The 144,179-nt window shown below is 41.5% G+C and overlaps 1 protein-coding gene, 3 long non-coding RNA genes, 1 other non-coding gene and 1 pseudogene across 6 annotated transcripts; 4 read left to right on the top strand and 2 right to left on the bottom strand.

Moving 5' to 3' along the window:
• Positions 1 to 28,393: 28,393 nt before the first annotated feature.
• LOC111562005 lies at positions 28,394 to 28,539 on the bottom strand. Its single transcript, XR_002745070.1, has one exon. It is a non-coding gene; the product is annotated as a U4 spliceosomal RNA (small nuclear RNA).
• A 1,221-nt stretch (positions 28,540 to 29,760) lies between these two features.
• On the top strand, positions 29,761 to 31,905 carry LOC123379403. Its single transcript, XR_006583785.1, has 2 exons — positions 29,761 to 30,236; positions 31,712 to 31,905. It is a non-coding gene; the product is annotated as an uncharacterized LOC123379403 (long non-coding RNA).
• A 2,502-nt stretch (positions 31,906 to 34,407) lies between these two features.
• LOC123379220 lies at positions 34,408 to 55,963 on the top strand. Of its 2 annotated transcripts, XR_006583445.1 has the most exons (4): positions 34,408 to 34,575; positions 36,038 to 36,217; positions 50,815 to 51,260; positions 55,675 to 55,963. It is a non-coding gene; the product is annotated as an uncharacterized LOC123379220 (long non-coding RNA). The 2 variants fall into 2 exon arrangements; XR_006583444.1 differs by lacking the exon at positions 55,675 to 55,963 and having other exon boundaries at positions 50,815 to 52,067.
• A 1,940-nt stretch (positions 55,964 to 57,903) lies between these two features.
• On the top strand, positions 57,904 to 60,816 carry LOC109503050 (annotated as a pseudogene).
• Positions 60,817 to 88,387: 27,571 nt separating this feature from the next.
• CAVIN2 (caveolae associated protein 2) lies at positions 88,388 to 102,120 on the bottom strand. The gene is made up of 2 exons (XM_003990983.6): positions 101,323 to 102,120; positions 88,388 to 90,811 (listed from the first exon to the last, which is right to left on the bottom strand). Exons 1-2 carry the CDS (start codon positions 101,803 to 101,805, stop codon positions 90,017 to 90,019), a joined length of 1,278 nt encoding a protein of 425 aa, XP_003991032.1. The 5' UTR covers positions 101,806 to 102,120; the 3' UTR covers positions 88,388 to 90,016.
• Positions 102,121 to 105,664: 3,544 nt separating this feature from the next.
• LOC123379221 lies at positions 105,665 to 109,642 on the top strand. Its single transcript, XR_006583446.1, has 3 exons — positions 105,665 to 106,567; positions 108,724 to 108,785; positions 108,995 to 109,642. It is a non-coding gene; the product is annotated as an uncharacterized LOC123379221 (long non-coding RNA).
• Positions 109,643 to 144,179: the final 34,537 nt, after the last annotated feature.

Genomic DNA, 144,179 nt, shown 5'->3' on the forward strand with positions numbered 1-144,179 from the left:
AGACAGTAATGTAAGCTGAGTCGCTCACAACTCCTACTATCATGCTTATTTTTGGTGTACGTGTGATTATCCTTAGTTATTTGGTAATGTACTGTATTGTATGCCCTTATTAAAAAAATGATAATGGATTTCATATAAGGTTGAATCAATTCACCAAGATTTCTTGAGTTGATTTGAGTATGCCATGGAATCTGAAACAGTTGGTATTCTCTCCATTGTCAAAAGCAAAGGAAATCAAGCCATTTGAAATGAATTTCTTATAATGGATGGAATTGGAATAATTCTGTCCTTGTTTTACAAAATGCAAGGTATGGGAGAAAGAGAAGAAATCTCCCATGTTAGTGATTATGTATAGAGCCGGGTGCCCCAAGAGCACTATTTCTCCGAAGGGTTGCCTGCTAATCACCAATAGCAGAATTATCTGAAGAACTTGTTAAAAATGCAACCCCCAAGTCCCCTTGCAGACTTACTGATTGGGAAGCTTCTGGGTGGAGCTCAGAATGTGGTTTTAGCAAACACCCTAGAGATTCCTATGCTTACTGAAGTTTGAGATCTGCAGAGAAGAGTGATATTATTCAATACCTAATAAACTTTCTTACTGTGAATATGGCTCAAAGAATTGGAAATGCCATTAAATACCCAGATGAGTCTAAATATGAAGGGATGGTTATTATTCTGGAAAATTAAAATACGAATTAATAATTTTGAAAAATTTGGAAGTGAGTCATTCAAACACAGAATAAATTTCAATGATGTAAGTAAGGAGATGTATTTGGAAACCAAACAATGGTGTAATAATAGCCATCTCCTTACATTGGGACTTTCCACATCGCCTCCTCAGAGGATCTTCAGTCCTTCCTAGATTTTCCTTTTCCTCCAGGAAAAGAGTACTGTTATCAGGTTAATGAACCAAATAGCTATACTCCCTAGGGCTCAGTCATTCCCATCCTAGGTCACACGTTAGATAACCGTGGAACAATTCTCAAAAATACCAATGCCCAGACCCCATTTCCAGTTAAATAAGAAGTTTTACATGTGGGGCCCAGGCACTGATATTTTGAAAATACCTCCACGTCATTCTAGGTTTGTGAACGAGGATTGAGAACCACTGTGTAGGTAAATGCAGGTGGGTACAGAAGATGGGAGGAGAGAAACATTAACACGCTTTCTTACTCAGTTACACTTGTGTACAAAAATAGAAATTTTAAATGTCTAAGCAAGTACATCTGAATGAATAATGTTACTAATCACATTCAGTGTCCAAACTGATTTTCCTTTGAAATATTCTTACATCCGAACCCTTCTTCTTCAGCTTCATTATCCTTGCCGTATTTCAGGTTTTCATCTTGCACGGGTACAATTTCAGAAGTCCTGAAACTGACCTTTCTGCTTGTTTTGATTATTTGGTTTGTCTGAAGCCTAGGATGGGAGGATGCTTCCCTGGGGGTCAATTCATCCTCCGGAGAGAGGTTTTGTAGATCTGTCAGGAGAGTTCCATAGGCACAACAGATCAGTTACTAATTTTGTCTTCTTTATGTTTGAGGGTGGAAACAGGTGCCTGAATAAAGAGTGGGCAGGTCATATTGGAAAGGTTTGTGACGCCTGGTTTTGTCCTAACCATGTCTGCAGCAACGTTAGCCTGGTTTCTTCATTATCGAATGGTTGACTGATTGATTATTTGCTCACTCAGCAAATTTATATGAAACACCTGAGAAGTTTCTGGCATTTTACTGGGCGCTGAGTAGAACGCATCATGATAAAACACCTAATCCTCGTTTCGTGAGCAGTTCATTGTTACTTTTTTCTCTCCTTTTGTTGCCCCATTGTTCTTCCTGCCTTTCTTTCCATCTCCCATGTAAACCTGCCTCCAACATTTGTTGAGCCTTTGGTAAGAGTGCAAATGGGGTGTCTGTCTACTATGTGTCTATGTGTATTTAAAAACCATAAAACAAAGCCTACAAACTGTTAAAGCAGTTTTTGTCCTCAGACAAATGTACTCTACACTGGTAAAGAAGTACTCCACTTTAGAATTCCAAGGAATTTTTCTGAGGAGTTTTTTGGGCTAACATATGGTGTTCTGGGAGGGTCTACTCCTGGTACCCTGCACCTGGTTCCCTCCTTTTCTTTCCCCACCTCTGGCTCCTCTGGCTCTTGGAGGGGCCTCACATACCTGCAGGTTACGGAATTTGCCCAAACTCTGCCCAAGTCCATCCCCTTACTCCTGCCAGTCAGCTGCTTCTTGGCCACCCCGGAAGTGTGTATACCATTTTGGTTAGCCCCGGGGATGGGGGGCCCTGGGGGGGGGAGGTATAGGTAGGCACAGGAAGTGGCTTAGGGCAATTTGGACAGGGAATTTTAAGGCGTTCCACTCCCAAAGCATGGCCAGGGTAGAGGATGGGTACAGATTTCTGTGGGGCACATCCCCTCTGTCCCCAAGAGAAGGGATACGGCTAGAGTACTGCCAGAGTGAGGACCCCTCTGAACTGTGTATCCTCTAAAGTTGGGGCCCCTCTTACCTGAGTCTGAGGGTCATTCCACTTTTACTTTGCTGCTTATTTTGCTAAGTTGACATTTATTGTTCACCCCATTAAGTAAAGGCATACTGTGTAGATACGTGTGTTATACAGGAAAGGGGAAATGGGGAGAAATAAAGAAAGCTTGTTCTTTTTCCTCTTCTGTCCCACGTAGTGTCTCCATTAGACACTCTGCACATCTCTTGGGCCCCCTTGAAGGTGTCCATATCCAATCTTTGCCAGGCAGAGGGAAGGAGGGACAACGAATTTCCTGTCTGTCCTGGTGCTTTAGGACCACCACTGACCAGGACCTGCTAGTGTAGGCTGGGACAGAACAGGCTGAGTGGATTGAAATTACAGCACATTGCACATATTACATGTAAATAGGCTTTATGTTTGACATATAAATCCTAATTGGCGGAATCTTTTGCATCCATTTCAGATTATGCCTTAATAAACGCAAATAAATTCATCTGTGTCAAAATCTAATTTTATTTTACTCTTGCCTTTATGATGAGTAAAGGGAGTTCAGAGACAGCTTCAATACTTGACTTCTGGGCCCAATAATAAATATGCAAATGCATGCTAAAATAGAAATCCAATTTGAAATAATTCAAGTGAAATTACATAGAAAAGGTTAGCTTAAATGGGTGCTTTCTACCTGTCTCTTTTTATTTGGTGCTGTGTAGAGAGTAGAGAATCAAAGCCAAAGACTGTAAATCAAAACACTCTGAACACGCACTTTCGGAACACCTTGGGCTTTCACTGGACTCTTGGGACAGCTGTTAGGGTTATGTTGTGTTTGTCTAGGAAGAAGGATATCTGGTAGTAAACCCCTCTAGGTACACCTGAAATAGGGAGAGATAATGGAGGGAAATACTAGTAAGTGCTCCATATAGACAGGTACTTTAAGGAAAGGCAGTTGGCAGTGAAAATCTTTGAAAAATACGCTGTGGGCTTTTGAGGGAGAAAGAGCATGAAAGGAAGTGGCCTTTCAGAAACCATATCTTAGGCTAAATTGGAGAGGAGATCCCTCCCTGGGACTGTGTGCCTTGATGGCTTAACGTGTATAATTGTACAGGGAAAAAACTTTCTGGGTATTTGTTGCTGAATAATTTAGCTTAATCCTGCTGATTGAATAGTATCTAAACCAACACCAAATTGGCTTTAAATTGTTTCCATATTAAGACCAATGAGAATAATTTTTAAGTTTATTGTGGTTTCCTTTAAGTACATTTCAGCTCTTTCCATAAAAATGGCTCATTTGGCAATTGAATAAGGTAATTTGATTAAAATGACTAACATTCAAATAGTCAAGATGGTAAGAAAAAAATTATGAGATTTATAAAAAGCCTACTTGTGCAGTCCAATTTTTAGAAATCATTAGCTAATGTTCTGATGATCAAACAATAAATACGTAAGTGGATTAATGAAACATAAATGCAAACTCATCTAAATTTAATTTACTTTAAATAAAATCCACGTATATGTTTGAATATTGAATTTTAATGATGTATATATTTTAGGGAGAAGGCAGGAGTTTGAGAGTAAACACGGTAAATTAATTATAAGTTTCTAAGAAGTTAGCCCCAGGTATCCCTTATTCTTTACTTCTGGCTTTTGAGCATTGCATAAAAATAGTACTCTAAATCTCTCTCATTCTTCTTTGTTTTCTTTATATGTTTTCTTACTCTGAATGGGCAAAACCACTTGAGAACGTGTGCTTCTCCTGGAGACTATGGATGGGAGAGTCTTGAAGGTAGCCATGGATAATTTGGGTAGCACGAATTTGTGAAGAAGGAAGAGGGGCGCCTGAGTGGCTCAGTGGCTTGAGGGCCTACCTTGGGCTCAGGTCATGATCTCACGGTTCATGGGTTCGAGCCCTGCATCGGGCTCTGTGCTGACAGCTCAGAGCCTGGAGCCTGCTTCGGCATTCTGTGCCTCCCTCTCTCTGCCCCTCTCTCACTCACGCTTTGTCTCTGTCTCTCAAAAATGAATAAATGTTAAAAAGAGAGAGAGAGAGAGAGAAGGAAGAGAACTGTCCGTGTCCCCTTTTATTCACCACCTCAAAGATCCAACTTTTCAATTTCTATTTTAATTCATAATTTATAAATACCTGCTGCTGAGTGCGATTTAAGACTACAACAGAGGGCACATTTACCATAAGACTGTAAACACAGAAGTGGAAAATCAATGAGTGAAGGAGAGAAGAAGGCTACGGAAAACTTGGGTTAATACCCTGGCAATATTCATGCTAGAGCATGAAATCTAGCCATTCTTTTTCAGTTGGGTGAATTTGTGGTTGGAGGGATAGATCTACACTGTGTCAAAAAAATGAACATTTTGGGGCGCCTGGGTGGCGCAGTCGGTTAAGCGTCCGACTTCAGCCAGGTCACGATCTCACGGTCCGTGAGTTCGAGCCCCGCGTCAGGCTCTGGGCTGATGGCTCAGAGCCTGGAGCCTGTTTCCGATTCTGTGTCTCCCTCTCTCTCTGCCCCTCCCCCGTTCATGTTCTGTCTCTCTCTGTCCCAAAAATAAATAAAAACGTTGAAAAAAAAATTAAAAAAAAAATGAACATTTTACTTAAAGCTCTTGGGGGGGGGGGGAATCCAACTGAATGGAAATAACTTTTTTTTTAAGGCAAATGAATGTTTTTGTGTATTTATTTGATTAGCGCTGCTTGTACCCGCCTAAGATTGTATTGTACCTGGGGGGACAATTCGTGAATTTCTCAAAAGGGATATGGTTGGCCTGGGAATGAGAAAGTTTTCTTCACAGGCACTTTCTCTCTGGTTAGAAGACCCACTAAAAATTCAAGCGATTAAGAAGTTCCTTGATGTTTCATGAGATCAGCAAGGAGCTGGTAACAACAGTGCTGCACTTCCTAAATTCACCCGAATGTTGGAATAGCCAAGGAACGTATATATCATCTCCTACCCCTCCAATTCTGATCTGACTGTCGTGTACTGGGTCTAGGAGGAGAATGCAAATTACGTTCATATTTATTAAAATTCCCTCAAAATTTACATTTTATCTCATGACATACCTGCGATTCTCTTGATTTTAATAGGATGTTTTCATTTGACATTTAGTCCTATTTCGTCCTATTTAGAGGCACCATGCCTACCTCGGGCTCCTCATATCTACAGTATCATCTTCAGTTCTCCTGAGGGTATTCATACCATGACTGGAGAATCATTGTTGTGAAGGGTAGCTCCATCAAACTGTGATAATTTTGTAAAATACCATTCTTAACCCTGGGGATGATTTTATCCCAGAAAATAAGTTTGTAGAAGTACTTGGTGGCGTTGGAGACGCAAGGAGTCATCTTCTTCAACACTTGTCACCACAGCTCTCCTGATCACGTCATTTTTTCTGCTCTAGTCTCAAAATTTTACAATTACTCAACTACAGCTTTATGACTGCTTCAGGGAGAGAGAGATCCAGAAATTGACCTTGTTTTACCATCTTTTTCATTTTTTCCCTTCAACAGCAATAACAAAAAAAAATTATTGACTTACTTCTATTTCTAGGGCACACTCCTAGGTAAACAAAAAGTACAGGCATAACTCCTGCTCTTAACCCACATAATAAAGGAAAGAAAATCGATCCTATACGTGGGGAGATAATTAATTATAAAAGGTAACAAAACATGGATATATATTATGTAATTAATTATTGAAGTCAATGAATGCATACTAGGCTCCTATTTTTGGTCAGGCATCGGGCAAAGCCGTGGGGCAGGTACAAAGCAAAGACGTTCTTACACATATACTCTCTCTATATATATATACTCTCTATATACTCTGTATACTCTAGTGCAAAGTAATTAACATTGCAGTTGAAGGTACGTGGACCTTGCCATGGAAGCAGAAGGGGGAGTGACTAGCTCTTCGGGAGATTTTGCGGAAGCAAGAAGATTTTCCCCGTTTTACTAAGTTCATCTGTTCTATTTTTGGCATCACTCACAGGAATCATCCTTTCACCAATTTCTTGGGATTTTTGTCGTCTCTTTGGATCACTTTTACCTTTTTGCCTTATTAGCTCTTAGGACTGGACCACGGGACAGGAGTGGTGCCAGGGCAAATGCATGGACTTCCAACTCTGTTCTCCGATCTCCAGTGCTGCCAGATCCCACATAAGCGACCTCTTCTATCCTCAGTAGCAGCTGATACCAACTTTTACTACTCTTCTCAACCCAGCCTCAGCTCCTCTGCCAGCAGATAACTTTCTTTGCCTCCAAAGAAAATTTAGAAACCATTCGTATGCAAGACCATCAATTTCTGGTTGTTTTAATGTCTTTGTTTATTTGTCACCTCTATAAGGGTTGCCCTATGTAGAATCCCTTTCCACTCCCTCCGCAGAAATACTTTATTCCCCTTACCTGTGCATGCTCGATAAATACTTGTGGAATGAATGCTACGTTCCTACACCTTTTTAACATCCTTCTCTCCTATCTGATAAAAAAGAGGTCCTTGTTCCTGCTAAGGATGTTCCTCTTACCTCCATTCCAATTCCTCTCCTCTCCACTTCTTCAGGAACCTAGATTTCCCATTTTCCAGTCTTTACATCTAACTCTTTTCTATCAGCACATACATATTTTTTAGTCTCTCATTAAAAAACTATCATCCTCTTTATCCAAGATCTTGGATAGCCAGCCTACAACTAAACTTCTTGAAAAAGAGATCCTGCACTTACTGTGTGGACTGCTTCACTGGACATTCACCCCCTGATTTCAATCTTCACTGTCTTATGGTCAGAAGAAATCATTTTCAGGGGCACCTTGGTGGCTCAGTCGGTTGGGCGTCTGACTTCGGCTAGGGTCATGATCTCATAGTTCACAAGTTGGAGCCTCACGTCGGGCTTTTTGCTAACAGCTCAGAGCCCGGAGCCAGCTTTGGATTCTGTCTCTGTCTCTGTCTCTCTCTCTCTCTCTCGCCCTCTCCCCCTCCCCTACTCATGCTCTGTCTCTCACTCTCTCTCTCTCTCTCAGAAATAAATAAACATTAAAAAAAATTAAAAAAAAGAAGAAATAGTTTTCATGAGAATGATCAACGGCCTCCTCCTATTTCTGACCCTCTTTGGGGTCCTGTATCATGGGCACTCCCTCCATCATGCATTCTATTGCATGAGCAAGGACTTTGTTGTTCACTTACCAACTGGATTTTTTATTTCACACATCCATTTTTTTGTCATTTATTCCAGAAACACCTATTGAATATTAACATGTACAGAAACTGTTATAACTCCTGAGAATTTACTGGTAAAATGACACAATGTTTGTACCAAATGGGGCTTATAGCCTTGTGGAAGAAGCAAGCATTAAACAAAGAAGAAAAACATCAATTGTAAAACTCGGACTGCTATCATGGTTTTGCAGAAGACATACAGTGCTCTAAGAGCATTTTATAGGAGAATCAGGCCTTTCAACAGACTTGAAGAAGATGTCCCTGAGAAAGGGACGTGGGGGCTGAGACATAAAACAGAGCAGGGCTTAGCTGGTCAAAGATAAGTGCATGACAGGAGGAAATGAGACGTGTAAAGTCCTGAGTTTGGAAAGAGCATGGGAAGTTTGAGCAACTGAGAGAAAGCTGATGTGGCTGGAGCCCAAGGACATAAGGGATGAGTGACAGATCAGGGGTCACATTACATGGTGACTTTTAGAAGAGGTTAGGGACGTGGGTTTCTAATTCCAAGAATTTGTGTCTTTAGGATGGAGGTGGTTGTTGTTGTTTTTCATGGCTTTACCCTTAGCCATTAGTTTAGAGCAAGAATCATCATAGGCGCTTATTTAATGTTTGTTTAAAAAATTTTTTTTAAATCTTTTATTTATTTTTGAGAGACAGAATACAAGTGGGGGAGAGGCAGAGAAAGAGGGAGACACAGAATCGAAAGCTTGCTCTAGGCTCTGAGCTTAGGGAAACACGGAGGTATGAAATGAACATATTTTGCTTTAGATAGGGCAAGGGGTTCAGAGCAATTGAGTGGGGGGTGCGACAGGGCAAGAAAGAAGTTAGAGGGGATGAGGGGACACGACACGGGAAGGAGAGAAGAAAGGGTGGAAGGTGACACCACTGAGGATCAGAACAGTGAGGAAAATCATGTAAGAATTGTAGCAGTTTGCAGGTTTGATGAGGATTTTGTTTGAAAGGACAGTTAGATCTTAGACAAGCAGAGGGATATGGGAAAGCATTCTCGACATGGGAAATGAAATGAGTTATGGCTCAGAGGCCAGAATGTACTGGAATTCTTCCTTTTCTAGTAAAAGCTGTGTCCCTCTTTAACCTCTGTACATGTTTCAGCATTTTTTTCTGGTTCATTTCCCATAATGAACTGTGCGAAAAAAAATAGTCTTTACCAAAAATGTGTCTAAATCCTAAAAAAAAAATTCTAAAGAGAATATTTTACTTTTATTAGGTGTTTTGTGTGATTGAAAGGGACTTAGGAAAAATGGGGAAAATGACCATTTTTGTCCATAAATGTAGACTAGCTAATACATTTTAGGCTGCATGGTATTTTGTTTATTAAGCTCACTATCAGCCTCTTTGTTGCCAGCTGAAGTACAGTAATATGGTTTTGCTCCAAATTTTACACTTTGCCAAAGGTCTGTTTCTCAGCTGCATTTTGGGAACAGCTGTCAGCCCCAAGCAATCTGATTGCTTTTCATGAATGATAAATCACTTCCCTGTACACTGATTTGTTTAGGTACAATAGGAAGAGACATCTTTCCACCTAGTATGTTAGCAGAAGAATTGTTAGAGTGAGGATGGTGGGGGAGAAGCCTGGAAGTTCTAGTGGGCGTTTCCTTAGTACTCAATGTTCAATTAATGTTAATTTCACTTGGGATGAATACTGGAAAGAAATTCTCTTCATTAGCGGTTCTGAAGGCAGCAGGAAAAAAAAAAAACAGTGGTCCTTCCTCTATTAGAAGCCATTATCAATTACCACTGGGTCATCTGCTTGAAAAGAAAAAGAAAGGATTCTCCAGGGTCATACTTCCTTTTGTTTAAAAAATTGCCCATACCAGTTGTTAAGGGTTAAAGGGGTGTTAGAAGTTCTGAAGAGAAAGCTCAAGTTTCATTAAAGTATCCAATTAGTGGGGCTCAACCGTCCATGAAAATATTTATCATCTTCCCAGCTCAGCTAAGACCTTATCTGCTCCAATTTTCCTCGCGCAGAATCACAGAAATCTACATTTGCTGCTTCACTTTCCAGGGCAACAGGCGAAAGTCTGAAGGGAGGCTAACTGGGAGGGATCTCATTTTTCATGTATTATGTTTACTGCTTGAATTTTAGTTTCGGAAAAAAGTTTTGAGGTGGGAGAATCCAGGGCTGTCTTTTGCCTTGAGGTTTGTTCACAATGGCGTTGTCCCTGTGTCCGCCTCTGGGGGTCTACTGTCAACATCCTTCTGTGAGCGACCTGAGCAATCTTCCTGCCTCACTCTTCTTATTAAATATAAAAAAAGTAATCCGTAAATCACAGAGGTTCACTGAGAAGAGTAAGTGGCCTGCAACGCCATCACGGTAAGATTTTGGCCCCCCGTGTGTAAAAGTACCTCCCTTCGCTGTAAACACAGATGGCCTTGCCATGCACCCCGGGCCTTGGTTCTGTGTGTCCCTCTTCTGGGTGCCCCCAACCTCTTTGCTCAGGGGATGGCGACTTCAGTCTAGCTGACCTGCTACAATCAGACAAAGCTGAAAACCTATGGGCATCGTTCTTCAGCTGGATGTCAGCAGGCCAGGCACTTACTGCAGGGATGCTCTTTTATTTTAATAAGTAATTTATTTAATGAGCCGACAATGGCAAAATGTCAAATACGGAAACTTCAAGGATGAACAGCACAATTACAAGGAGCAGGAAGTCTATTGGGCTTGCAGTGTTTGGCGTCCTCAGACGTGACGTTCCTCGAGCCGATTTCAAAATCACTTGGCAACTGATTTGAAAAAGGATCTCTGCCATTAGTTGAGAGAAGTAATGTCACCCCACAGTGAGTTTTAGAGTTAGTAATATAAAAATGGCGGGTTCTGGGTGTAGACAGCGTGGGGTAATATGGCAGGTGGTCGTATTTTGTGGGAAGAGAAGTAGAAGCCATAGAGCTGGCCCAATGGAACATGCCTCCACTTGCCAAATCACTCATGTGGCAGCATCTGAAGCTTGCGTTGAGGGTGGACAAGGGAGAAGAATGACCCTTCCACTTGTGTTCTGCTGTCAGAAGTGTGTCCTTCCAATAGAGAGCTGTTTATTCTCTCGTGGTAAGTGGAAGGGCCTGAATTTGAAGAGGTTTCCGTTCCGTTCCGTTCCAGATGCTGAATAGGATTTCCCATAAAATTATAAATACCCCTGTCTAAGGTGTGTATAGGGTGTATTTATTAATTCCCCAATACTGGCGCTGGTCAGGGAGTTCAAGTCCTGTAAAAGGGATAAGCCATTTAACCTAAAGGTAGCATATAAAGGTTTATAGTAATTCTACCGCTCCAAATGTAATCTAACAATGATCTATTGAGTACCTACTGGGTACCAGGTGCCGTTTTAGGCACCAGACACATAGCAATGAACAAAACATCTTTGCTGTCGTAAAGCTAACTTTCCATGAGCTGCTTGACAAGTTAGCATCAGGTAGCCCTAACTCATCCTTTGAAATGAATATTCCTTCTAAGAGCCTATCACAAAATTTTCTATTTTTTTGCCAAGTGAAAAAAAGGGATATTGTGAACTGTGCTCTGTCTAATGTGTCTGTCTGATGCAATCTTCAGCAATTCCAATTAGTTTCTTCTTCCTATGTTAGAATAGAATTACAACTCATATTGCTTAATTCTTCCCTCTGACTCTGGTGGATTCTGCAATATGCCCGTAATCCTTTATAGGCCCAACTGCAGGGGCGAAGACCCGTTTCTACTCGGAATCTGGGGTCTGTGCTTGAACTTGTTCTGTATCGCTCCTCTACTGGCAACCGTGCCTATCTGTGAGGTGCTGATTTGCACATGGTGCTGGCTGGCTTTGTTTCTGAAAGGAATAATGTGCATGGCTGGTCTCCAGTGATGTGTGGGGACTGCCATTTGGGGGCGTATAACACTCTATTTTCCATCCTGCTTAGAATTCTGAGGCTCAATGTCCAACATCTGTCATCGTTCACTTTGGAATTTTAAATTGTCTTTTTTTATGATTATAACAGTAATAATATTTATTATTAAAATAAAGTATAATGAAGAAAATAAAAATATCCTATAATCCTATGACTCTGAGTTAACCATTATCAACCTCCTCTTTTGCATATATTTTGTAACATACGCAGTTCTGTATTCTGTTTTTGTTCTCAGCAGTATATTGTGGGAATATCCAGGATGTTATTGAAAATCCCTTAAGATATCATTTAATGGCTGCATAATCTTTAATTGTGTAGCTTTACCATAATTTATTTAGCCATGCCTTATTGTTGGACACAGTTTCTAATTTATTACTCTTTTACAATATTGTGAGTAACAGACTCATTGTACATTTCAAATACCTACCTGAAGTAAGTTCATAAGAAAAATTTCGAGAAGTTACTGGATTAAATGACATGAACATTTTAAGGCTCCTCATACATATCACCTGATTATTGTCTAGAATGACTCAGAAACTGTACTTGCACTAGAATCATGTACCCATGATTTAGAAAAATCTGTCACTGTGTTAGGCAAAAGAAGTATCTCATTATTGTCTTATTTTCCAGTTGTTAGAATTCTAGTGAGATTGAATATGTGTTTCACATGCTTTGTCGCCATTTGTTTTTTTATTCTGTATATTGTCTCTGCTTCTTTATCTGTTTTTCTCTTGACGTGTAATACACTGATAATGGCCTTCCAAGGATGCCCATAATCTAATTTACAAAACGTATGGGTATGTTATCTTACATGGCAAAAGGAATGTTGGATGATATGATTAAATTAATGGCCCTGAGCTGGGCAGATTATTTTGGATTATCCAGGTAGGAGACAAAGGATTGGAGTCAAAGTAGGCATGATCATGGAAGAAGAGGTCAGCAAAAAAGAGAAACTTGAAGATATCACATTGCAGGCTTTGAAAGTGGAGGTAGGGGTCATGAGACAAGGAATGCAGGTGGCCTCCAGAAGCTGGAAAAGGCAGAGAAGGGGTTCTCTTCTAGAGCGTCTAGAAAGAATGAGCTCTTAGGACATCTTGACTTCAGCCCAGTGAAACTGACTTTGGACGTCTGGCCTCCAGAAACGTAAGAAAATAAATTTGGGTTATTTCCAGCTACTAAGTTTGCAGTAGTCTGTTGGAGCAGCAGGGAAGGAATACACAGTGTGTTCTCATTTTTCTTATTGATATGTAAATTCTCTTTTATACAATAAAGTTCTTAACTTGTCATATATGTTACAAATATTTTTCCCAGGGTGCAGTTTGCTTGTAAATATTTTTATAGTATTTTCTGATAGAGTTTTGTTCTTAACTTTTAAAATATTATTGATGTTACATAGGATAAGCTTTATTTCAGTGGTATACAAATTTTAAAAATTATGCAGTCAAATCTATGTGTCTTTTCCTGGGTGATATATTCTATTGCTTTTAAATCAGTTTTATATTCACCAATGTTACCTCCAGCATTTTTATGGTATGTGATTTTTCATTTATCATTCTTCATTAAGTTTTTATATATTTTTCATCCTATTTCAGGGCTATCTTGACTGTTTCATTAATCTGTCAAGTTCTGTGCTATTACCACACCATCTAAATTATTGTAGTTTCATAAAAGTTTTTATATCTAGTAAGCCAAGTACTCATTCATTACTCTTTTTCTTAACATTTTTTTAAAGCTGGTCTCAACATGTCACTTTTCAAGATGACTCTTAGAATCGTTTAGACAAGTTAAAAAATTTCATGGGTGTTTGGATTCGAAGTTTGCAATAAATCTGTAAATTAATTTGGAAAGAACAGCATGCTGCTAATGCCTCTGTAAGCTCTTTTCAGGGAAGAACATGCTATTTTTTTAATCTATAAAAATAAATATATATATATATGAATATTAATGTTTATTTATATTTGAGAGAGAGAGACAGAGAAAGAGAGTGTGAGCACTGCAGTGGCAGAGAGAGAGGGAGACACAGAATCGGAAGCAGGCTCCAGGCTCTGAGCTGTCAGCTCAGAGCCCTACGTGGGACTTGAATTCACAAACCTGGAGATCATGACCTGAGCTGAAGTTGGAAGCTGAACCGACTGAGCCACCCAGACGCCCTAAAAATATATATTGGTATACAGTATTATAGATTTATTGATGTAATCTTAGATGTTATTCAATAAGATTAGTTTTAGGCATGTTGTATGTTTTGTTACTATGGGAATTGGAATGTTTTCCCACAGTATTTACTAACTAATTTTAGCTGATGTCTTGGAAAGCTCTCTATTTTTGTATACATATCTTCAGCTTTGCTGAACTTTACTAATTATGACTCTTTCAGTTGATTCTCTTTGGGTTTTTATGTATATAATTGTATCACGGGAGAATGCTGCTGATTTTATCTCCTACATCCTAAAAGTTTACCTTTTTTTTTATTTCAAATTTTTAAAGTATTAACTAGAACTTCCAGATCTGTGTCAACTGTTCACAGTAACGTGATGTGTCTTCATTTTATTCATCTTTTAAACCTTAATGTCTCAAGTAGTTCAAATTTAGTATGGCTCTGGCTCTTAGCTTAAGAATGGCCTTCTTTTTCCCTTTCGTGGTTAAAACATGGATTTACATTTCTGAGTGTTCATTTTTCTAACTGGATCTGTTGAACTAATATATTAGATGAGTTGTTTACTGCATAATAAACTCGATTTGTGTTTCTAGGATATGCTATTTTGCTTAGTGGACATTCTTTGTATTATACGATAGACTTTAGTTGACTAGATGGTTTGTTGGTTAGGATTATTGGAATCTAAAGTTACAAACGAGGGGCGCCTGGGTGGCGCAGTCGGTTAAGCGTCCGACTTCAGCCAGGTCACGATCTCGCGGTCCGTGAGTTCGAGCCCCATGTCAGGCTCTGGGCTGATGGCTCAGAGCCTGGAGCCTGTTTCCGATTCTGTGTCTCCCTCTCTCTCTGCCCATCCCCCGTTCATGCTCTGTCTCTCTCTGTCCCAAAAATAAATAAACATTGAAAAAAAAAATTTAAAAAAATAAATAAATAAATAAATAAAGTTACAAACGAGACAAGGCTACGGTTTTAATATGTTCCTCGATCAGATTTTGGCACTGGGGCAGCAGATAGCTTTCCAAAAGTATTGTTGGTGTATTACAGTTTTTTTTCCCTATTTCCTGAAGCATATATTGCATAAGGATTTGAAAGACGTCACCCATAAAACTAACTGCTCTGGATCACTTTGGAGGTAAATTTTTTAAAGTTGTTCCATAATCTTTTATGATTTCCTCTAACTGAGTTTCTTCTACATTAGTCATTTTCAGTAACTTATACTGCTTTTCACAGAATTGTCCTTTCATGGAGATCTCAATGAATTGGGCTTCCAAAGAATGATTTGGATGACCGTGTTCAGTTCTCCCAAGGTGGCGCATAATGTCTACCATTCCAGATGCCAAGGAGAGAAGTGAATTTATTATCGGCATTGGATGCCTTACAGCTTAATTCTTTCCTGGAAACTGGTTGCAAAGGGCTGGAATAGAGTTAACATAACACATTAAAATAACTGTAAGAACCTCCTCATCTGCTTTTACAGTCTATCTCTCCTTCTTATATTTACTTACATGTGGATTAAAGCTTTTTAGATTTGTTTTAATTTTTTCCCCCAAAGAGCCAGCTCTTGGATTTTATTTATGATTTTAATATGATTCTGTTTATTAATTTGGTCATATGTGCTTTCAGCTTTACTGTTTCCTTTCATCAGATTTTATTAGGTTTCTTTTGTTGGACTCTTCTTAATGATTTGATTTGAGTAGCTAACTCATTTCAAAGGGGAGAATAAGAACACTGGAGCTGAATGGCTAAGGTGAAGGATGGGGCAGGGATAGGTAGAGATCTCAGCTCCAAAGGCTGTTATAGTTAGGATAAGGGTGGGCCGCCAATGCAAAAACAGAGACTTTATTTTGAATAGCTATCACTGGGTGTTAGTGGCTTGTAGAGCTAGGAAAATGTTATATGCTCTGTGGACAGTTTTACTCTACAGTCTGCCCGGAATGTACTGTCTTGTAAAGACAATCTGTGCTGATTAACTCATTCCTTGGTTATAAGATCTTTGTGGAGGGTCCGCCATGAGCGCTACATGTGGAGCGCTGTCCAAGGGGCAACGCGAAACACACAACAGGAGCTGTGCCACTTTTGAGCGTGTCGTTGCAAAAGCAAACTAAGTTTGTAGTAGCCATTCAAAGGAGAAAGATCATAGTCAGGGTCTGGAATACACAGAGAAGACTTTCTGAAATGGCAGAAGGTAAGCTGGGTCTGAAAGGAGGAAAAGGTGAAGGGGTCAGCAATAAACTTCACTGATTTGGAGTGCAGTGTGGAGAGAGCCTAACGGCGATGAGAGTGTAGATTGTGGATAAGTAGAGAATGTGTTGATCATCTCCCCCAGCACGTCAGGCTTATGGAGAATCTTCATAAGGCAGCACAGTTGGTTCCTCAGTGCAGTAAATGATGGGGGAGCCATTGAAGCTTCTTGAAGAAGGAGTGCCTGGTGAAAGCATCCTTTTCACGCGGTCAGGTTGGCAGTAGTATTCAGGCGGGGTTGAATCTGAAAATCAGGGAAGAAGTCATAGGTGTTTAGGTATGTGAATTTAGTGACTAATAGAATACCAAATGAAAGGGTGGTCCTGAGAGGTGGCAGATGGAAAATCAGAGAAAGACAGGGAAAGACTAACGACGTCTCTCAGTATTGGTTCTCCAATATTTGAGACAGGGTGGTCACACAGGGACCCTATTTGAGAAGTAATGTGATGTATACTGGAATTCTTGAGTTTGTATTCTTGAGTTTGAAGGTGTGGCTGGACATCCACTCAGAGAGTGGCTGTGGTTGGCTGAGGTGCAGAGCAGTAGGGGATATAGAGGTTTGGGACCAGAGCAATGGGCTTGGATGAATCTATGAGGAAGTTAACTGCAGATATTCTTGAGTTTGAGGGTGTGGCTGGACATCCACTCAGAGAGTGGCTGTGGTTGGCTGAGGTGCAGAGCAGTAGGGGATATAGAGGTTTGGGACCAGAGCAATGGGCTTGGATGAATCTATGAGGAAGTGAACTGCAGATAGAGAAGAGCAGGGGACAGGGGCCTGTGGAGCTCCAGCAGAGTTTTTTTTTTTTTTTTTTTTTTTTTTTTTTTTTTAATATGAAATTTATTGACAAATTGGTTTCCATACAACACCCAGTGCTCATCCCAAAAGGTGCCCTCCTCAATACCCATCACCCACCCTCTCCTCCCTCCCACCCCCCATCAACCCTCAGTTTGTTCTCAGTTTTTAAGAGTCTCTTATGCTTTGGCTCTCTCCCACTCTAACCTGTTTTTTTTTTTTCCTTCCCCTACCCCATGGGTTCCTGTTAATTTCTCAGGGTCCACATAAGAGTGAAACCATATGGTATCTGTCTTTCTCTGTATGGCTTATTTCACTTAGCATCACACTCTCCAGTTCCATCCACGTTGCTACAAAAGGCCATATTTCATTTTTTCTCATTGCCACGTAGTACTCCATTGTGTATATAAACCACAATTTCTTTATCCATTCATCAGTTGATGGACATTTAGGCTCTTTCCATAATTTGGCTATTGTTGAGAGTGCTGCTATAAACATTGGGGTACAAGTGGCCCTATGCATCAGTACTCCTGTATCCCTTGGATAAATTCCTAGCAGTGCTATTGCTGGGTCATAGGGTAGGTCTATTTTTAATTTTCTGAGGAACCTCCACACTGCTTTCCAGAGCGGCTGCACCAATTTGCATTCCCACCAACAGTGCAAGAGGGTTCCCGTTTCTCCACATCCTCGCCAGCATCTATAGTCTCCTGATTTGTTCATTTTGGCCACTCTGACTGGCGTGAGGTGATACCTGAGTGTGGTTTTGATTTGTATTTCCCTGATAAGGAGCGACGCTGAACATCTCTTCATGTGCCTGTTGGCCATCCGGATGTCTTCTTTAGAGAAGTGTCTATTCATGTTTTCTGCCCATTTCTTCACTGGGTTATTTGTTTTTCGGGTGTGGAGTTTGGTGAGCTCTTTATAGATTTTGGATACTAGCCCTTTGTCCGATATGTCATTTGCGAATATCTTTTCCCATTCCGTTGGTTGCCTTTTAGTTTTGTTGGTTGTTTCCTTTGCTGTGCAGAAGCTTTTTATCTTCATAAGGTCCCAGTAATTCACTTTTGCTTTTAATTCCCTTGCCTTTGGGGATGTGTCGAGTAAGAGATTGCTACGGCTGAGGTCAGAGAGGTCTTTTCCTGCTTTCTCCTCTAAGGTTTTGATGGTTTCCTGTCTCACATTTAGGTCCTTTATCCATTTTGAGTTTATTTTTGTGAATGGTGTGAGAAAGTGGTCTAGTTTCAACCTTCTGCATGTTGCTGTCCAGTTCTCCCAGCACCATTTGTTAAAGAGGCTGTCTTTTTTCCATTGGATGTTCTTTCCTGCTTTGTCAAAGATGAGTTGGCCATACGTTTGTGGGTCTAGTTCTGGGGTTTCTATTCTATTCCATTGGTCTATGTGTCTGTTTTTGTGCCAATACCACACTGTCTTGATGATGACAGCTTTGTAGTAGAGGTTAAAGTCTGGGATTGTGATGCCTCCTGCTTTGGTCTTCTTCTTCAAAATTCCTTTGGCTATTCGGGGCCTTTTGTGGTTCCATATGAATTTTAGGATTGCTTGTTCTAGTTTCGAGAAGAATGCTGGTGCAATTTTGATTGGGATTGCATTGAATGTGTAGATAGCTTTGGGTAGTATTGACATTTTGACAATATTTATTTTTCCAATCCATGAGCAGGGAATGTCTTTCCATTTCTTTAAATCTTCTTCAATTTCCTTCATAAGCTTTCTATAGTTTTCAGCATACAGATCCTTTACATCTTTGGTTAGATTTATTCCTAGGTATTTTATGCTTCTTGGTGCAATTGTGAATGGGATCAGTTTCTTTATTTGTCTTTCTGTTGCTTCGTTGTTAGTGTATAAGAATGCAACTGATTTCTGTACATTGATCTTGTATCCTGCAACTTTGCTGAATTCATGTATCAGTTCTAGTAGACTTTTGGTGGAGTCTATCGGATTTTCCATGTATAATATCATGTCATCTGCAAAAAGCGAAAGCTTGACTTCATCTTTGCCAATTTTAATGCCTTTGATTTCCTTTTGTTGTCTGATTGCTGATGCTAGAACTTCCAGCACTATGTTAAACAGCAGCGGTGAGAGTGGGCATCCTTGTCGTGTTCCTGATCTCAGGGAAAAAGCTCTCAGTTTTTCCCCGTTGAGGATGATGTTAGCTGTGGGCTTTTCATAAATGGCTTTTATGATCTTTAAGTATGTTCCTTCTATCCCGACTTTTTCAAGGGTTTTTATTAAGAAAGGGTGCTGGATTTTGTCAAAGGCCTTTTCTGCATCGATTGACAGGATCATATGGTTCTTCTCTTTTTTTTTGTTAATGTGATGTATCACGTTGATTGATTTGCGAATGTTGAACCAGCCCTGCATCCCAGGAATGAATCCCACTTGATCATGGTGAATAATTCTTTTTATATGCCATTGAATTCGATTTGCTAGTATCTTATTGAGAATTTTTGCATCCATATTCATCAGGGATATTGGCCTGTAGTTCTCTTTTTTTACTGGGTCTCTGTCTGGTTTAGGAATCAAAGTAATACTGGCTTCATAGAATGAGTCTGGAAGTTTTCCTTCCCTTTCTATTTCTTGGAATAGCTTGAGAAGGATAGGTATTATCTCTGCTTTAAACGTCTGGTAGAACTCCCCTGGGAAGCCATCTGGTCCTGGACTCTTATTTGTTGGGAGATTTTTGATAACCGATTCAATTTCTTCGCTGGTTATGGGTCTGTTCAAGCTTTCTATTTCCTCCTGGTTGAGTTTTGGAAGAGTGTGGGTGTTCAGGAATTTGTCCATTTCTTCCAGGTTGTCCAATTTGTTGGCATATAATTTTTCATAGTATTCCCTGATAATTGTTTGTATCTCTGAAGGATTGGTTGTAATAATTCCATTTTCATTCATGATTTTATCTACTTGGGTCATCTCCCTTTTCTTTTTGAGAAGCCTGGCTAGAGGTTTGTCAATTTTGTTTATTTTTTCAAAAAACCAACTCTTGGTTTCGTTGATCTGCTCTACAGATTTTTTAGATTCTATATTGTTTATTTCTGCTCTGATCTTTATTATTTCTCTTCTTCTGCTGGGTTTAGGCTGCCTTTGCTGTTCTGCTTCTAGTTCCTTTAGGTGTGCTGTTAGATTTTGTATTTGGGATTTTTCTTGTTTCTTGAGATAGGCCTGGATTGCAATGTATTTTCCTCTCAGGACTGCCTTCGCTGCGTCCCAAAGCGTTTGGATGGTTGTATTTTCATTTTCGTTTGTTTCCATATATTTTTTAATTTCTTCCCTAATTGCCTGGTTGACCCACTCATTCGTTAGTAGGGTGTTCTTTAACCTCCATGCCTTTGGAGGTTTTCCAGACTTTTTCCTGTGGTTGATTTCAAGCTTCATAGCATTGTGGTCTGAAAGTATGCATGGTATAATTTCAATTCTTGTGAACTTATGAAGGGCTGTTTTGTGACCCAGTATATGATCTATCTTGGAGAATGTTCCATGTGCACTCGAGAAGAAAGTATATTCTGTTGCTTTGGGATGCAGAGTTCTAAATATATCTGTCAAGTCCATCTGGTCCAATGTCTCATTCAGAGCCCTTGTTTCTTTATTGACCGTGTGTCTAGATGATCTGTCCATTTCTGTAAGTGGGGTGTTAAAGTCCCCTGCAATTACCACATTCTTATCAATAAGGTTGCTTATGTTTATGAGTAATTGTTTTATATATTTGGGGGCTCCGGTGTTCGGTGCATAGACATTTATAATTGTTAGCTCTTCCTGATGGATAGACCCTGTAACTATTATATAATGTCCTTCTTCATCTCTTGTTACAGCCTTTAATTTAAAGTCTAGTTTGTCTGATATAAGTATGGCTACTCCAGCTTTCTTTTGGCTTCCAGTTGCATGATAAATAGTTCTCCATCCCCTCACTCTCAATCTAAAGGTGTCCTCAGGTCTAAAATGAGTCTCTTGTAGACAGCAAATAGATGGGTCTTGTTTTTTTATCCATTCTGATACCCTATGTCTTTTGGTTGGCGCATTTAATCCATTTACATTCAGTGTTATTATAGAAAGATACGGGTTTAGAGTCATTGTGATGTCTGTATGTTTTATGCTTGTAGTGATGTCTCTGGGACTTTGTCTCACAGGGTCCCCCTTAGGATCTCTTGTAGGGCTGGTTTAGTGGTGACAAATTCCTTCAGTTTTTGTTTGTTTGGGAAGACCTTTATCTCTCCTTCTATTCTAAATGACAGACTTGCTGGATAAAGGATTCTCGGCTGCATATTTTTTCTGTCTAGCACCCTGAAAATCTCGTGCCAATTCTTCCTGGCCTGCCAAGTTTCAAAAGAGAGATCAGTCACGAGTCTTATAGGTCTCCCTTTATATGTGAGGGCACGTTTACCCCTTGCTGCTTTCAGAATTTTCTCTTTATCCTTGTATTTTGCCAGTTTCACTATGATATGTCGTGCAGAAGATCGATTCAAGTTACGTCTGAAGGGAGTTCTCTGTGCCTCTTGGATTTCAATGCCTTTTTCCTTCCCCAGTTCAGGGAAGTTCTCAGCTATTATTTCTTCAAGTACCCCTTCAGCACCTTTCCCTCTCTCTTCCTCCTCTGGGATACCAATTATGCGTATATTATTTCTTTTTAGTGTATCACTTAGTTCTCTAATTTTCCCCTCATACTCCTGGATTTTTTTATCTCTCTTTTTCTCAGCTTCCTCTTTTTCCATAACTTTATCTTCTAGTTCACCTATTCTCTCCTCTGCCTCTTCAAGCCGAGCTGTGGTGGTTTCCATTTTGTTATGCATTTCGTTCAAAGCGTTTTTCAGCTCCTCATGACTGTTCCTTAGTCCCTTGATCTCTGTAGCAAGAGATTCTCTGCTGTCCTGTATACTGTTTTCAAGCCCAGCGATTAATTTTATGACTATTATTCTAAATTCACTTTCTGTTATATCATTAAATCCTTTTTGATCAGCTCATTAGCTGTTGTTATTTCCTGGAGATTCTTCTGAGGGGAATTCTTCCGCTTGGTCATTTTGGATAGTCCCTGGCGTGGTGAGGACCTGCAGGGCGCTTCCCCTGTGCTGTGGTGTATAACTGGAGTTGGTGGGCGGGGCCGCAGTCAGACCTGATGTCTGCCCCCAGCCCACCGCTGGGGCCACAGTCAGACTGGTGTGTGCCTTCTCTTCCCCTCTCCTAGGGGCGGGATTCACTGTGGGGTGGTGTGGCCCGTCTGGGCTACTTGCACACTGCCAGGCTTGTGATGCTGGGGATCTGGCGTATTAGCTGGGGTGGGTAGGCAAGGTGCACGGGGGCAGGAGGGGCAGGGTTAGATCGCTTCTCCTTAGGTGATCCTCTTCAGGAGGGGCCCTGTGGCAGCGGGAGGGAATCAGATCCGCTGCCGGAGCTTTGGCTCCGCAGAAGCACAGAGTTGGGTGTTTGCGCAGAGCGAGCAAGTTCCCTGGCAGGAACCGGTTCTCTTTGGGATTTTGGCTGGGGGATGGGCGGGGGAGATGGCGCTGGCGAGCGCCTTTGTTCCCCACCAAACTGAGCTGTGTTGTCAGGGGGCTCAGCAGCTCTCCCTCCCTTTGTCCTCCAGCCTTCCCGCTTTCCGAGCAGAGCTGTTAACTTATGACCTCCCAGACGCTAAGTCGCGCTTGCTGTCGGAACACAGTCCGTCAGGCCCCTCCGCTTTTGCCAGCCAGACTCGGGGGCTCTGCTTGGCCGGCGAGCCGCCCCTCCGCCCCGGCTCCCTCCCGCCAGTCCGTGGAGCGTGCACCGCCCCGCCGCCCTTCCTACCCTCTTCCGTGGGCCTCTCGTCTGCGTTTGGCTCTGGCGACTCCGTTCTGCTAATCCTCTGGCGGTTTTCTGGGTTATTTAGGCAGGTGTAGGTGGAATCTAAGTGATCAGCAGGACGCGCGGTGAGCCCAGCGTCCTCCTATGCCGCCATCTTGCCGCTTCCCTCCAGCAGAGTTTTAGAGATGATTGGAGAATAAATTCAAAGCGTGTGAGCGACAACGGAGATGGGAAGTGGTATCTGGGAATCGAAGCCAGTAGGTATAAAACGGCATGTTGGATTAGTTGGGCAGCAAAAAGAGAAACATGTGCTGCTTGAAAGAAGGAAAACAGGGTTAATGAACAATAACACGAATGCCGGTAAAGATAATGACAGTAATGCTAGGAAAGTTTTTGTTTAGTATAAACATTGGATTATGCTTGAAGGTGTGTAGGGAAAGGCAAAAAGAAGTTATACAGGGAAAGAGGTTTAAGTAGAGGGGCAGATTTTAGACTTTCTCTGAAAAATATTAACTATACTGACCTATGTACATTCATCAAATTGAACAGAATATGGTTATGTTAGAAGTTCAGATCAATTAAACTAGATGGAACCTACTCTCAGAATGATATGTTCAAGTCAGAATAAAGCGCTATTCATATTAGTTAGCATATAATATCCAAGAGCAAAGGAATTGCCAATTGATGACAAATATGAACCAAGTTCATGCTAAGAAATTGTAGGGTAGTTAAAATCCAGGGTTAATCTGTTCTCAAGAATAAGTGGATGGTTTTATCAATGTTGCTGTTTGGCCCTTCAATAAATGGAATCTACGTGTCTTTGAAGTTTATAAATCAAAGTGACTTTGATATGAGCTGCTTTGGAATAATTGAAAAAATACTGGCTTTTTTTCATTTTTCTTTTCTCTTGAGTTGTTACTGAAATTTGCATACTTCTCTCAGAGTAATAAAATTTCATCTAAAGTTCAAGGCAGCCACTTACACTTTGTTAAACTCTTAAGTTTAAGAAAATATTTCTCAGAGTGGTGATATACTTGTGGCTGAAAACTACAAGAAAATAACCGGGTACATAGTGTTTTCTTTCCTTTCCTTCTTTCCCTTTTCTTGTTTTCTTTCTCTCTTTTTTTAAGAGAGAAGGAGTAGAAAACCCTGGAGAAACAAAGTAGAAAACCATTTTTGTTTCTGATCAAAGAGAAGAAGATAAAGATGTACATGTCAAGTGTGATTTAAAAGACCTTGCCCTTGCTTATGCTGAAGAGGAGGGAAGCAAGCGAGGAGCTGGGGGATTGAAGTTAGAAGCAAGGCCAGGGCGCTTGGAAATGGGGTCATCCCGCGGGAGGCCAGCGCAAAGATCAGAGTGTGTGGGGGTGTCCAGATGAAAATGGAGAAGGGCTGGCGAGGAAGAAAGAGATGGGGCCTAGAAAAAGTCCGCAGGAGCCCCCTAAACTAGTTTGACTGTGTTCTTTTGTACGAAACCCCCGCCTCTGAAGCCCGAGGCCTCACCTTTAGGGCTGCTAGTCCTATGTTAAACTCTAAAGGGCTAAAGACCCACCAGGCCGAAGTCAGCATCTCTCTGCAGTTGCCAAAGAAACATTCTTTCTTCAGGTCGAAATGTAGTTTCTCTAAGACACAGTATTATATTTTTTCTCCAAAAACCTTTCTTATTAGGCTTAAGTTTGCTCTCCCTTCTGGAAAAAGGCCCTACAGAAGAGAATGATATCACTGGGCTCTGTGCATATTCACAGACTCTTCCTATGCTGCTGGAAAGTTGGTCAGAGTAAAACTGGAGACGGGGGGAGGGAACCTGAGGTATATGTGCTGCTCCCCTGCTTCTGGGATGTTCTCAAGCGAATCGTGGTGCTGAGATTTGCTGCCCAGGGTGGTTCCGATGGTGTCTTGAGTCGGAAGGGAAAGACGTTTTCTATAGAGAACTTTCTTCGGTGGATTTAGCAAATCCATTATCCTATCAAAAGAGTTTGGTTTGCTTCACATGAACGGGATATTTTGGGAAAAAAAGAACAACCTGGAGAGGAAGGACAGTGAACTTGTTAGGGGTATGGACTCTGGAGCCAGGTTGACTAGATTCACATCCTAGAGCCACTGGTGGCCAGCTAGGTGATCTTGGGCAGGGGCTGAACCTTTCGGTGCCTCATTTCTTCATCCACTAAATGGAGATGATGGTAATGTGACAATATCTATCTAGTGATGTAGCATACGATGATAATACTAAAACAATAATGACAGTAATAATACAAGGTTGTACTGATAAAATTAGTTGGTATATGTAAAGGGCTTAGAACTCCCCTTGGCACATATGAAGTACTTTGTAATTTATCTTTAAAATTTTTCATGCTTTTAAAGATTCTGTTTTTTTATTTTATTAAAAAAATTTTTTTTAACATTTATCTATTATCGAGAGAAATAGAGAGACAGAGCATGAGCAGGGGAGGGGCCGAGAGACGGGGAGACACAGAATCCGAAGCAGGCTTCAGGCTCTGAGCTGTCAGCACAGAGCCCGATGCCAGGCTCGAACTCACGGACCGCGAGATCATGACCTGAGCCGAAGTCGGACGTCCAACCGACGGAGCCACCCAGGCGCCCCTAAAGATTTTATTTTTAAGTAATGTCTACACCCGATGTGGGGCTCAAACTCACAACCCCAAGATCAAGAGTCACAAGCTCTACCCACTGAGCCAGCCAGGTGCCCCACTTTGTAATTTAGTTGTTGTTATTAGTAAATGATGAATTCAGTGTTAGAGACTGATCCAATATCTTATGTTTTCTGTAACATGTGGGTTATGGTTTGAGGTCAAAATTATCTATAAAGTTTCCTTCCTCCCCGATATTTCCCTTGTTTTATAGAAACCAAATCATACTTCTCCTGCTTGAAAATGGCAATAATGTTGTTTACTTACCATCTGGATATTGCGTTCCATATTTTTGTTCTCGTGCCAAGATAAAATGCAGATCTTTGACTGACTACTTCAATATAGCTCAGTTGATTTAGTTCAGTGAATTGCTATTGGCTCCATCCACTGAGACAGCTCTGTGAGTTTTTTCTTTTTTATTTTTTTAAATGACACTTGAATGAGTCATTTGCTAATTTTTTTTAAAAAGGAATTTCTTTTTTGGAACTAGAACACAAAAGCTTCCTAGCTTCTAAGCACTCAAAATTACAAATAAGGTGACTAAAGTCAGTGATAGAAAAATCTGGAGGGAATTATTTATACTCTCAATCTTCCAAGAAAATGCTGAGGAGGGCCCATTTGCTTGAAAAGGAACTTGGTGCTTGGGTTTCTTTTCCATTTCTCATAGTATGTTTCTAGTGGTAGGAATTCACGGATACGTTATCAATTCATTCAATTTATTTTTTCTAAAACCTGTATTGGGTGTCTACTTCATGGAAGGCAAAACACTGTCCTAGGTGCCAGAGGTGCAAAGATAGATTAAACAGGATTCTGGGCGTTTGGGAGCTCGCCATTTTGTGGAAGGGATAAGACGACATAAGGATAATTCGAATATATGACAATTTCCTAAATGGCATATCGGAATGAGTCCCACAAGGATTTGGAGGAGAGAAGCAGCAAAGTTAGCACCATTTTCATGAATTAAATAATATTTGAGTTGGATATTGAAGGACAGGTAGAATTTAGACAATAAGAGAAATTGGCAAAGGTAAAATGGAGAGATGGGAGACATTTTTAGGGAGAAAACATATTATCCAGCACCCCAGGGCTGCCCTAGACCCTGAAGATAAAAGCTGAATGAGCTGATGGGGTGGCCAAGCTCAATGGAACATGCGCACTAGTGGGTCGAAACAGAATGTATCTAAGTAAACGAATGAGGTAATCTAACGGGAGAGATTCTATACAATCAAAATAAAATAATAAAATGACAAGTGACAGTGTTGGGAGGAGAAGTTACTTTCGAGGGGGTCGGGCAGGAAGGCGTCTCTGAAGAGGGGAAATTTGATGTGAGACCAGAATAATGAAAAGCCTTTTGAAGGCCTAGGGAGGCTTGTTTGATGAACACAAAGGCCAGGGTGGCTAAAGAGTCATGGCCAGTGGTGAAGAACACTAAGGCTGCTGTGTGGAGAAGGACTGTGGAGTATGGGGGGGTCAGGACGGAAAGGAGAGAAATCTCTGGGAGTTCATTGCAGCAAACAGGCAGCAGGTGATGCGGCCTCAGACTGGGGAGGCAGTGGGGAGATGCGAGCTAATTCTGGAAAGACAGGGAGTCACAGAGTGCAGGGCTTCACATTCTCTCAGTCTGAGAATTTGAAATTTATTCTGGAGGTAACAGAAGAGTAAAATTATTTATGGATTTAGAATTTTCCAGTGTCTATGCTTTGATCTGTTTTTTTCCTGTGGAAGATACTTTTTTTTTTTTTAACACACCTTTGGTAATTGATTAGTACCTTACATAATGAGCACTCTGTGGCACCCTAGTGATTTGACGGATAAGTGCCTCTTAGAAAGTTGTCCACGTTATAACTGCTGTGGAATCAGATCTTGGGAACATCTTCAGATACACAGAATAGACACAGATTTTTTTTTTTTTTTAGCATAATGAGTCTACATTATAATATTAAAAGTGGTTGATAATAACAAAAGAAAGTTTTGTTGTTCACATAGCTGTTCTCGTCTGAGAAGCAGGGATGCCCGAGAAAAAGGTTTATAAGACCACAGGAAATGTAAATAGTGGGGAGCTTTGAGGAACAGGGAAAACTAAACAGCTTATCTCCACCTAAAAGCTAGCAGTCATTCCTCAACTGCGGCATTGTGGATATTCTGGGTTTTTTTAAGGGAAGAATCTGAAAATTTCCTAATTTTAAAAAGATAGAAATTGGGTCTCCTGGGTGGCTCAGTCGGTTAAGCGTCCGACTTCGGTTCAGGTCACGATCTCGTGGTCCGTGAGTTCCAGCCCCGCGTCGGGCTCTGTGCTGACTGCTCAGAGCCTGGAGCCTGTTTCAGATTCTGTCTCCCTCTCTCTCTGACCCTCCCCCGTTCATGCTCTGTCTCTCTCTGTCTCAAAAATAAACATTAAATTTTTTTTTAAAAAAAGATAGAAATTAATTAAAAGAAATTACTACACTGCGCAGTCCAAAGTGAAATGTATTTGTAGGTTTGTTTCAGGCAGGGGGTGGGCATACTTTGTAACTTCCTAAGTGAAGTCTCCTCCAAGGCCCATTAAACAGCTCTGCTCTGGCTCATCCACGGTGCAGCTAGAAACAAAACTCAGTACTTTGAACACTGACACCTGATGGGGAGGAAATAGAGGAAGAAAAGCCTGTGTGTGTGGTGGGAGAGGCTGAACGGGAAGAGGAAGCGGAAGAGTAAAGGGATGCTCAGTGAGGCTGCCGGTGTGGTCTGATGGCAACAGCTGGGAAAAACAAAGAAACATCCTTCATGCCATCATCGGTACCCCATGAGTGTTTGTGATCATAGGACAGTTAAGACTATTCCCTTTGTAGCTACAGACTGTACCTGCATGTCTTTCCAGACTCTATGGGGCTTACGGAATCTTGAAGTAACCTAGACCCTTAGCATCTGTGACTTCATTTTCAATAATTGTAGATATAAGCTTATTTTCATTCTTAAAATTAGTATCCCATTTAAAGTTTCTTGTTCAGTTAAACTAGCCTTCCCATTAGCCCTCTGGGCCACCCCAATTCTTAGTGACCTTCCCATTAGCTGAGTATACAGTCCTAATTATGGAGCATACCTAGAAATCAATCAGTCTGATGCTCTTTTGTGACCTCTTTGCTTTGTTGTAATATTTGACAACAATGAATTCACTTTTTTTGCATATATTTATCTTGTCTTCCCAAATACTGAGTAATTTTGAAGGCTGAAGATCTCAGCTTATCTTTCTTATACCCACCAGAGAGTTTAATATGGTACTTTTTTCAATTAGCAATAATCGCGCCTCGGATAAACCTCATTGGCTACGATACTGCCACTGAGCAAAGCTTAATATGGTACTTTTTTATCCAAAAATGTTTCTTATGTACAAGGTAACAAAATAGTGAGGTGAAGAGCAGAAAATCACACTTTAGCCAACCATACTGTCTATATGAGATAAGAAAAACTCCTTTGGTTATTTCATCACCACCCCACCCCCCACCCCCTCCAGGTTTGAGAATTGATTTTTTAAAAACGTCACTGATGACTATTTTGTCATTGCACAGGCATGGCTTTTGCGTTATGGAGCCCCAGAGTAACTCTATCCAAAGCAGAAGATGGTAACAGTTCATAAACCTGGAATTTACCCATGCCATTTATTATTATTTAAAAAAAATTTTTTTTTCAACGTTTATTTATTTTTTTTGGGACAGAGAGAGACAGAGCATGAACGGGGGAGGGGCAGAGAGAGAGAGAGACACAGAATCGGAAACAGGCTCCAGGCTCCGAGCCATCAGCCCAGAGCCTGACACAGGGCTCGAACTCGGGGACCGCGAGATCGTGACCTGGCTGAAGTCGGACGCTTAACCGACTGCGCCACCCAGGCGCCCCTACCCACGCCATTTAATTAGAACTTTTAATTTGATGAGAACTTTTGTTTTGTTTTGTTTTGGCCAACCAATGTTTAGAATTGGGACCGTTTTGTGGCTCAGTGTCTACCATGGTTACAGCATCACCATGTGGATCAAGGATCACGAAAGAAAGGCATAGCCAAGGAAATCTGTGATTGCAGAACTCATTAAAGAAAAGGAACATTGTCTTTCCCCACATTATGTTGCTGGCTAAAAAAGAATTGCCTCGCAATCTGGTTAAAGAAGCTATAAAAAACTTTAGTGGGTATTTGCAGCTAAATCTTAATACGACGTGGAAAACAATGGCGTCGAATTTCAACAAAAGGAAGCAATATATCAAGTACAACCTTGTCAAGGACCGTTGCTAAAGAATTTACTGCCGATTATCAACTATTTGTTGGGGATTATCTATATGTAAGGCTCTGGGTACCTTGGGAGACATAGTGGGAAAAAAAAAAAAGATAAAATCCATGCTTTTAAGGTCTTTCAAATTTAGTGGACAAGAAGTAGTAATATAACACTTTATTTATTTATGTGTTTGTTTGTTTGTTTATTTGTTTATTTAAAAGAGAGAGCAGCTGCACGTGAGGGCTGAACAGGGGCAGAGGGAGAGGGAAAGAATCGTGAGCAGGCTCCCTGCCCAGGCGGGGACCCAACTCAGGGCTCCATCCCACAGTTGTGACATCAGGACGTGAGCCAAAATCAAGAGTTGGACGCTTAACTGACTGAGCCACCCAGGTGCCCTATAATACAACCTATTACGATAGGTGTTTAATGTCACCAGACACACCGTGGGGAAAGGCGAGGGGGTATCAATCTGGCTGAGGGGCTCTGAGAGAGCCTTAAGGAATCCTTTGAATTGGAGGAGAGCTGGCACGACGGATGCCCCCCGGGAAGGACGTGGAGGCAGAAGGCTTCCAGATGGAGAGGACCAAATGAGCGAACGTGCAGAGGTAGTGGAGTGTTGTGTGTCTTTAAGGATTAGGCGTTTTCCTGAATGGCTGGAGGAGAGGATTCCTGCCAACGGTGTGTGGGGGACAAACGGGTGGAACTGTGTGTGGGAATCAGCAGTGGAATACAATAAGCCTCTCTCTTAGGATTTGCTTGTGTCCCAGGTAGAAGAGAACTTCTGCTGGTAAGAACCGTGTTTGATTCTTTTTTATCTCTTACTACCAACAAATGCTTAATATTCTTGTTGCTTTTTATAACCTTTGGTATTTGCATGAGTGCCTGGAAAACGAGGCCCTTTAGAAATGGTGGATCTGGTGAGCGTGCACGGTTTTAAAAGCCAAGTGAGAAAGTTTTGGGTTTGGTTCTGTGTGCAGCGAGGAGCCTTCAAAACGTTGTGAAAGGGGCGCCTGGGTGGCGCAGTCGGTTAAGCGTCCGACTTCAGCCAGGTCACGATCTCGCGGTCCGTGAGTTCGAGCCCCGCGTCGGGCTCTGGGCTGATGGCTCAGAGCCTGGAGCCTGTTTCCGATTCTGTGTCTCCCTCTCTCTCTGCCCCTCCCCCGTTCATGCTCTGTCTCTCTCTGTCCCAAAAATAAATAAAAAACGTTGAAAAAAAAAATTAAAAAAAAAAAAACAAACGTTGTGAAAAAGGAAATTTGTGATCAGAGCTGTGCTTTCTGAAGATAACATAAGCAACCATATGGAGATCAAATCAAAGAGAGAGGAAAAGCCCAGGGCAAAGAGATCTGTTAGCAGTTGTCACAAAAACCTAGGTGAGGGAGGCAGAGCCTGGGCTGAGGGGGCAGTGGTCATGGGAGTAGAAGGAGACAAATAAACTCGATTAGATTTGGCCACAGTTTGACGTAGAGAATGCAGAAGATGGACGTGAGGGGCCTGGGGTCACAGTTACCTATCAAACTCAGGGTCCTTAAAAAGCTTTCAACAATTTGCTACTTCTGTTTAATTTATCCCTCACTGGTGAAGTCCAGCATAAAATGTTAGCCTTTACAAGCAAAAGCCGGACAAAGCCAACAGCTTGAGCTTATCCCCAGATTATCGTGGTTGAAGAAAACTTCCCAGGAGCCTTGAATGCAGGAGCCATTCATAGAGAAGAGGAAGGGCTCCAGAGGATGAGTTAGGGGTTAGTTAACACAGTGACTCCTGTCAGATTTGTCAGGTAAGGGCTAAAAGTGTCAGCTATGCCTCAGACAGTTTGCTTAATGATTTGGAGGGGCCTTCCATGTGACAAGTTCACACAGCTGGATTTAAAACATTTAAGGCATTTCTTTCAAGCATTTGCCTAGCTGGGGGTTGTGATGAGGAGGAGGACTATGGTGTCCGCTTTTCGGGAATCCTACGTCTTTCTTGACTTGAAAAATGTTGTATGAAATCAATAAAATGTGCGTAACAATACATTGTTTTCCCCGAGTGAGGAAATAATTTGGCTGCTGTCCAGCATTGTGCTTATATGAACTGAAAGAAAACATTCACAGCAAATATGTACTGTAGGTAGTCAGGTTGAGAAGGGCTTCCAACATCATAAATATAAAGAAACCCATGGCTTTACCAAGGATTTCACATTTGTTCACGAAGTGATACAATTTCAAGAAAGCATCTTCTGACAGCCTTTGAAGATCATGTAGAATAATTTGGTTCCCACAGGTGACTACTGTTTAAAGAAATCGCCACGAGTGTCAACAGCAGAGGCATCAAAACAGTACCGATTACCTATGGACAGTCAGAATCCAGTGATGTCAGAACAGAGGAGGTATGGAATTTATCGCTTACAAGATGGTTAAAAAAAAAAAAAAAGGAAAATGGATGAAACCATATGTACGAGAAGCATCATGGAGGACTTATCAAATGAAATAGCCCATAGCAAAGTAGTAGGCATTTTCTAACAGCTGGAGAACAGTGTTTATTCCCAAGTCCTTGGTGTTTGCAACATTAAACCCCAAACAAGGATGAGGCCATTCTTTTTGGACTGAATATTGAGAAGACGATGGAGAAGGAACTGGCATAAGATGGGTGAGAATCAATATTCATTAGATAAAAGAGGTTTCATTATCAGATAAACAACAAGAATTCATCTAAATGACTTTTACTGAACATTTATTTTGTAAAATATTACAATGATACAAAAAAATAAAAAAGGACGAATGTACTTCCCAAGAGTCACTGCTACTGACTCAATCATTATTGATTAGAGGCGGGGTTATTCTTTGGCAAAGTTAGATGGAGCGGGATGGGATGACTTTCAATGCTTTCTGTTTCCTGCTTTTTTCCCCCCCTACTTCTTTCCCCTCTTTTTTTTTAAGTTTATTTATTTATTTTGAGAGAGGGAAAGAGAGAGAGAGAGGGAGAGAATGAGTGGAGGAGGGGCAGGGAAAGAGAGAGAGAGAGAGAGAGAGAGAGAGAGAGAGAGAGAGAGAGAATCCCAAGCAGGCCCCAATGCAGGGCTTGGACTCATGAGCTGTGAGATCATGACCTGAGCTGAAATCAAGAGTTGGACACCCAACCAACTGAGCCACCTAGGTGTCCCTTTCTCCTCTTTTGATTTTCTCCTTTCCTTGTTCTGTACCCATTCCATGTGCTTTTCCAGACCCTTTCTGTCCCAGAGGAAGGTGAGAGGAAAAGCTAATTCACTCCATGACAGTGGTTTTCAACTCTGGCTCAAGTGACTATAATGAGTTTAGGCAGGGTAGGGAGGATGCTCCCAGAGAGTCTGACTTCATTTTTCCTGGGTGGAGTCTGGCCATTTATGGCTTTGATGCAGGCAGGGTTGAGAGCTGAGTGGTCTTCAAACTTTCTCCCTTATACCCTTGAACATAATTTTGAAAAATTCTGTTTCACTTTGCACATTTTAAAGTTGATATCTAAACTATTTTGGCATAAGTTTAAACAGCTTCAAATAACGTACTTTTGTATATATTACAAACATTGATTATTTTAAAATAAAGAGAAGAAATTATTCCATGAGTCCAATGAAACCAAAGACTATGGGCTTTGATTCCTATCTACCATTATCCATTTAAGAAACAGATGAACAAGCCCTCTTTTAAAAGTTGGAAATTCTAATTATTTCCTTTGCTTCCTTGAACTCTGACTTCCATTCTATTTCTGTCACAAAAATTTAGGCTTATTGATTATTTCATCATAATTCTCTGCAACAAGAAAATAGTTGTCAACTGAAATTTAACATTTAAAAAATTTCAAAAGGCTTCCAGTTGAAATTATCCTTCCCCACTGCTCAATTATCTTTAAAAGTACTATTAGCATGGAGTTGACATAAATATATTATAAATTTTGATAATTATTAAACTTCAAAGTATGATTTTATCGGAAATGAATTTTTAAATGCAATGTATGGAACTTTAAAGAAGTCAGTTACCTTAGTAACCTTTTTTTTTAATGTTTATTTATTTTTGAGAGATCGAACACGAGCAGGGGAGGGGTAGAAAGAGAGGGAGACACAGAATCTGAAGCATGCCCCAGGCTCCGAGCTGTCGGCACAGAACCTGACACAGGGCTCGAACCCACAGACCGTGCGATCATGACCTGAGCCGAAGTCGGACGCTCAACTGACTGAGCCACCAAGGGACACTTTAGCATCCTTTAATGTATAATGTTTAGTGATAAAAATGAAACAGGGTTCAGCACCAGTAACACCCCATTTGTTAGTTTTATAGATGCAAATGCTGACAAACCTTGTTCACGTGAATAAAGAGATTGCTATTAGAAAGATATTGTTGGGCACCTGGGTGGCTCAGTTGGTTAAGCATCAGACTTTTGATTTCAGCTCAGGTCATGATCTCAATGTTCATGGGTTCAAGCTCTGCATCGGGCTCTGTGCTGATAGCTTGGAGTCTGCCTGCGATTCTGTCTCTCCCTCTCTCTCTCTCTCTGTCAATATAAATAAATAAACTTAAAAAAAAAGAAAGAATGTGTTATCACAATGTCAATCACTTTTTTTTAACTGCTTCTGAATTGTATGCAAAAAGTAAAGTACTCAGCAATTTCTTCTTAGAAACATTAATAAATATCAGTGGGAAACTGGATTCAATTCTTCCTTCAATATTGTTGGAAACAAAAAAACTACCTGAGTAACTTGGAAAAGAATTTCTTATTCATTCACTGAATCATTCACTTTCTCAAAACTAACACCAAATAGATCCACTGTTAGATACCCCCTGAATGCCACCCCAGGAAATGCACCATTGGAATATTTGTGGTGGGTGAGAAGTACATTTTTATTTATTTATTTACTTTAAAGTGAAAAGAAGTAAGAGAAGTGAGAACCCAGAACTGGGTCAACATCTTGACTGCACTTGATCTTGAGCAGATGATTTTTTTTTTTTTTTAGGAAAGGGAAGAAATGGAAATTGAAGATCTCCGAAAGTCTTTTCTCATTCCCAGTTTATGTATATTTAATATATTAGTCCTCTCATAAGTATATTTATGTAGTAAGTGAAGACAGTTAAGGAAAAAGGAAAACGTGGTTAATTGGAAGACATGAACTCTTGGAGGTAATAAAGGACTTGTGGATGGGAATGTTTCTCAGATCCTATGTCGTGGGCAACTACAAATTCCCCCTATTTCCTTTTGACTTGCTTGGGTGATATTTGAAAAAAAAGTTTCCATGAGTTTGACTGAAGTAGATTTACTACATCAAATATGTAAACTCTCAGTGCTACTACTTAATCCAAATGTAAGGCAGACAACATATTTAATTCTCAGTGTTATAGCAGTTGCACAAAAAAAAGGGAAAAGAAACAATGGTAAAGTTAATTTTAATGTATTTTATTAAACCCAATATATCATAATATTATCATTTCAACATGCTATCGATATAAAAACTGTTAATGAGATTTTTTTTTTGCATTCTTATTTTTGTTTTAAGTGTTTGAAATCCGGGGTGCCTTTCATACTTACAGAACATCTCAGCACTAGTCACATTTCATGTACTCAACAGCCACATGTTCCTAGTGGCTACCATACGGGCAGTGTGGCCACAGATGATTGGAAAGTAAACTTTGCACATTTTCTTCTTTATTAAAAATTGTTAAAATGTTTATTTAATTTTGAGAGGGAGACAGCGTGTGAATGGGGGAGGGGCAGAGAGAGAGGGAGACACAGAATGCAAAGCAGGCTCCAAGCCATCAGCACAGAGCCCGACGCGGGGCTCGTACTCATGGACTGTGAGATCATGACCTGAGCCGGTCAGACATTTAACCGATTGAGCCACCCAGGCGCCCCTACTTTGCACATTTTCTAATACCGTTTGGTAGATGTAAAGCCAGTTCTTCAAAAGTAGGAAGAGGCACAAAGCCATTAATTTTCATTTTGCTAAATGGCATCCCTTCCCCTATCTCGTACTCCCTATGAAAACTGGCACTTCACTGAAGTTCTAATTAACTACTGATTTTTGCAGCGTGTATCACTTCTTGGCAAATGCACATGGTATAGTACTTATCACTCTCCCAAATTACATTTGAAGTAGAGTAATCAAGTCTATTTTTCATTAGAAAACTGATTTCCTCCAGCTTTGTATTAGTTGCACTGGCTCCCTGTAAACTGCAAAAATCAATGATTTTACACGCTTTTCCAGCAACAGGCTCAGTTTGAGTTGAGAGCTACCTCTAGTCCCCATTTCCTCGAGGACTGGGGCTCTCTTGCTCCTCTTCCTCCTCCTCCCATTTTCTTTCCACTTTCACTCCTCACCTCTGCCCTCCTCTCCTCCCTTTCGGCCACCACAAGCCCAGTTTTAATTCAGGCCCCAATGTGCCCAGTTTTAATGGATGAAAAGTGGTTGGTGAAGCATCTGGTTTTCCTTTGCCAGTGACTGGGGCCGTGGCTGTCAAACTCTAGCATGAATCAAAATCACCCGGAGAGCTTGTTCTAACCCAGAATCTCAGGCCCTGACTCTGGAATTTCTGATTTAGCAGGCGTGGCATGGGGCCTGAGAGTTCGTATTTTTTACGTGTCCAGGTGATGCCAATGCTGCTGGTCTGAAGACCACACTTGGAGAAGCAGTTTCCACCACTTGGAGAAGCAGTTTCCACTACTTTGAGAAGCAGTGGCATAGCGTGATAGGCGTGTGACCCGTTTTGATCAGTAAGCTATAAGGACACCTGGGAAAGCTGGTCCTTCCCGATAAGCAGCCATCAGGTAAAAAAGCATTATTTGTTTCTCTCCCTCCTCCATCTCCTTGCTTTCTCCTTTGGATGCTGTCACGTAAGGTCAAGGCTGTCGGAGCTTGCCATCTGGTGACAAAGGAAAACAGGAAAATTTCAGAGATGCCTTTCCACATTCTGAATTACAAAGCCCCCGAAACACCTACCTCCGTGGTCTTGTGTAAAATAATTTTTAAAGTCTTTATTGCCAAGCTGAGCTTGGGTGGCTCAGCTAGTTAGGCATCTGACTTTTTTTTTTTTTCTGTGTTGACTCTATTTTTTATTTATTTTTATTTTTTAATTTTTTTTAATATATGAAATTTATTGTCAAATTGGTTTCCATACAACTCCCAGTGCTCATCCCAAAAGATGCCCTCCTCAATGCCCATCACCCACCCTCCCCTCCCTCCCACCCCCCATCAGCCCTCAGTTTGTTCTCAGTTTTTAAGAGTCTCTTATGCTTTGGCTCTCTCCCATGCTAACCTCTTTTTTTTTTTTTTCCTTCCCCTCCCCCATGGGTTTCTGTTAAGTTTCTCAGGATCCACATAAGAGTGAGCACATATGGTATCTGTCTTTCTCTGTCTTTCACTTAGCATCACACTCTCCAGTTCCATCCACGTTGCTACAAAGGGCCATATTTCATTCTTTCTCATTGCCACATAGTACTCTATTGTGTATATAAACCACAATTTTTTATCCATTATCAGTTCATGGACATTTAGGCTCTTTCCACAATTTGGCTATTGTTGAGAGTGCTGCTATAAACATTGGGGTACAAGTGCCCCTATGCATCAGCACTCCTGTATCCCTTGGGTAAATTCCTAGCAGTGCTACTGCTGGGCCATAGGGTAGGTCTATTTTTAATTTTTTGAGGAACCTCCACACTGTTTTCCAGAGTGGCTGCACCAGTTTGCATTCCCACCAACAGTGCAAGAGGGTTCCCATTTCTCCACATCCTCGCCAGCATCTATAGTCTCCTGATTTGTTCATTTTGGCCACGCTGACTGGCGTGAGGTGATATCTGAGTGTGGTTTTGATTTGTATTTCCCTGATGAGGAGCGACGTTGAGCATCTTTTCATGAGGCATCTGACTCTTGATCTTGGCTCAGGTCAGGATCCCGGGGGTCGGGGTCTTGGGATTAAGCCCTGTGTGGGACTCCACGCTGAGCATGGAGCCTGCTGAAGATTCTCTCTCTCTCCCTCTGCCCCTCTCCCCTGCTCTCTCTCTCTCAAATAAAAAAAATAAAAAAAAAAACCTTTATTGTCCAGCCACCCTCTGTCTTGTTTTCTGTTGTTCGCAGTCACAGACACAGTGACTACTCCTCCCAAATCACTATGCCATCAACCGCTTGATTCAACGGTGACAGGGACTTACAACAATGTCATCACAGAATCATGGCACTAAAACCATAATGCCTTTCTTGAAACCAGAAGACTCTTTTTGGTAAACCCTCCACCTCTGGGTATGGTATCTCAGGGCTAAGGAGTTAGAAGAAGCTATGTAGACTGTCTCAGGGCATAGCTGGGGGGTGGGGGGGGGGTGGGGGGAGGAGCTCTCAACAAGCTGAAACACGGTATCCAGAGTGCCGTTTCGTGGATTAAAGTTAAAGTAGGGGAGACATCCTAGGCAAACCCGCTGATGATATGCAGCTAGGAAGACTGGAGAATGCGTGGGATGTCCAGGACTTTCTGGTGGGAGGCGAAGATGATTTGTTCCAGGTAGCTTCAGAGGAAAAGAACCGGTACCGATGCGTGGAATTTATAAAAAGGTACATTTGGCTCTCTAAAAGAAGACAAATTTTCCCAACACCTGGAGTATGTGTATAAAGAGACTTTCACTATGCAGGGAAGGCTCTGCACTTCTTCACTGTTCACCGAGAGCCCAAAAAGCCACTTGCGGTCCTGGTGGCTTAGCCTTCAGCGAAACGCTGAAACGAACTAAAAATTCCCCGTAACATATATTGGGTTTAACCATATGAAACAGCAGGTACTCCATCATTTTGGACTTACATAAATGGTTACTTCATATGATTCTGCGTGGTCGAAGTAGAGTAATGCGCTGGGGTGGAACCTGAAGTCTATTTCGGGTCACGGGAAGGGCAGCGTTTAAGCCATCGACATCCATCTCCCTGCAGGGAGCGTGGCTTGCGTGAACCGCAAAGTCGTGGTCAGTTCCCGGAACCTGCAAAAGAGGGCTTGATGGAAAGGGTTTCTGACCCAAGAATGAGCCCTTGCTCCAGCTAGCCCCGACGCTGTGTTTGTTTTGTGTTTGTGTTTGTGGGGCTGGGGGAGGTGGCCCCAGCGTTGGAAGTAGGGATGTCGCTCCAGAATGTGCCAGCTTTTCCCCAAGAAGCCGCTGTTCCTTTTGAATCTGTGTCACTTCGTGGGGAAATTAGCCCCCGAGGTTCACAATCAGGGAAGCAGCGGCGCTACCTTTGATTGGCTCTAGGTTTACTCTTTCAAGTATGTAAAGGGCCTTCCGAATTTTAGCATTTGGGGCTCTTGTCCTGTTTTACCCACAATGCTTATACTTTTCTCCATTATAATTATTATACACCGTCTTGACCTCTGGCTTTCTGGAACTTTAAGTCCGAAGTTTTTCAAGTTGGCCCCTAAACTGTCACCTTGCTGTTTTTAGCTGTCCTTAATGGACACACAGGTTCTCGCTGTATAGATACCGCTCTGTTCCCTTTTCTTCCACCCTTGTGGTGCTACTTCTGTCCGGCTTCAGATCTCAACTTGCTCTAAGAAACCTTCCATGACTTTTCCCAGACTAACTTAGGCAGCCCCTGGCTCTCAGAGCAATATACACTCCCCAGATCATAGTGTTTTCCTACGATCTGTTATTTAATTTTAATTTGACAAGTAAGCCGGTGGCAATTTCGTATGTGCTGGACACTGTTTTAAACGCCTTACAGTAGCAACTTATTTGATTTTCACAACAAACCTTTGAGGCAGAACTATGACTGCCCCAGTGCACCGATGAGACAAACGAGGTACAATGAGTTAAATCGCTTGCTCAGGGTCACAGCTCTTCATTGGGATGGCAGGATTTGAACCCCATGTTCTGGCTCTTGTGTCTATCCTCTTTACCATGGTGATATGCTGCCTCTCTCTTTATTGTCATTCTTTGTTCGATGGTAATATCACAGCCCCCTCCTCTCTCTCTCTCTTTCTCTCTAGCAATCATGTCTCTCTCACTAACCATTGTAGGCCCCCACTAGAGTGTAAGCTCCTTGGGAAGGACAGGGACAATGTCTTCTTTGTTTCCTGTTGAATTCTAGTAACTTCCAAGACAGTGCTTAACACTCGATTGGTATCCGGTCCGTGTTTGTCTAATAAATGGACGCATGGATGTTCATTGCAAACATTTAATGAAGGTAACATTTCTAGGAGGAATGAAATAACAACATCTCTTAAGTACAATCAAAAGGTGATTCAGTTATGCTAGAGGAAACTAGAACTTATCCTGACAAGTGGTATTTTGAAAATTTCAAATGTCTAAAAAAGATTAAAGCTAAAGGGGATTTCAAGGCCGGTATCGGGCAGTTCAATTTGAAGCAAAGCTTCTGCTATTCAAGCCTTCACCACTCCAGCCACAGGAAAAGGCAGACAGTTATGAAAGCTTGCAGGCTGGAAGGAAATTCTAATTCCTTGGAATGCCCTGAAGAAGAAGGGTGAGCTGTAGACTCTTGACTACTTTCCTGTAAGCCCCGATAACCCTGAAAAAATATAAAAAAAAAACACATAAAAGAGGGCACAAGCCAGATTAGAGGGCCAAGTTGGAGCTGTGTTATCACAGGTCCTCAAGAAATCAGCAGGGCCAGAAATAAGGCAGGCTGCAGGCAATTACAGATTGTCATTAAAGTTAAAAATATGACCCACAGCGCTGTTGCTGTATAGCTTTAGGCTACTAAATCTCCATGCTGTTAGTTGTGACATGAGGCATGGGGAAGGACAGTCAAAATTCTGTGCTATTTCTGCATTTGGTTACAAAAATAAAAGTCTGTACGTTTCTATACAATTAAAATAAGTCAGCGCAGAAGGATTTTCACGACGTTAAGAAAGAGGAGAAAGGCAGGGAAGATAAGTTAGATCTACTTGAAGAAACGCATTCAAATGACTACTTCATCATTGCTTGGGTTTATGTGGTAGTGGAATCAGTAACAAGGATGAATCTGTCCAACTGGTCCTCTTCAATGGTTTTCAAAGTCAAGAATTGCAGACAGCAGACAATACAGGTATTGTGTCTGATGAATTAAAAAAACGCATGAGGGTTTTGGCCAAGTAAATAACATTTCAAGTAGGTGTTTAATGGGCTGGAAAAATTCACAACAATGAAAAGCCTTAGATGAAAGAAGATTGAATTCTGAATGAGGGCATAAGGATTAAGTGAATGTCAAGATGAACATCCCAGTATGGATCCATTCCTTGTATAACAATTGAACTCCTTACTTCACAGCATGGTAGAGTGTAATTTAACTTAAGAGGGGTAAATGTGCCAAAGAGAAATGATTCAGGAAAGAAGGAAGGATTTTTCATGTCAAGGACAAAGCAATTTGTAATTTGATTTTTAATCTGCAGACAGTAGGTAATATCAAGTCATCAAACAGTCCAAAGAATAGGCTGCTAATTGAAATAGAACGTGGAAACATTAATGAAATTGATTAGAAGTGACAAAGCAGCTGGATTTGTCAGCATTTCAGCAGATGGAATGGCTCTGATTGATGAAATGACAAGGCTCTGAAACAAAACCGAAAATTAAATGTACAGCCAGAGAGTCCTGGCACCAAGAATGTACAATTGCATAAAATTTGAGGAACAGGACGTGAAGGGATCTTGAGAAATACTCCCGAATGGTGTTACAGAATACAATTGTTTGTCACTTGGCTCGAACCTGCCACTTCTGATGACTGCTAGAAGTCTGAGAGTTGCTGTAATAAAATACCTAATGTCGTTGTGTGGCATATATTACCTGTGGCGATATCACCGGGACTGGGACTGCTTTAGAATGACCATCTCTCCACTCTTAATTTATAGCTATAGCTCCAAGGGCTTTGTCACATTATACAAATGCAACAGTTTCCAAACCATGTTCGTCGAAGCACTAGGGACCCCGTGAGATGCTAATAGATATTCTGTGAAAAGCTTCCTTGGGGTCGAATAAGTCTGGAGAGGGCTGTATATAATATGATTCACTCTTTGCCCCAGCACACATCAGCATAGCCAAGGCAAAGTCCTTTAGTCAAGAAGAATTTCCTGAGGTTCTATTCTATGACTACTGAGATGAATTTTTAAGAAACACCTGTAATATCTTAGAGGGACTATCGCTCTTTGGTGCAAAGTTTGGAAAATGTACCCTGGTCTTCTGATAGCATTCATATACCTGGGGTCTTCTCAGTGTCTACCCATTACATTCTGTGAGAGTGACTTAATGCCTGCAAAGAATCTGGCTCACCATGAAGTATTTTCTCAACCCTTGACATTTCAAGTGTATTTGCTTGTATTTAGAAAGATGTTATCTTATTTTTCCCGCTTCTGTTGGTGTGGGTTATAGACTCGGTTCCTATAGGTGCCCATAGACTGGCTGCAATTATATTATGCTGAGACTATTTGTCTAGTGGATAGTCTCAATAAGGTCTCAATTTCAGGTCAGGAAAGCAACTGTAGCACCCAGTGATGTCAAGTTCTGTGACACACAGGAGCATCTCTTTAAGTTGTACTTAAAACCAAAACCCAAACCCAAAACAAAACAGAAAACCCCCAAACGTTGGCTAGATCAAACATTTCTTCTTTAATCGCCTTACTGTTTTTGTTTGTTTTAATTAAGGCAGCTATCTAAAGGATGCTGTGAATATTTCCCTACGTTCATAGACTAGACCCAATTTCAAATTACCTTCGTTTGAAAAGTAACAACGCATGCGTCCATGACATTGTTTTAACACGAGACAATGAATTAATGTGAACTGCTATATTAATAGCCCGCAAGATAAAAAGCACATGGAGAGAAGAATGGTCAGGAATTAAGGAAGAAGAAGACCACTTTTTCTCACCAGGGAAAAACTGCCTCAAAGGGGGAAAAAGCCCATAAAAGGGAGTATAACATTTTTCAGCAAAACGAAACAAAATGAATCAGCCACACATAGTATAACTGGAAGTTATTTATATCTCTTTAAATGTCTATGATCCATGTACACAGGCCAACCCCGAGAGTCATGTTTTTACAGAATATGTAGCTGAGGGTATGTCTTTGACAACTCTTTATTTGGTCATTTTAATGGCTGTTTACAAACCAAGATGGCACCGGGTGAGTCCCTGAGGATTTCTGTATTCTGTCTGCTTCAGCCTGATGGTAGCCTATCTTCTCTTATGTCTTAGCAAACTCGCTCACTGCCCTAGTTTCAGACATTTCATCTACAAGCGAACATTATGTTTTTGAAATGATAATTTCTGCTGTCCTGATTTTCCAAAGACTTTAATCTCAACAATTAAAATTAAGATTGGGATAGAAGCAATCAGAAGTATACTCTCAAGAAAGAAAATCTCCTGAATGGGGTTTAGTTAATGAAACATTTTCTTGGGTTTTGATTTTCTTACAAGAAGGGAAGAGTTCTTCCCATAATTCCTATAATCAGCGTGGGTCCTGTTTTTCAAATGTTACTGGGTATAATATATAGACTGTCAGCGGTATTCTTCATTAGTGTTTTTTATTTATTGAAGTAGTTTTAGTTGCAGAACCAGAAAGAACACCCCATCTTGGGCTGAGATGGGACCACTTTCTGGATAGCCATTTAGAGGGGATAAGAGCACTGAAATTTTGGATAACAATCCTGCTGAGTTGCTTAAATTTGTGTTCACCTAATGTTTGCCTGGGCAGGACAGTAACAAGCATGGTTAGATCCATTTCTTAGTCTGTTTCCTATTCTTTCTTGCAAAGAACAAGAAGGAAAGGGCAAGGAAGGTGGAGAAAGGCAGATATTTTACTACTAGAACGTTAATTTGCACGCTTTTCCAACAGTTACATTTATAAGGCTGAACTATGATTTACACGATCAAATTCCAAATATTACTTGGCTTCAGAAAGTGTTGTACATTGCCGTTGCTAAAATGGCAAGAGAAGTGGGCTCAAGTTAGAATCTAATCTAGGATGAGTGATGTTCCGGTGGGCAGGTCTTCACCAGGTTTTCCCATAAGGCTTGGGGCCCAGAACTGTAGCACAGCATTGGTTACTGCCTTCTGGGTCTGTGGATGTTCATCAGGATCCAGTGACTACAGTGTAAATTTGGGTAGTGCTTCCAAGGTTTGGGGAATGCCCACTGCAGTGGTCTTCTATTGGAGATCGACTCTTGTGAGATGGTTCGTTGTTTTCATCTGTCTTGGGAAATCACATATCCAGGCGGCTTTCTTAAATAACAAAATATTTACAAAGATCACAAGAGAATATATGTCTCTACATATACAGTTTTCTAAAACCCCGAATTGAGTAACTTAGAGGACATGTCAGGACAGAGTCAGTATGTAGTGTCCTCTCATTTCTCTTGGAAAGTGACAAGCTGTCATTAGAAAGTGAACTGTTCTCTTTTATTGGTTTCTAAGAGTTTGGCTTTTTAGAGAGTTTCTGTATCTAACTAAACTTTTGGTGACATATTCTGTTCTCCCTCCCACTTTCACAAGGTAAAATATTACCTTAACTAGGTCAGCTGGTCTGTCCAAGAACTGACTCGTACATGCTGAATCCTTTTATCTTAGGGGTTGATGGGATCCAGAAACCTGTTTCTGAATGCTATGGAATGATAGAGAATCCTCAGGTATGGCACGCTCACATCCTGGATAGGGGCCTTGTGAAAATCATGGTTGTGTCTCAAGTAAAAGCTTGAGGCGAGATGAAGGAAAACTGCATTTAGGGAATAGTTTTGGAAAGACTTTGTTTCACTCCCTTGTCTCTACAAGTCCTCCTCACTTTCTTTAACCATAAGAACTATGTATTTTCAGATTTGGAAGATTCTTAGAGTAGCTTATCTGATGAACACTCACTGCTTGTGGGAAAATCCCTTCTTTCTGCCTGATGATTGAGTCAGGGACTGTTAATGAGGGAGACATCAAGGGTCCTCCCCCCATTCTTTTCTCTCTTACCGTTTCTTCTTTCGTTATTCCCATCGTGAATAGATATGATGATATATAAGTATAGATGATATATAAATTCCTACGTCTTCCTATACAATTCACATGAAATTCTTTTGAGAATATAATTGTTTAAGGAATTAGAATCCTCTTTAGAATTATGACAATGGGGATAGAAAACGTTGTTATTTGGTAGACTTTTATCAAGAGGAATTGACGAGAGCGGAGACAGATTAGAAACAGGGGAGAAGGAAATAAAAGCATCAGAGGCATCTAGCCCCACCCTGGAAGAAAGGCAGGGTACCAGACCGTGCAGGATAGTTTGGGAGATGCAGGATAGTTGGGGAGAAGATGCTAAATTTAGTTTTGGACACGTTGAATTAGGATTGTCAGGGGCAAACAATCCCAGATGTCAGAGGCTCAGGTTCATGAAGCAAATTTGGGAGATGTATTCGTCTCCTCTAGCTGCTGTAAAAAATTACTCCAAACTCAGTGGCATCAAGCAACACAAACTTATTCTCTTACAGCTCAGTCAGAAGTCTGAAATGGGTCTCACTAGGCCAAAATCAAGTGCTGGCAGACCTGTGGAGGAATAATCTGTTTGCTTGCTTTTTCGAGTTGCTAGATGCTATCTGCATCCTTTGTGGACCCTTCTACCGTGTTCAAAGCAGGAAGCGTAGCGTCTTTAAATAGTTCTGTTACTCTCCTGTCACCCTCTTTTACTTACAAGGATCCTTGCAAATACATTGCATCCACCCAGAAGATCCACATGCTGGAAAATCCCTTTAGCCATGTAAGTGATCTATTCTTGGTTCTGGTGATTAAGACATAGGCATCTTTTTTGGGGGGGGTGCATTATTCTGCCTACCACCTGTGTGTTCACCTAGAGGTAGTAATTCTATTTCTTCTTTTATATTCCCAAGGGAATGTGGGGGGGGGGGAAGAGAGAATGAGACACACCCACACACACCCACACAGAAGGACAGAGAGAGAGAGACAGAGAGAGAGAGAGAAAGCCCAGAGGACTGAAAAGTAAGATTTTCTTAGTTTCTATCATCTTGTTTTCCTCTCCCACGTTCCCCTTTCTGTTCATTCTCTTCTCAGTATCAGGGCTAATTCCCTTGGAATACCATGCTTTCCTCCCCCTTTTAACCACTCTTGCGTGTCTTCTCAAACAAGACTTGAACTCTGGTGGCATTGCTCACAGAAAACAAGGTGATTTTATTTCTTTGTTTGTTCTCACCTGTGGCCTTGCAAAGCACTGGGATTTAAAAAAAAAGCCAAAGGAGAGCTTATTTTCATTTGTTTAGTCTTTGCGGTCTTTAGTCCTGTCTACTCAGCCTGAATTTTACAAAATAGCATCGTAGTTGTACTTCTGCTAAGTGAGCCACATGCAGTTCATCCTTTGCCACCACTTAAATAATGAGGAAATAATTGTGTTTTCAATACCAGGACGAAACTGCTGTGCTATTGACAAAGTCTTAATTGATTTGAAATATGAGAAAGCTCATGCCCTTCTCTGATATAATTGGCTTAGGCCCTTGGGTGCTCTACCTGGATTTAACTATTGAGAATGCTTACTGAGTGCCGATTTCCCCTCGGGCCCTGTGCTCAGTGCTGCCACACGCTTGATCTGCGAGGCAGCGCGTTGCTGGCTGAGAAGCCACTTAACCCGTGGCAGCAAGGTATGTGGCTTGGGAGTCTACATCCATTCATTTAACTATTGATTTTTTTTAATTTTATATATTTATTTAGGGAGAGCAAATGGGGGAAGGGCAGAAACAGAGAAGAGAGAGAGAGTTCTAAGCAGGCTCCGAGATGTCAGTGCAGAGCCTGATGGGGGGCTGGAACTCACAAACTGCAAGATAATGACCTCAGCAGAAGCTGCACGCTTAACTGACTCAGCCAACCAAGGTGCCCCTGACCACGGATGTTTTTATTCTGAAGTAAACACTGGGGTGCCTGTGGTGTGCTAGACATTATGCTAAACCCAGAGGATGGAACACTGAACAAACCATAGTCCGTAGTAATTAAGGTACCTTTATTCAGTGGTTGGGGACGGAAGAGGAAAGTCCCGTAAGAAAATAGGCAGCTACATTATACCATGCAGATGAGGTGATGGGGATGGTGTGCCTAGAGTATTATGGGAACACACACAAGAAGTGCTCAATCCAGACACGGGTTCCAGGGAAGGCTTTCTATAGAAAGTAACATCTAAGATGAGTCCTGAAGGACCAGTAAGAATGAATCAGGCAAAGGGAGAGATGGGGAGAAGGCATCATGATCTTTCTGGGGAGAAGTGCTAGCAGGTACAGAAGAGGAAGCAAGAACAGTGTGGTTGAAATCCTTACTCATTTCCTTCTGTCTGAGTATCCTTGGGAAATTGCTTAACCTGTCCAAGTCTGAATCCCTTCGTCTGTGAAACGAGGCTAATCACGTCTCAGGGAATTGTCAAGGAAATGGTGGAGTTGGGATGTAACATATTGTCTAGGGATAATCTATTTCTTGGTTTTCACTTTGTCTTTTGTTTTTCGCTAGTGACATTCGTGGAGAGTGATCCTCTCCACTCTACAAAAGAACTCAAAACCCAAATAACAAAATAAAATCCCAATTTAACCATGCTCTAGATTTCTTAGCCTCAATCCAGGGTATTTATTCTGACAGCTCCAATGCAATTTAGATTTAAGTGATTAACAATGATTTTAATTTATCAATCACAGTTGAAGTAGTACTCTTACCCGTATGTGTGTGCATATCACACACACACACACACACACACACACACACACATTTTTTTTTTACTAATACCTTACCATCTATTTTTCAGGACACTTGATAGAACAGATGAACACATGCCCCCGTGATTTGAAAAAGACCAATCATGGTCCTAAAAAATAGCGTGTGTTTTCTTTGACTTCCTGTAATGTATTTTCATGGGAAGTTTTCTTCCAGGGAAACCCTGAGTTTGTTAAACTGGAGGTGCTCTTTCAGATGTTGGTTACAGTTGGGGACAGTGGGCATGAGTATGAAGGAACGAAAACTTGAATTATTTTAAGTGGGGACAGTTTAATCATGCTGGTTGATGAACGCATCCTGCAACTTAGAACAATTTGTCCTTTCTATGCAAGTCTGCATTATCATCATTTGTCATTGTTCTTGTTATAAATACATTAAGCACTTGGGGATCCTGGGCGATAGTAATATTTCCAGGGCAGGGTGTGTAAAAATTATTTATTGTTTAACAGTTAAATGAGCATCTCAAATTCATAGAAAATGGAGAGGCAGACATAGCATAGTGAGTTATGGGGCGTCAGTGAAGACGTTAAAAACAAAATACCTTTGTTTAAATGTTGGTCCCACTACATAGCCCTGAAAAATTATTAGTCTCTATGCTTCAGTGTTCCCGTCTGGAAAATGGAGATACAAACGATACTTTCCTCAAAGGATACCTAAAAGAATTAAATGAAACAATGTATTAGAAGTAATTATGTTTTATGTAGTGCTGCATGAAAGATAAATATTATTAGGTATCATTATGAAAGTTTTTTTTTCAAGTTTAATTTCTGGGGGCCAAGGGCAGACCACCCCAACATGCACGGTCTCAAAGGCATGTAGATTATTTTGAGCTGAAACCAATCAAGGACCAAAAGACTCAGGAAGAAATTTGACCTTCCCTTCCTAACTGCCTAAAAAGATTAGAAGAAGTGTACCAGGAAGACAGCTATTCAGAGATTACCTTTTACCTAAGAAACTGATCTGCACAGCAGGGCACCTTGGTTTTCCAAACATCTCTCCTCACCTGCTTGCTAATGACCTTCTTCCCTTTTGTATCCCGGACTCCTACCCTGCTCCTTAGCTCTGGATGACATATATACACCTCATTTTGCCTGTCTTTGGAATTTCATGTTCGTGTGGATTCCCTGTACATATAAAACTAAGTCTGATGTTCTCTGGTTAATCTGTCTCATGTAAATTTAATTCTTAGTCCATCTAGAAGAAACTTGGACAGAGGAAATTGTTTTTCTCTGCAACAAACTCATGTTGCAACCACTGCACTAGAGCCGAGAAATAGGAGGGAATTGATGACCCTGGAAATCTTCTCCAATGACAGAATCAAAGGAAAGCAGTTGGATGTAGGCCAGAGTGGCAAAGGACACGAAACCCAAGATCTCAAGGGTCAGTTTTTGCAGGCCGGCAGATCAGCCTACCTGCACAGGTCCTGCATAAACTGTTTGGATTATCAAAGTAATGGGACGCCAGTAAATCAGATCAAGGAAGGTCCAAGTTGGAGAGCTAGGATTCTGAATGTTGGCCGCCAACGATTTTTTCAGCTGTTGCCTTTTGAATATGATTTTATCCTAATAAGCTAATTAAATCTAAAAGTGTGAAAGTGAGTCTGAACATGGGCTTATCTTTGACTCTTGTCTTCTTTTTTAAATAAGCACAGTTACTCTCTGTTCCTCTCTCTCTTGAGATATATTTCCCAGCTATAACACTTCAGACTAGATTGCGCAGGCTCCCTCCATTAACACTGCAACGCCTCCCATCGCTGGCGCAGGCCTGATCTGGGCACGCCTGATTAACGGGGACTCACTCCCACACAGGCAACTTGCTAGAAGATCTTCATCCCTCCCTCTGCTCTGCAGAGGGCACTGCTCAATGCCTGTGAGTAGACATGCTTAATTAAGTAAGGGTTCTTACTGTTAATAACATTCTATTTTTGATTCTGAGATGTTCTTAATTCTAATGACAATTCCACTCTTAAAAGGACCTGGACAGCAGGCCAGAAGTGCTCTTTGGTGAATTTATTAAACATTATTTAGGCTGATAACAATCTGTTTTGTAAATCAGGAGAAATTGAACAATTACTCAGATGTCCCCCGAGCAAGGGTCACATTGGGTCTGAACAGATTGCTCCTTTTTTTTTTTTTCCCTTCAGTGCTTCATATTACCTTTCTGCCTTTAAGAGTTTGCTTGGGTGTTAAAGAGAGAATATAAACAATGAATCTATGTGATGATATGCTACATGACCCACATCTAACGCACTCTGGCTTTCCTTGAATAAAGGCTTCATGACAAGCCATTGCAGGAAACACTTCGGGGCTTTATAAGGCTAATTAGAATTTCATTAACTTAATCATAAATTACCTCTGGCTCAGGTCTGCTTGTTACCTCTTCCCTCTCAGTTTGGATTTTGACCCATGGGTTTCCTGTTTAATGTGGCAGCTGCTTAGATCCTATGTGAAAGATAGGCTTGAAATGCATGCAGTCAAGGGGCTATCTTTCTCAGTCTGTTTGAAGTGCACCTGGAAATTGTAAGCTCAGGAGGAAGAGAAAAAGCTCAAATGCCTGCAGAGACGGCAGCTTGAAGTGTTAAATGGGCGACACTCTAAGGGAACATGGCCACATGCTGCCTCTGCACCAAGGGTGCTTTGGTCTTAAAAAAAAAAAAAAATCAGATCTCATTTAAAAAGACTGCATGTGGTTTCCTCCCCCGATCTAAGTTTCAAGATTCACTTAGAATGAAAATCAGGCAACAGCAAAAAAATCAAAGTTTAAAATGTCACACATAAACTCATCAGTTTATGGAAATGGAAAAATACTGAGGAAGGTACATCTGGAATGTCGTCCAATAGCTCTGAGAGCGATGTGTTGCTCAAAGGCATGACTCCTGTATCACTTAAGACAATCTGCTGGCTGCTCTAAGTCTGACAGTTCATGGCACGTTGTAAATTCACCTGAATCTGATTTATGTGCATGCAAACACCGTAATGAGAAGAATTACTACGACCGTTAGTGGCGGATTCTATACGAACGGATGCCAAGGTGTTGGCCGACTGTTGGTGCCATGCCAAACTTGTTTCTTCCTTGTATGTATTCTTTCAAATCACAGATTGATTTGATTGAGGGGCAATTATAAATGATTATGCAAGAGTTTTGTTTTGTTTTGAATGTGGATAGATCATTCTGTACTTTAAACTGTTCAGGGTTTTATTTTTTTTAAGTTTATTTTGAGAGAGAGAGAGAGAGAGAGAGAGAGAGAGAGAGAATGCATGAGTGAGGGAGGGGCCGAGAGAGAGGGAGAGAGAGAAACTTAATTAGGCTACGCACTACACTGTCAGCCCAGAGCCCAACCCAGGGCTTTCTCCCTGGGATCTCGAACCCTGAGATCATGACCTGAGCTGAAATCAGGAGTTGGAAGCTTAACCGACTGAGCCACCCAGGTGCCCCTAAATTGTTCAGGGTCTTAATTGGAAAGATGTAGGGTATCTCACCTTGTTTGGTTTGATCTGGTTTTCCATGTATCCAAGGGTACTAGAGGACTGATACTGGTTATAAGATTGCATTGGTATCTCTCTATACATCACCTTTTTAAAATACATCGCCTTTTAAATACAATTGTTATTATTTTTGAAGTTGTTGGTGTGAGTCGCTGGAATCTTTCATAGATTTTTTAAAATTTCTTTTCAGCCTTCCGATTTTGATGACTTCAATTGGAATTCTAATCGTGCTTAATTTCTGCCTCTTTACCCATCCGGTGAACGTCATGGACTTAGACCATGTTCTGAAGCTGTTTGGTTTCTCTAGTTCCTGAAGGAAAAGTCCATCTATGTTTATGGCTTTTTGCCGACGTTATGGGAAGGGATTCTTTAAAAACGAAGCCTTTTCAAGAAAACTTTAACGCTTGTTGAGAAACACATAGCTTATTTTAGCTTTGGAAGACTGGAGGGAAATCTTGCTGTGATCTTCTAGATACACAACCCAGACCAGAATGCTGACTGCTACCTGGCCATCTCTGGAGTGTTTTGTTTTTCAGGGCCACGTAAGTTCCTGCTCAAGATAGGGGAGAGAGTCTATCGCTTCCAGTCCTAACAAGGCCTGAGATCACTTCTTGTCATAATTGTACAAAACTAATGGTAAGACTCAATATCATGTGCTCGTTCTCCTTCTGCGATATTGCCCTAATAGGTCCAGCTAAACCCCGAGGGCAGAAACGTTTTTCTTCTTATAAGTTAAGCATAGCTAGTCAAGAAAAGCAACGATCTAGGGGCCTCAGACAAAAAAAAAAAAAAAAAAAAAAGAATAGGATGATTGGCATTCCAAGTACAGTTAGGACAATAAGTGCAGAATTGAACTTTCAGTCAAACATTCAAAACCCAAATTTATAGCAAGTGCCCACTACATACAAGGTACGATGTGAGGTATTGTATTGTCAGAAAAAATTGAGGAAGAATACTGAAATGGGCCAGAAACAGAAAGGAAAAAGGAAAAGAAAAAAAAAAAAAACCCAGGAATTTTGAATGTCTTGTCTAGCTAGCATGACCTTCTGGGTTATCTCTGATTTTCATTGTCTTTTGGTTATTTTTGCAACTCTCTGAGTTGTAGAGAATTGATAATAATGTAAATAATAATGTAATACTGGTTTTGTCCATGGAAGTTTAAGTTAATTGTGTCTGGTGTAAAGGAATTGATTATAACCCTGTGAATATACCTGTTTGGCATCCCGTTGTGAATTTATTTCAGAATTCCTTATCTGATTATATATATGTATGGTCCTTTAAATTCTCCTCTGGACAGGCTGTAACATCTTACTCGTCCCCTCATTAATTATCGAGTTAAAATCTTTGACGGGTTTATTTTATATTTGCATGAGGATCAGATTATACCCTCTTTTAAACAGTCTCTTTAGCAGTTTGACAATAAAAAATGTGATTGATACTTGCTCTTAAATTGTTTGGTTTTTAATTGTAGAGATAAGACATAACCACAAGTCGACGGGCAATTCTGACCTCTCTAAGTCGATGGGGTTGGTGTTACTATATATTTTCAGGGTGAATTGTACTGATCAATAACTATTTGCACTGACCATTCTTTCATTCCCTTTAACTAGTTGATTTGCAAGTCAGAAAATTCATGTGAAAAGATAAAAGAGTAAAATTCCAGGCCGCTATAGCCACAGGGCTTAAAAAAAATTTTTTTTTTTTGATGAGACTTATTTTACCCATGATCAAAATAAGAATTTTATTCATATTTAGAAAATGATAAATCACAGGAAAAACTGGAAATCGTAGAAAAGCAAGGAGACTAAAACAATAACCCACACCGCACCGAGCAATGCAAACATTTCGGTATATTTTCATCTGGAGTTTCTACGCTTAGTTGTGTCATTGTTCGTCTTTGTTTTTAGTTTTGTTTGGTTGTCTGGTTTGCTTCTCTTGCACAGTGTGTGTAGGTCGAATAATATCCCTGCCCAAACCCAGCCCAAAGGTATCCACATCTTACTTCTAATATGTGAAATTACATGACAAAGGGGAATTAAAACCGAAGATGTAATTGAGTTGCCAATCAGCAGACCTTAAAGAAGGTAGACTCTCCTAGATTATTTAGGTGTGCCCAATGCGGGTCCTTAAAAGTAGAAGAAGGGGGCAGAAAAGAAGGCCAGAAAGATGGTAGCTTGCTGGAGAAGAGGACCCTGTGCCAAGGCCTGCAGATGGCCTCTAGAAGCTGGAAAAAGCAGGGAATGGATCCTCCCCTGGAACACCCCGGAGGGATGCAGTCCTGCAGATGCCTTGAGTGGAGGCCACTGAGATGCATCTCAGGCATTCGACCTCTCCGACTGAGATAATCCACTCATATTGTCTAAGCCGTTAAATTCATGGTAACTTTTTACAGCGGCAATGGGAAGTTAATACAGTATGCACACCCAGATTTTAAAATTTCTTATGTTATATCAGATGTTATAATACACACCTGCATGTTGTTTTCAACTTTTGCAAACAAATTTGTAACGGATACCTCATAGTCTATTTAATCATTCTTTTATTGTTGGCTATTTAGAATATTTCTATTTTTTTCTATTACAATGAATTTTTACTAGTGTCTTTGGGCATAAAGGCTTTTGCATATTTTAAATTATTTCTCTAGGGTACATTCACAAAAACGGAATTAATGTGTTAAAGTGTAGCAGCATTTTTAGGGCATGATGGTTGTGAGGAAAGGGGGAGGAAGATCGCAGAATTCACATTTCGGAATCTCGTATTTTATCAAAGTGACTCGAAAGGACTGAGTAAATAGACCCCTGCCTCCTTTACCAATTCCCTCAGTTACCCACGGAGGTGATAACCCAAAAAAGAAGAATCAGGCAAATTCTGAAAATCTGGGTGACCGTCTTATGGACGACTCAGGTGTGGACAGCTGTAGAGTAACATCATTAACCTGGGAAACAGGTAACTGATGGAAGGTCCAGAGTTTAGTAGAGCTTCTGGTTGAAACCACATCCCCTTCAGATACATTTAAGAGTGATAATTTATGCACTTAGGGCCCGTAGAGGACAGTGGCCATCTTGGGATGGGGCCTCACAGGGCAATCAGCACAATTTTCAAAGTACAAGAAGGTATTTTGAGGAGGGAGAAGAAATGCTTCATTTGGTGCCATGGTTCAGGTGCTTGCTAATTCCTAGCAAAAGAGAATTTAAAATATGTGTTGGGACCACTTCTATTATTTTGAATATGCTATTTGTAATCAGCTGCATGGTCACCAACCTGTTGATCTTCCTCTTTAGGGCAGGCTGAGTGATTCCCAATAAAACTTGTTGTTATCTTCCTGAAGGGTTACAATAATGAATATCTTCAGGTATCTTTATTTGTTTTTTATTTTTTGAATTTTTTACTTATTCTTATTATGTTTTTAAATTTAAATCCAAGGTAGGTAACATATAGTGTAAGAATGATTTCAGGAATAGAATTTAATGATTCATCACTTACGTGGAACACCCAGTGCTCATCCCGACAAGTGTAATGCCCCTTGCTCATTTAGCCCATCCCTCTACCCAACACCCTTCTATCAACCCTCAGTTTGTTCTCTGTATTTAGGAGTCTTTTATGGTTTATCTCCCTCTCTGTCTTTATATTATTCTTCCTTCCTTTCCCCTATGTTCATCTGTTTTGTATCTTAAATTCCACATGTGAGTGAAGTCATGTGATGTTTGTGTTTCTCTGACTGACTTATTTCACTTAGCATAACGCCCTCCAGTTCCATCCATGTAGTTGCAAATGGCAAGATTTCATTCTTTTTGATCACTGAGTAATATTCCATCATATATACATACGACATCTTCTTTGTCCATTCATCCATCAATGGACATTTGGGCTCTTTCCATTCTTTGGTTATTGTAGATAGTGCTGCTGTAAACATTGGGAGGCACATGCCCCTTCGAAACAGCATACCTGTGTCCCTTGGATAAATGCTTAGTAGTGCAATTGCTGGGTCATAGGGTAGTTCTAGTTTTAATTTTTTCTGGAAATTCCATGCTATTTTCCAGAGTGTCTCATCAGTTTGCATTCCCACCAGCAGTGCAAAAGTGTTCCTCTTTCTCCACATCCTCACCAACATCTGTTGTTTCCTGAGTTACTAATTTTAGCCATTCTGACTGGTGTGAGGTGATATCTCATTGTGGTTTTGATTTCTATTTCCCTGATGATGAGAGGCGAGAATTTTTTCATGTGTCTGTTAGCCATCTGGATGTCTTCTTTGGAAAAGTGTCTGGTCATGTCTTCTGCCCATTTCTTCCCTGGATTATTTGTTTTGGGGTGTTGATTTTGATAACTTCTTTATACATTTTAGATACTAACCCTTTATCTGATATGTCATTTGCAAATACCTTCCCTCCTTCCATTGGTTGATTTTTAGTTTTGCTGACTGTTCCCTTTTCTGTGTAAAAGCTTTTCATCTTGATGAGGTCCCAATAGTTCATTTTTGCTTTTGTTTCCTTTGCCTCTAGAGACACATCAAGTAGGAAGTTGCTGCGACTTATTTTTTTTTAATTTTCCAGATATTTTTATAGCTAGGTATCTTGTCAAAGTTGACACACTAGAGAACTATATTCAAAATTCCTGCCTCAGACTATGCAGGCCAGGTAAATAATGACTTCTGCCTCTTCCTTCCCCCAAACCCATATGGAATACTGCCTGTGTCTGGTTGTGCTACACAACACACTGTCGCATCTGACTTTGTGCTCTCAGAGGCTAGTCCTTGAACGAGGGTAAAATGATGCAACCAGTTGGAAAAAAAAAACAATAACAAAGAATGTGAAATCTCTCAATTAGCTCTTTCTTGGGTTCCCTAGATAATTAGCAGAAAGGAGAATTTAAGCTCTTAAGCCAATCTTAGTGAAATAAAGAAGCTTTGATTCTTAGATAGTCAGGAAAAAGTGAAACTAGGGAAAATAAAAGAACTCAAAGGTCCAAGCATTATGTTAATTATTATATTGTAATGTTTCCATTTAGTAAAACTTTCCCAGCTCTCAATTCCTTCTCTCTACTTATTTTACAGATAATTTCACTTCACGTGCCATGAGAAGGTAGATCAGGACAGGCTGGAGTACTCGTTAGGGTGTTTATGGACTGAGAGGTGCTCCCACGGGAGACATCCCTCCAGGAATGATGCTCAGCATGAAACAGCAGGAAGACCACATAGAGGAAAATGTGTCATTCCGGGATGGAGCTGGACCTTAACTCTGCTGTGAACTGGAATAAAATTAGAAAAGGAGGGCATTATTGTTGACCTAGAAAGACTTATGTAAGGTTATAATTTCTTTTTTTTTTTTTTAATTTTTTTTTCAACGTTTTTATTTATTTTTGGGACAGAGAGAGACAGAGCATGAACGGGCGAGGGGCAGAGAGAGAGGGAGACACAGAATCGGAAACAGGCTCCAGGCTCTGAGCCATCAGCCCAGAGCCTGACTCGAACTCACGGGGCTCACGGGGCTCACGGGGCTCGAACTCACGGACCGCGAGATCGTGACCTGGCCGAAGTCGGACGCTTAACCGACTGCGCCACCCAGGCGCCCCTGTAAGGTTATAATTTCATTAGAATATCTTTTTTTTTTTTTCCCTTGAGCGAGTTCACTTTTATATGGGACCACAAGGGGGATGGGGCCATTATAGGTATTCATTTAAACAACTGGGAATAATAAGGAAGAACACTGAATAAAATGGCACCAGTTTCTCAGGAGCTAGCCAGCAGTGGCTCTGTTTTATTTTTCCAGGGTAGAGACATTTGCTTAGAATGAAATGGATTTCAAAATAATCACTTTCATCCGTAATGAGTCTACCCAGGAAGAAAAAGCTATTAAGCCATCAATGCAGCCTCCTCCCTGTTCTTCACCTAGGTATTAAAACAAAATGTTTGCAGACCAAGGACCTCATTTTCAAGAGAGGCCTGTAGGCCAACAATCTTGCTTATGGAACCTTAATTTGCAAACATGTTCCAAATATTTACCTAAAAACTTAAATTCTTAACATCTCAATTGTTCCGAGATGAGATATTGAGGACCCTGATGCCACGTAAAAAAGCAGACTATAAAGCCACTTTGGAGTTGCGAATTTGTAAAAAATAAAAACCCCCGGCATCTGAATCCGTAGTTGTTTCAACATTCAACTGGGTGAATAAATTAAGTATTCTAATTCCTCTTTCTTGCTTTGCATATGTAAATATGGTGTTTTGTACTTTTAGAATTGTTTAGATAATTAGAGAGCTGGCTTCTGAGCTCAAAAATCAAATCTTTCAAGGCACATTTGGCTGAAAAAAGAGTGGGACAACTGGTTTCATCCTTGCTTTTTTGGGTTATGAGAAAAAGGCAGTTTTTTTGGTCAACTTCAGTTATTTTGCTGCCTGCCTCTCCGAGTGAATTGGCAGTTTGTGTGCGGAAATTGACGAATCAGAGAGAAAACTAAATGGGCACGTTTTAAACAAGGGAGTGAGATTAATACAGAAAGATGTCCAGCAGCATGTAGGTGCCAAACACGTATGCTACTGGGCAGTTTCAGGGGGCTTTGCACTTCAGGGGAAGCTTAGGTCAAGGACGGATTCATTCACTGATTTATTCCATAAATATCTACCGGTGACCAGCGGTGTGACCGGCAGTCTGCTAGGTGCTGGAGGTTCAGGAGTGAACCAGGTGGGCGAAACTCAGACCCAGTTGGAGAGGACCCAGAGAGAGGATCACCTTGAGGCCAGGAGAGTGCAGGGGTAGCACTAACCACTAGGGAAGCCCAGTTCTTAGTTTCTGTTTCATTGGCTCCCTATACCAGGCAGGTGTCCGAAAAAGTCTCCAGAACGTTGTATATACCTCATATGTTCCCTGGACCTAGCAAGGCAAGGGTTGGGGCTGAAGACCATACTCCAGAGATTTGTCCTTTTGAATATATTTTGAGGATCCAGGTCTGGAGTATCTCAAGCAGGGTTAGACCATTCATACAAATAGCTAACTGTTTTTTTTTAGCTTCTTCTAGCTTCCAGAACCGAAGAGACTATGGAGGCAAAGTATCCAAAGACTCTACCCTCGTGTAGTTTCGAGGCTAGTGAGAGAGGCAGACATAATCAAATAATAGAAGAGACAATAATATGATTACAAACTGAGATTGGAAGTTCAAGGCTCTGCAAGAGCACAGGATGGGGGGCGGGGCGCTTTTCGTCCATGCTGGGATCTGAGGGGAGAGGAGAATGCTGGAGGGGAATGGGAGGGAGAGGCTCATTCCAGAAAGTGGTCAGTCTGTGAGAATGTCTGGGACTGGGGAGGAAGAAGGCCATTTTGGCTGGACTACAGAGAGTGTCGAGAGTAGCAAGAGTGATAAGATTATAGGCAGGGTAGTCGAGAAAGGCAGGTACAAAGGGACAGAGAGAGAATCCTCTGGTGGTTTCTACCAAATTCAGAGAGACACTCTCTGCTTCTAGTCTAAAGAGCAGGGCGGAGGGTGGGAGGAAGCATTAGATAAATGTTTTTCGAAGTTAGGCTAACATTAGACAAATTTACGGAATGAGAGTAGTTTGTTATAACATTCTAAGTTCAAATGAAGTAACACGCTATCATGAAATACCAATGCACCATTGGTTTCCCCACATCCAGTTACTTTCTCTATTTCATGAGCATAAGGAGTGATTAGATAATGTATTTCTTACAATTTAGCACAATGCCTGCCTGGAGTATGCACTAAAAAAATTGCTGGTAAATTAAGACTAGTTTAATCACAATAATTACTACCCTAAAGACTACAACCAAATGAAGACCTTACATACGTGATGGAAATCTAAGCACAGGGATGGAGGAGACAAATGGGGGTCATAACTGCATGACTTACATGTGCATCTCAAAAGCTGAGTTGCCTAAGTCCTGGAGAACACTTTTTTTTTCTTTTTTCTTTTGTAACTTTTGCATTTATTTCTACTTATTCTCTAATTCCCCCCAAATTCCCATTACGTGTCATAATATTTTAGGAAGATACTGCAGAGTTACTTATTTCATAACTTATCATAAAGCTTCACTAATTCAAATTTATGATGACCTTTATATCTATCTATCTATCTATCTATCTATCTCTAATTTATTGTCAAGTTAGCTAACATACAGTGTATATGGTGTGCTCTTGGTTTTGGGGGTAGATTCCCATGATTCGTCGCTTACATACAACACCCAGTGCTCATCCCAACAAGTGCCCTTCTCAATGCCTATCACCCATTTCCCGCCCCCTCCCCCATCAACTCTCAGTTTGTTCTCTGTATTTAAGAATCTCTTATGGTTTGCCTCCCTCTCTGTTTGAAACTATTTTTTCCCCTTCCCTGTCCCCCATGGTCTTCTGCGAAGTTTCTCAAGTTCCACTTATGAGGGAAAACATATGATATCTGTCTTTCTCTGACTGACTTATTTCACTTAGCATAATACCCTCCAGTTCTATCCACGTTGTTGCCAATGGCAGGACTTCATTCTTTGTCATTGCCAAGTAGTATTTCATTGTATATATGAACCACGTCTTCTTTATTTATCAATTGATGGAAATTTGGGCTTTTTCCATAATTTGGCTATTGTTGAGAGTGCTGCTGTAAACACTGGGGTACATGTGCCCCTATGCATCAGCACTCCTGTATCCTTTGCATAAATTCCTAGTAGCACTATTGCTGGGTCATAGGGTAGTTCTATTTTTAATTTTTTGAGGAACCTCCACACTGTTTTCCAGAGTAGCTGCACCAGTTTGCATTCCCACCAACAGTGTAAGAGGGTTCCCATTTCTCCACATCCTCACCAACATCTGTTGTTTCCTGACTTGTTAACTTTAGCCACTCTGACTGGTGTGAGGTGGTATCTCAATGTGGTTTTGCTTTGTATTTCCTTGGTGATGACTGATGTTGAGCATCTTTTCATGTGTCTGTTGGCCATCTGGATGTCTTCTTTGGAAAAGTGTCTATTCGTGTCTTCTGCCCATTTCTTCACTGGATTATTTGTTTTTCGGGTGTTGAGTTTGGTAAGTTCTTTATAGATTTTGTATACTAACCCTTTAACCGATATGTCATTTACAAATTTCTTCTCCCATTCTGTTAGTTGCCTTTTAGTTTTCTTGATTGTTTCCTTTGCAGTGCTTTGTATTTTGATGAGGTCTCCCAATAGTTCATTTTTGTTTTTACTTCCCTTGCCTTTGGAGATGTGTCGAGCAAGAAATTGCTGCAGTTGAGGTCAACGAGGTTGTTACCTGTTTCCTTCTCTAGGGTTTTGATGGTTTCCTGTCTCACATGTAGGTCTTTCATTTATTTTGAGTTTATTTTTGTATATGGTGTGAGAAAGGGGTCCAGTTTCATTCTTCTGCATTTTGCCCTCCAGTTCTCTCAGCACGATTTGCTAAAGAGACTGTCTTTTTTCCAGTGGATACTCTTTTCTGCTTTGTCAAAGATTAGCTGGCCCTACATGTGTGGGTCCAATTCCACATTCTCTATTCTATTCCACTGGTCTATGTGTCTATTCTTGTGCCAATACCATACTGTCTTGATGATTACAGCCTTGTAGTAAAGGCTGAAGTCCGGGATTGTGATGCCTCCCACTTTGGTTTTCTTTTTCTACATAACTTTGGCTATTCGGGGTCTTTTGTGGTTCCATAGAAATTTTAGGATTGTTTGTTCTAGCTTCGAGAAGAATGCTGGTGCAATTTTGATTGGGATTGACTGGGGAACAAGGTCATGGAAAGAGGAGGATTTGGCGTGTTGCTGTCGTTTCTACAGTCTGGGGTCTCTGCGCCTTTCACAGAACTTCCAACAGTGCTGTGTTGGGACAGAGCATCCAGAAGTTCACAACCTCTGTGGTCCGTAGGAGCCACCATGAGGAGGGCCCAGGGAAGAATTTGCCATTTTCAGTGGAAAAGAAGTGGCGGTTACTAATTATGATGACTATGTACTTTGGATCTGGATTTGCTGCACCTTTTTTTTATAGTAAGGCACCAACTGCTTAAGAAATAAGGATGTTTTAATTAATCCATTAAACAGATGTGAAAAGGAGCATTTTGAGAGGTGCAGTCTCTGAAAAATGGATCAAAGTCTTGAATTCCGCATACTCAATATGTTTGTAAATAAACTTACGACATGAAAAAAAATGGAAAAATATTCTCTGATCATGGACTGGAAGAATAAATATTGTTAAAATGTCAATACTATCCAAAGCAATTTACACATTCAATGCAATTGTTTTTGTTTTTTTTTTTTAAAGAATTGCTGGAATTTTGGGATAGTTCAGAAGCATTTTTTGATGTTAAACCCTAAGACTTTATGATTGTAAGAATTTTGTCTGCATGATTTACCTTCAAAAGGTGCATCTCATCTGAAAAACACTTCAAAGTCACTAAAGAGGTGCTCCTACACATTCTTTTTTTAAAAAATTGTTTTTAGCATTTATTTATTATTATTGAGAGACAGAGAGACACAGAGTGTGAGCAGGGGAGGGGTAGAGAGAAGGGGAGAACAGAATCTGAAGTAGGCTCCAGGCTCTGAGCTGTCAGCACAGAGCCCGACGTGGGGCTCAAACTCACAAACTACGAGATCATGACCTGAGCCGAAGTCGGTCGCCTAATCAACTGAGCCACCCAGGCACCCTGCTCCTACACATTCTTATGTTCCAGTCGCAAGGCCAGTGTTCTGACTTAATGAATCCCTTCCTGGTTTGGGTTGAATTGAAAATTTTTATTTATTTTATTTGGATTTAAAATAGCCGTTTTCAAATAACAGTCCATACCAACCTGGAAGTACATAAGACATTGCGGAAGCTACAAGGTCAAGGAAACCTTTAAGGGAATCAATTTCCTGATCCTCAGTCTCCACATTGCCTCTTTCCTAAAACGAATCTCCCGGAGAGAATGGCTGTGGTAAGCCAGTTATCCTTCTTCACTGCCCTTCACGATCACTCTCCTTTATTCTATAAAGAAAAGCATGCGTCTGACCCATCTCTAATCTTATTGTACTGCAGAACAGTGATATTTGAGACTGCCTGGCTCCTGAGGAAGGCTTCTGTAAGAGAGAAGCAGAGCAGACTTTGATAAGAATTACAGATGCATGCTGCAGCCTATTTCCACATTATTTCAGCAACAAACTCATGTCTTTCTGTCTCAGTTTACTTCACAATGAATTTGAATTTATAGGAGATGTAAGACATAGATGTGATTTCATGTGTTCATTAAAATAAGCAAGGAAATCAGACATTTTTTGTTAGAAAGTAAGTTTGATTTGGTAGATTGGTTTGACAGTGAGGACAACCTTTGCCAATTAGTTCTATGGCAGACATTTTCTATAAATTTAAGAAGTTAAATTCTGACTCCGTAGTTTTGACAAATATATGTTTAAAGCATGTGTCAATGTAAAATATGTAGGTAAATACGTCCTCTGCAATAAACTTACAGTAAAAGTTCTAGAAGTCAACTGAAAAATATGAGAAGGGATACACTTTCTCAAAAGCTCATGGATTGAAAACAATTAGCTGATAATAAGAAGAGAATGTGTGGCAGCCCAAGGAATGAAAGTTTTCCAGACTTCTCACTAGGAAGATGATTTAGCGCTAAGTACTTTAAACATTAAGTAAACAGGTTTCTTGGAGAATGATAATTGTGTGTGTGTGTGTGTGTGTGTGTGTGTGTGTGTGTTTCTCACAGTTGTTCAGGGGACAAATGATGGATTCATTGAGTTGTTTTATTGACACTCTTCTCTTCTTTTAGGGGAACATAGGCTATCTTCTGCAAAGTTGTCTTCCAGGTGTTGAGAAACATCTGTCATTTCAATTTTTAAACGCTCTGAAGTCAGACCAAGAGAATAGTGTTTTAACTCTGGATATACTACTCAAAGGTCTATTTTCTCCCTATAAAAGTGTTTGCGGTAGAAAAATTGGAAAATATCAAAAAGGATACGGAAAATACAATTAGCAATGTATTTCCACTTAGCTGTATATCCTTCTATGCATTTCTCTATGTATAGAAATTACTTTCTTTTTTTTTTAACATTGGAATTTGACTATTACTGTTGATAACTATTTTTAAATTTCATCAATACATCTGATCATTTCCCCATTTCGTTAAATGTTATTCTACAACATTATTTCTAATGATTGAATAGTATTCCATTGGAGGGAGGTACCATAATTAATTATACATTTCTCAGACTTGAGTAAATATATGGGTCCTTTTCAAAAGAAAAATAAATTCTCATGCTCCCCTCAGGGTTGACTTAGATTATTTTTATTATGTTGTTAGTCATCTATGAAGAAATATAAAACTAGGATTAATCCTTCATGATCCTCACTTGCGAACACCTATAAACCCAACACAAATTTACATTTAAATTTAGATACAAAATCAATATAATTAAAATGCCAACAGTCATTTAAGGGGATAGTTGATGTTTAATAGTAGGATGATAAATGTTTTATATTTTCTTTCTTGACATGGTTCATTTGATTTTGAGCCTGATGGACCATCATCTGAATCATCTTGATTATCATCATCGTTATTTTTCCTTCTAATAATAAACCTATTTTAAACCAGAGATCTATTATTATCATGGGCCAATCAATTTAATGGTGCACCTCAAAATATGATATCCACAAAAGTTATTTTTTTATTTTTTTTTTTAATTTTTTTTCAACGTTTATTTATTTTTGGGACAGAGAGAGACAGAGCATGAACGGGGGAGGGGCAGAGAGAGAGGGAGACACAGAATCGGAAACAGGCTCCAGGCTCTGAGCCATCAGACCAGAGCCTGACGCGGGGCTCGAACTCACAGACTGTGAGATCGTGACCTGGCTGAAGTCGGACGCTCAACCGACTGCGCCACCCAGGCGCCCCGATATCCACAAAAGTTTAAACAAAAATTCTTTGCTACTACACTTATTCCCGTTATACACAAAGAGAGCTCCTCACAGTGTGAGTGTGATAGTGACGGCTGTTTGCCAGGTGATAACCCAGCCCTCCCACCTTTCCTCTCGGAACTGCCCTGCCATCTTTGTTCTTAGAGTACTCCATGGAGTTAGCCTTCACTGTCACTACCAATGTGACTGTGAAACGAACACACACTTGGACACTGAAATCATAGCTTAGCTGTGAGTTATAAGTTAGTCTACCAGATGGTCCAGAATATCTTTACATTGACATTTTTTAGATTACCACCACAATAAAAACACAAGATTAAAAAAAAAAAAACTTCTTTCATAACTCAGACCCTCGAATATAAAAATAAAGCTTTTGGAAACCTAAGTTGGACATATTCTCTATTGCTTGATATCTGGTATACTCTTTTTCTATTTGCTGCTATAACAAATTACTACAAACTTCGTGTTTTAAAAGAACACAATTTTTTAAATCTTGTAATGTTAGACATCAGAAGTGTCAAAACTATGGTGTCAGCTCAGCTATGTTCCTTTTGCAAGCTATGGAGAAGAGTCTGTTTCCCAGGCTTTTCCAGCTTCTAGAGATCACCACTTTCCTCGGTTCATGGCTCCTTCCTCTATTTTCAAAGAGCATCACTCCAACCCCTTCATTCATTACCCCATTACCTTCTATATTATTGGCTCAATTTGCCTCCCTTTTACAAGGTATCTCATGATTACACTGGGTTCATTCAGATAGTCCAGGAGAATCTCAAGATCCTTAGTCATATCTGCAAAATCTTTCTCACCATGTGCAGTAACATATTCAGAGGTTCTGGGAATAAAGACACGGACATCTTTGGGGAAGACATTATACAGCCTACCATATCTGAAAACTAAAAACTGTCATCAGAAGTGATTATTCTTTCAGGATAAACTTCTAGTGTTGTAATGTGTAAACCACAGAGTACGTATTTTTTTTAAGGGCTTTCCAATGCCAAGTTACCCTCTGGAACGGTTGTACCAAATTGCACTCATGAAACAGTGTGTAGAGTAACTGTTCCTGTTCCTTGACCACAATGGGTATTATTATTTGTTAAAAATCCTTTGCTATTTAGTAAGAAAGAAATCTGTTAACAACAAAATTAAAATTTTATTTTAAGGTGATTTGAGGTTAAATATTTTGATGACATTGGACCTTTTAAAATATATTTCCTGGTCATGTGTACAAAGGAAAAACACTTCAGGGGATAATTTTGTTAAGGATATATTGCTTTTGGGCTTAACTTTGTTGTATAGAAACCACCTAACCCGTAAGTGGTACCTTTCTGAAATTGCAGCATCGGGAAGAAAACGTAGAATGCCTTTGAGTTGAAGTTTACATCTTAGAATGTTTAGGAGAGGGAGGTAACTGTTTAAATTCAAGGATGATTATGTTCAAGAGGTACTTAATTCAGGCCAGTGTGGCTCATGTAGAGAGTCGTTATGGCCTTTTATCTGGGATAGCCTGGTCCTACGTGGGTGCATGTCAGAGCTGCAGGGAGTCACTTGTTGCTGCCGCACTAGGGTGTGGTCTCCTCTGCAGGAAAGCATCTTGTGATGCAGTCGCATCATTGCTCGGTTAGAACTGGCTCTTTTGTCGGAGAACAAGTATTGCATCATAATTAGAAAAATGAGAGCGTCGCAAAAACTTTGTAAGTAGATGGACATTTGAAGGATTTTTGTAAATGGTTATAATACACGACTCCTGCTTGCTTATTGAATAAAAATTTCAAATTCAGATAAGCCAAATAAAAGAAGACAGAGACAAGTCAGGATGAAGAAGCACTATTTCCTAAAGCCTTCTTTATTCTCAGGATGGTTGAGAAGTTAAGAGGCCTGGGATGTTACATAACAGAGGGCCTGGAATGGTAAGACTGAAGACGTTAGATAAAATGTGCAGGGTTTTAGAGCTTGTTAGATTAAAAAAATTTTTTTTGAATGTTTATTTTTGAGAGAGAGAGAGAGAGAGAGAGACAGAGCATGAGCAGGGGAGGGGCAGAGAGAGAGGGAAACACAGAATCCGCAGCAGGCTGCAGGCTCCGAGCTGTCAGCACAGCCTGAGCAGAGCCTCAAACTCGTGAACTGTGAGATCATGACCTAAGCCCAAGTCGGACATTTAACCGACTGAGCCACCCAGGCTCCCCAGAGCTTGCTAGATTTTATTCGCTTATCCAGACTCTGTTCCTTCTCCCTCCAAACTTGTTGCTGAGTTAGGAAGATGCGCACAACACAGGCACGTAACCCTAAGGAAACCATGCTAAAAATAGTGCTCTCAGAGTCTTGGGAGCCAACGATATCCTTTCTTTCTTGCCGAGGCCCACTGGAGCTTTGCTTTCCTTAAAGAAGCCAAGTGTCAGTGGTTTTCTTCCTTTGAGATCTCCAGGAGGAGGCTGTTTTTAGCTGAGAGCTGCTGCTTTGCCTATCACTGCAGTGCTGTGTAGGATGCCTGGTAGAGAAGGCAGCTGGGGAGGAGGAAGTCAGAAAGTGAATGTGTGTCAGGAGGAAGCTCTGGAATAAAAAAGGAATGTGCTAGGACTTACGCACTCAGCAAATGCAGCTTTTAGGCGTAGCGGACCAGGATGCCTTTGGCAGTAACAAGCTTTCTGGGCTCTTTCATTTGTTTGGTGTGCTAGGAAGATCTGATTTATTTGTGCCATTGCAATGATATTGTTAGGTTAAAAAATATGTTTTCTGGTGCATAGTAATTAACAACAGTAGCTGCACACTAGAATATTCCAGGACTTAAGGAATGCTAGGCATTTTATCAGCGGCAGCCAGCAGATGGTGATAGCGTACCATGAAAAAGCAAAGAAATTGGGCTTGGTGACGCTGGGAGGTTCAGGTTTGTTTTGCTTTGTTATTTAAGCTTGACCATACCCATCTATATATTCTGTGGGCAGAGAGTGTTTGAGCCCGGTCTAATCTTAAACTTGTTTTATGGTGATATCATTATTTTTTACTGCTACAAATTAACTGTCGGTTTCAATCTACCCCATGTTTCAGCTGCCTTCGGGGATCATCTTGTCAGTTATGCAGCTTCCCAATTTTATGGCTGAGATCAAGAATGATTCCTTAAAGGCACATGGGAAACAATATGTCTTTAGAATGAAAAGTTGATGTGAGCTTTGCTACGTGGCCAGTACTGTAGGTATGCAGGAAAACTAGGGGAGGGCAAACCACTAAGGCCCCGATTCAGTTTGAAATGCGAGTGTCTTGACATTGACTCAGGTGCTATCATTCATGCAAGTATCGACAGTGACCTGTCAATGGAGTGAAATGGAGCTAGACTGAGTTCCAATATTATCTTACGGAGTTGCGTTCAAACACGTGAAAATGCAAAGAGGGACTTTTGGGCAACTCAAGTTCCAGGTCCATAGGAAATTCTGTCACTAGGACATAAAGTATCACACAAAGTCATCCTTCTTTCCCCTTTGCATCTAAGGCTTATGGAATGCCTACCAGGTGCCTGCTCTTGTTCTAGGTGCTGTAAAGTCCTTGTGAACTTTCTGGGCAAAAACTTGATTACTGCCTAATCTTTTCTTGAAGCATAAGGGCAAAAAGGAATGAAGATCCTCTTTATAGGGCTGGCAGAGGACCATTGAATGATGTTCAACTTGAAGGAGAAAGGGGTCATATTCCATCTTGCCCCAGTCAAAGAATTCCATCAGCAGCACACTGTCATAAATCTGTCACTGGCTTCTACTAGCAGCTAACACACTGTCCAAGGATGTACTAAGGGACAGGGAGAAACCCTAAAAGCCAACAAAAAAGGCCAGTCTGTTTTTCACATGTTGGGTGGACAGAGTGAGCATGGGTATAAGATCCCTGCCAAATTATGAGGTCTACTGAATGTTTGTTACTGTAGCTTCCTCAGTAATGTGATACCTGCTCCTAGAATTTGTTCCTTTTTATCAGAACTGGGTAACAATGACTCTGTCATAGTATACTCAGTATGAGCCAGGCTTTGGCCCGGTGTTCTTTCAACCTTTATAACATTTCTTTAAGGTAGACATTTTGATACTCTTTCTACATATAAGATAACCGAGGCTTAAAGAGGTTGATTAATGTGCCTGGTAAATAGCCAAGCCTGGAGTTTAACAAAAGTCTGTCCGTGATCTTCCCACTTTGCTCTGCACCCTCTCTATTGAAGCATTGTTTGCTCTAACACTGTTCCATTGGCTAGAACAGGGATGGAAGAGAGAGAGAGGCAGCAATCCCACGATTTGTGCTGGGAGCATCACAGATGTAAAGGAGCCAGGCAGAAGGCATAATATATTAGGCCCTGAGGGGTCCCATCACATGGTCGGCAGAGCTTTGGAATGCTGGAAAACAAAATCAGCAGGCATGGCCTGAAGGTTTAGCCCACAGAAATGGGGTGGCTTGTTCTGAGCAAAGGCTTCAGGGCAGCAGACAGACCGTGGAGTTAAAGGCAGAGAAACAAAACGCAGTTAGTACTGCCATACTGGGAAGATCTTTGCTTGAATACAGGGTGTGGAGGATGGGTAGTGATGCATTGGTCTTTTCAGCTCCTCTCTCAGGCAAGGATAACAACACAACCCGCAGAAGCATCCTGAAACTCAGACAGCCACCGGCATTTATTTATAGAGAGAAAGTGCACAAGGTGGGATAAATGCACAGAAACACTTTGAACACTAAGCGTAGTACAAATGGGTTCACTATTGATTCTTAGTGGAAATGTGCATGTCCGCCTCACGAACAAATATCACTCCTGAGACCACCTTTAACAAAATATTTAGTCTGACCTCTCCAGGCTGCATTTACAAGCTCATTTCTCTTTTCATGTTTTAGGGTTTTGCGCTGAGATGTAAGTAGGCCCTGTGCAGCCGTCCCAGAGGACGTCCACGAGAAGAGTTTCAGACAATAGAAAATAATCTTAAGTGATTGTGCTGTGGGTTTCCATTGAAAGGTGTCATATAAAGGCTGTAGAAGAATGAGAAATTACAGAAAGTTAACATAAAGGGCCATAAAGGCGTATTAGGTATAACATCAGCTCATGGGGAATGCCAGGAAGCAAAATGATGGGGGCATTTCCACCCCCAACTTGACTCCTTTTCCATATGCACATGATTGAATCTGTTGTGACCGTAGAAATAGTCAAGTGTGGAGAACTACTTAGGGAAGTTTAAGAACCCATTAGAATCATTAGATCTCTTCTGAGCTAGCCAGAATAATCAAATTTATATCCAAGTGAAATCTAGTTTAACTGCAGCTCTTCCTTACCTTTCAGAAAAATTGAAAGGAAAATCTTATGCAAGATTCGCTCACAAATGTCTTCTAATGGTTCTTTAAAAACATTCTACTCATCTCCAGTCAAAAATGGCTTCATATTTACATTACTGGAGGCCGTTGTTCAAAATGGATTGTGACTTCATTTTAATAGTCTGAACTAAGGCTGCTCGTGGGGTGGTTGGGAATTGAGCAGTGTGCGACTACAACGTGATGTAAAAAATAAAAACCAAACAAACATCAAGCTGCATATTTATTTGATTGCTCCAAGTTCTCAGTGCATTATCTGGATTGCCTGTCCATTTTTGTCTGCGTTAATGTCAGAAGTCTTGAATTGCAAGTCCCTCCAGGATAGGTCTGATGTCATCTCCATCACTTTGAGAGCCCCAGGCTCCTCATCCAAGAAGCCTTTCTTGAGTGCCCATTATGAGACGGGAGGTCTCAACTGGCACATGGCCCTCTTCCATCTAGAGATGGCAGCCAAGACATTTTCCTTCCTGCATAAATAAATGTGTGTGGACAATCAAAACTATTTTTTTTTCTTTCTGCAATCTAGTCTTTCCCCTCTCTTGATCTTGAATGTTCGATTTGGAGCTAAGGCTGACGTCCGTACAACTAGCTCTCTGCTAAGGTGATTGCTGTTGGGTGCTGTGCGGCAGACATTGGTTGTTTCATTTTTCTTCTCCTTTCTCTCTTCCTTTTTTTTTTTCTTTTCCTTTAATCTCTTCATAGCCAAGAGAAAAAGAATGCGTTGTTTCTATTACCACACCTCCTACAACCACCGTCACTCTTTTATGCCTCATGGCGTCCCACCAAGAGCTTACAGGCACTTTCGGTCACTAAGGTGTCTTGATCCTGTAAACCACATGATTTCTGTGGTTGCTCTAGGAGAACGAGAGCCCAGAGATATCAGTCAATAGCTTTAGTTAGATCCCAAAGATCTACCAGTCTTAGGAGACTCATACGTTCAAACCTCTGTCTCCACGGAAATGTTTTTGGTATGGCTGTACAGACATCTGAAGTATTTGCCTTGTGATAAAAATCATTTATATCTGTAGAAACAATTGTATATTTAGATCCTTTGGTCACATATTTGGGACAGTGTTGCCAAAATAGGGAAGGGGTACAGCAAAAAACCCAGAGGGCGAGGCCCTTGGCACCTCTTAAAAACTTTCTGAGTGGAGAGAGTTACTCTTTACAAGTCTTAGTATTTCAATCAGTAAAGTGGGTATAGTAATGCCTTCCTTAGCTCTATGTTTTACAAAAGAAGCACAAGTCTTTTAAAATTCCAAAGCGCTCTACAAGTATGTGGTTAGAAAGAAAAATAACATTTCTTAAGCCTTTTGGCTGTGGGACAAGCCATGCTGAGGCAACACTATTGTATAAGGAGAGACCCTCGTTTATAACACTCCTTACTTGCAACTTTTAGACACAAACAGATCATCACAGAACAAGCAACAAAGCAGTGTCTGTTTCATGGTTAAAACACTAGGTTCTGGAGACAGGGTTCCAAATTCTAGGGCTGCCATTTTGTGACCTTGTCATTTAACCTCTCTATTTTTTCATCCGTAAAACAAAGCTTATAATTTCTAACTCACAAAGTTTTGGCGGAGACTGAGTGAGATACCTTACGAGAAAGCGTCTAGCACAGTATGAATATACAACGCATTTCCTAGTTTGGAACTTGCGTACCTTTCTACCACAAAAGGTAATTTCTATTCACTTTGGGTGAAACATTATGCCCTCACTGAAGCTATTAATTCATGATATATTTTACTTTCATGATAATGCTTGAATTTCATGAGAGAAATCTAGTTTCAGCCAACAAATTTTCCTGCATTGACCCTTCCTCCATTGAGGAATTAGCACTGCCTTCAAATTTGTGGTATTGTCCGCTTTGTAGTGACGAATAGCTCTATACTTAGACTCACGATCTGCCATAAGTTCTTGGCCAAAAGAATCCATCATCATCTTGTGGCTGTGTTGCTCTTGCCTTGTCGGAAAGGGCTGAGTTCAAATCACACTGGGTCCTGGGGAATATGCTTGTCAGGGAGGTGTGAAGGTTTATTATATAAACACGTGGACTTTGGGGATGGATCATCTGAATTCAAATCAGAGCTTTGCTCGTTATTCACTGTGTGACCTTGAGACAGTTACTGAACCTTTAAACTTTGACTTTTTTTTTGTCTTTAGTGATTGATCGTAATAGCCAACGTTCATTTAAACTCTTTCCATGTGCCAGATTCTATGCCGAATGGTTTACGTGTACTAACTCCTTTAACCTTATGACAACCTGTGACATGGGGATTATTTCCAACACCCATTTTACAAGTGAAAAACAAAACATGGAGAAAAACCCAAAAATACATTTTCCGGGGGCCCACTGCTAGTATATGTTCCAGCTGGGCTTTAATTCCACTGACTAGTTTTTGTTCTGGAAGTGATAACACTTCATACTAGCACTGAACTCTGAACATTGCCTGACACCTTTAAAAGCGAAATAAATGTCAGTTCATTCTATTAGCAAAGAGGCAGTTCCTCTGGCTGTAGCACTTGTGTCCACCTAACTTGCATTTTCCCCAGTTGAATTTCTGAAGAGGTAAAATTTTCTGTTGTGAGACTGAGCTCTGGCTCATTAAAGAGGTAAATTTGTCTTAGTGCTAATTCAGAAAACTGGTCTAATCTTAGCCTCCTGTAAACTCTGCAAAATTTTAATGAGAAGTTTTTACTCCTTTACTTCTTCTTCTCCATATTCCTCTCCTTGTTACTTATTTTATGACTACATTTCATAAATGTAGTCACTGATCCCCCACAAAATAACAAATATTAAAAATAAAATCTTATTCTTGTGGTCCAATAACAAAGCCAAAGGCTGCCATTTACTCGTCAAGTCAGGATTCGAATCCCCAAACATCACATATCAACTGGCTCGGAGTATGAACAAAACTATGCTGATCCTAAGTATTCCCCATCTAGAGAAGGTCAGAAAACACGATTGTGGCCACAAGAATGGCCACTGAGCGCTGATAAAAATAGCAGCGACTTGGTCGTGCTGACTGACCGCGTTTGTTGCTCCCAGGCTAAAAGATGTTTGAAGAAGGGTCAATGAAAGCTAATTATAATTTGAGGGTCTTGTCTTGATGGTATGAGGCCAGGGTTAGAAGCCCTTGTAAAGCTGGAATTTCATTTTACTTTTGGGAAATTATTTCTTTATGGATATGGGTGGAGCCGAGGAATGAGGGAGGGATGCCAGAGAGAGCCTTGCAATAGCTTACAGCTGTCCTTTAACCGGAAGTCAATCTGCCATTTTCCTCTTATCCTCTGATTCTCGGTTTGTGATTTTTTTTTTCACCGCAGCAAGTATTCTGCCTCCTCCCTGCCACAGAAAATGTGACTTTCCTTATCTGTAAGGTGTCTTAATTTAGTGGAAAATAGAATTGAGTCCACTGCCCACTCCTTGTTCCAGGAATGTTTTTCTCAAAATAGGAAATATATAATGTGTAGGCTGGGTGGCTAGAATTAGGTTGGATCAGTATGAAACAGGGAGATTTGTTTGCTTCAGAAAAAAATTTCCCACTGACTTGGCTGGCTGCAGAATCCAGTACAAATATCCAGACTCAGAGGTACAGAAAGCAAACCATCCTGGATGGATTATTATACTGATGACCTTCCCCGTGAATTCCCACATGCCCTTTTAACAAAGACTTCTGTGGCCAAACCGGCATTTCTAGTTAAGATTTTGAAACTATTATATGTAATACCTTCTGTTATTGATTAGGTCAATAGAGAAAGAGATAGACTTTCCTATAGAGATAGGCAAATCTTTTCTTTCTTTCTCTCTTTTTATAATGGACTCAAATATAAAGCCGTCTGTTCTCTAGACATCCAGATGAAATTAATCACCTCAAAACGGAGTGGAGAAAAGTTGGAAGGACAAAATAATACATTTGAGGGTTTTTTTTTTTTTTGTGTGTGTGTGTGTGTGTGTGTGTGTGTGTGGTTTCAAAAACCCATCTGAGGAAAGACTGCCAAATGTGTTGCTATCCGGCCTTTGGATTCTTATTTCCTATCTGCTTGTTGGATAATAAAGACTTAGATTTGTTTTGACTGTTTCAATACACCACAGAGCAACAATGAAAATGCAAGTCACTCCATCTCCAGCACAATATCTAGGAAGAAAGAAGGTAAAAATGACTCACAGCATGTTTGGAATTTCTAGTGCCCGTAATTGAAAAATGGGGGGGTCACAAACCACAGCAAAAGTGTACATTTCTTACTGGGTGAAGGATGTCCATGTTAACAGGACTCATGGAATGCAAATAAAACTTATACCTGAGGGAAGGAAACATCTTTCTATTCCTCCCAAATCTCTCAATCGAAAACTTCATCCTTCCATTAAAAAAAGAATGGTGTTTTGTGATTTATAGAGTCTTATGGCTTTTTTCTTTGAGTCGAATGTTAACATTCTGCCTTGTGCCCTCAACTTAATGGATATTCGCAAAACTTGGCAGCTTTTCTTTCATGCGGGAAGAAGGAATAATTCTGAATTAAGAGCACCAAAACCGGTTAAGGATACATTATGTCAGAGGCTGTAGATTGTTAACAAGCAAAGGAAGCACAAGTCATAGGGTCTAATACAATTAAAGGGGCTGGGTAAGATTGCCAGCTGTTCCATCCCGATGACTTCACCTGTTGATACCAGAGGTGACCCTTTCCAGTCTGAGTATAATTTGCCAGAGTCCTAGGTATTTTTCTAATCTCGGAGTGGATCACAGTCAGTGAGTGTAGTAGACGCCATGGGGGCCCCGCCCGTATTCCTTTACCAGGCTCTTGCACCCTTCTCACTGTTGTGAGTTTTGGCGGCTAATGATCCATAGCTGTCACCCCCACCTCCTGAGAATTGCTGTTGGCAGCTGCATCTCCCAAAGGGTTATGATCTTCCAACCAGGAGCAGCCAATAAATGACAGAGATGGGCTGCAAATGGTTGGCCCCCTTGCATCAAAGAGAGAGTGCTGATCCACTTTGTGGTGTGATCCCATAAATCAGGTCAAGACTAGCCTGTATATGGGACCTCACCCTTGCTCAGCCCTCTCATCTTTCCTCTCCTGCTCATCATACCCTCGCCTGAAGAGTTTTTCTTGAAGAGCACCCCTTCAATAAACATGCACTGGAACTACTGTCTTAGGCTTTGATTGTAGGGCGTCCAGACCTACGACACAGAGTTTGCCCATACGATTTAACTTATTTTGTCATGATAAATTAGCCAATCCAATATCATTATTAACCAGAATTCCTCTGAAAACAAACTACTGTCTCCAGATTGTTGAAGCCTGTTCTATTGATCCCTTAATAAGCCTTTGCAGCAGCAGAAGAAAAATTCCTTCAGTTTGGCACTGTTTTCTGCGCGACCTTTATCCATTAGCTTACACGAAAGAAGCATGGTTGGCAGACCGTCAAAGCCACAGAGGTTGGAAATTTGAACTCAGTGACTTATTCCTACTCCTTTCTTCCCATTTTGGTAGGTTCATCTAATATTAACTCTGTTTATAGTGCTCCTTCTAAAAGCGTGGCTGTTCATGTTGGAATCATGTGCTGCCCCAACAGGAATAGCCATTAGGGCCTTCGTGCATGGGTGTCATCTGGGTGACACAAGAAAAGATTTTCACTTGGAATCAAGTAGTCCATCCATGTCTGAAATGACAGGTATTTTCAGAGTTCTTTGTCATTAGAAATGTGATTGTGTAAATGTCTGAAAATCTGTACCGGTTTTAAAGAAGTTGGCCTAGAACCCATTCCAGTCAAGACAAAAACCTTGCAAATTTGGAAGGTCTCCTTGTCATTTCTACCAGCCAGTGGTACCAGGACGGGCGGATTCAACAGCTGGAAGAATGGTGACTCTAGCTCACAGGCGCAGTCCTCCAGGAAATGCCAGGTTGACCCTGCTGCTTAGAAAAACAGAGCGTACATAGAGGTGATGAAAAAAGACCCAGGAACTGAAATATTTTCAAGGAATTATTTCTGTTGGGTGGGGCAAAAATAGGTGACTCCACAGGGGAAGTTTCAATCCTTCACAGACCCCAAACATATGTTTGCTTTGAACCAAACATAATGTCTAAAAAGGCTGACTGATGTACCCAATTGAATGTTATTGATTCTCAACACAATATTTTGGTCTAAAGAAATTGGCTCTTTGTTTCCATGATGTTATTGCTTATTTATAATCAATATCTTCTCATTAAATCTAAAACAGTCTTTTAAAGCAAGCAGGTGCTTGCTATTTTCTATGTAGACATTATTTTGGTTCAACTTCCTCATGGTCACAGGGGATTTTTGCTGGATTTGGAAGATGGAAAGTCATTAGCATTTAATCTTTGGGATGCATCCCCTTGCAGGTCAGGACCGAAAAGTCAGGTAATTGGTTTTAATACAAGACGACTTATGGTTTATTTGTGAAGATCACGGACTTTCACATTTTAAGCTATTTCCCAGGGATTCCGTTCCCCGAAATCCACTGCTTTTTAAGAAAATATAAACACATTTTGTTGTTTTTGAATTTCCAAACAAAAAAGCTTGGAACTTGCTGTTCATTACAAAGAAAGTAGATGGAATTATTGTGGCCGCTAATGTCCTTATTAAAAATTCTTTCCTCACTCACCATATGATGGTCATGCCGCTTGAAATGGATAGATAGAGCTCCAAAAGTTAGGTATTTTGTATCCTGTCTGATAGAAGGAGGGAGGCAAGTCTTGGTGAGTCAAAAGAAAAAGAATTATTCCAGAAAATCTGAATTCTGCCCTACTATTTTCTCCACGGCCCTCATGCATTTTATAATCATCTCTATCTAAATGAAAAACCTGTTTAATTTTTGAAAACAAGAATGGTGGCACCGATAAAATGTCTTTAAGTTTTATACCAGACACAACTTTGGAATGTAAAAATGAACTTCAAATTTTACATTTTAAGGTGCTGAGTTCTTAGAATGGTTTATTCTTTTTATATATTTGTAAGACTCACTGAAAGGAAATTCAATGGAATTTTAAATGTTAAAATTCCATAAGAATAAAATGTTGACTTTGACTAACTAAAGCATTTCTAGGGGCGCCTGGGTGGCGCAGTCGGTTAAGCGTGCGACTTCAGCCAGGTCACGATCTCGCGATCCGTGAGTTCGAGCCCCGCGTCGGGCTCTGGGCTGATGGCTCAGAGCCTGGAGCCTGTTTCCGATTCTGTGTCTCCCTCTCTCTCTGCCCCTCCCCCGTTCATGCTCTGTCTTTCTCTGTCCCAAAAATAAATAAACGTTGAAAAAAAAATTAAAAAAAAAATAAAGCATTTCTAGTAGCATTTTTCTAAGTCAGAATATGGTGGGGTAAAACATTAGTAAGAGAAAAGACACATGCTTATGGAATGACTATGTCATCTCTTGAGTTGGTTTAGTATATCGGTTTAAAATTTAATGTTGTCCTTTGATTTTCTCTTCCTAATTTTTTCTTGCCCATTTCTAGAAATAAACCATGATTTCTTCAACTGTAACTAGAACTTCCACTATCAACCTCTTTTAGTAGTTTGGCCAAATAATTGATCAGATTGACTGTTAATCACCTGTGAATACGTAATTTTTTTATAGGTACAAATATGAAGCATGTATGGGAAAACATACCATTGATATATAGTAAGCCTTAAAATGGTTAAACCTCAATTACAAATGTTCATTAAAAAGGAAAAGATAATCCAAGTGATTGATATTTCAGAAATAATCTGATATGTTAGCATGCATTTATCTGATTGTTAGAACAAATTTCCTTCCATAGTTAAAATGTTTAATTTACGTTCTCTGGGTTTCTACCAACTAATGATATAATGAAGGCATCTAAAAGTACTCAGGGTTGGAGATCAGATAATCTAGAAATAAAGCGTTTATTTGATGCAGTTAATTTACTAAGTGAATAAGCCCAAACTGGGTAATTGAGAATTACCTTCCAGCAGGAAAAATACAAAAGTATGTAGCTACAAAAAATTGCAAAAATCCCCAAGTCTTTGTAGTGCTTAATGGCAATGATCTCATTGTGTATATAAAATATTTGTTAAATTACAACATGCAGAATTCCAAACCATGTGATGTGAAACCTACTATATCCGTACTGAGAAAAAAGATGAAATTGTATGTTGGTAAGTTACCTCCTATCTTTCCTCAGGAATTTTCCTCAAGGCCATCTTTAGGATGTAAAAGGTCCCAGGCAAACCTTTTTTGTAGGGTCTCTGTCTATATAAAAAAAACTTGATTTAAAAAAGTGTTATAAAATTCATGGGCCTATGTAAATGACAGTAATTTTCAATAAATACTTTCAGAATAATGGATGAAGTAGAGTTATTTACACACTTGTTTTTCTGTCTAATCGTTGTCTATAAATATTCTTCATTGTGGCTATGTGCTGTATCTTGTTTTTTATTGTCAAATGAATGATTCCTGGCTAATTTCATATCTTTCGCCATTTGAGAAAAAGGTAGAAAAGCTGTTATTCACAATGCCATGACTCTTCAGATCCTGTCTGAATGGAAGCAATATAGATCTTCTTGCCTTTGTACTTTCTAATATCGTTTATTTAATGCTGGTTACATCATTACTCATGATTCTATATCATTCATCATGATGTGAACACTGGTTTCCCCTGACTGTCTCAAAGGTTGTTATTGTGCTTTGTTGATGATGACCACAAATTCAAGTTTTATCTGGTTACATGCAGGAAAATGTGAATGATAAGTTGTTTTTTATGGTTATGTCAAATTTAGTGTTCAAGGGATGCCTGGGTGGCTCAGCTGGTTAAGCATCTGACTCTTGGTTTCAGCTCAGGTCATGACCCCATGGCTTGTGGGTCCGAGTCGCACAGGGGGCTCTGTGCTGACAGAGCAAAGCCTGCTTGCGATTCTCTGTCTCCCTCTCTCTCTGTCCCTCCCCATGCACTCTCACTCTCTCTCAACAATAAATAATAATAAGTAAACTTAAAAAATTTAGTGTTCAAAATTTTATAGCATAAATATAGAATGAAACATCTTCCAATTATGTCTTATCTTGAACTCTTAGGAGGTGACCACGGCTTTCCTAGAGTATGATCTCTTTCAATTTTGTCTGTATTCCTGCCTTCTGTCACTTCCACCTCGTGGAGAGGAGAAGCGAGATCCATAGGGACAAGGAGAGTGGTCCCATTTGAACAGGAAATGTCCATCCTTCGTTTAGCATGCCTTAAGACCAGCCTGGCAGGGAACAACACCAACACATGATATAAGGCAAGAGAGAACATGGCTCAGGGGAATCACTGGACACAGGGGAACAAAGGTCTCCAAAGGTCTTGGAGGAGACAAGTGAGACAACCCTGGGAAAACAGCCTGATACATGATGTGGAACCTGAGGAGGAAATGGAATGATGACTCTGGGTAAAGGACACCTGCTGCCATATTGGTTTCTTGGTGCTACAGACTGGAAGTGGCATCTCTGTTTGAAGAACTCTTGTACCAGCTCACACAGGTGGCTCAGGCCCAGGGATTGGCGGTATCATCCGTATTCCAGAGCCCTGAACTTGTCTGTATCCCTTAGAAACGTGAATTTCCTTAAGTTAGCCTGTCAGCACTATTCCAGAGGACGAATCTCCAGAGGACGCTCCCACCTTCATAAAATAAATGCTCTGCCAATTTCCCTCCTGAAGGCCTTTGGGGCATCTGGTTTACCCCTTGTATGGGATAGAGGCTTAGTACTCTGAAAGGTAAAAATGGAGACTGGGGCCTACAAAGGCCCTGATCTTATCTGAGTTTTCTTGTCTGATGACCCCAGTCCTGGCTTGTCCCAAACACCAGAGGGGAACTTAGAAAGATTTTAGAAGTTACTTTAGGGCATGGGGCTCTCTGAGGAACAGGCAGAGGACAGGGTCCCTTCTTGCCTGGGTCTAAGGGCAGTATGGAATTTATTCATAGCTTCTCTGCTGTAATTCATCTCACTAGCAATTGCCTGAGACAATCTTGGGGCTTGTTCGAAAATTGCTGCCAAGTTACTATGAAAGTGCCCTCCTCCATGTCCCGGTAGGCAACCTTTAGTGATGTGCTTATAGGACATCTCTCTCGAGTGGAGATGAGGAATTCTGATTTTAAGAGCAAATCACACATTTTCCAAGTATTAGCACAAATTCACAAGGGTTCATATTATGTTTAGAGGTCCATCTTCATTTCAGAGCAGTGGGCCAAGCCCTGAAGAGAAACTTTTAGCTCATGGATTCCCTCCACAGAGAAAATGCTCATGGAAATCGGGGCCATTATTATCGCTTACTGCGTTTTCAGTGAAATTGATGAAAGCAGAGCAACTTGTCACTTCAGTAGAAAAATTGAATATGTGAGTTTTGTGGGCATTTCAGGAGTTGCAAGTTATGACTAGTAATGTGAATCTCTTTTTTTTAATGTCTAGTCCCATTCCAAGAACAATGAAAGGTAGTGGAAGTCTCTCTGTCTCTTTGTACTTAGAAGAAACAGATATGAACAATTGGTATTCTAAAGCCATAGGTCAAACATTGTAGTTTAAGAACTTTAGAATGACAATAATTAGAAAGAAATACATCTTTTGCAGGCAAAAGAAATACAACAGTCTTTTCTTTCTTTGGTGTTGCTGAGGAGAAAAGAGCAGGTAATGGTCAGAGGGCGGAACTCTATTCCTGTCCTGAAGCATAGACGAACTCCCAGCTTCAGTTTAAAATCAACTGATTTATTCTGCTTTTCTATTCCTTCTCTTCCTCTTTCTCCTCTCTCCCTCCCCCATTCTTCCTTCCCTCTTCCCTTCCTTTCCCTCCTCATCTTTGTTCTTCTTTTTTGGGGCCTTTCCTTTACATTTGAGAAAATTCCGTTAAAATTCTTTTGTGTCTTAACAGATCATTTCCTCCAGAAGTGATTATTTAAATTTACTTTGGAGACAAATTAGTTGACTCTCTTCCAAAACAGGGACTCCAGGAGAACCCATCTGCTCTAAGAAAAGAAAGCGTTTCAGGCACAACAATGGATCTTGCACAAACTGTCTCTACGGTTTAAAAATCCTTGGGATAATAAATAATCTGTCTTGGCCTTAGGGATGATTCACTGCTGATCCCTTTGCTTATCTTATGTAATTACTAAAGAAAGAAAAATCTCCTATGTAGCTGAAAAAGAATAATGTAGATCCCCATTTACCACTAAGAAAGTAGTGCTGAGAGAGAGTACGTGAGAACAGCTAGGTGCAGTAAGATCCTGGATACTTGAATATACAGAACAAATATAGAGATGCATATATATCTCTTGTATTTTTTCCTAGAAGGATATGTAGGAAAACCGTAGACCGTGGTTAGCAGCAGAGTATGATGTTGGAAGAAGTGGGAAAGGGCTAGCTTCAATTTCCATGTAATATGGACCTTTTCACATCATTTGAATTTCCTCCCCATGTTTCATTATGTGGTAGGCAAAACCCTAAGAGAGATCCAAGATTTCCCACTTTCCTGGAATACATGCGATCTGCAGATCTGTGAGTGTGATGGCTTTCACCCTTGTGATTTTATGTACGTTATATGATGTAACTTACTTTAAGAGAGATTATCCAGGTGTTCCTGATCTAATCACAGGAGCCCTTTAAAGGCAGAGAGTGTTCTTTGGCTGGAGGAAGAAGAGAGAGAGGAAAAGGGAGAGGGGGATGGAGGAGAAGGAGGGGGAGGAGGTGGAGGAGAAGTGGAAGGAGAGGGGGAGAAGAAGAACAAAAGGATGAAGTCAGAGATTCAAAGGACATGAAGGACTGAATGTGCCATTGCTGGCTTGAAGATGGGGGGACTACATGGTAAGGGATGTGGCCTCTAGGAGCTGAGAGCAGTCCCTGATTGATAGCCAGCAGATTTTCCCCAGAACCTCCAGACAGGGACTCAGTCCAGCTGATACCTTGATTTTAGCCTTGGATACACTAAGCATAGAATTCAGCCACACAGTGCTGGGTTTCTGACCTGCGGGACCGTGAGCTAATGAATGGGTGCTGTTAAATGCTGCTAAGTTTGTGGTCATTTATTACATGGTGACAAAAACCTGTTAGTTTTCTGTAATATTTTTAAGAAAATGAACCGTTACCTCAGAGGTTATCTGGCCCCTAGGCTTGTGGGCCATTTTTTCCCTGCTTAATTATATTTTTAATTAAATAAAGAAACTTAATAAATGCTATTAAAAACCCCAACCCTTATTGTAAGGATAACATGTGCTTCTGAAGTGGCACATTAAGTTACTGTACCTAAGTCAAAACTTCTCATTGATTTTTATCGTATTTTTTATTTATTCATCCCTGCTTCATCCTAGAAAAGATATTATGTAACATTATACATTAGTAATGTGTTTTCAGGAGGAAAAATTCCCTAAATTAAACAAACAAAACCAAAACCAAAACCAATTTGGTTTTGGCCAGACAGTGGCTAAGCAAGCAGTTTATTGCGGGGCGCGCTGGGGCAGGAGGGGGAGAGCATGTCTGTTGGGTTTGTTCCCATCTATTTAGTGAGCCCAGGGCCTCTCACAGGGGTTAGCACAGTGTGTGTTCAATATTTACTTGTTAATCAAAACAAATGAATGTGCTTGCTGTCAATGTTGCATTTTAAAGACTATAGATTTTCTTCCACTCAGTTTCCCCTCTACCATTTTGTTTTGTACTTAGAGCAGAGAAATTCCCATTCCCGTGTATTCTTTCAGTCCATACCATTCACAGTTTAGCTTCCTTCCATCTCTATCCTGGACGTTTATGATACGTTAGCCAGCCAAGCTACCGTATCTCCATTTGCTATCTTGAGTGACCAATTCTCAAATAACAATTTCTTTAAGGCTGAAGATTTATTTTTCTCTCCAATTATTTGTTCCCTCTTGCTTTGCTACTGTGAGTTCAAATTCTTTATCTCAGTGCTTTCCCCTTTCTCAATAGAAAGTTTCAAAATGACAAAGATTCTTCTCTTATTCTTTTCTCGTATCCATGGACCCAGCACGTGGCCTGGCATATATAGGTGCCCAATAAATGCATTATGTTAATGAAACAAGATGATTATTTTTTCCCCAAATTTTTATTTAAATTCTAATTAGCTAACATAAGGTGCAATATTGCCTTTCAGGAGTAGAATTCAGTGATTCATTACTTATATGCAACACCCAGTGCTCATCATCACAAGTGCCCTCCTTAGTACCCATCACCCATCTAGCCCATCCCTCACCCAGTTTCCTCCATCAACTCTCAGTTTGTTCTCTATCTTTAAGAGTCTCTTATGGTTTGTTTCCTTCTCTCTTTTTGTTTTCCGTCTCCCATATGTTCATCTATTTTGTTTCTTAAATTCCACACATGAGTGAAATCATACGGTATTTATCTTCCTCAGACTGACTTATTTTGCTTAACCTAATACACTCTATTATATATATTGTATATGTGTATATACATATTGTATATGTATATGTGTATATATATACATTATATGTGTATATATGTGTGTGTGTTGTGTATATATATATACATATATACATATATATACATATATATACATATATATACATATATATACATATATACATATATACATATATATACATATATATATACACAACACACACATACACACATTATATGTGTATATATGTGTGTGTGTGTTGTGTATATATATACATATATATATACATACATATATATATATACATATATATATACACACAACACACACACACACACACACGCACGCACACACACCATATCTTCTTTATCCTTTCATTAGTCGATGGACATTTGGGCTTTTTCCATAGTTTGGCTATTGTTGATAGTGCTGCTACAAACATTAAGGTAAATGTACCCCTTCAAATCTGTATGTTTGTATCCTTTGGGTAAAGACCTAGTAGCTCAATTGCTGGGTTGTAGGCCGGTTCTATTTTAACTTTTTGAGGAACCTCCATACTGGTTTCCAGAATGGCTGCAGCAGTTTGTATTCCAACCAAGAGTACAAGAGGGTTCCCCTTTCTCCACGCTCTCACCAACACCTGTTGTTTCTTGTGTTGTTAATTTTAGTCATTCTAACAAGTGTGAGGTAGTATCTCATTGTGGTTTTGATTTGTATTTCCCTGATGATGAGTGATATTGAGCATTTTTACATATTAGCCACCTGGATGTCTTCTTTGAAAAGTATCTATTCAGGTGTTCTGCCCATTTCTTCACTTGATATTTTTGTTTTTTTGGATGTTGAGTTTGATGAGTTCTTTATCGATTTTGGGTACTAAACCTTTATCAGATACAGCATTTACAAATATCTTCTATTCCATAGGCAGCCATTTAGTTTTGTTTATTGTTTCCTTTGCTTTTATCGTGATAAAGTCCCAATAGTTCATGTTTGCTTTTTGTTTCCCTGCCTCCAGAGATGTGTCTAGTAAGAAGTTGCTATGGCTATGGTCAGAGTTGTTGCCTATGTTCTCCTCTAGGATTTTGTTGGTTTCCTGTTGGTTTAGGTCTTTCATCCGTTTTGAGTTTATTCTTGCTGGTGTCAGAAACTGGTCCAGTTTCATTCTTCTGCATGTCGCTGTCCAGTTTCCCAACACCATTTGTTGAAGAGACTGTCTTTTTTTCCATTGGATATTCTTTCCTGCTTTGTCGAAGATTAGTTGACCACATAGCTGTGGGTCCATTTCTGTGTTCTCTGTTCTGTTCCTTTGATCTATATGTCTGTTTCTGCACCAATACCATACTGTCTTGGTGATTATAGCTTTGTAGTATAGCTTGAAGTCTGGAATTGTGACGCTTTCCTTTCATTTTCAAGATTGCTTTGGATACCTGGGGTCTTTTGTGGTTCCATACAAATTTTAGGATTTCTTTTTCTAGTTCTGGGAAAATGCTGGTGGTATTTTGATAGGGATTGCATTAAATATGTAGATTGCTTTGGGTAGTATAGACACTTTAACAATGTTTGTTCTTCCAATCCAGGAGAATGGAATATTTTTCCATTTTTTTGTGTGTCCTCTTCAATTTCCTTCATAAGTTTTCTATAGTTTTAAGAGTACAGATATTTTACCCCTTTGGTTAGGTTTATTCCTAGGTATCTTATATTTTTTGATGCAATTGTCAATGGGATCAATTCCTTGATTTCTTTTTCTACTGCTTCATTATTGATGTATAGAAATGCAACAGATTTCTGTACGTTGATTTTATATAATTAGTTTTAAATGTTTCTTTTAGAAAAAAAAAACAACCTCCCTGTGGTTATTGGATAATTCAGATCTAACGGTTTTTTATTAAATTTCTGAAAATATAGCTACCTGGTAGCTGGGAAGGATCTTTTGATGTCTGACAATAAAAAAAGTGATGGTAGGAAAAAGGAGAACTGTAGATCATAGTGAAATTACACCCAATATACACCAGTCTCCCTTTCTCTGGTTAATTTCAGGGGCAACCCCATAAACTAAGATATTGCTCTCCTCCATCCATCCTGGAAGGGGGCTTTTTTATGTAGCAATTTGAAATTATTGATTTAAAGTCCTTAGGAAATTTTATTTTTCAAATAAGGGCACACTCACCAGAATACACTGTTTTTCTCTGCATGTCGCTGAGGTTTCGGAGATAATTAGCATGCAGTGGACCTCAGGGAACACAGCTAATGCCTCTGCTTTCTTAGAGCTTCAAGTGGTTACAAGCAGGTTTCTCCTTAACAAAGGACGTCTTGCCCCTTGTGCTAAATCTGTTCCAGTTTTTACCCCCAACCCTGAGCTCTGAAGGCTGAGTTTAGAATCCAAAAAGATTGAGCCCTGTTTTTTTCCCTTTAGTACCTCATTACTGGCAACAAAGAGTTGAAGAATTGGGGTGTGGGCTGGCAATTTTGCCATGATGTTTGGCATTGCAGGGTGCAAACTTGCCTTCTGTCATCTCCAGAAACTTCAGGTTATTGACAGGAGTAGGTATTCTTTAAACGGAACTTAGAAATGGGATACTCATATCCTATGCTTAGTTTACCAAAAATACTAAACCCGTTAGACACCCAAGCGCTCTGCATGTAGCCCACAGGTAGCTAGCAACTCGGAGAACAAGAAGCGGTGGTTTCCCATTAGAGAACGTATAGCCATCTTTCAGTGTGATTGGCGACTGTCTCCTTGTTACAGTAACTACGCAGCATCGGGGCAATCTTTCCACACACTCACTAGGAAGCCAGAAAACACTGCTTGCATGTTCTGGCGAGGCGATTTTTGTGTTTCGTATTTCCCTAAGAAGGTTTTCTTCTCGAGGCAAATCCAATCCAGTTACTACTAGCTTTCTATTCTGTGTGTGCCTCAGGACAGGGACAGGAGTCGGGCACACGGAGTGCCTCTCTGTGGGGCAGGAGTCAGAAACTGATGGTCTGTGTCTACACTGCATCCAGGCAGCGGACGGTCGTGACTGGCTCGCACGATACTTAAAATAATTTGAGCTAGTTGCCAACAGCGAAGAGCCAGCAGGTTTTCATGATAAAAGGATAGAATTTGGGCCTTTCTTGACTGCCTCTGGACATACGACGATAAGGGTGTCCCATCATGCCCACAGGTGACAAGTTTGCCTCAACTGGTGCCACCACCTCGAACCATTTTACTCATGCCTGAGCCCCATGGTCATTTGAGTTTGTGCCCACTTTCAAAGCCTTTGGAAGAAGCTGCTGCCTGCAGCATACATCTTGGTGACTGAGAGCTGGCCTGGGGGGTTTTTCCTTGATTGCCCGCAGAAATGGAGACGCCAACATTTGTGTGGCCTAGCTCCTGTTTTCCTCAAGAAGATGATTTTGTAGGCGTTATATTCAGAGGCTAGGTTTCTAAGTCCTCAAGATTCACCCTATTTCTTGAACCTCCACACTCCCCCAACGCCCCATGCTGATCGGATATTTGCTCATTTCTTCAGCCTATGAGAGGATGTGTCCAGGCAGGGACGATGCTAGCAATTTCTCTAGCAGGGCACAGGGATATGACTGCTTTTACTTAAAGATTTTGAGGCAGACTTGTTGTGCCGTCTTTGAATAAGCTGATTCCAGTACCTATCTTTGTTGACAGCTTGCCCTTATTAAACCATGCCCAAAGTGAGCCCTGCAGCTACTGACAATGGTCGATACCAAGGAGCTTAGGAGCCCCTCTGTGGCCTCAGCAGACCTGAATAATAGTCTCTCCACGGCTCCCCGGGAACCGGGAGCTGTTTTTTCCTTAGCCTCGGAATGACAATCACCAAAATCATTTATAAAGTGCAGCTGTACCTGATGCCGTATAAGGGACGATAAATGAAGTTAATACTATACCATCTGAGAGCTTGTAAAGTGATTCATAATTAAGCACAGTTGGGTGATATCGTTAGGCATCTGTCTTGGCAGCAGCATAGATTTCAGACTGGGGTGAAGCACCGATTCTGACATTCAGAAGTTACATAAACTTGCACAAGTCTTTTAATTTTGTGAACTTCAAAGGAAAAATAAATTCTAGCACGAGTGAGAACTAGCATGAGTGAGAACTTAGGGCTGTTACGGACTCTGGAGATCCCCCCTGCCTCCATCTTACTCGTTGGAGTAAATTAAATTGAAGAGTTTCAGCTGCCAAAAAAAAAAAAAAGGTACTGTCCTAATAGGATTTGTGTGATTAAACGAGAGGGTACTTGTGCTCAGCATGTGGTCGGGGCACAGCACTGCTGACCCCACGAGTACCTAGCCTGGCATTAAAGTGAGCTGGTAGAAATGTTGGCTTCCTCTCCCTGATGCTTGTGCCTTACTGCTTTGGACACTAAGAGTTGTAGCAAATAGTTGCATTGCCCAGTACATATTTAATGAATCAACCTTACACGGTGCAAAGTCTTGACAGGGATGAATGTCAAGTTGTTTTGCTAAAAGTGTGGCTTCTTAATTGGGGCAGTTTGTGTGAAGAATTAAAAATAATTGTAGTTTCAAATACTGCAGGATGATGCGGTGCTTAAAACAAAAATAAGAAGGATGGATCTTAAGGATGTAATAATGTAATAATGTGAGTTACTGCCTGTTCTCTTTAGGAATGAGTTCCTGGCTGCACAAGTCTTTATCTGGATGCCCAGATCGGGCAGAATACAAAGGTCACAATGCCAGTGTCTTCGGAAACTTGCTCTGCAGTGTCACAGCCTTGGTTTTTAGAAAAAGATTCGTCGTTGCTATGGAGCTGTTAATAATGATTGCTACCTGTACCTCGATCCCTCAGACTCCCAGTCTCCAACATAAAATCATTTAGACCTGGGCTGTAGGGCAGTAAACAAACTTTCAAGCAAGAATTAACTGGGCTTGGGCATTCGTGTCTTAATGCAGGAAATGACTTTCATTATAACCTTTACTTACACTAGGAGCTTAGCTATATCGAGGGAGCCCCTAGTCTCTTGATAGTGGACTCAAACGCACGAGCAGTGCCAAAACCAGGAGTTTGGGTTATCACACAATGCATGTGAAAAGTTTTTATTTTGTGCACAACTGGCCTCAGTGTGGGTCTTTTCACGTATAAGATGAAATTCAACCATATACTAGATGCCTAAGTGGAAAGAGGAAAATCTTCCTGCTGGAATATATATGTCTGTATATTTTAAAAATAAAATCTTGTAGTAAAGTGACATCTTTGCTATATCTCTGTGAGATTTGTGATCCATGTAATAGACACTTCTTACTCCTGAATTATATTTCTGAGATATGGATCTCAGTGCTTATTAATGCATAACCAATCTTTGGGGGAAAACTAATCCAGTTCTTGAGCTCCAGGCACATAAAGTCAGGGATGGGTTATTGGGTGGGTGGAAAGAAGACATATCGAATTTGGGGACTTTTTAGCCTCACCGGTATGCAAATAATTCAACAATAATTCAGAATAAATAGCTCCCATTTCCTCAACTGCTGCTTTCTCTAATCCCTATAGTATGTGTTTTCCAACAATGATCTGGCCTCATTCACTGCTTTATTGCTTAGAATCGTAATGCTTTGAATTTGGAACACAGAATAAACGTTTGTCAGTAAAATCTAAAAAGATTTAAGGGTAGCTTTTCACTGACATGCAGATAGTTTATAGGAACAAACGGCAGCAGCATTTTTGGAAAGGAAATGTAAACATCACATTAGCCCTGGATCCCCCAACTCTGACCGCAAGAAGTGACAGTAACTTCATAAAGGTTAAACAGGCATGCTTAGGTCCCGGAGTGAAATGAAGTCTTCTACCCAGTCCGCGGTTCTGCCGAAGACAAAGGTTTATCTGTGTGAATAAACTGAATGCACAGTTCAACACAGTCATGTTTGCAGGGCTACTTAAGGTATTATAAGATCTGGTACCAAACAATAAAAATGCAGATGGAACTATCAAATTTACCAAGCTGCTGCAATAAATTCAGATGCTCTCCAGAGCTGGCAAGGTGATGTCAAGAAAGTTAAACTTGAAGAACGAGACCTGGATTTCTAAATGAGATCAGGGGGAAAAGAAAGCAGAGTTAATAGGGGACATCAAGACCGAGACAATCGACATCACAGCTACGTTTGGAGGAGAGTTTACAAATCAATTCTTTCTGCTTGTTCTAAAATTGCTCTGCCGAAAAAACTGACATCGTTACACGCTTTTCATGCTTTGGTTTATTTAGTCTTCTTTAACACAGCCATCGTTAGTTCAACAATCTAATGTCTGAGGTACATTACGGCAAATAGGGACACAGCTGTATAGGTTAGGCTATCAATACCTTGAGCCTGTTTTTCCTTTTAGGAAACAAAGCATTGTTTGTTAATACCGTCTTGGGTTACTTATATTTGTCAGGTTACTTATAGTGAGTGGTACACACTAAAGGTAGGGAATTTGCTCCCCGGCACAATTGCCTCTACACTATAATTTAGTCGTGTTCTCAAAACATTAGCATTCTGTAATCAAAAATAGAGAAAGCAATGTTTTAGTATAACGTTAGACCGGAGTAAAAATTATCCCGGCCGAATAAGGGTGCACATATACATAAACACTAGCATGCTTTTGGAAGAATCCTATTAATACTCTGCGAAATTAATATATAAATAAAATATGACCTAAAATGAAATTACCATCATATACAAAAGGAAAAACAATCCTTCCCTTCTCAAACCTGTTGCTTTTAACATCTTACACACCTACATTACATCATTTGGAGTGTAAAGGTCATTTTAAATTTGGAAAGCATGAAAGAGTCGTCCGATCGAACTTCCTACAAAAGCCAGTACATATTAATTTCTGAGATTTACGTTCGTTCCGGTGTTAAAGACACGGCATCCTTTTAAAGCTCCTTGGTGAAAGATCTGTAAGTCTTTTATTTATTAAGCAAAATGCAGCTTTAACACAGTAAACTATATTTTTATATTATTTGAAAATATTAGAAGATAAAAATATTGTGAAGATATAACGTGTTGTTCAAGGATATACGAAACTCTTTAGAATTGTTATTTAAGGAAAAGAATACTTGAGTTAATACAGTAAATATTTTACTTCTAAGCACGTGGCTTTTCTAGGCCTTCATTCTCTTTGGCATTCCTTCTTTCCCGTTTCTCTTATTTTCCAACTTCTCCCTCTTAGTTGTCTTTTTCTGATAGTCCTGACTTTCCTAGATCTTACTTGATTAGCTGAATATTACAGTCTTTCAATGTTTTCTTCATTTGAAGTTAAAACATTGGTTTCTATTAAGTGAATAAGCGACCAGACTGTCTCTTCTACCTTTTTAAAAAAGTGTGTTTTTTTCTTATAATATAAAGTAGGTATGTCCTTAGCTTAAATACATATGTATATTATATATCGCACACTTGACTTACAATAATTAGCTTCACAGAGTTCAGTGGAAATTCAATATGGCGCTGGTACACTATTCGGCAAGCCTATGGAATGACAAGAAATGAATCCCATCTCATGACTATTGTCTCAAGTAGCCTCTGGTTTTTCTAACTAAGCCAAATTGGTCAGCGTTTTGCAGCTGCCCCTTCTCTTCTTCCATGCAATCTTGGAGAAATTCTACAAAAACAGAACCGAAGAACACGTTGGAAGCGACGCTCCTGACAGGTCGCCTTCACAGTAGATCTTGGTCCATCTGTGCGCTGCTCCTGTGGAGTGGGTGAGGGCTGCTTGGACAACAACACGGTAGTGAGTGGGTAGTGCGGACACGTGCAGGGCTTTGTTTCCAGACTCTGGTTACCCGCCGGAACGGAAGCTCAGGCTGGGCCCGGCAGGCTGCGCGTTTAGGCGGTCTGGTCCACCTGGAGCACGGCAGGCTGGCCCGGGCTTGCATCCGACTGCTCTGCATCCTCAGAGGTCAGCAGGTAGCCTCCCTCGTAGCGAACCTTCTGCGCTTGGTCCAGGGCCACCGACTCCTCCTCTTCATCTTCCACAATTGTCAAGTCGATGTTGCTATCCCTGCCGGAGTTACTCCCTCTGGAGGCCTCCCTCTCTGCATCCTCCTCCTTGCTCCTGCCTTCCACCAGGGCACCGGTGAGGGACGCTTCAGAAAGACCCTCTGCAAACGAGCTCTCCTCATGGTCGTCTGGCATCTGCTCGCTGCTAGGCGTGTCTTCTGACTTGGTCTCGTTTTCTGCGGGGCCTTCTCCCTCTCGGACTTTCTTCCGACCAAAAGTGAGGGGAGAAACCTTGAAGGGGGAGCTTTTCCCTGAGGATATTTTCTGGTGATTGGAAGTGAGAGATTTCTTAATCTTCTCTCTCCTCTCTACAGACACGATCTTTGTCCCCAGCTTGTTCATTTTTTTCTCGATGTTCTGGCGAGAAAACGCTTTCTTGAGGCTATCTACTTTCCGGAGGCTGGATCTTTTTATTTTCTCTGCCCTGCTTTCTTCCATCTTTTCCTCCGCACTGTCTTCCAGGGTCTCCTCATCATGGGGCAATTCATCATCTGATGAGAGGTCCACCGTGTGCAAGGTTTCCTCCAGGGACTTGTTTTCATCAGCGAGCTCCTCCTTCTCTTCCGCTGGGCTGGAAACTGGCTCTTTCACAAACACACTGGCAGGGATCTCATTTTCTTCCTGAAAAGATGGACAATGTAGATAGATTTCATGTTAATAACAGATGTTACAAACGGTCCTGAGCTGCTGTCATTTGCAGTGTGTATCTTTCTGGCACATGGGGATGACAGAAACCACACGTTTGTGGCTTCAGTTTTCTAGAATATGGAGAGTGAATTCTAAACTGGTCAAGTCATTCCCCCGAGGCTGGATAAGGGCAGGGGATGCTTATTGGGAATATTATGAGGGCAGATGACAAGGGCTCTATCAGTGACGGGCAGGGGAGGAAGTGGGTTGTGGCTCTGACAGACCAGGAAGTTGCCTAGATAAAGGAGCTAAAGTAAGTTACTGTGAACCCAAGAGGCCTCTGTCTCCCATCTTCCTTCAAGGTCAGGTGGCTCTGCTCCTGCCAAAATCCCACTGGAGGTGGAGTTAGAAGATAAAAGATGGGGGCAAGGGAGAGAACTGGGAAGTCCTCAAGAGTCAGACACCATGTACAGCCTTGATCAGGTTTCCTCCCCCGCTAGGAATCAGAAGGAAAAGTGTGGTCAACCTTGGTATCTATTCAGAAGTGCACACTAATTTTTCTGATGACATGATTTTAGAGTAAGAGAAGGCAGGGCCAGCCTCACTGGGGGCCCACCCATGAAGCCCTGCGGTTCAGGATATCCTATGTGGGCATTAATAAGGACAGGACGCATACCATGGCCGTTCTTAGAGGAGCGAGGGAGGTCTCTGAAGCAGCTTATCAAGGTTCTCTTGTTAAACAGAGCTTCCTTGGACAAGAATACTTACTTAGATCCCCCACCTAGAGCTAAGAGTGAGGACAGAAGCTCAGGAATCTGTCCCTTTCCCTGCACTATTCCCAACATACCTCTTCCCTCAGTTTCTGGACACAGAGGCAAAGGTCTGACCTTCTCTGTGTCTCAGGGAGCAGAGCCTGAGAACTTGCCTCCAGAGTTCAAGGGCAATGGTGTTCCACTTCTTCTAAGAGGGTGGATTTGCTTTCAGGTAACTTGGGTCACACAGCACAGGAATCCCTTTCTTTTTAATTTTAATTTTTAATTTTTTTTACTGTGTATTTATTTTTGAGAGAGAGAAAGAGAGAAAGAGAGAGAGAATGTGAGCAGGGGAGGGGCAGAGACAGAGGGAGACACAGAATCCGAAGCAGGCCCCAGGCTCCGAGCTGCCAGCACAGGGCCCCACGCGGGGCTCGAGCTCATGAGCTGTGAGATCGTGACCTGAGCCAAAGTTGGACACTTAACCGACTGAGCCACCCAGGGGCCCAAGGAATCCCTTTCTTTTTTAAAATTTTTCTTCGAATATTGGAAAATGAGAGCTGGCCAGCAAGGTGTCTTCACATTTTCATGGAAAGAACCAGCAGAGTGGAAAGAACGTGTAACAGAAGCCTGAGTCTCAGTCTTTGCTGTACTGCCGAGTGCCTGTGTGGCTTTCAGCAAATTATCTGATCTCCTTGGGTCTCAGTCTCTCCCAAAGATGAACAAGAGGACTTGACCTCGATTAGCAACTTTCAAACCGCACTCCCAGGGACACTCGGGGTTCTGTAGGAATGCCAAGGTGGGCCAGGCTTCAGAGTCCCACTTCCTCCTTAGCTTCAACCTTACCAGATTATACGGTGGACTGCCCGGTAAATTCCCAGTTTGAAACATAACTGGATTTGGTGCATTTAACAAGTCTGTCTGGGATCTAGACTTCAGGTGAGGTCCATGTTAACAGTAAGGATTTCCCTTCTTTTAATTGATTGAAAAGTCAATGACATTGGGGTTAGGGTCAAACACATATCCTAAGAGTGTGCCTGCATATTTTTTAACTTTTTGCCTACAGAAACTAAATGAACAAAGTTTTGATACAGAGAAACCTAGAAGTCCCTCTCCTTATTAACCACGGAACGGAATAGTTACGCTATTCTGGAAAAAACACAGCCCCGTGTCTCCCTCTTTTGCACATATACTCATACCACAGTCCATTCCATAAATTGGTTAGAAACAAAGGATAAAATCTTGGATAGAGGTTAACAGAAAATCTGGTTATATAGAACCTTTGTTAGAGTAAAGAAATCACAGATTCTGTTTCCCAAAGCCCTCTCCACAACCACCCATTTTTAATGTCATAAAGACAGTCAGGAACATAGTATGACGGACCAAGTAAAAAAAATCGGAAAGAAACATGGCATTCCCACGAGTCATTTATGACCTCGACTTTTCCAGAGAGCAACTTTCCCATGTTTCAAGTCTCAACTTGCCTCTATCTTGCTGGCACTCCCCATGTACTCCCCATGAGGGTGGCAATTTGGGTCTCTTGTTCACTGTTGTGCCCCCGTCACAATAGTTCCTGGCAGCTCAACAGCTATTTATTGAATGAACACAAGGCTTTTTTTTTTTTTTTTTTAAAGTTTACCTTTTTAACGTTTATTTATTTTTGGGACAGAGAGAGACAGAGCATGAACGGGGGAGGGGCAGAGAGAGAGGGAGACACAGAATTGGAAACAGGCTCCAGGCTCTGAGCCATCAGCCCAGAGCCCGACACGGGGCTCGAACTCCCGGACGGAGAGATCGTGACCTGGCTGAAGTCGGACGCTTAACCGACAGCGCCACCCAGGCGCCCCAGGGCTTTCTAAGAAAGCCTTGAGAGAGTGGCCGGAATAGAAATTGCCCCTCCGCTGGGTAGGCCTGAGGACTACAAAAGAACGGGTTTCGCTCTTCTAAGGAAGTTAGGTGACTGCTGCTGCCACCGGGAAATGAGAACCGAGGCCTAAGGGACGCTGCGGTTTCCGTTTCTAAGGAAGGAGGGTATTCTCAGTGGATGAGCATTACTGACAGGGAGGCCGACTACAGCAACAGCTAAGGCCCTGATGCTTGGTCCAGAAGCAAGATTACTCCTGGGGTTTGACAAAAGGCTTGGGAGGGTTTGGCAGGAGCTGCCTGCAGGAAAGGAAGAAACTAAGAACTCAGTGAAAAGTTAAGTCCTCAGTGAAGGAAGCAGAAGAAACTACAAAAATAAGCCTTGGTTCCCAGAGAAGAGGTACAACTCGTATGCCTTAATCTCTCCGGGTAATCAGAGGAACACCCTGCTAACGTCCCTTTCTTCAACCTTAACAAAAAGGTAGACATGTTGACCGTGCTTCCAAAAGAATTCAGCAATCCTGCGTTTTTTTTCTCAAATGTAAATTCTGTTATTACGAAAGCACAGCTACTGTTGAGCGGGAGACTCCTGTCCCTCTCTCTCGGCACATGTCCGTCAAGGACAGGTTTGAGGAGAGCGCGCTGTCAGGGGAGGCAGCGGCCTTGTGTGGTAGATACCACACGCGTGAGGGCAGCTGAGGGACGGTGGGAAACCACCGAACTCTTCTATCCAACGCCTGGGACGTTTACACGAGGGCTCTCAACGCCGGCTATGAAAATAAACCCAGTGGGAACAGACACAATCCAGACGAGCTGGCTGTGTCTTTACAAAAGTGGGAACGAGTGAGATATCTCTTTTTTTGGCTAACTGCTTTATGCTTCTGCTGTCATTTTAATTGCTCGAGCAGTTCGTTGTGTTCTGTCTACTGGACAGCGTCTATTTTGTGGCTGCTCATGGCATCCAGTCTGAGGGCAAGCCCCTTCCTGTCACACAGGAATGGTGGATGTCCAAGCACACGGAGGCCTTACCTTTCCTCTCTGTTTTTTTTTTTTAGAAGCAACAAAATACTGACACCCCTCAAAAATCTCTATTTTTGTTTCGACTGAACGTACGCGTCGTGTCGGGCTATAACGTAAGCGCTTTGCTGGCGGATATTCAACGGGCATGTCATGGCGGTACGTCCTCTACACCAACACGGTCCACAGGCACCCAATCTGACCTGTGCACGTGCCCTGCTCAGTCCTCTCACACAGGCCTCATGGAAACACTTGAGACTTCACCTGTCTACGGGGAAAGGGACACTTCCGCCTGCTTCAGCCTCCTGTCATAATGGTTCTGATCTGCTTTCTCTTACAGATTCCAATCTTGACAGCTCTTTCAAGGGGGAGGATCAACTCTACGTCCTCCATTCTATCACCGCTTACCTGGGCTAGTGACTCATAGATCTGCTTAGGGCCTGTGACTCCCTAACAGGGCACCAAGAATCCCTCGTGGGCTGGCGCTGACTTCTGGGGCCCTTCTACCCGGCAGAGGCCCCCCAGAAGCAGCTGACAGTTTGCTCTACAGATTTATTTTCCAAAAGGTACTCGGCTGCCACTGACACAGCTGCTCTGGGTTCTGACCTTTCACAAGAACCCTTAGGAGTTTTTCAAAGGAAGGGAGAATTAAACGGCACACTTCAAACCTATATGAATGATGTGCTTGCAGCACTAAAGAGAAAAGGAAGGAAAGAACTCTCCAGAAGTGGCATTTTTCCTTACACTTCAGCTTGTTTGCTATTTCTATTGATTCTCGTGAACTGGCTGTCCCAGTCGCGCATGTAGATACCAACACAGAGAAGCCTGCCAACACGCTGAGCACTTCTTGTGTTGGAGTTCGCGGAAGCAAATCTTTGCACATATATAGATGCATACGCTTTAAAGGAGATTCTAAGACTCGCGTTAGAAAAGGAAGCCGACCGTAAAAGCTTGACTAAGGGGAGAGAAGCCAGCAGTGTGTTCTTGGGTCACAGACTTATCATCCCTGTTGTTAGACGAAAAGAGCGAAGCCTGTCATAGACCCAGAGGGATGTGGTGGCATCCTGGAGGGATATGAGGACCATAAATTTGTGTCCACGGGATGCCTTATCCAATAATCTCTAAATACTAGTTATTAAAATGGAACTATGCCCACCTGACATTCTGATTTATAGGTCTCTTTTACACATTGATGGTTTTCTCCAATTTGTGTTTCTGAGGTATAGATTGCCAAGTGGATAAAGCCATTGATTAGAACTGCACCCCTAAGGCAGCTGTCGGTAGAATCAGCAAGTCATAAGAATAAAATGCATTAGTTATAATCCCTGAGCAGTCTTTCACATTGTGGAGGATTTAAAAGTTTCATTATTTTTCAGTGTTATCAAGGGTTCAATTCTTTTTTAAGATCACACCGGTTAGGTATTCTTTGCTACCCACAAAAAGAAAAAAAAAAAAAAGCAAAAAAACACAAAACAAAAACCAAAACAAAACAAATCATTCTGAATTATTTAAAAGCTGATGCAGAAAACCCAGTAAGCATGAACTTTGCCATAGTGGGAATACAGTGTTTGTTTTTACTCATTTTACAGTTCAACTCCGTCATTTCTATTATTAATAAAATGAAACCTTGCTAGTCACTTTCTCTGGGCGTCTGTTTCTTTGATATAAAATGAAGTTAAGCTAAATGGTTATTAAGGTACTTTCCAGCTCCAAGATATTTGGTTTTGTGACATTAATGTAAACCCCACGAACAATAACTAAAAAAAATTGTAGACGCGATCTCCTAAAGTACCAACACCAAACATGCTTTGTTTCGTACAAGGATTCGAACCACAGGACCTGAGCTGCACCGGACAATGCTTTTCACTCAATTCCAACAGACACAGATGTGCAAAACAAGGGAAGGGGCCACATTTACCTGGAAGGACTGCATCTGACAAACAGTCCAGTTTTTTAACAAAGGAGACAAAGCAATGATTCTTTTGAAGAAACGAGAATCAGTTATTCACTTAACAGGCCTGAGGCTGCGCTGACATTCAATAAGTGTAAACAATAACAATGAGAGCAAGTATTTGGTCTCAGAAACTAAAAGGGCACGGGATGAGGAGCGCATCAAAACCAATATCCCATTATGGGAACATTAATCAATGGGACATAAACATGGCGAGTTGTCGTATTAAGGTGTCTTTGATTTCCTATATTGCCATTTCTTCAACGTCTGTAATAATTTAACAGTTTTCAGAGCAGTGGTTTTGGATAGAGAAAGTACAGTCTTTAAAGAAAAATCAACTTGAAAATAGTCTGAAGACGTTATACTTTTAGCACTGTTCTAAAATTCTGATCTCATTGAAGGAAGCCAAATGATGAATCTTTGAACACATTTATAGGCCTGCTTCTCTACGAATGTATCCACGGCAAATACCCAACCTCTACTCTTTTCACCCAATTTCACAATTTTATGTGGACGAAAGTGTAAGCTGTCCAGGAGGAGTCTCATTTTGTTCCCTGGATTTGAAGCCATTCCCACACCGCTTTTTCGGGATAATCATTACTAGAACCTTAAGGCATAAGTGGGCGCCACACCCTCAGGGCCAGTTAGCTGTGAAATGCTAGGCTCATGAATCAACAGAGAAAATTTCCTTTTAATGGTAAATGCACTGATTTTCTGCGTAAACTCTAGGTTTAGTTAAAGATAGCCATGCTTACGGGCAAAGCATGAGTCTTGTTAGTTTTTAGCATTTGCTTTTTGATCACCAACCCCTTTCAGTCTTATTTCATTTACACTGGATCCTGTCACAGTATTTTGAGTTCAACCATTGATCTTAGGCTATCCTAAAAACTATATATAAAAAGAAAAGCTGCTAAGTTTAACAAGGATTTTACAATTTGCTTCATCACTCAAAGGGAGGTGACTATTCTCGAGTTTTAGGTGCCAGTGGCTATAATTTGAAGTAACTGCTAAAGGCAGGAGGGGGCTTTAAAGCCACAACGACCCTGTAAGTTCAGCACGCATGGAAATACATAAATAACACATTTTAAATAGGACAAATTAAGGACAAAAGTTGGAATTAAAAAAAAATGCGAACGTCGAAGCGTCTAGTAGACAAACCAACCGAGCAACCAACAACCAAAAAGCACCTGCAGATTCTGGAAGACACGACAGGACCTTACAAGCTGGAAACCGCATCTTCTAAACTTGACAGTGCTACATCTGCCCAGCTGACAGATTTGCTTTCCTCACTTTCTCGTCTTAAAACTTCTCACATAGGGGCCCCTCGGGTGGCTCAGTTGGTTCAGCGTCTGACTTCGGCTCAGGTCACGATCTCACGGTTCGTGGGTTCGAGCCCCGCATTTGGGGTCTCTGCTGTCAGCAGAGAGCCTGCTTCAGATCCTCTGTCCCCCTCTCTCTCTCTGTGCCCCTTCCCTATTTGCACTCTCGCTGTCTCTAAAAAATAAATACACATTAAACGGGGCGCCTGGGTGGCGCAGTCGGTTAGGCGTCTGACTTCAGCCAGGTCGCGATCTCGCGGTCGTGAGTTCGAGCCCCACATCGGGCTCTGGGCTGATGGCTCAGAGCCTGGAGCCTGTTTCCGATTCTGTGTCTCCCTCTTTCTCTGCCCCTCCCCCGTTCATGCTCTGTCTCTCTCTGTCCCAAAAATAAATAAACGTTGAAAAAAAAATTTTTTTAAACAAATACACATTAAAAACAAAATTTTCACACCAATTTTTTTGTCTTGAATTAGAAAACCAATGAATTTAGAAGAGAAAGTCTGGCAGAGGATTCAAGGGGATTGAAAACAACAAATGACCTACGGAGTGGCAACTCGTGTGTCCTCTGCTTTCTTACTCTCTCACCCACCCGCTCTCAGCCACACAGTAAAGCCTGCCACTAGAAGGGGCTATTTCGGGTAGGCCCTTTGGGCAGAGTCCTTTGCTCTCATGGTGTATCGGGGATATAATATTGATTTCGACATGGTAGTTGCCATACGACTCATGGCAGGGAATGGAAGAGAGTGTGTGTGCGCGTGCGCGGGTATATAGCTTTTAATGAGTCCCATCTAAAAAGCATAGGCCTGGCTGTTGTCAGATCTCGAGTAGGGTGGGGTCAGTTTTCACTCAGCAGCCATGTTTCTCAATAAGCTAAAGTATAACCTTCACTGTGTAAATGCATGTCAGATCCACCCAGGAATAGCTTCCATTCCTTGAGTTCTCACACCATGTAACTCACTAACCATTTTAAAGAGGTTATTGCATTTATTCCTCACCCTGTGAGAGATACAAAGGGAAAAGCATCCATGTTTAAGAGCATGGAATCAATTATATGTGAGTTCAAATCCCCGCCTCACTGCTTGACGTTACTCAATAACTTCAAACAAGATATAGATACCTTCGAATTGCAGCCTCCTCGTCTGTAAGTTGAGGGCAAATGAGAGAATGCACAGAAGGATACTTAGAGCATGCAGGGCTTACTAAAAGAGCTGACAAATGTTTTGCTCCTATTCATATCCTCAGTGTACAGATGAGAAAACAGAAGCTTGGAGAAGCTGCAAAATGTGCACAAGATCACATAGTTGGCAAGCGGTGAAACTCGCATTTGAACCAGTGTCTGTGTGACAAAATAGATCTTCTCAACCCCTCGACTGGAGCACTCTCCAGCACAAGTTAGTATTCCATCCACTGGCATGACCGCCACCCTGCGAGCCCCTACTTTAAGAGAAAGAACAACTCTCCATGAAGAGACTGCACCCACATTTGTTTTTGCAAAATAACCACCTTACGATGTCTTGAGAGTTGAGATTTCTAATATCCTTCAGGCTACGAAAGGATCTTACATGGCTTCAGAAAGCTCCAGTTCCTTGCCTTCAGGTCCTTGCTTCCTAACCTGCTCTTTAAAAAAAAAAAAAAAAAAAAGGGTCCTTGGGGGCGGCTTGTTAAGAGGCGCAGAATGGAGACTGAATACGTTGCTTTGGATTCTCTTAGCTTCCACCCTGGTCTTGAGCACCCCTGTTTCACCTTTTGCTCACTCTATGGAGAATTCCGACCACTTCTGGCTGCAATTTCACACCTGTCAATCCAATGTGACAAAAGAGGAGACCGGGGTATGGCTCAACAGCAGCCTGAGTCTTTAAGTTCCCCACCTGTTGTTTTTTTTAAATGTCAGATTTACAGTTCTCTTGAATTTTTACTCACCTATCTCTTCCGTCCCTGCCTCCAACAACTACAGAACATCCGCGGCAAAATGAAACATAAACCGATCCCGACAAAGTATGATCTTCCTCTACTAGATACTTCTTCTTCCCTTAACTAAGGATAGAGGACAAGAGATAATCTCCCTGATTCATACTGGAGGGAGGAAAATTTCCTTTGATGACTCAGATTTAAACATGTCTGCACATGTTTGGTTTTGTTTGGAGATCAGTATTTAATTTAGAAATGCCTTGAGAGCTGAGATTTCTAATATCTTTTAGGCTAATAAAGTAAAGGATCTTATATGGCTTAAGAAAGGCGCAGTCACCGTATCTCTTTTCAGTTCATCTGGTGCATGAAAAGCTATTCCATTTGCATTAAAGGCTAAAAAATGTCTGGGCTGCAAAAGCCTGCAAGGTATAGGAGGACATCAGCTGCCTGAAGCTTTACATCAAGTGCAATTTGGGGAGGACAAAAAAACAGCCAGATGAGTCTTTCCTTTTAAGGAGGGAAAGAGGCTTAGGTTCTAACTTGGCGGAGCAGATTCATTTAGAAAAAAGAAGGCTCCCTCGGCTTAAATTCCAATTTCTAAATCTCCCTTGGGAGATGAAGGCTCTTCTTGTGTGCCTTTCACAATCAAACAGTTGGTTATAGCCTCTCCCCTCCATGGCTTTGAAATCCTCTCCTATTCACATGGTCACAAGGAGACAGCCCTGGGGCAGGCATGGCAATTGCTTCCTGGGCTCTGTGTTGGCTGCGTTCCATTGGGCGGAAGGACTTCCAGCCTGGGGCAGGGCTACCCTTGGATTCACAAATGCCCACCACTTGGCGGAACAACAGCCCCACGCAACCTCCCTGTCCCCAGATACCCTCTTGCTACATTAACTGCATCATTGATGCATTAAAAAAAATTAAGTGGCCTTTTTATTCTAAGGCAACCATCGGAAAGAGAAAATATTCGAGACTAGCCTTTGCAACTAAAACTGATAACACTGCTTTTATTTTACAGTTGTGGCTTCTCTGAGCAATAAGAGGCATACCTCGTGTATCTGTAAAGAGTTATGCTCTGTATTTTTAGTGCATTATTTGCCAGAAAATAACAAAGATTGCTTTGGTGACAAGAATCTTAAAGGAAGAGACTAGTTCAATTCTAATGCAGTCAGTCTTCAGTACTTGGTTAGCTTCTCAAACATTGGCAGCCTTTAGACAAAGAGAGAAGCAGTCATGAATTTGACTTCTTGATTAAACAAAAAATCAGATGATTATCTCATTTCCACAAAGAGTTAATCAACAGGCACTGAATTAATATGCCCTGTCCAGCTAACAGCTGCAGTCAGAGCCCCAAGTTCATAATGCAAGGAGACGCATGAATTTGACTCGGGTGCACGCACCTGCTCACCGTCCCAACCTGTATGGAGTGCGTCCAGGTGCTCCCTAACAAATGACCCTGGCGTACTGACCTCTGGGGCAACTGCCTTGGGTTTAGGCTGCCGTGACCCGAGAAATTCCCACCCCCGGGTGCGGAGGTCACACTCCTGCTGAAGGCGGATGGGGACAACGCCTGGTGTGTGTGGGATCCCTGACAGGCAGGACAGATGTAGAAGTGGCTGTGAGAGCCAGGCTGACTGAGACCACGAAGGCTGAGGAATCCCAGCTGGGCGGGAGGAGGAGGAGGGGGGCACTGACCTGGAAGATGAGCACTTTGAAATGGTTGCGCCTGAGGAGCTGGGCGTGGTTGTTCTCCAGCCGCTTCACCTGCGCGCTCTGCCTGTCCATGCGCTCCTTGACCGCGCGAGTGTGGGCGCTGACCTTGCGGGACTTCTCCAGCAGCTTGCTCACCGTGTTGCTGGTGGAGGCCTGGTATTTGGAGAGCTTGGTGAGGTCGTTCTGGATGCCCTTCACGGAGCCCTCTAGGCTGATCTGCCGCTGCTCCATGTTGTGCTGGTTCTCCTGCACGGCATCCAGCATGTTCACCAGCTTGTCCAGGAGCGTGAGCACCGTGACGGCGTTCACCTGCGAGTTGTCCCGGATGGCCTCCTCCGTGCTCCCCAGGTTCAGGCTGGGGCTCGGCGTGGAAGAGGGCGCGAGGCTGGGGCTGGCTGGCTTCTCCTGCCACACGGCAGACCCCGGGTGCTGAAACTTCTCAGCTTGGGCGGCGTCCTCCCCCATGGCTGGACAGGTGGGAACGTTCTTCTCCGGCAAGAAGGACGGCAGCGAGCGGGCAGAAAGAGGCCTGCTGGCTTGAGCTCAGAGCACCGCTCTCCAGGACTGGCAGAGGTTCAGACAGGCAACAACTGGCTACACTGATCAGGGGAACTGCATTCCAGCTGCTCTTAAAAGCCCTACTCCACCCAGTGGGAGGCGAAGGTTACAGAACTGAGAACCACTCAGGGTTCAGAAGCAGGCGCACACTTCCTAACCGCGTTCTCCCCGGCACGGGGCACTTTCCTGCAGGTTTAGCTTTTCTTTCCTACTCTTCTATCCCTTTATGAAAGAAGTTCAAGGCCATGTTTCAATCATGACTTCATCTAGAGGCGGAGAAAAACATGCTAATTTGGCTCGGCTCCACAGCCTCCAATTGGCTAGAGCCAGTAAACTTTTCTCTGGCTGCTTTGCTACAGATGAAACACTGCTTCGTGTGCCTGTGTGTGTGTGTGTGTGTGTGTGTGTGTGTGTGTGTATGTGTTCCTGCATACAAGTTATTGTAACGAAAAGTATTGTTTGCACTTGCCCTAGAAGGACTGGTGGGGCTGCAGAAGGAATGGTGTCCAACGGGGAGGGGCCAAGTTTAAAAGGTACTTGCAGACAAGCTTGCACTGTTAATTTTTAATTTTCAGGTGGACGGAAGTAACCCTGATAAGGGCAAGGAAGGTAGCCCAATTCTTATGACTCTTGCGGTTGGGGGTGCAAAATAAGTTGCAAGTGCCTGAACTTAAGGAATATTAAAATATGTCATGCTGTTACGGACGGTTATCATGTAGTAGAAGGTGAATTTTTGAATGACTAGTTTTTTTTTTAATTTTTTTTAACGTTTTTATTTATTTTTGAGACAGAGAGAGACAGAGCATGAATGGGGGAGGGGCAGAGAGAGATGGAGACACAGAATCGGAAGCAGGCTCCAGGCTCTGAGCCATCAGCCCAGAGCCCGACGCGGGGCTCGAACTCACAGACTGTGAGATCGTGACCTGAGCCAAAGTCGGACGCTTAACCGACTGAGCCATCCAGGCGCCCCTTGAGTGACTAGTTTTTAAAACACAGAGTTTCTTTGGAGAAGTAAAATCGCAAAAGGAAAAACAAACAAACAAGCCAAGGTATGGTCTCTTTAAGAACCTACCATGCCAATTTGGTTTAGCTAATTCTGGATCTGCACTGAGAGATTTTCTCAAATACCTATCTGTGCAAGTCACTTATTGACACGTGCCCAGAAGTGCAACATCGGGCAGCTTGAGTTGGAGTTTCTGAAGTGCTTCTAATGTTTGACATTTCCAAATTCCTGTTCAGTCAAGTGGCACACCTGTTCTGAAACATGGCCCTCCTCAGCTGAGCCCTTGGGACGTGGGGCTTATTTCCTAAAACGACTTTACATGCTTGAATTGGTTTTAAATGTATCCAGCCTTTGAAAGTGCTTTCAGCAGGAAGTTTGTAATAGGCCTTCTATGAACAGTTTTGAGAGGAACAAATGCCAGCTCATACTGGGTCAGGGATTGATAATGGAAAAGTGCTGTTCTTTGGTGGCAAAATCTACAGGTCAGCCAATCAATCGGCAGGTCATTTGTCATCACATTTATTGAATTTTTGAGTCCCCGCTATCTGCTTAGTTCTAGGTTTGATGAACTATCCAGGGGACATTAGTAAAGCATTCTCTAAGACTACATCCGCTAGTTAGGGAGATGAAGATATTTACAGAGACCCCAATTTCCTCAGATAATCGGTACCCCAAATCCACTTTTAAAATTGGGACAATAAGAGGCGCCTGGGTGGCTCAGTCGGTTAAGCATCTGACTTTGGCTCAGGTCAAGATTTCAAGGTCCATGAGTTCGAGCCTCTCATCGGGCTCTGTGATGACAGCTCGGAGCCTGGAGCCTGCTTCCGATTCTGTGTCTCCCTCTCTCTCTGCTCCTCCCCCTCTCATGCTCTGTCCCTCTCTGTCTCGGAAATAAATAAACACTAAAAAAAAATTGTAAAAGTTGACTTTGAGAAGCATGATTTTCTAACAAAATTATACAGTATCATGATACAATGTCCTTTCCCATTTGACTTCTGTGGACAAATATAAAAAGGGTCATTACTGCAAAAATATTTGAGGGCTTCATCAGTTTTCCGAGAGCCTCTCTTAAATTTTGACATTCAAAACATTCCCTTTTGAAGCATTTATTGTTTCATCATCTGCATGGCTTTTTTTTCTTCTTCTTTAAATGTGAACTATTTCCAGCTGCAGATTCTCGTTTGTCAGAGGAGTTGTCCATGATTCAGGGGTTTCTTTAACATTACCCTCATCAACTTCGTGATTTCTTCCGTATTTTGAAAGATTTTCAGTTTCACATTATAATCACTTTGCCCTGATTTTGCATTGATTTGCATTGATTTTGCACTGCATTGTTAGACATGGTGTCATCAGATGAGTGGAGACACTAGACACATGAAGTTGAGGTGGGGAGAGGCGAGAGGCTCCTTGTTAGATAGGAAGGAAGGTTTGCATGTGGGCTTATTTTTTTAAAAGTAATTTTGCGTAACACAAGTAACATAACAGTTGTCTATTGCTATGTAACAAACCAGCCTGAAATTCAGTGGCTGAAAACGACAATTGACTTTTATGTCCTCGTGATTCTGTGATTGATGTGGCAGGGCACAGTTAGAATGGGTCATCTGGTTAGACATGCTCGTTCACCTGTAATGGATCCCAGGATGGTCTCAGTCACATGTCTGACTCCTTGGCTGGGTTGACTAGAATGCTGGGATTTCTCTCTCCTCCATCTTTCAGCCTCCAGGGACTCGCCTCTAGTCTCTCTAGTAGGGAAGCCAAACTTGTTTACATGGTGTCTCAGGATTCCCGGGGAGTGGAAGCAAAATCTTCAGGACCTCTTAAGGCTAGGTTGTGGAACTCTTCCCTTGTCATTTCTACCGCATTCTATTGGTCCAAGTAGGTAGGTCACAGACCAAGCTCAGATTCAAGGAGATAGGAAATAGACTCCCCCTCTCTATGAGAGGAGCAGCAAAGGCCCAGGATAAAGGGTAAGCCTCACGGGACAGATTGTTGTAGCCATCTTTGGAAACAATCCACCTCAACAAGAATACATTTTTCTTTCAAAATTCTATTATGAGTAAAGCTGAGGGCCCTTTCCATCACCATTTTCATCCCATTCGCTTTCACCTCTTATCAGAAGTAATCATCTTTATGGATTTGGAGTATATCTTTTGGAAATTATATTTATATGTGATCACAAGTGAATAGTTTTATGTTGTGATGTCATTTGCTTTCTCGTACAACTTTATAAGCAATGGGGACTATGAGGAGCTGTGTAATGGGGACCTGTCCTGTGCAAAATGGCATGGAAGTACATAATGACTTTGACACAAATTCTAAGGGCATCAAAAGTTTGTACAAGGGAAAAGCAAAGGCATTAAAAGAAAGCACTGGTGATAGGTTAGAATTTGAGGTAACCCTGAGTAGCCACACTCACCGTTTAGTTGACCTAAATTAAGTCCTATTTCTGTCTGGGAGAAAATAGTGACATTTAGCAATCAACTCTTGGAAGACATTTTTGAAAAATTAAGTCTACTCATTACATACTAATGTGTTCCTTAGAAATTAGGTATGAGAGGTTAGCCTTGATAAAATGGAGCGGCGCGTGGATGGCTCAGTCAGTTAACCGTCAGACTCTTGATTTCTGCTCAGGTCGTGATCTCATGGTTCCATTGGTGAGATTGAGCCCGTGTTGGGCTCAGCTCTGTCAGTGCAGAGCCTGCTTGGGATTCTCTCTCTCCGCCCCTCCCCGATGTGAGTGCACACGCTCTCACTCTCAAAATAAATACATAAACTTAAAAAAATAGACTTGATACAATGGCATATAGAAGTCTCCTAGAGGTATCTGAACATGTGAAAGGGACCTGTTTAAGAAGAATTGGTGTGACAGTAAATTAGGTAGACAAATATGGGGTATGGACATTAGGTTTGGTGCTGGAATGGGGTACTGTGAGTCACAACAGGGTATGATTAGGGATCTAAATCCTCCAACTGACTCAGTAAGGTTTGGTTAATCTTTTAGCATAATCTCTGTGCCAGAGGCAGCTCAATGGCCTTCTTGGTTGGCCTTTTCCATTTCAACTCATATGGCCTTTTCCATTTCAACTCTTAAGGCCAAGAATCCTTCATTCTTGGTCTTACTACTGTGACAACCATAAGAGTCTGAGAATGATGATCCCACAGAAAAGAAAGCCCTTCTCCTCAATGGCTAAAGAATCAGAGAAGCTAAGCTGGCCACTCCATATATCTTCTCCTTTGAACTCCGTAGTGGTATTCAAAGCCTTTCAAAGGCTGAGTCGCCTCTTGAGCAGGAGGTCTTATGCTTCTATTAACATGATGAAAAGAAAGAACCTGATGACATGTTGGTTTTTTTCTCAAGGAAAGAAGAGGAGAGAAGGAAAAGAAAAGAAAAGGAAGGTGTCTTCTAGGAGGAAGAGGAATATTTTCACCTTTTTATTCTTCTTGATGAAAACTCTTTCTACCACCTACCATATACTTGTGATGTCTCCTTTATGCGGGTAGCTCCTGGCTAAGAAGCCAGGAATTCTCCATTGATCTTTTATATTTATGAATGTCTTTTGACCAGCTATACTGACAGTCTTTTGTTCTGGACTATATTTTCAAGAATGAAGAGTGAATAACCTTGGAAAACAGAGATAGTAGCACAGGATGGAGAAGGAGCAAAGGGTAAGATTATTTAATGTCCAGTATAATAAAGCAAGGGGTGGGCAGATTCTTGGGCAAAGGTCAGGCAGATTGTAGCTTTTTTTTTTTTTAAAGTTTATTTTTAAGGGGGGGATAGGAAGAGACAGCGTGCGAGAGGGGGAGGGGCAGAGAGAGACACACACAGAATCCAAAGCAGGCTCCAGGCTCCGAGCTGTCAGCACAGAGCCTGATGCAGGGCTCGAACTCATGAGCGGTGAGATCATGACCTGAGCTGAAGTTGGATGCTCAACTGACTGAGCCAGCCGGGTGCCCCAGATTGTAGCTTTTTATAAAAGATTGGAGTTTCCTAAACTTGGGGTTCTTCACACGGGCTACGAATCCATGACATGTGCAGGATCTACCGATGTGCCTCTCTGCATCACCCCCGTGTGACTTGAGGAGGGGAGGGAAAGGGAACTGATGCGAACATGACATTTATTTGCGTCCTGGGCCCTGGATAATAGTCTTTGTCTCTGAGCCAGGAGTCACGTACCTTCTGCCATGAGACCGTGGCAGGTTAACTTTTTTGTTTGTGAAGGTGAATGATCATTTGACCATATCCGGCTTCCCTCTGCACTGCATCTTGTAGTGGGTGCAGATAAAAGCAAAGGTGTAGTTTGTAGAAGGCCTGCAGGTCCTTTTATCCTTTGCTGAGGCAATGGAGAGGAATTAAATGTTCGCTTTCACTGGAAATATTAAGGATGAAAAGCATAATTTTACATAACCCTAATCTCTCCCAACCAAAGTCCCCGTATAACCTATCAGTGATGTCGCTGTGAAATACAGCAACATATAAGGGAATCCTGTATAAATGAGTGATGAAGCCTAAATAATATATAACGTTGACATAAAAGGTAGATTCTACTTCACTCCCCTGAGCTGCCATTTAGGGAATGCCGCAAGTTTTGGAAATCCTGGAGGTTTTGCATTCTCAAGGCCTTCTCTGCCTCTTGGACTCCTATTTCCCAATGTGCCATTTCTGTATGACTCCATACCTGCCCGGTCATGAACCTCAGCCCTTCCCTCGGCATCACAGAACTTGCTTACGCAAAGCATTCACGAGTGTAGTGAATGTTAATGCAACTTCAGGGTCCCTGTCAGGAGGATTCTGACATCTTATTGCTTCTTCTCTTCCCAGTTTTATGTCTTCCCGTCTTCTCCTTACCTCCACATTCTATTTCATGAAGGGAAATTTTACTCAAACACTGGCTCTTGGGTTTTACCCTTTACCTCAAAGAGGTATATTGTTATTATCGTAAAAAATAGTTTCCTACCTTCCTAAGAAGAATTCTGGTGCCAGTTAAGATAACCAAACTTTTCTTCCCATCTTGTTTTGTTGTCAAGATCAGAGGCAGGGGGATGCCTTAGCACATTGTTTATTCATCATTCATTCATCCAATCGACAAATATTACTGAGTAGCAGGTAGGTACGAGGAATACAACAGCAAACAAGAGACAAGCCTCTGTTTATATGGTGCTTATGCTCTGAGGGGGGAGTGGAGACAGGTGATAAAAATACAGGGTAATGTCAGACAGTGGTAAGTACTATGATGAAAAAGAAAGCAGAATAAGGGACCAGAGGGTGACAGGGGCACTACCTTAGACAGCGTGGTCAAGAAAGTCTTTGTTACAGGGTCATTCGAGCAGAGATACGTTGCGGGAATCCAGGTGAGAGGAGAGAGCCTTCTTCTGTGTAATGTGCCATTACATCAGTGGATGTAAGCAGAAGTGATATGGGCTATTTCCAAATGCTGCCCTTCGGAGGATTGGATGTGTGCTTCACTGATCCTTACCCCTCTTCCCCCCTCACCCCCTGTACTTTACTTAGGAGGTGACAAAATTGACTTGGGGGCAGAAATGGAAATGAATGTATTGAGGATGGAAGATGGCTTGGCTTCTTTCTCTTTCTTGCTCTCGCATAGCTCTCCCCCTCCCTCTCTCCTCTCTCTCTCTGCCCCTGCGCAGCTGATGAGCTTGCAAACAGAATAACGGTCAAGAGCGTGGACCCTCAGACCACACTTCCCAGGCTCAAATTCCACCAAGGTTCTGTGACTTTGGCCAAATCACGTTTACTTCCTAGGCCTCAAGTTTTTATTATAAAATGCAAATAATAATAATTCTTATCTTAATTGTTGTAGGTTCTTACAAGGATTAAATAAGTTCACATTTGCGAACTGCTTGGACCAGTGCCTGTAATATGGTAAGCAACGTATGTGTGAAATATATGCATCGAATAAGTAAAAACTCTTAATGTAACAGTCTAGTTTCGCCTTGTGGCTTCGAAGATGTGATTTCATTTTTGTTTCCAAAAATATGTTCATGTTTTGTGTTGCAAATGCCGTATTCAAAATTCAAAATATTCCAAATTAATACTTGCTCTGGGCCCCTTTCTGACTTGCTCATTCACAGAGCGCTTTGTGGTACGTCCAAAGGAAGTACGTGCGGGTGCCCCAGCCTTCCCCACAGAACAATGGACTGCCACTTCAAGTGAGCTGCTACACGCTCAGCACAGACTCAGACAACACAAGAAAATATATATCAAGGTTTTTTATCATGGAGAAGTTCAGCGTTTGGGGAAAAGCAAGATTTACGCACAAGAAGCGAGTGGAAGACAATACAAGGCGAATGCCTGATGCAGCAATGAAGTTGTCCCTTCTCAATCTCAGGAAACCCCTTAACCTCACAAAACCTTAGCGTTTGCTTTTCTCATTACAGAGCCCTAAAGCAAACAGGAACTGAGGCAAAGAGATTTAAATTAGAAGAGCAACTTAGTAATAATAATGCTTGTAGTACAGAGCTTTTCATGTATGTTGTCTCAAGGTACTGTAAGACCTTGAAAAACAATGCTTAAAGGAAGTGGGCAGGGGTTCCACTATTTTTTTCTGACCTAACTGATATTTGGGGAGGCCCAGTGCTAGGGACAGAACAGTGAGGTGAACAGATTTATGTGACACTCTTCCTTCCTCAACTAGATAGATCACCTCCTCCTCCTCCATTTCCCTCTCTTCCTTCCTGCTGCAGTTAGTGGAATCTTAATTTTCACCCCCACCCCCACCCCCACCCCCGCCTCCCTGCCTGTGAAGGGAATCCTGGAGGTTCTGGTCCTCACCTGTTTCAGAGTTTAATAGGGCTTATTTTTCAGTGAGTTGAAGTCGATTTTGTGAATTTGTTTCTTGAAGCATTATGACGAAGAGACACTGAGAAGTCATACAATTTTGTTCTCTGTTCAGCAAACAAACAAAAACCGAGGACAACAACAAAAACTTCTCACCCTGCCGTAAAAGGAAGTTATATTAATTTGAGAGCTGTAAAGAAGGAAATTCCAAAACCATTTTGGTAACCAAGTCTGGTATTTGTCAGGAAACCCTTTTTCATGGATAATGTAAATCCCTGTCGTAGAAATATAAAACCATTTCCTCTCATTCCGTTCTATTTTTTGAGTTAACGAACATCAACATAATGGATTTCTACAAATTACCTATTAATCATAGTTTTGTAATTTCTACACGTTCACGTGAAAATTTAGGAGCCCGGATTAAATTGAGGCTATTTCTATATAGCACCCATTGGTAAAAATGCTTTCTCTCAAAAATAGTTTGGCAATGCAACATGTCTTAGCGCTAAAATATTTTTACAGATGAAAGGTGGTAGAAATAAGTACTTGCCTGGTGGTTCAACCCTCAGAAAGTGCTCGAACTATCTTGAATAATCTCTGAATGCTAAAAATGTGTGATTCCAAATTCCTATCTCTTTGGGCTCACATTTGTTGGCCTCACAGAAGTGTTGTCTTAGTTGAAGCTATGACTCTGTTCCAACTGAAAAGAATAAATACTGAGTGAGTCCCAAATCCAGGTAACAAAGGTAGGTGACAAGAGCAGAGACAGGAAGGGTTTGGCTGGTTGCTCTCATGAGCGTGACTGCTTTATTGAAACATATTTGGCAGTATCTCTTTCTAAAACATTTTAGGCTGTTGCATAGACAACAGCCAAATATCAGGCCTGATTAATGGCAAACCTGATGGAATGTATTACAATGCAAAAGGGACTTTGTGTCTTCAGGCCTGACTTTCCTCATTTGTAAAACTTGTCTACTTGATTTCTGAGGCCTTTTCTAGTGATAACACTTTGCAATTTAACGAACGCTTTAACATTTTTGCAGAGTAATTTTACTAGCATTGTCTCAGATTCTCAGCTTTAAAAACAATACAGACAAACAAACAAACACATGGATCTGGGACATCCACAAGTGAGGGGCCTGTACCCTCCAACCGGTGGACATTGTTACCCCTTCCTTCTCCTGGGATGGGAAGGGGCCGGGGTCAGGACTGAGGTGTCACTTTGTGGCCTGGAGCCCAGGCCCTGGTTCTGCTACCCCCAGCCCTTGGCCCTTGGGATGAGCTACATTTGGGGTCCGGGAGCCTCCCTCCTTGCCCGCGAGTCTTCCTGGGTCGGGTACAGACCTCTGAGCTCTCCCAGCACTCCCAACTGCCTTCCCTGCCCAGTTTATACCTCAAGCTTAGCATGCAATGGAATTTGAACAGAGGGAGGGGAGGACCATGGCTGTCCCTCATAGTCCAAGATACCATAGGCCCTCTTCTCCCTCTGTTCCTTGTATTTAATAAAAGCCAGTTAAGTAAAACAACAACAACAAAGAAGATACAAAAATAAAATATGATTAGAAATCAGAAACAACCCAGCATCCTTTAGTCACTGGATCTCACCTCTGCTCACAGCCAAGATTGTGTGACCAAATGTAGCATTTGAGTGGATTAAGTCAAAAGAACCGAACTTGATTTTCGGCTCGGACACTAACTGGTTGACGTTGAGCTCTCAACCTTGTGGGACTGTGTTTCCTCGTGTGTAACGTGAAGGGTTTGACTGGATGATCTAATTCAATTCAGCAGACATTTATTAATGGTTTCCTACATTTGAGAGCTTTCAATAAGGCATGAGGATGAAGTTGGGTAAAGTCCAAAGATAGAGACATGGAGAAGCTCTCAACAGGAAGAAAGACAGAGCTAAGCGTTGGAACAGAAAAACAAAAAAGGAAAAAGAAATCACAAAGCTTTAGGAGCACAGAGGAGGCACGATGGGCTTTCGGGTTTTCGAGTATTATGAAAGCTGATGTTCACCTGTGGCGGAAGACCCTTTCAATGAAAGTTGTACTTGGTCTGCATTTTGGACACTGTAACTAGCGTATAGAGTTCACTGCAGCTGCTACCGGAACCACAATCTACGATGGTGATTAGGTATGTCCATCTTGCGCTGCTAATTGCACTCCTCTGCAGGGTGTAAGAGAAATGAAAACGTGGGAAGATGGAGTTTTTCCAGTTCATGGACTGACCTTTAAAAGAATCAGGGCAGAGAGAGGGTAATGAAGCCAGTAGAGGGAACTGGTGTAAATCTCCCTGACATAAGATTGAGCTAATTTAGTTTAAATGGAAGGAAGCCCCATCGAAATTAGAGAAAAATGTAATCTGAATTACAGGATTTTTTTAAAAAAAGACATGCAATTATATTATTGTCGAGTATGTGTGGTAAGTTGGACTAATTGCTAGAAAAGCGTTTCTAAGTGAAAGCGCTATTAGATTCTTCTTTTTAATGAATACGTAAATTTGGATTTGTCAGGACTGTATACATATAATTCGTGTGTTAACACGTTTAAAATGAAATGACTCATCAAGCTTTTTAAATTTTATTCATGCTGCTCATTTGTTTAATGACCTCCCTCCCCCCGCCGCCCCTGCCAGCCGCCCTGCCTTTTCATGTAAACGGGTCAGAGGTAAACTTGAGTCCAATATACTTTTGGCTTTTAAAAGTTTATGAATTAGTAGAGTCTGAGCAAATGCTGTCTCACTTTGGTTTCTGTTTACTAGACACTGTGCAATTTTATTACAATCAGATCTGAAACTGTTATCTCTAAAAAGTTGTTGCTAAAAGAGATATCACAGAGGGAGGCCAGCTGGCTGCTTCAAGCTGTCATATGCCATGGCATAGCGAAGGGCGTGACTGACGAGCTTCTGGAAACTCTTCTTGGGCACAAAAACATTGACAGACATTGGGAAGATGGAAGTAAAACAAAGTAGTAAGGCAAGTTCCTCGCAGAGTCTGCTCAAGCTTGGCTATTGGTCAGGAAAGAAGGAGGTCCTATGCAGGCAAGGGCTAAGGTGCTGAGATGGAAAGTTTGAACAGCATCCTGAAAGAGGATGTCTGGATGAAGGATCCGCCGGAGCGAAGAGCGACTGGGCAGTGTTCTCCAAGAGCATCTGAAGATGTGGGCCACACCGTAAACAGCTGGGGGCACCTTCGGAAACTTATCATGGTGCCATTAAAAAGGTAGGAATTGCCATGAGCTGAACTTCCACCCTGACACCAGAGTCATGTGGTCTACAACATTCAGGTCTCCAGTTTCTAGGTCCTGAGATTTATTTTTATCCGCTCTTAGGTGATAAGTTTTGGGGGAAATTGACTCATGCCCTTCAAAGGCATGAGACAGTGATTTGAAAGGCATGTGTATTCATGAATGAGGAGAGAGCTACCCCACATAACAAACAGTGGTCATTCCTTTCATCCTGGCTCCCTGTCCTGGAGGTAGTACCTCCTCAGGCACAAAATCACGTAACGAACACGCGGTAGGTCAGGATGTGCCGCCACAGAGCAGAGGAAGACAGGCATCCCCCAAAAACGTTTTATTCAGGTGAGAATAACTGCAGGTACTGCCTTTTCACATTTTGAGCATGTCTCGGTCTATTGTCCAAGGTCAGCGATCATGAGGCTGTTTTCACAAATCTTCAGTAAGATGGAGACAAAAGAGGGAGTGAAACTGACATACCCAAACCCAAATGCATTTAAGTTAAAAGAGTATGCTGTATTCTGTGATTATGTCCTGGTTGTTTTTAATGGAAAGTATTTTGATTTTAGGGAATTATAATCCTATGTAATTTTTTTTTTTAATTTGGCAGAATGAAAATATTGGCAACTCTCTGACAGTTCCCTATTTTTCCTTTCCTGGAGGCTGACTTATGGTTCCATGAAATCCCAAAGTTTGAGACTCACTGGGTTAGAAAGCTGAAATAAGACCTGTGTACCGGTGGCTTTTAGACTTTTGATCAAGATGCACAGAGAGAAACACATGCTTACATGCAACTCACACGCACATGAATATGTATATACAAATATTTACAATAGAAATAAAAGTTTCACAAAACAATAATTAACTTCACCTCATGCAATACACTCTGGTCTATTCTATCCTGTTTAAAATGTCAGTTGATACGCAACAATTCAATTTTACAGCCCACAATTTGAAAAACACTGCTCTAGACTCGGAGCCCTTTTGTCCGGGACATAGCGAATAAACACTGGCAGGTGTTTCCTTTTTGGATCTCCTTTTCTAGATTCCACTCAGATCACATCCCTCCTGTTGCACATTTGTTGCCCAGGAAAGGTGACAATCCAACTGATTAAATAAGAGTTTTCTTCATGTTAGTTATATCCTTGTTCTTAGGATGGTCTCTTGCCACTTTGCTGAGATTGAGAAATAGCCTCTATTTCTTTTGGATTTAGAGGTCACATTGGTCTTTTTTTTTCATAACACAGAAGTCCCCTGGTCTTATGAGCCCCACATTTACAAAATACATCTTACACTAGGTTATTCTGCAGACTAACGATTCACATCTGTTGTCGCTGACTCTATTCATCTCAACTGCACAGTACGGCATTTTTGTTGCTACTCAATTTCAAGATGTGGGGAGTGCAGGAAGGGGTACCTTGCTCCAGCCCTCAAACACTGACCAAGGAATGTAGGAGAGTCCAGAGGAAAGGAGAAAGGGCAACTCAGACTCACTACAGAAATGAATGATTAAGAATAAGTTAAAATTTCCAGATATAGTTGGTTCAGCTATGTCTGTCTGCCAGATACGTTTTGTCGTTATTAGCTTGGTTTGGGTCGTAGGCTGGTGCTGGTGCGGCAGTGTTATGCGATGGATCACGTGTGGCTGTGATGCCAGACTGGCTGGGATCAGACCCGTCCTCTGCCGTTCACCGTAGGAACTATTGATGTTCCATTTCAGGAGGAGGGGACAGAGCCCCGGAGAGGTTAAGTGACCTTGGACAAATTTCTTAGCCCTCTGAGACTCAGCTATGAAATGAGAAACGCTGAGGATATCTACTTTGTAATGTCGCTATGAGGATTGAATGAGTTTATACATGCAACGTGCTTAGCCTGGCATGTGGTAAACAATAAATTTTAGTCATTATTGCCAATTGCCATACAGCTAGTGACTCGCAGGCTGGATTCTCTCTTGCCGGTTGTGTAATACTGGGAAGATTACTTAATGGTTCTGGGCCTCAGTTTCTTCATTAAAAAATTGTCACGATGATGATACTACTGCTACGACTAATTGCTAGCGTATTGTTCAATGCTTCACAGATTCAATGACATCACATATATAACTACCTGCCAGATAGCTAAAATTATCCGTGTGTCCCCATTTTGTATGTGTCCGCTGGGTACAGTCTCTCTAATGTATTAATTGAGATTCGTTGGTTCATCATCAAAGGTCTCAGGTAAATCACAATTTAATACCCTGTTATCCTTTTTCCTGAGAGGGAAAAACGTTCTTCCCGCCCTCCCACCCCAAAGAATCAAACAAACACGAAACTTTAAATAAAGTTGAATTCGCTCCAATGACTGTCCTCTTGAATTTCATTATGCACGAAGTATACTGTGTCCTATAAAGCAAATTTCTGCCTGGCAAAGGTTGAGGAAGAGCCAAATTTAAAAGACCACTAGTTGGCATAATACTGTTTCTTTGTGAGCTTCTTACCACTCACCTCCCCCCTTAGATCTAAAGCTCCGAGAGTGGGGACCTTGTCTATACCATTCACTGTCCGTATTACTTTTCTATTTAAATTGAGAAGCTTAAGATAACACACATTTATTATGTATCACTTTCTGGGGGTCCAGAGTCCATGCATGGACTAGCTGGGTCCTCTGCTCGTGGCTTGACCGGGCGGAAATCAAGGTGTTGGCCAAGCTGCAAGTTCATCTGGGATTCACAGTCCTCTTTCAGGCTTATTCAGGTTTCTTGCAGAATTTAGTTTCTTAGGGTCCTAGGACCTAAGTCCCCACCGCCCCCCCCCCTTTTTTTCTGACTATCATCTGGTGAGGTGTTCTCAGCTTCCAGCGGCTGCCCAGGGTTCCAGTCATGAGACTTTCCCACAACATGGCAATTTATTTCTTCAAGGAAGAAAGTCCTTTTCTTTCTATTTCTATCTTAGCAGAAGAATATTTTTCTCAGCAGGAGACTCTCTGAACTCTAGACCTTCTTTTAAAAGCTCACCTGATTAGATCAGGCCCACCTAGGACAATGTTTTGATTAACTCAGAGTCAACTGATCAGGGGACTCTAATTACATCCCCCAAATCTCTTCACCTTTGCCATATAATGTAAGTTAATCAGAGGAGTGAGATCTCATCATATTCCCATGGGCTGCCCATACTCAAGGGCAGGGGATTATACAGGGCAGGTACACCAGGGATGGAGATACTAGAGGCCAGTTTATAATTCTGCCTACCACACTGTTATAGTCTCAAGGCTTAGAGGAGCATGTAATACTTAGTAGATATTTAATACATAGTTGTGGATGAATAAATGAATAAATGCCAGTAGAAGAAGTAAGTCAGTGAGAAGGTAAAATAAACTATTGGCTTTATGTTTAGTATCTTATATTGAGTTCAAAACAATCATGTGATTTGATTTTCCATTTAATTCACTTTCCTCACTGAGGGGCTTGGGACTATTGCACAATGTAAGGGGAAAGCAAATGGTGTTTATTGTATTCTATTATGTTAGCAAAGTGTCTGTAGTATAATCTTGATGAATTATTCTGCCCAGCAGTCCTATATAGATGAAATCATCAAACCTAACGATGCTAAAATGACTTGGACATTGAAGCCCAGCGTGTCATGGGCAAATCAGGAATAACTGAGATTAGAACTTGGACTTTTGCTGTCTGCTGTCCCACGTTTAATACCGCACTGCTTCCCCAAAATCAGAGAAGAAGAAAGTATTTTCATTTCTAGGAGGAACGATTTAAAATCATGTTCAGAAAAATGTTGTTCCGGCTGCATCCAAGATATTATTTTGTGGAATGACCATTTTAAAGAAATGCCAGCAGTCCTGTTATACGAGACATAAAGCGCAAAGATGAGGCAGGCGTAGAATAGAGTATTAGGCTGCTCCGACTGCCATAACAAAACACCAGACTGGGCCGCTTAAACAACAGACATTTATTTCCTCGCAGTTCTGGCCGCTGGAAGCCTGTGATCAAGGTGCCAGCAAATTCTGTTTCTCCCTGATTTGCAGACTGCCACCCTCTTGCTATGCCTTCCCGTGGCCCTTCCTCGGAACACGCGCTTGGGGAGAGAGGGCCAGGAACTCCCTCTCTTCCACCTCTCATAGAGACACCAATCCAGCTGAATGAAGACCCAGCCCTTAAGACCCCATTTAACCTAATTCCCTCCCTACCAGCCCCATCTCCACATACTGTCACACAGTGCGTGGGGAGCAATTAGGACTTCAACATATGAATTTTTGGAGGGGGCAGAATCCTGTTCGTAACGGGTAGCCTAGGAAGTTATGGAGGAAAAGGGGGCCAGCTCAGAGTGCGTAGGATCTCAGGTTTCAGATTTGGATCACCTGCCTTTGAATTCCGACTGTACCTCTTGCTTGCATCAGGGGCAAATCCAATTTTTGTGGGGCCTGGAAATTATACATACAATTTTTGAAAATGTTATTTATTTTTGAGAGAGTACAAATGGGGGAGGGGCAGAGCGAGGGGGACAGAGGATCTGAAGCGGGTTCTGCACTGACAGCGGTGAGCCCCTATGTGGGGCTCGATGCGGGGCTCGAACTCATGAACCCGCAAGGTCATGACCTGAGCCGAAGTCAGACACTCAAGCAACTGAGCCACCCAGGCTCCCTTGTCTCTTCAAGACAGAAAATGCAAAATTAGGTACAGAGTCTTGGAAGGAGCCTATGAGAATAAGGGGTTCTGAAGCTTCAACGTCATTACTTTCGCGGCAAATTCACTTCTGCTTGCCATATGGCTGAGCAAATTACTAAAGTTCTCTGAGCCTCGCTTTCCTCAAATGCAAAATGGAGATAATTATTACATTTAAATCAGAGGGATGTTGACGGGATTAAATTGTAACTAATAAGCTTTCCTTGTCAGCTACTGTAACCTTGATCGTTATTGTCACCGTCATCGTCGTGATTCAGCCCCTTCATTTTACAGATGAGGAGATAGACAAAAACTGTTTCGTGACTTGCCCTGCATCACACAACCAGTTAGCCGGGAGGCAGGGCAGAGTAATTTCTCTAGACTCCCAGTCTGTGCCCTTCCCTCGACTCTATAGAGATGGTCTTTTGTACTGCGAAAGAGTATATTGGCATAGTCATAATCTTCACCTCCAATATCTACTCTGTGGCTATTACAGAACAAAAGAGGTCTAAATAGCAGATATTAATTTGGTTGAATTTAAGCCTTATTTTCACTTGTATGTACATCTAATGGGAGTAAAGTTCAGTGAAGTCGAACGCTACGTTCATTAAGTCCGATTTTTTTTTTCTTTTATCGGACACTGTTTCCATCTCCATGTGGGATGAAATAATGACTTAGAAACAAAGATGTTTCTGTGTAATCTCATCGGGGAGTGATTCCTAAGTTCCCACATGCGCAGATTTTGTCAGGGACATTCGATTTTCCTGGGAAAGGTCGGAGAAGTCAGTCCCGAGGGCTGTGACCTGCCCCTTGGAAACATGTACGGGAGGACAGGCGCTGGCTCTGCCCCATTCCTCTCACAGCCCCACATACGTGAGAATCTTCCCACGTTATCCTGACTCTGCCAGCGCTCTGGGCCTCCGAGCTGGTTTTGACACTTTTAAAACCCAGATAATGTTGACTCCAATGTACTTGACTTCCCCCTCCCGTTAACCCTCCACAGTAACCCTCCACGTATATTCTGGCTTGCTCCTCAGGGCTGGGCAGGCTAAGAATGATTGTTATTCACTCCAAAGATGTTGGTCCTTAAAGTTAGTGCATTTTAGTACTAATTAGTACTTCAAATTAGTACATAGGCAATATCTGACTCACAGCTCTAAATCTTTGGCCTCTGTGTCTGACTGGAAAATATATATATATATATATATATATATATATATATATATATATATATACTACAATCCTGCAGTAAGTATTTTTCTCACTTCTCTCATTTTCAAACATGGCACAATTATAGAATTTTTGTAAAACCATCAAAACCAGCTATGTGAGAATTTAATAGAATCGACGAATGCTTAGGACATGGATTAGCATGGATTTTCTGGCCCTGGTACTGGCTGCAGTAAGCATAGGGGTTATTTAACCTGTCGTTCTTATTTATGTACAAGTAATAAAATAAGGTTTTGGAAGTTCCTAGGGGAAAGATGTCACTTATTCACAAGGAGGTTATAGATATCTAATGACTCTTAGTATTATCATTATTAATACATCTATTAGAAGTAACGTTGTTGGTGTTGACTGGCAAACCGATGCTAATTTGTTCTCGAAGCGTCTTCATAAAGACACCCGGCCCATCTACCTGATCTGCTGTTCATTAAACAGCTAAGAGTATACAGTAAACAAGGACAGCTAGGAGAAATACAGGGACACGCAGCACATCTGCTAAGGAAACTCTCCCCTCTCCCTCCTTCAAGGTAGGCAACGGAGAGGCTGCTGGGCATTGTGCCTTGTTCACTTACCACCTGCAGGCCCTCTGCTCCGCTGCAGTCTGGCAGCCGCACCTGCATCCTTCAAAGTCAATCTCACATCCCTGCCTGCACTTGGTCCTCGGCATCCTGGGTCCTTGTTTCCAGCCAAATTCTTTTTTGGCCCCACCCTGTTTAGCAGAGATTCTCACTCACCTCAGGGCTCAACTTATCGGCTCTGTTCTTTGTTTTAGCACCTTGTAATATCTGTTTGTAAAAAATGTTTATTTATTTTTGAGAGAGAGAAAGAGACAGAGCACGAGGAGGGGAGGGGCAGAGAGAGAGGGAGACACAGAATCAGAAGCAGGCTCCAGGCTCTGAGCTGTCAGCACAGAGCCCCATGTGGGACTTGAACTCACAAACCTGGAGATCATGAGCCAAAGTCGGACGCTTAACTGACTGAACCACCCAGGCGCCCCATCACCTTGTAACCTCTTGAGTCAAAAGAGTTATTAACATGTTAAATTCTTGTAGACATGAGAGATCACCTGATCACGAGGACTGCCAGTCTTTTCTTTATAAACTCTTTTTTTGTATAATATAGAAAGACGTGAAGAATGGTTTCTTGGTCACTAAAACATGAAAACAATTTTTATTCTTAAAATTAAAAAAAATATTTATTTTTGAGACAGAGAGAGATCATGCGCGATCGCATGCGAGCGGGAGTGGGGGCGGGGGGGTGGGAGGTGGGTAAGGTGTGCAGAAAGAGAGGGGACAAGATTGTAAGCTGGCTCTGTGCTGACAGCCGAGAGCCCAATGCAGGGCTCGAACTCACAAACTGTGAGTTCATGACCTGAGCCGAAGTCAGGGGCTTAACTGACTGAGCCATCCAGGCACCCCATGAAAACAATTTTTAAAAATATCTACATGGATTCAGATATTATCTTCTACCAAGGCTGCTCCTCATGTGATGCCTATCATCACGTTAGTCCAAATGCTGATATTTGCCAGCATGAGAGTATTTACTTCTGAGTATTTATGAGCAGAGTACGGGGTCCAGGAAGAGTATGTTCTCACACTTGAACTTAGAATGGTCATTCTCACTCATATCACTTATTCAACAAATATGTGCCAGGCACTGTTCCAGGTGCTTGGGATAAATCAGTCAACAAGGCAGACTAAAAACAAACAAACAAACAAACAACACGGGGCTTATTTTCCATTTAGCACATTGACATAAAAATGCAGGTGGATTTCTGTGCCTGCCTGCATCCTACAGATACCTCTGCAGTTTGCCTTTGGGATACAGCAGTTTGTGTCAGATATGAAATTGCGCGCCTCCCAAAAAAGTGCCAGTCACGCCATAGGGTGACTTTTTAAACAGAACGGGCTTTGGCAGGCTCCTCTTGAAATGCGTGTGCAAGATAGCTTTCCACGCTCTTCCAGAAACCCAGTGTGACAAACCTTTCACCTTGAGCAGGGTTGTGCCATTGGTTGTGAGATGCTACAATCCCGACTCGCGTTTGTATAAGCAACGTGTCGTCAGCTTAGCCGGGGCCGCCGTGCAGAGTTTTCCTTTCTTTTTCTGTTGAGACTACAGAGTTCAAAACAGCTAAATAAAACATAGGTCTCTGTAACATTTCCCAAATTTGTAACTACCATTTTACTATTTTCAGTGGTAAGAACAAGTTAAGGAGGAGGCTTTACAAAAAGCATAGAGAATTGAATTTGTTCAGTAGGAAATTTGAAAAGTAAATCACTACGCTTGGATTAAAGGAAGACCATTGACACACACAGGACATTGATCAGCATGGACACACACAGCAGTGTGTATGTGTGCGTGTGTGTGTGTGTGTGTGTGTGTGTATGTGTGTGTGTGTGTGTGTGTGTGTGTGTGTCTTAGGGAACAGAACAAATGTGAGTCAACAGTTGGAAAAAATGTAAGGTATCTTCTGGCTCCAGAATGAGTAATTTGTCAGATGCTTCATAAATGTACAAAGATGCTCCCGGGACTGGATTTTAAAATCTCTTGAATTAGCTGAAGCAGTTGTAAAATCACACAGAAACAGTTTACAATTGTCTGCAAATCAAAGGAGGCTCCTCTATGTTGTTTGTTCTAGCAGGCATGGGGAATGTGTTGAACTTGTGAAATGTGCTTTTGATAACCCATTAACAAAATCTGCCTTCGGTGACAACCTCCTACCTCCCAAACTCCCCTTTTCCTTTCTTACCCCTGTATTAGCTATTGTCAAAATGCTCAGAGCCAGGAGCATCTGGGAGGTGGTTTTCGATATGGGCTGTGATGGCTCATCGAGTGCACCTGGGCTGTGTTCCTGGTTAGACCCCTACCCATCCCTAGTCCTGACATCGGAACTGATTTCTGTCAGCTCTAATGTGCCTGAAAAATTTCTTTCAAGGCAGTTTCCTCTTCTAACACATCCCAGGGGAATTTCCCCTAGGGGGTGTGAGGCAACATTAGATTGTGACTGTGGTAAGATATTCCCATGTTGGAAGAGTTTTGTATGACAAGCAGCCCATTACATCTGTTGTTTTCCTTATATAGGGTATATTTCACACTGAATGATACTGGAACACAACCCAGGACTCTGTCTTAACTCCCCTGCAGTCTTGTGCTTCCTCCTCCTCAATGACAGCAGATCCCGAAACACTCGGTGACATATGGCAGCCTATCTGTGAAGTGTGCCGAACGGAGTACATTTGCTTTCTGACTCTGGAGTACTGTGTTGCGTTTTGGGCATCATATTTTTTAAAGGGGTACTGACACTGGAACTCAGCCACCAGAAATATTTCTTGGAACATGGTAGGAGAAAAAAATAATTACGTTCACGTGTGCGTCACCAGTCACTGCGCAGAAGAGGGCTCCTAGAATGGTGAGGTCAGCAAAGCGCTATGAGGACCTGTTTAGAGAACTGGAGGTGTTCGGCCTAGAGGGAACCATTATTTATCTATTTACTTCATGGGGGGTAGTGGCCGTGATTCAGATGCCTGAAAGGCAAATTATTTTTTCTTTTCACGTGTAGGTCCAGTTGGCAGAACGAGAGTCGGTATGTGGGATTCATGAGTAAATGGATTTTTATTCTATATAAGGAAGACCATTCTACTTTTTAGAGTTATGCAATGGTGGAATATATACGTGCACACAAAGCCTACAGAAGCTTGTAGAGAGTTTCTGTGCTGAGAGCGGTTAGGTCAGACCTATGAAGATTCCTTTTCTATGGCATTCCGAACTAGAAGCTTCTTGTTCAGTTTTCATTTTGACAGAGGATTGATAAAGGCTTGAAAGGTCTCTCTTTTTTTCTTCCTACATCCCTTAATAGGATAAGATAATTGAGCCAACTAAGCTATTCCATGGCTTTAATAAAGTTGGTTTTATATCCCCCCTCCCCCCCTTTTTGAGTTATTTTCTTTTTTTTGGAGTACATAATCCTATGTTAAGGAAAACTTACCACATCAGCTAAGTATCCGTGGGTCCTCATTCTAGCCTGAATAACCTTCTAAGATTTTTAAGTGAGCTTTGGTGTCTTGATACTCCCCTACGTGGAGCTGACCTGTGGATTTTGCCCACTCAGTATCCACTCCCATTTTCTCTGATTGTCCACCTTCCCACTGCATGCAGCTTTGGTGTTTCCCTCAATCACAGATCCTTTGCTTTTCCAGGCAAAGGGGCGGGGACTGACCCGCAGTTGGCCAATCAGACTCTGTCCTGGGAATTTGAGTGTTGAGTACAATGGTACAAGGATTGAGAACAGTTGGAGCTGATTGTTTCACTACAGGGCACCGTGAAGGAAAAGTCTTTTAGTTCCTGTTTCCTAGATCCACATGCAGATGGCAATTTGATCTCACAAGTTGTGTATGTTTGTTATGTAGCCATATTGCTTGATTGTGAAATGAGGAATTTAAATTAAGATTTGGAGTATGACCTTGCGTGTTTTCAATGAGAAGGGAAAATGATTTATACGCAGTGTGTACAATTAAGCATTTCTGGGGAGAGATTTCTGTGGGCTCATTTAACTAGAGGCCTTAGGGTGTGAGAATTCCTGCTTCCTGAAGTGCTGGAAAGTTAAGGTCAAATGCTGGATGTGTTTCAAGTTCTGAGACAATACCAGCCGATTTCAAAGCTGGTGTTTGTGTGTGCGTGCATATGTGTGTGTACAGAACTGGGGAGGAAAGGCAGCTTCTAAAACTTTGCTTTGAAAGATGCCAAAACACTGAGCCACATATTTGTATGGGAAAGATCTGTGTGTTTGGATGAAACCTGTCTCTTTCATAAACACAAGGCACAGAGAGGACTCACTCCTCTTGCCCTGCTTTTGAACTTTTGTTCACATTAAGCAATTTCCCTCACCTTGGCTGTTGAACTTCCTTTTGTAGTGAAATTCACAAGTACAGTGAGCTGGCAAGAAAATGATGGAAAGAACGGGCGTGTTGGACTAGATTGCATTTTTCCTGAACACTCTGAAATATCAGGATGTATGGAACATGAGTCATCACTTTCTGTTGGAAACTTTTATGACCTTTACTGAGTAGGTCAAATTCCTCCCAAGCTGTGCTTCTTCACACCCCAGTGCATGACAGTAAAAGGGCAAATCCGAGGGAGGCAAAAGCATATTCATATTTTTTCTTGCAATCTGTTACACATTATTGTTTTTTGACACACTTTGCTTCACATGACAGTACTAATGGTGGAAACTAAGGTCAAGAGTGATGAGACACTTGCCTGGCCTGCCTTGCATGACTGTTCAAACTCAGGTGGGGTAAACCCAGACTCCTGCTAGAATTAGGACGGTAGAGAAGGGGAAGAAGGTCTTGCTGAGGATTTGCAAAAACACTTGTGATAGGAGAGGCCCCCGGAGGGAAGAAGGCCGCAGTCTAAATTGTAAATCCCAGTCATTTAGCGAACTTGGACTTGATTGGACAAACCAGAACAAAACAGGCAAAGCTACTGCAAAAGTGCTCTGGCCTAGGGCCATTCTATAGAGGGCCACACAATTCTCCAACTCTGGCAGCCTGAGGGCATCGTGGTTTGACCAGTGATGTCAACAGAGAAGAATCTGAACTCTCGAGAGAAGTTTATGTTGCATACACTATGCTCTTAAGAATCTACAAATTGGGGCGTGGAGGAAGAGAGCCAGCTGGGAAGATTCACTGAGAAATTAAGTTTGAATAAAAGAATTTGGCCATGGAAGAACCCAAAAGTGTTGGTCCTCTTGTTTCAATTCTACAGGAATACTTCATCTTTTAAAACATTTTTTAACGTTTATTTATTTTGAGAAAGAGAGAGTGTGTGTGTGTGTGAGCACAAGCAGGAGGGTGGCAGAGAGAGAAATAGAGATAGATAGAGATAGAGAATCCTAAGCAGGATCTGCTCTGTCATCGCAGAGTCCGATGCGGGGCTCAAACTCACAAACCGTGAGATCGTGACCTGAGCCAAAAAGGACGCTCAACCAACTGAGCCACCCAGGTGCCCCAAAATACTTCCTCTTGTAAAAAGTCATTTAGAAATGCAGAGAACTATACAGAGAATTTTTCTTTCTTTTTTTTATTAAAAATTTTTTTTTCAGTGTTTTTATTTATTTTTGAAGGAGAGAAAGAGAGAGAGAGAGAGAGAGAGAGAGAGAGAGCATGAACGGGGGAGGAGCAGAATTCGAAGCAGGCTCCAGACTCTGAGCTGTCAGCACAGAGCCTGATGCGGGGCTTGAACTCACAAACCGTGAGATCATGACCTGAGCCAAAGTCAGACGCTTAACCAACTGAGCCATCCAGGTGCCCCAAGAATTTTTCTTATTTAAAACTTACACCTTTAAGGCTTTTAATCATTTTTTATTTTAACACATTTTAATGCTAATCTTCCCAAAATGAATTACACACTTCTTTGCCTTCTTTAAAGATTCAGTTAAGATAATGTAATGTTTTCATTTTTTCTGTTTACTGTCAGATGCTTGGCTGTCACTTTTCATGCCTGCCATTCTGCTTCTAATAGACTTTCTCCAAATGTTTCATTTGCTGCTTTTAAATGGCAATGGCTACAAAGTCAACATGGATAAGCTTGGAAGTCTTGACGACACATGCACTCGAGTCAAGTGCATCAGTTTTAGTGAGATGAGTTTGGTGACATGCATTTTAGCTTCTTGAGACCGTTAAAGACATTTCTCAGGGGACCTTTTTTCGTCCATCTTTGTTGCTCAGTTGTGTCTTAGACATTTGAAGTCACCAGATGAGGGGACTCGGGTAAACAAGGAGTCATAGGACTGACCGTTCTTCAAAGGTTAGAAAAACAATCAAATATATCTATTGCCCAATTGGGAGTTGGAGTGAGCTGCAGAGTAGGTGGCAAAGCCATTTAAAGTCAACGGCATAATCGCTATTCCCATGCTGACTTGGTCTGAGTGAATACAGAGGAGTCTTTCATACAGAAGGTGCTGTTTCAGCATCAAGAAGGACAGCGGACAGCTCCTAAAGATGCTACCTACTGGGGGGCAGGCTGGAAGCGAGGTGTTTGGATGTAATCGGCAAAATGGGTGAGAGCCCTCTGGTATGGTGGCTGAGGGGCACTGTGACCATGACAGGGAGGTGGCAATCTGGCGTTTTTAGTTGAGCCTTATATAAAACTGTGAGTGATCTGTTCTTTGGTTTATCAGGAACTCAGATGCCCTGTAAGACTCTGAGCATTTTGAAGCTGGAAACAAGTGTCTCCTGCCCCCCAACACCCTTGCCAACGTAATTTTAGAATAAGGAAACTAGGTTGAGGAGATCAGGTCTGTGCCTCAGGATGGGCTAACTAACACAAGAGCCCAGAGCCAGAGATACTATTTCTTACGTGATAATTATCTTAAATGCAAAATGTTGTGAATGCAATCAAAGCTTTTTCCACTAGAAACAAACCTATTCTAGTTTCTGGATATAAAAATCCTGGTGTTGAGATTAGGTGATTTTTCACATTCAAGCAAAACATGGCAATTGATCATCTATGGTGTAATGGCAAGATGATTCAGAAAAGTTGTTTTTATCTATTTTTATCTATCAGTAGATGGCAGGAGATTCCATCAAATCAAGATGAAAAAAAGGAAGCAAATGATAGAATTCAGTTATTGTTCCTTGTATTACCTGGGAAGATTGGTATCCAGGGTAGTGAGGGTGCTGTTAGGCTGGTACCTGGGGAGAGAGTATTTTCAAATATGGATTTGAGTTCAATGATTAGTTTCCTGATTAATATGGCATGATTACAGTTGGTTTAAAACAATAGTCAAATGTTGGAACTAAATTTACTCTCTTTTGAAGAGACACCTGGAGAAATGATTCATCACTCATGTTGCTAAGATTAATTGGGCATTATAATTGTGTTAAGTGGATTCACACATCATGTAAGAAATCTAGGAGCTTTTCCTATTTTCTTTTACTTTTTTTCCCCCCCTTGAAGCAGAGATGAGAGAAAATAGAGCTAGCTAGCTTCAGTGTGGGTTAGGGAAATCCAGCATCATACCTGTCTTTATCCAAGATTATGCAGATAGAGCACTACAGTTAGTACTAACTGAAGGATGTTTTCCACATGTTTTAATAGACTCCTCTGGTCCCATGAGCTAACGTTTTTTTTCTATCCAAACAGAGGTCATTTTCATCAAGATTAAATTTGATTTTACTTATTAGTTTTTCTGAAGTGCAGAATTCTCTTAGAAGCAGTGGTCCCAAGTTTCCCTTATCTGAAGACTACAGAAAGGGGAGAAGCCTGTGGAGTGTTGAAGAATTGAGATTTTTCAGTCTTCGAGTGTCTTGCTACCTTTGTATCCACTTGTCACCACTTAACAATAATACGACTCCTCTATGATACAAGCATTTGAATGGGCTACTTTATTTCTTTTTAACTCTTTCATCATTTGAATCTTATTTCTTGGAGAGTTTTTAATAAAAAACTCAATCCATTTATTGATTTTTTTTTCTCTCCTAGACAACAATTTAACTGAAAACAATTCATAGGTTAGGGAAGCAGACTGCAAGAGCATTTCATGGGAATCATGTCTACCATCAATCTTGGTTAAGGCTGAGCTGGAAATTGTCATAGGCGTGGTCCTAGGGCTCTCTAGGTGGGGCTGTGTGCTACAGAGAGCATTCAGTCTTGGAAAACAAAAGTGGAGCTGGATTTGCTTTCAAGTCGACCTTATTACTTTTTCTTGTAAATTTCTCCACTGGGAAAAACCTTCTACTCAAAAACATATTCTGTCCTCCTTGAAAAAAAAAAAAAAATCCAAATTGTGACCAGTTCCAAACCATCCTGTCAAAGACTATAAAAAACAATCTTTCCAGTCTCTGTGGTAGGTTGCCCCAAAGTCCCACATTTGTCAATCAATCAGTGTTATTGAACTTGACATTGTGCTGTTGCACTGTCGAAAGCGCTCTAGGTGTGGGAAAGTAGGCATGGGGTACAGAGTAGCCTGAACACCCTTTTTAGTGATTTAGTAGTTTATTATATGCTCTAAATCTAATACCCTTTTCTATTGTTCTGTAACACCCTTTTCATACTCCAAAGTGACGATAAATTACATGATCACCTTATTCCCTGGTTGTCTGCTTCTCCTTATTTCCCCTTCAAAAGAGTTCTCCTGTTTTGTGTGTACCATTATCTACTGAGCTCAACTATTAATGATGCATGATACGTTCTTATCATATCCTCCTCTCTGTGAATCTTGTTTATAACAAAGAATGTTATAAATTCTTTCATATTAATAGGTTATAAATGATGAAAAAATTTAAGTACTATCTTCATAAATGTATGATTATTTTAATAGAAAAAATTTAAAACCAAAGATATGCATCTTTAATCCGATAATTGTGAAGATCTGTGAAAAGTCTGAGACTTTACCCTACTTGCAAACTAACATGTTAGCCTGTCAGTTTCATGGATGCTGGGCAGAAGATACCAAACACTAAGGTCAGTGACAAAGGGCTGTTTATTACTCACAGCAATATTACTAGCCAGATATGGGTCGTAATTCTCACAGAGTGGTGGGAAGGGGGTCAGGTGACACCTGCACATACAGTGGGTTGTGTTACAGGAGGGGAATCCAGAACGTAGTGAACCCAAATCTTTTATAATGGGCAGTAGGTGTGTCTTCTGTTTCCTCTGGATGGAGACACTGCATATTCCAAGGCTTTTCACTAAGCAAACATAGTTAAGAAGATAGGCAAGAATAAAGCCATGCTAAAACACGAGAGACCCATGGAGATTTGTCTCTCAACAATAACTGCAGATCAATAGGACTGGGAGACATCATTTCAGGAAATTGTTTCTGGCAAATTTTTAGTCTTACTAGAGGCAATCATGTACTTTATTTATGCTAGGGTCTGTCTTCAGTTTTCCAAATCATCCCAGAGAGCTAGTCTTCTTCCTTTAAGTATATTTCTATCAATAAATGTATACGTAAGATCTTATTTTTTCCTCATAGTAAGTACAGAAAATTCAGGAAGGTATAAAGAAAAATATAAAAATTATTTACAATCTAATCATTAATGGGTAATCTCTATTAAAATACTGGCCTTTTAAATGCCTTAATATGTGTTTATTTTTTATGTAAAATTGAGATCACTTTATGTACAGTGTAATATCTTGCTAGTTTGGCTCATTCATATATTGAAAACATCGCTTCAAGTTATGAAATATTCCTTTAAATTATAAATTTAAAAATAGTTGCATAGTATTTTATCATAGATATTCTAAAACTAGAATTGTAAATTCTAAAACTATTCCTTTGTTTTCAGAAAATTTGTTACAAAGTACTATTACACCAAACAATCTGGCATATAAGTGTCTTTTAATGCCGTTAGCTAGATTCTTACTGGGCGGATTACTGGGCTAAAATGTTTAATTGTTTTCAAAGTCCTTGATCTCTCTTGCCGAATTGCTTTCAAGAAAAGATTACATCAATTTATACACATGGCACAGTCTTTGAGAGCGCTTTCTCCCCACATAGTCCTTACAATTGAGTTTTTTAATTTTTAAAATCCTTTAATAAGACAATTGGAAAACATATTTTACTAAGTATTTCTGATTATTAGTGAGAAGGAGATATTTTCTTTTGTGTCAATTGGTCACTTGTATTTATTCTTTTATGAATTATTTACTCATGTTCTTTGCTCATGAGTTCTTTGCTTAGTAATATTTGATTATTTTTCTTACTAAAGAAAAGCTTTCTCAGTAGTCTCCACGTAACATTTTGTATACAAGAATTTTGTCAGATATATTATTATTTTTTCCAATATATTATTCTTAGGATGCTAATGGTAGTTTTAAACATTTGAAGATTAAAAGTAATTTATTAAAATGATTAACTACTATCCATGTTTGTTTCTGTTGCTATGAATTTCTTGCCTACTCAGGCGTTAAGTATTTATTATATTTTTGGGGGGTATTTTATATATTTTTAACATTCTTACATTTAATTTTTAAAATGTGTATTTCTAAATATAGATGGTTTCCAATCTACAATGGTTCAAGTTACAATTTTTGACTGTAGTGGCACAAAAGTCATATGCATTTAACAGAAACCATACATAGGATTTTGAATTTTGATCTTTACTTGGGCTAGTGCTATGTGGTAAGGTACTGTCTTGTGATGCTGGGCGAGTGGCAGTGAGCTTCAGCTCCCAGTCAACCACATGGTCATGAGGGTCACCAACGGATGCATTTATAATCATTCTGTATCTGTACGACAATTCTATTTTTCACTTCAGCACAGTGTTCAATAAATTACATGAGATGTTCAATAAATTACGTGAGATATCCAACACTTTGTTATAAAAATAGGCTTTGTGTTAGATGATTTTGCCTAACTATAGGCAAATGGAGGTGTTATGAGCACACTTAAGATGGGTGAGGCAAGGCTGTCATATTCAGGAGGTTGGGTGTATTAAGCGCATTTTTTTTTTTTTTCACCTAGGATGCGTTTACTGGAATATAACCCCTTTGTGCATTGGGAAATATGTGTACATTTTGATATGGGACATAGGCAGAGATATTTCCTCTCCCTGTGTAGCCAGTTTGTCCAACAGAGAGTGAGCCCTTTCTCGCACAATTATTTGTGGTTCTTTCTTGGTCGTGTACGAATGTACTTTACAGAGTTTATAAAATTAAGTGTTTGAGGTGTATCCTTTCCTTCCTTCGCGATTGCATCATTGAATGACAACCATACCTTGGATACAGGCTGCATCTTATCGATCTTATATCTCTTAAGGACTGGCATAAGATATATGAGAAGTATTTTATTTCATCTATTGATAAGAAGAAATTAAATGACACGACAACTGCTATAACTCCAACATATGCTCCAGCAGTTCAACAAAATATATTTTCCAACATTTAGGAAAATACTTAAATGATGAGGGTGAAATATATCATGTTTTGTTCACCAATCTTGCGTTTTTAACTTTTTGAGTCTCTGAGAGGTGAAAACTTAAGCTACCTTTTTCGGGTGTGAAGTAACCTGCTTTAATATTCAGTTCCTACTCATTTGGAGAAAATTTGCTTCTTGAGTGGCACAGTGCTTTTTTTTTTTTTTTTTTTTTTTTTGCGACAGTGGTGAAGGAAGGAGGATTTCCTTGAGAAACAGGCAGTGGTTGTTGGTGGGTGGAATAGAGACACTGGGGAAGATTAAAAATTTCTTTTTTTTTTTTTCTTTCAGAGCCAGATAATAATAGGCAAGGCCTGGTTTCATGCAAAATCGATGGGGGTGAGTTATTTTGACAGAAATTTGCCATCCTTTCCGTGCTCCTGATTATAAATATTTTAGGCCAGTACATTGCTGGTAATTTATTAGGCAAGATGGAATACTAAAAACAATGCAAGAGTCTAGAGCTGAAAATACTTGGACTGGCAAAACAGAAGGTCTGTATAATTGTTGGGTGCTTTCTAGGGTTTTACTACCAGAGGTTAGTGTAAGAGAAGAACATGGTTATGAGGTAGACGTGGGCATTTTCATTTCTTGTAAAACTGTCTCCCTCTGTATTTTCCTACACGGGTTATGCTTCTTCCCCACAAGAAAAAGAAGTTACAAGTCTGGCTTGTAGTGTTATTTTGGTTTCTTCTTTATTTCCTTTCACATTGAAACAATGCATTCACATCTCTAAATTCAGATGCTGTTCAGGAGTATCGGTGTAAAACTTACATTCTTCACGGAATACAGCAATACTAGGGTCCATGAAACTCACTCTCAATGAATTCGAGTTATTAGTTATTTTCCCATGCGAGTGGGTCACCAGCTACCGAAGCCTGTGTTGGAGAAACACAACTGCTTCAGAGATGCTCGGGATATAAGAGGAGCCGTGCTCCGACCTTGACGGAGCTTAAGTGAGCCTCAGGCAGATCAATACGCATCACAGACAGACTCGTGGGGAGGCAGAGTCCAGTTAAGCACAGATTCTAGACCCAGTTGCCCACATCCCATCCTCTCTCTGCCACTCGGCTTGAAATTGTTATGTAAACCACTTAACTTCTCTCTCTTTTAGTTTTCTCATTTGTAAGCTGATAATAATTTTACCCATGAGTGTTGTTATGAGCATTAAATCGGCTAACCTGCCTAAGGCACTTCGAACAGGACTGACACAGATGAAGAACTTGATATAAATGTTTGTTAAGTAAATAAAATAAACTTCTTGGGAAAGATAGGAAGTCAGGGGAGGGAGAGCCAGGCGCATGGAATCTCCAGGGGCTTGTTTGTCTGAAATGGAGGATTCTGGGCGGGGGAGAGGGGAGAAAACGGGTCTTGAGAAGATTCTGTGGCCCACAGAGTTTGCATTCATTCACTGCACAGAGTGAGATGAACACCATAATTATCGAAGTGAAGTGACTAATTTCCACGCGTAGAATGTGAGTGAAAAGGACGACAAGAAGCTGGGAAGCAGCAAGAGTGAGACCTTGGCAGCCCATCTCTGCTGTTCTTTTAACTCCCCAATCTCTCGTGTGTTTTGGAATCACCTTAGATGCCCCAGGAAAGTGGCTGAGCTGTCTATGGACTCATTTAATGAAGTCAAAGAGAAGTCCAAGTCGTAAATGATTAAGTAAGCCTTGGGCCAGGAGGTCATGGTCAGGAGTAACAGGACGTGCATTCAGGGATGTTGGGGGACCACTAATGTTTAGACGATGCAAGCTAAGTGTGGCTAAGGCAGCATACACATTATCTTGAGGTACTGAGCGCGAGGAAAGATAGTTACAGACAGACCTGCTATAATGATAAGTGTGTAGAGATTTTGAGCAAGTGAAAACACAGAATATACTTTTATTGTAACCTGAGATGTTTTCAAAATAATAGGTAATATGGGATTGGGACAGAAGCAGGGCGAAGAGGAGAGGTGAGAACACCAAGAGCTATTTTAATGTTGGGTGGCTTTGCCGTCTGCAGTCAACATCCAGAGATGAACTGTCTGTGGTCTATCACCCAAAAGGAACCATCGATGGAAATACTGTTTTCAATGAGAACTTCTGCTGGTAGAGAAAGTATGGTTTTAAATTAAGTTTGGAAATCTCCTCAAAGCTGCTTCTTCAAAGACAAATGACTTTCTTACAATATGTCTAGTTAAATAAAATACTGGATGTGAAAGGCTTTGCAAAACAGTAGCGTGCTGTATAAATGGAAGGTGTTCTCATCATGTGCTGTGTGTTAGAAAACACGCAGGAAAAAGAGGTTATTTTTTGTGAACTTGGGCTGCCTGACAGCACTGTGATGTGGAGTCGTAATTGATGAACAACTATGCCCAGAGAGGGTTGATTAATGCATGGATGCTAACCTGGAAGAGTATCTCTAGTGTAACACCACAGGGTTTTTGCGTTGTTTTCTTTCCTTGGCTCTTTCTTGTTTACTGTTTTCCAGTGAGTTAAAGACGCACTTACCAAATCTGCTGACAAGACTGGTATGGGGGAGAGAACGGATATACATCAATCTTAGGGAGTATACTGCTACAGGAATAAGCCAAGCTTCAGATAGGCTACGAACTTGCCCAAGACCACTCAAATAATGGGAGACTTGGGTATGAGTAACCTACTCTGCAGCTAGACTAATAACTTACCCAGTTGAGCGGCAGAGCTATTTGAAACTAGGCAATATGAATCTAGAGAACGTATGCCTAAACCACTTTGCTCTATTGCTCATTCATTTGTTTGACAAACGCAAAGTACTGACACTTACACCAGGGGTTGATCTGAGCATCATGCAAATATCATTTACTCAATCCTCATAGCAACCTTTTGAGGTAGATACTATTTTGATTTTCATTTTTATAGCTCAGAAACTGAGGCACTAGGAAGTTAAGTAACCTGCCCAAAGTCACACAGCTAGAAAGTGGATTCAGATGCGGGCAATCTGGTTGGGGAATCCATGCCTCTGACCACCATGTTATGCCCTCTCTGCTCTATGTTACACTGCTTTCAATTCTGCGTCCAACCTCACACAGCCAGATCTGAGGTGATCCTACCCTCTCCTTTCACCTGGGAGCCTGAAAGCCTTTGAGGTTACAAAGCAAGCAGCGGGCCTCTAAGATTCAGTTGATGCTCTTTTGACCTATCTTGGAGCATCTTTGCCCGAAGGCATCTTTTGCGATGCCACCAATTCATTCCTAGACTCTTAAATCCTTGTCTATCGTTCTCAGTGCCAGACAGCATTTCCTCCTGCATAAAATACATCCTTATTCTCATTACATCTTCCCATAAAACTTTCATCAATTTGAAAATTGTAAAATGCATTCCTTTTTATGCAGACATTTAATCTATGGTTAAATGACAATCGAGCAATATATCCTCCTGCATACTCAAATACCATCCCAACTCTGCAATTTGAAAATAAATTGACAATCTTAAAATTGGCATGGGTTTTAAGGAAATAAAATATTCTCAACCACAGACTTTAGAGGATGTTTGTATGCAAAACGAACTACAGGATACACTTTGGCTTGATCAACAGATTCTACTTAAGAGGGTTTCAGACAGAACTACCAGCTTAGCAAATCTAATTTGAATTTATCTGTAGGCCAAATGCTGTGTCCCCTTCTTCTGCGCATGGCTGAAGCCAGAACTTCCAACCTCTCAGCCTCTCAACCTCTCACTTTGAGAAACAGCGATGTTTAAAATATAAAGGTGTTGTTTTCGCTTCACACCCAAATGTCAGAGCAAGATATTCTGATTTCTCTTGATTGGCTCCAGGTGATGTTAAGTGGAATGCAGGAAATTATCAAAATCAATCTGTCTTCAAAGGCTTTCTTTGAAATTACAGGATCTGAATCAAAATGTAAAATAAAATTATTTTTATTCTCAGTTCCCTTCCATGATTTTTCACAGTTCTCGCTCTACCGAGGAACAAGTAAAATAGCATTTTTTTTTTTGCCTCCAGAAAGGTGATATGCTTTTAATATTTTCCAAGGAAGTAGAGTATTTCTTAAACAAACAGATTCCTGCTTACTGGGTTTCTCAAGGATTTAGTCACTAGCTTTCTCAAAAGTTAAGAAAGAAAACTTCTGCACTTCAACTCATCAGCATAGTGACTACACATTAATAAAATGCAGAGCATGAATTGTAAAGACTGCAGCTAACACTGGGAACAGTAATACATGACCAACCATAATTGTTAAAAAGTCAAGATATTCAAATGCTGCCATCAGAGAACTTGCTTGCCCTGGGAGAGCATGGGCCCTGATCAAAATCCAAATTTAGTAGGGAAATTGGCATCTTCTATAAAGCAGAACGAAAGAGAGTAATCAAAAATATAATTCTGAAGATACTGTTTAATGTCGTGCTGCATGAAATGTGGCTGGCAGTCCAACAGACTTTTACCCAGGAGTAGTCAGTAATCAAAATTTAGGCCACACCCCAGGCCCCCTGAACCAGAATCTAATTTTTAGCAAGGTTCAGGTGATTTATATGTACCTTAAAGCTTGAAAATCCTATCAAGTGCTTTTTGAGAATGGAGTTATGTGAATAATTACTGTTTTTAAAAAACAATGCCGCATACCAGGAGAGACGATGGGGCCATCGTTTCATAATAGGAAAAATCTTCATATTCTGCTGCCCTGGAAAGATAATGACTGACACAGAGTTATTTTTCCTGGAGGAGCAAAAGCAGTTATAGGGGAAGGCATATGGCTCGTCACTTTCAGTAACAACAAACGCCAGCTTGACCTGCATTGTTATTTCTGACACATCACCTTGCATTTCTCGTCACATTAACGCTGGTGGATTCTTTTCCTGACTCTTTCTATTCGTGGGTCAGAGACGGAAACTGACCTAAAGGTTGCTGCGGGCATCTGGAAAGGCGGTCTTTCTTGTCTGTTCAGTTCGATCCAAGGCTGTGCTGCAGCCGTTCTTACCTGGGTGATTCTAAGAGCTTATCAACCGAGCGACTGTTGAGATACCCAAGCCATCAAGAGAGCACCTCTCCCATGACATGATAACTTGTGTTAATAATACACTGAAGCCGTGATAGGTGATGTGGGAAAAATGGAAATCAGAGTGGTGCCTGAAGGGTGCAGGGAGAGGGTGAGGGTGCTAGGACTAACCGAGCAGGGCCAGGTCCCTAAGTCACAGGAAAGATGTGAGCAGCACTCCTTATGGGGAGGAAATGGCCATCAGTCACTCCCTGCTCCTTCCCGGCTGCCCAACAGCAGGAACAGCACCTGCTATCACACATTTCTTGATCTATCATCTCGGAGAAGGTTTATGCTGAATTTACTAGGAAAGAAGATGTGGCTGTTAGACACAAAGACCACATTATTACTTTTTATAGTTCACATCAGCCAGAGAAGTAGGGGAGTGCAGGTGGCTTTCTAACCTCCACACATTTTAGCTGTGAATAGGGAGAATCGGAGTCCCAAAGCCCCGGGTGAAGGAAGTCCACTTTGACAGCCTCGTCAATGCTCTCAGTCGAATTAGCTGGAACATGTTTGCAATTCACTCCTCGTCTGGCTTGGAGAGGTTGACATTGTACCTGGGACTTTTCTTTTCCAAAGTAGACCCTTAATTTACCCTCCCCTGTAGGTTTCTGCCCAAGAGTTACCTTATGAGAAAAATTCTCCTGAACACCTTCTGTAACTCCTGGCTTTCCATCATCTCATAATGTGAAAACATACACGTAACTCACATAAGTTTAAAAAAAAAAATCTGATACATTAGATAGTTGTACATATCTTCCCCAGCTAGGAAATAACCGTGGGAGCAGGGATTTTGTTTGTTTCGTTCACTACCGTCCGCTCGGTGCCCTGAAGCGTGCCAGAAATAGACTAAGAGAGATGTTCAGTTAGTATTTATGAGCGAACAACTTTCCGCGCTTGCTTCCGTGCCTGGTAGTTTGTTCAATTTCTGATTCTACTTGGCTCCAAAGTACTTTTCTACCTTCCCGCTTTTGTGTTTTCGTGTTTCTTCCTCTGTCTGGGGTGCCCTTCTACTTCCCCATGTCACCGTGTAGAAAGTGGTCCCTTTCTTCAAGTACGATCTCCTCCAGGAAACCTCCCCTGGTTTGTTCTCTGAGCTGAGTGTCTCTCTCCTCTGATCCCCCGGTGCCGCCTGTGTCCCTCGTGAACAACTGAGGTCCTCTCTGCCCTCTAATTGAATGATCTGTCTTCATGGACTGGAAGCTCTAAAGAGCGGGCCATGTCCACTTTACTTTTATGCTGTTCTCCCCTCCCCCCGAAAAAACTCTATATCCTGCTGTGTACGTAGAATGTACTCAGTGCACATTTGGTCAATAAATATTACTGAATAGATTTACGTCACTGTAGCAATGTATCTGACGGTGTCCTACCTGGATAAGAAGAGGTAGCAAAGGGCTCTCATAACCCTGCGGTTTTGTTTTTCCAAAATCTGCCCTCAAGATCTATCTAGTTTGGTGTTTTGTGTGCAAGGAAGGTAGAAAGAATTTAGCTCTTGGGTACGGTCATTTTGCTTTATTTTAATGAGTGCTGAAAGGGGAACATTCATATAGAAGACAAAAGCCTAACCATCAGGAAATCAGTTGTTCTGCTCAGTGGTCTCATACCCAGGTCAGAATAGTTGGAGTCGGGCGGGGGGGGGGGGGGGGGGGGGCGGAGATCTATTACAGGGAACTCTGTTCGCACCTTTCACTGCCCGGAAAATCCTTTTGTCTGACATTCTGGTGAAACCCTGCCTGATACCTTACTACAGGGCTAAGAAGGGAGAATCAGAATCAAGGCAGGAAGTATCTGCTTAGAAAGACACCTGTTTAAAAATCTGCTTTTTCTTAGCATGGATTTTTCAACTCTAACTGTCAAGATTCTGCATTAGAAGTTCACAGTGTACTTTTTTTGTGTGGAGCAGCTTGTCTAATTGGGCAAGTTTGGCTGTGGCGACATTAGGGCTCATTAGGCTTTCTCTTATCAGGGGTGTAAGCTGAGATTTCAACCGAGCAGAGGATTTACGTTCTAAATGAGAAATATAGATTAGCATTTCACATAATGAAATAATGGACTTCCGTGTTACCTTTCTAGTGACCAAAGCAGGAGCTTCAATCCATTGTAGGGTTCCTTGTTTAATCAATAAATAAACGAGAGACACAGAAGATTTATTTCTTCTGTGGCAACAAACACCATCATTTTTCTTAATTATCCTTAGGTCTGCCTCTCCTGCCTTCAGATTCTTTGCAAGTAAAAAGCTTCTCCACATTAAGAAAGGGGCACGAGATCTCTTGTTGTGTTTCCTTTCTCATACACGTGGAAAGGTTGGACTTTTCTGTGGCAATACCTGTATTTCTTAATTAAAACCTAATAAAGTCAGAGGTTTTGCAAGCTTGTCCAGGCTACCTTAAAGATCAGAGCTTCCAGCTGAGGTAGACAAAGATCAAGGCAGCTGAAGGAGAGAAAACAAATAGTTCGAACTTTGGATCCACAGATGGCTATGCCTGCCAACTGTTATGAGCCAATGAATATCTGGCCTATCATTTGTCATATTTATTGCAGTACATAATGCTGTAATTTCTCATGGCATGGTTATTTATCTTGCTGTGTTCTCTGAACAGCTAAAATTGCGGCCATGTTGGAGCATACATATACCTTTTGGGTTTCGTCTTTAAAAAGCAGCCACGCAGATCGGTACGGGCCTCCGCATCCAAGGACTGGAATTATGAATACGGCAAAAGCACTGGTTGGCAGATTATGGAAAATTCTGACAATGGAAACTGCGCTCCCAGTCTTGCTCTTATGTGTTGGGCCCCAGCACCTAACGCGAGCAGAAGCTCGCCATTGCCATTTACTCTCTCTCAGAGGTACCAGGCTGGCTTCCCGGAGTGGTGTCTACTGAAGTGGTGAGAACCCTACCTGAGGACTCTCTGGAGTGTTCCCAGAGCTCTCCAATTTTCCGGAAAGGAAATGGATTCTGGGAAGGTGGAGGTTGAGGGTGGGAGGGAGAAGGCCTGAGGTACTCAGTCATTCGTTTCTGGCAGCTGTCTGGGGCACTGTGACATCAAAAGGAGCGGGGGGGGGGGGGGGCGCCTGGGTGGCGCAGTCGGTTAAGCGTCCGACTTCAGCCAGGTCACGATCTCGCGGTCTGGGAGTTCGAGCCCCGCGTCGGGCTGTGGGCTGATGGCTCAGAGCCTGGAGCCTGTTTCCGATTCTGTGTCTCCCTCTCTCTCTGCCCCTCCCCCGTTCATGCTCTGTCTCTCTCTGTCCCAGAAATAAATAAACGTTGAAAAAAAAATTTTTTAAAAAAAAGGAGCAGCGGGAACACCTGTCTCGGCTGGAAGCTCCACTACTGGCCGTGGTTAGTCAGTGAAGAGAGGCTCCATGATGCCTAGTGACAGAAGGTATGACTCACAGGCGGGCAGAGAGCGTCTTCAGGTTGCTGTTGCTTGCTGGCCACATCTCAGCAGCCAAGGAATCATTGGGTCCAAATGGGGCTTGGGGTTGGGGCAAATTTTAGTGCACGTTGGGGCCCCCATGAATGGCAGAAGGGAAAACGTAGGTGCCTTTCCCCATACAGGATTAGTTGCACTCCTTCCTGAGGTGTGAAAACTCACGCCTTGTTATCGGTGGCTTTGCTCTTCGTGAGAAAGGGGTTGTTAGCCGCTCAGAGCCTGCAGAGCATTTTAGGTCTCCCTGTAGCCACCATTGGTTTTCCTCACAATGGCTTCTATCAGGTGTGTTAAAGATGGCTACCCCTAAGAGTCTTGAGTTCCCTCTCCTCTTTCTTCCCCTACGAGGTAGTGAAGTGGCCCTGAGGCGTTCAGCAGAGAGAAGAGGCGTGATGTCATTCTAATTGTGATTAGGGCTAATGGCCAAAGGCTGAAGGTTAAAGGTGCCAAAATCCCTAACCTTTGCCTTAACTGCTTCAATGTCATCTCTTAGTTCCTGGAATCGGCAATGGTCCCTTCTGCCTCAGGACTCCGAGACGCCAAGACTCTAATAGGCAAGGTGACTCAGGAGAGGAAAAAAAGAGGCTCTAAAAATGTAATTCTGAAAAGTATACTTCTGAAGTAAATATACCTGTCCTCATGAAGAGATAGAAAGGGCGGTATCGTGGAGGCTCCAAGGCTGGCTGAGGACCAACCAGTTGGGCTGTCTCAGGTTTAAACAGCTGTGCTCAAAGAAAGGAAGAATAAGTAAATGACCTAGTATAAACATGAAATACGCACAGGAAACTTCATGAGGAGAGTTAGAAAGGTTAAGACTCAGAAAGAATGAAAGCTTTTGAAAAATGCCAAAGAGAACAGGATGCTTTTGAAGTTCACATCAGTGTGGGGCGTTGAGTGGGAGTGAGGTTGTGAGGTCAACCAACAACAACAAAACATCCCACTCTTGCCGGTCTTCTTTGCATCTGTCTCCCGGGTCAGGCAGAATGTTTTTCAGCCGAGGAAGGGTGGAAGGACAACCCGGAAGAGAACTGGAAGGCCAAGATACGGAAAAAGGTCATCAGAGAGCACTGTTCAAATTTTCAGGTCTCGACACTTTGATCCAGTTCCCATGGAGACGGGAATCGCTGAGAGGCAGCCCTTGAGGGAGCAGAGACGGTGGGGGAAAGGCCAGCTGTCCCGAACCGGGTACGCATCTCCATTTTCAAAAAGGGAGGGTATCTTATGTAGCAAATGACTGATGCACATTCACAAAGGGAAGCAAAGTTGGAGATGAGTGCGACAGTCGCAGAACTAAGGGAGTCTAGCAGAGTGACGAAGAGAAACTGCATTTGGTTGAATGTGTTAATGAGGGCCACATGGAAGATACCACGCACTCACCGCAGGGTGAGCAATCTGTGCACGAAGAGCAAAGAGCCTTAACACAAAGCAGCCATTGTTGTTTCTTTTTTTTTTTTTTTAATTTTTTTTCAACGTTTATTTATTTTTGGGACAGAGAGAGACAGAGCATGAACGGGGGAGGGGCAGAGAGAGAGGGAGACACAGAATCGGAACACGCTCCAGGCTCTGAGCCATCAGCCCACAGCCCGACGAGGGCTCGAACTCCCGGACCGCGAGATCGTGACCTGGCTGAAGTCGGACGCTTAACCGACTGCGCCACCCAGGCGCCCCGCCATTGTTGTTTCAAGCCTTGGTGGTAGATGGGGAGACATTGTGGCTCTCCTGAAATCCCCCCTGCTGGTCTCTCCCAGCCCTGAGATACAGCCAGCTCTCAGAAGTACCTTTCTAGGGTGTGACTCTACTCTCTGTGCTTCTTCCTTCTTACCATTTCTCACCAGCTGACTTGAACTGGTAACTCTGACACAAGGGCCATTTAGATTGGAAAGGCAATTGAGAAGAAGTTGTGAAAGGTCTGGTTATCGACTGTCGGAAAGGTGGCTCGGAAGAGATTTGGTAAATGTTTGCTTCCTGGTCACCTTGGACAAGCTAATGGCTCTGACCCCTGTTTTTCTCATCTCAGAAATGGGAACAACAGCAAGTGGCAACCGATGCGCGCGCGCTCTCTCTCTCTCTCTCTCTCTCTCTCTCTCCAGATTTCCTACCCTCTCCCTTGTTTTCTTTGGTCTATTCTTGGCTGATTACACAGCCTCCCTTATCAGATTCACAGGAGTTTGTTTCTTGACCACTCTAAGTGAACAGCAAACTCTTTTAAATTGCCTCAACGTGACAAGAAATGAAAATAAAGCAGAAATTCGATCAGAGCATGTTAGGTCTAATTGTCTGCTGTTTGGGCCGCTCTAAAGAATCGCAAGGTGCCCTCCTGCCCACTGCATTCCATCACAGCAGCTCACACCCCACAGGGTGTGATTGAAAGGCACTGACTGAAAGGGGGTGCAGGTTCTAGCAGGAGCTTTCCGCTAATCAGCAATGTGACTTTGGACAAATCTTTTTACAATCCTGGCTCCGTTTCCTCATCAGCCCGGTAAATGGGTTGACCTTTATTATCTCCCAGGTCCTCGCCAACTCCAGAATTTTCAAAGGCCCGTGATTCCAAGCCAAAAACTGTATTATGGAATGGGGGTGATGGCACGGGTAAGTGTAAGTTGATTAGGGAAATGGAATAGGATTTATCTTTTACGTTGGCTTTCACGATAATAAATTATGGAGTAAAGATACAGAGAAGAGAGACGCGTTTTATGTAAGCGTTCAAGAAAGCGTAGCTTATTTTTAACAATGGTTTCTGAAAATAACCTTTCATTCTTTGCCCTTATATTTCTCCTAATGGATGGCATAGAATGGCTACTCAGGCTGAATAGTGACTTTCATTCAATTTTAAGTCACCCCGTCATGTTGTGTACTGACGCTTTCCATGTTAGCTGACGTTGCAGGCTGTAGCACAATGCAGAGTGAAGAGTTAGAAATGTGACATGGTCCGTCAGAAACAATGCTTGCTTTTTGCCGATCAGTTATCATTTAAAGGCTGGCATTTAGAACCATCTTTAGTTAACTCAATAGCTCTGCATCTCTGGTATGGAGGATGTCAGCCCGAGTTCATTTTTTTTGCTTATCAGATACGATGGGACAAGATGACATTAAAACGATTGAAAGAAACGATCCAGAATGCATATTTAAAACTAAAAATCAAGCAGATCTCTAAGGAGCTTAGAAGTTGCTTAGATTGATTTACTGCAGCCAGAGGATTTAAAGAAAAAAATGGTAATTGCCACAGACCATTGACCAGGATAAACCCAGATATTTCCCATTGTTGTCCTGTATCCTGATACATCACAGTCTTCTGATTTTGACTGAAGTCAAATCTTGTGAAGGGAAAAGTGTTTGAAAGTGACTAGAGCTTGCTCATTTATTTAGCCCCTGAGTTGACTCAGGCTTGTTAATCTGTAGATGCAGTGGAGTCACTCTGTCATTAATATCCTGAATTTGCAGGCTCTCACTAGCGCCTGCTCAAGCCTCGAGCTGTGCTCCTCTGAAATGCTAATTCCAGGGATTTTCACAAGTGCCCGCCAGACGCCCAGCCTCGTGGCTGGCCCAGCCTCGTGGCTGTTCTGTTCTCCCCGTAGGGCACTGCATCCCCCTGATTGACATACAAGGGACAAGACAGAGCCCTCTCAGTGGCCCAACTGCAGGACGTCTGAGGCAACGTGGGGGATGGGACCTCTCTCCCAATCTTTGAGAGTATACGGATATGGCACTGCTGGTAACTTTATTTATATGGAGGTGTATGAAATGGGACTTTGGGGTTTGACCTGGAATCTTCTCTCCTCTAGGGTGCCAGACGAGGAATGGAAAGAGATAAGTGCCAGCACTTGGATACTCTCTTCAGCAACTAAGTCACCGTTCTGAGGCAGTTTTTAGTCTCTTAGGATGACTTTGTCTGGGAAGTTCGTCATCCCTTGAAGTAAATAAATTTCTATCAGAAATGCCCTGAGATGTCCAGACAGAATTTTCTAGAATGCGGTAGCACTGTAGGCTCACGTTGGGATCCCTGACACTGTTCACTCAACAACCACTTTTTGAGCATATTTTATGTGAGAAAGATTTTCTTTCTGCTTTTATTCCTCTCGTTTCTAAAGAAAAATTCTTCTTTGGAAGATTGGCTTGAATTGAAGAATTGACATTTAGGACTCCTCTCAACTGAGACCATGAAGCCATTTTCAAATAAAACACAATTAGCAGAGAAGGGATGTACTTTGGAACGTGGGTCTCTCCAGCCAGCATCTTTATATAGAAGAGGGCTATTATTGAACAACTTAGACTTAACTGGTTGATCAGGCATCTTTGTAGAGAAACAGAAATAATTAGAAAAGTGCAGGAGTATTTAAACTTTTCAGAACAAGCCAGTGATGGATAATATATAATCTAACCTTCTCCTTAGCGTTTGGGTGGTTCTGTGTCTGTACAGGGGAAGCACATTTTGGTTGTTTTAGCATTAGCCAGCATTTTTATGGATGCTTACCTCAGAATCTGAACATTATTTCAGTGACTTATTTTTCATGTATATTCTGGTGCAAAATTATTTGACTGCATCGCATATATTCATGTTTGCACGGATGGAATGTGAGACAATATTTACTCCTGCATGTATGTTGCTATTGAAGTGACCTACTTTTAAAAAGACCTGTGTACTCACAGCCTTTCATAAATTACATATTCATATTACTGGACTACAATGTTGATTTACAAATGGCTAGGCAGTGACATGTTTTATATAATTGTTCACATAACATTCTCAATTTCAATAGAGAATGCTTCTTGTCTAATTGTGCTTCTGCAATATATAGTAGTCCCTCATACTGATGGCTAAATATTGCTGTCCTTCATGTTTGGAAACGATAATACTGACAAAGATATGTAAGAATGTATCTACCAGATCAATACGTGATCAATAGTTCACTGTAGGAGGTACTGTAGTCACTAGTGGGGGAGTCCCACATTGTAATTTTATCTTGAAGTTGGGGTTCCACAAATAAGTCAATGTA

The sequence above is a fragment of the Felis catus genome, chromosome C1 (genome assembly GCF_018350175.1).
Source record: "Felis catus isolate Fca126 chromosome C1, F.catus_Fca126_mat1.0, whole genome shotgun sequence".
NCBI classification, from domain to species: domain Eukaryota; kingdom Metazoa; phylum Chordata; class Mammalia; order Carnivora; family Felidae; genus Felis; species Felis catus.

What these genes read in the sequence shown, in the direction of transcription:
- CAVIN2 (XM_003990983.6), bottom strand. Translation starts at nt 101,805, where the DNA reads ATGGGGGAGGACGCCGCCCAAGCTGAGAAGTTTCAGCACCCGGGGTCT. An exon ending in TCAAAGTGCTCATCTTCCAG is followed by an intron (nt 90,812 to 101,322) that starts GTCAGTGCCCCC and finishes CCATCTTTTCAG; the next exon opens with GAAGAAAATGAGATCCCTGC.